The 124054-nt window shown below is 38.9% G+C and overlaps 2 protein-coding genes and 1 long non-coding RNA gene across 5 annotated transcripts; all 3 read right to left on the reverse strand.

The window, feature by feature from the left end:
* Positions 1 to 12381: 12381 nt before the first annotated feature.
* Positions 12382 to 83891, reverse strand: LOC124126530 (NXPE family member 3-like). 2 transcript variants are annotated; one of them, XM_048380654.1, is made up of 4 exons: positions 83422 to 83680; positions 17171 to 17824; positions 16019 to 16080; positions 12382 to 14019 (listed from the first exon to the last, which is right to left on the reverse strand). In XM_048380654.1, the coding sequence occupies exons 1-4, from the start codon at positions 83544 to 83546 to the stop codon at positions 13241 to 13243; spliced, it is 1620 nt and encodes a 539-aa protein (XP_048236611.1). In that variant the 5' UTR covers positions 83547 to 83680; the 3' UTR covers positions 12382 to 13240. The 2 variants fall into 2 exon arrangements, with proteins under 2 accessions (XP_048236611.1, XP_048236612.1); XM_048380655.1 differs by lacking the exon at positions 16019 to 16080 and having other exon boundaries at positions 83422 to 83891.
* On the reverse strand, positions 52312 to 55769 carry LOC125371951. Of its 2 annotated transcripts, none has more exons than XR_007217917.1 (4): positions 55377 to 55769; positions 54840 to 54898; positions 53602 to 53680; positions 52312 to 52943 (listed from the first exon to the last, which is right to left on the reverse strand). It is a non-coding gene; the product is annotated as an uncharacterized LOC125371951 (long non-coding RNA). The 2 variants fall into 2 exon arrangements; XR_007217916.1 differs by having other exon boundaries at positions 52313 to 52943; positions 53609 to 53680; positions 55377 to 55764.
* A 32094-nt stretch (positions 83892 to 115985) lies between the features above and the next one.
* LOC124152072 (oligodendrocyte transcription factor 2-like) lies at positions 115986 to 117061 on the reverse strand. Its single transcript, XM_046524816.2, has one exon. It carries the CDS (start codon positions 117034 to 117036, stop codon positions 116347 to 116349), a length of 690 nt encoding a protein of 229 aa, XP_046380772.1. The 5' UTR covers positions 117037 to 117061; the 3' UTR covers positions 115986 to 116346.
* Between the last annotated feature and the right edge of the window lie 6993 nt (positions 117062 to 124054).

Raw genomic sequence — 124054 nt, forward strand, 5'->3', positions numbered from 1 at the left:
TAACATGATATTACACGTCCATGGAAACGGTCGAACATACAAGTTTGGAAAATCTATAAACAGCAACACGCGCCATTGCTCAATGTCACCAATAAGTGTGTGGTGTTTCGTGAAGCTAGATCGTACAGTGTTCGAGATTTGCTCATGAAAATAAATGATTACAGGCGGACGGACAGACAGACAGACTGACACACTGACGACCATATATGTCCCCGTCGTTATATGTCGGGGGTATAAAAATCAAGTCCAACATGTTTTCTATAAATGTAATGATGATCATCATCAACAACATCGTCATCTCCAAGTTTATATTTTATGGCTCTGACGAATGACGACAATATATGCCCGGCGATATGTACATTATATGTCGAAACCTTCCCTCAATGAACAATCAGTCGAGTTATTGTGATAAATTAATATAACTACATGTAATTGTGTATTATTACTATTTAAATCCGGTATGTCACTCATGTGACTTTTCTCGTCAAATAACATTTTCACTCGTGAAGGCGCCAGATATCCTCCATGTACTTTAAATGCAAATTGTGTGAGTGGCGGTAGTACCGTTAGGGCAAATTGTGTGAGTGGCGGTAGTACAGTGAGGGCAAATTGTGTGAGCGGCGGTAGTACCGTCAGGGCAAATTGTGTGAGTGGCGGTAGTACCGTCAGGGCAAATTGTGTGAGTGACGGTAGTACCGTTAGGGCAAATTGTGTGAGTGGCGGTAGTACCGTTAGGGCAAATTGTGTGAGTTGCGGTAGTACCGTCAGGGCAGGACATACTTACCATTGTCGTGGAAACCTGGTGACATCACTGACTTTCAGTGATCCATTCATATATTTTCGCTACTATTTTCCATTTTAAGCCTATGGAATCTGTTCCGGCGGATAATCGAGACTGGTTATCCTGTGGTGTTGAAAGTTTTTTTGCAGTTTGTTCAAGAGAGCAGACCACATTTGTTTGGGAAACTATCTGTCATAAGATCAAGAGAACAGCATGCTTTAGTCGGTGAAAACATTTTGTCATTTTCTGTAGAATGACCCGATAAAGACATTATGTATTAACTGGAGATGCGTTAGTAAGACGTACAGGAATTGGGTTGACTCAAGCAATCGGTTCCAAAGTGTTAAATGAAGTACCTTGATGTAGTAATATATTACACCTTGTTGGATTATTTCTGTGGCTATGACAGCCCGTCAAAAACAACGACACTCTTTTCATTTATTGTTAGTCTTATATTCTCATGAAGTGTCTGACAAATGGAGTATGCTCGGGACTAGTCCATTTTAACACTTGTGTTACAAGCATTTGATGGTGGGAGAACTCAAACGTGGCATTTGTGATTTTAAGGTATCTGACAAATGAGGGAGATCATCCATCCATCCATCCATCCATCCATCCATTTAGTTGAAATAACCAATTTTCCCTGGTAATCAACACAAATGGATACAGCCTCTTATTAATTAACATGATAATAGTTTGTTTCCTTCTGTTTATTAAAATAGACGTAACATACAAATGTGACCAGGCAGTCCGAGGATGAGGTTCGGAGGTTTCTGCGGGTGTCCGCTGCCGAGTCAGTCACAATGCTTTGACATTCGTCACCACTCGCCCCTTTCCGTAACCTGCAAGAAGAATAACACGAGTTGGTCACGAATGAATGCTTTGAGTCAATGATCGATCTGCGCGACGCGACTTCGGCCGAGTTCTGCCGAGCGCTTACTTGTGGTGTTGCACAACAATATGTCTGCCACCTCTATAGATAGATATAGCTGTGTTTTCTATTTACTTCCACGGTGAGCCGCGGCATGGTGGTATGTTTCCTATGAGCCAGAAGCATTGGATCTCTCCTCGTTGGTGCGGCCTGGGTCGTACCGCGGGGCATCCGCCATGTCAAATCGACACTCATCATTTTTGCTTTTTGCATTTTTTAAACATTTATTGAAGTAATATATGCACTTGTAGATTATTTGGTTTTCTTACTTTATTCTCAAAACCAGTATCTGGAAAGTTTATGACCTTCGAATTCTGGTCCCCATGTCACAATCTCTCTACCTAGGTAAGATCTACTAAACGTCTAATGTTTACACAGCACTGATATTATGTTATCATATTGTTCATCAATTCTTCTCTTTGAAATGTGTAAACAACCATAAAGTGATAAAAGTAGATACATAAAAAGTAAAAAGTAAAAACATGAGATTTCTTTCTGAATATTTTCTGTAACCTATGTCTCAATTAAAATAGAATGAGAAGGCATGTAAAAGAGTATATCATGCTTATGTTATTAATGGCAATAAGGTTACAACCTCCTTATTACAACTTCAGCATATGAATTCACGACAGTTGAATGTAAATTGAAACTTTATGAAAAGGTGAGTGTCCAGTTGATATGGTATGTTTACCGTAATGAAAAATGAGATTGTTTTTCAATATTTATTAAACATATGTCTCAATTAAAATAGAATGAGAAGGTATGTAAAAGAGAATATCGTGCCTATGTAATTAACGACAATAAACTACACCCTCCATATTATCAGAACTTACGACTTCACGACAGTAAAATGAAACTTGAACATTCATAAAAAGGTGAGTGTCGAGTTGACATGGTAGCATCCCCGCGGTTCGAACGAAGCCGCCCCGACGAGGATAGATCATATGCTTCTGGCTCATAAGAAAGATACTTGTATCTACCCACCATGCTGCGGCTCACCCGATTGACTTACACAAAACTAAACTTAATAACTATGGGCTTGTCAGCCATCTTGTTGTGAAAAACCACTCGGAAACACTCGGAAATAATCGACTTTAACAGACGGATCTTCTCGCCTGGGCTCCGTTCCACAAAGCCAACTCAGTGGTCCGGTGATCCTAACTCTCACATATGTCACATGATATCGGGAGTCAACGAAGCGTTCATACAATCACCATGCTTTCAATGTTTTTTATACATCATCAGAAAGAGGGTCAATCTTTAGTTCAGTTAAACAGAAAGTATGCTTTAAATCTTCAGAGAAAAGGACACGCTTTTCAAAAACTTACAAGATAAAAATAAGCACATGATTCGACATACGTTTGCCTTTGATTGTATCGCGTACATTCGGTGCGCATGTGTGTAATCACATCTTCCCATTGCCGCTCCAAAACAGCAAGTATCAGCTACAGACAGAGACCCAAAGTTGCAAGCTGAACAGGTAGTTTACTAGTATTTGAGTCGAACCTCAGACACATGACACATCTGTCAGCATACGTGATACATCCATGTGTACAATCAGGGAGAGACTCTTGGAAACAACACCACATGGAGTCAATAGGTGGAATTTGAGTAAAAACTACAAGTTTCTGTGATAATCATGATCAAGTTGTCTAAAGCTACTTCTTTGAAATACTTTGAGATAAAAATGATGTAAAAAACTTCAAAAGTTGGGTATGTTATACAGGATCATGCAGATCGACTATATACGAATAGTTTTCCCTCATTGGGAGACGTATTGAAAATGTCTGTAAAAAAATTAAGCATCATTTAGATATGTGTTTTAATGTTGTTTTTACAAGGTTGTGGCCAGTTGGACATGTTATTGTGTAAACTATCTACATATATGAGCTCCTCATATCTTCTATTTTAGAAAGAATTTATCGAACAATTTATTGGATCTATAATTTTATGACTTCTTTTATATACAGAAAATAAAAAGATTCTCTGTTCTCGAGATCAAATAAGACAAGGAAAGATATGTGAGTGAGATAGTGAATTTAGATACTCTAAATATCTTATAAATGTAGCTATATTATGATAAAACTCGGCATCATTCAGGTTTTACCAGGATGTGGTCAGTCAGGCTTGTTACTGGCTAAACTATGTACAGATATGAGCAACACGCCTCTCCTTTCGATCGAATTTTGAAACAAAACTTAATGATATTTATAGAAGTAATTATTAGGTTTATATTTTTCTGACTTCTTTAATGTACAGAAAATAAAATAAAATGTCAAAAAATACAAAAAGGTGAGTATCGAGTTAGCATGATGGTATCCCCGCGGTTTGACCGAGGCCGCCCCGACGAGGATAGATCCAATGCTTTAGGCTCATAGGAAAGATTCGATATCAACCCACCATGCCACGGCTCACCCGGCAAATAACACCAAACCTTAACTACATATGTCAATATCAGCGGTAGCAATCTTGTTGTGCAAGACTATTCGGTATCACTCGGCCGCAATCGACAGCTTTCGTAGCAATCCGATCGATCATTGATAAGAATGTTGGCTAAAGCCACTCGCAATAATACTAGCACCACCCTTGGTACACGGGAGGGTTTTGTTAAAACTGAAGATATTAACTGTGGTTAGCGACGAATATTTCCAGCAATGTGTTTAGCCTTTACGGAATTTACATGAAAATGTTGAAAGACGAAGTCTTGTAGATGAAGTACAAGATCCCCACTAAACGATCACGAAAACATTTTCCTTTTTCCTTTTCCTTCTTTTCTAAGCACTGTTTCCTTATTGAGTTTCTAAGCCCTGTATTCACTGTATCAATGTTCCACTGTATTCACTGTGTCATTTATCACTACAGCAAGCATTCACTGTATCACTGTATCAGTGTACCCATCCTGTTGGGATAATGAGTCAGAGAGGGCGTGACTCGCTGATCATGGCACTGACTATCAATAGATTATATTTATCAATGAGAACTAACTTTAGAGGGAATAAATATCCATATACATGAATTTGAGGGAACGGATGCAGTCGTTATAGTCTCGATGTATGGTAGTGCAATGAACACCTCTACTACATGTAACTAGTTATTGTACTACAAAAGCATTGCCTCCGCAGTATCATAAATAATGATTTATTGCTTAATGATACGGTCGGTATGTAAGATTTCGTTTGTGGCATTGAGAGACAAGCTCCCTGTGAAACAAATGGATCGGGGTTATCCTTGATCTTTTGTGCAATCCCGTAATTTAAAATTCGATGCTTATTAACTGACTACCTATGAAGTTTATTTCAATGTTATTGTGAACATTTTATTGAGAAAACACCTAAATGTACCATTCTATTAATCAAACGTAACAAGAAGACTGACGTGTGAGCCGTGGCATAGATTTCTTGCACGACCAAGGGAGGCAACTTGCGACGCCTTCATAAGCTCTAGTAGGCCAGACATCAAAACACGTGCAAGGGAACCGAGATTCGTCTGTTATAGGCGATTACCTCCGAGTGTTTTCGAGTGGTCTTTCACAACAAGATGGCTGACAAGCCTATCGTTATATTTCATAGCTTTGTGTAGGTTTGTCGGGTGAGCCGTAGCATGGTGGGTTGATACAAGTATCTTTCTCATGAGCCAGAAGCATATGATCTATCCTAGTGGGGGTGACTCCGGTCGAACCGCGGGGATGCTACCATGTCAACTCGACACTCACCTTTTTATAAATTTTCACTTTACATTTTACTGTCGTGAAGTCGTATGTTCTGATAATTAGGAGGGTGTAGCTTATTGCCGGTAATTACAAAAGCACGATATACTCTTTTACATACCTTCCCATTCTATTTTAATTGAGACATGCGTTACAGTAAATATTGAAAAACAACCTCATTTTTCATTGCAGTAAACATTCAGAAAATATCCCATTTTTATATGATCTTTTTGGAATGACCTTGAAGGTGACTGACGATCATTTTTGACTTATATTTAACCTGTTTAAAAATAACACAATTTACTGGTTAAGGAAATGTCGTGACTACTCGAACTGACATATCGATGGGATTTCCAAAAGACGTGTTTCATACGCAAAATAATGAGGGTGGCATTTTGGGTGAAGACGTTAATATTCTTAATTTATGTACTGACCCCGAATTTTTTTATATTATTTGAAACACCCCGTCAAAAAGGAATGTTTGGGTTATAAGTTATCTAGAGGAATGACAAAATAACAATATTCGAATATTGATCAGGAATGTATAGAATGTATAGATAAATTTTCAAGTTACCTTTTACTGTCGTGAAGTCGTAAGAATTTTTTGCCGTTAATAACATATGCACGATATTCTCTTTTACATACCTTCTCATTCTATTTTAATTGAGATATTCGTTACAGTAAATACTGAAACAAAATCTCATTTTTATACTTATTGGGCTGACCTTGAAGATGGCTGACGACGCTTAGTGATTGATGTTTAACCTGTTGAAAGTTAACACAATTTAGTGATCAGGAAAATGTCGTGACTACTCGAACTGATATTATGAATGGGATTTCCAAAGACTTGGTTCATACGCAAACTAATTAGAGTGACTTTTTGGATAAAACGTTAATTTTCTTAATTTATGTACTGGGCTTTTTGTATGTTTTTTAAAACACCTCGTCAAACAGTAATGTTTGATATATAGGTTATCTGGATGAATGACAAAATAACAATATTCCAATATTGATCAGGTATGCATAGATACATGTTCGAAATAAATGAGCGTCAAAGGTTGTCCTTCGCCAAAACGTTGCCACAAATCTCTTAACAGCAAGGAACCGCTGCTCGTTTCAAGGTTGGCTGTGTTAGTGTTGCGTCGTACCCGATGTGGAATACATTGATCAGTTAAACAATAAATCATTATTTATGATACTGCGGAGACAATGCTTCTATAGTGCAATAACTAGTTACATGTAATAGAGGGTGTTCATTGCACTACTATACATAGAAACTATAACGACTGCATCCATACCCTCAAATTCATGTATATGGATATCTAATCCAAGTTAGTTGTCATTGATAAATAATATTTATTGATAGTCAGTGCCATGATCAGCGAGTCACGCCCTCTCTGATTCATTATTCCAACAGGATGGATACATTTATACAGTGATACATTGATACAGTGATTCCATTACTACAGTGAATCCATTACTGCAGTGACATATGATCCAGTGAATACAGTGATACAGCGAATACAGTGAATACAGTGAATACAAGGGTCAGAAACTATATAAGGAAACAGCGCTTAGAATAGGATGGAATTCAAAAAGGAAAATAATGAGTGAGTGAGTTGGGTTTAACGCCGCTTTGAACAGTATCCCAGTTATGTCACGGCGTGTCAGCTTAATTTTCGGAGGAAAGCCCGAAGTGATGCAGGTCTCAGACGTTTACCACTTCGGTGAAACCCACGACCACGGGTATGGTGCTGACAAACCTAAAAACATAATCGGGGCGAACTGGGATTCGAACCCACAATCATAAGTTTCTGGCGTGCCCAAGGTACGCAACTCTGCAAAGCGAATCGCGGCGCCTTAGACGTGTCCCCAAAAAAGGAAAATACTCACGGACTGATCGTTATTGAGGTTGGTTTTACCAGGATGTGGTAAGTCGGACATGTGACTGGCTAAACTATGTACAGATATGAACAACACAACTCTCCTATTTTAGAACGAATTCATAATATTTATAGAAGTAATTATTAGATTTATATTTTTCTGACTTCTTTTATGTACAGAAAATAAAATGGAACGGCCCCCCGAAAAATACAAAAAGGTGAGTATCGAGTTAGCATGATGGTATCCCCGCGGTTTGTCCGAGGCCGCCCCGACGAGGATAGATCCAATGCTGTTTTGTCATAGGAAAGATTCTATATCAACCCACCATGCCACAGCTCACCCCACAAATAACACCAAACCTTAACTACATATGTCAATATCAGCGGTTCCCATCTTGTTGTGCAAGGCCATTCGGTATCACTCGGCCGCACTCGACAGCCTTCGTAGCAATCCGATCGATCATTGATAAGAATGTTGGCTAAAGCCACTCGCATTAATACTAGCACCACCCTTGGTTCACGTGAGGTTTTTGTTAAAACTGAAAATATTAACTGTGGTTAGCGACGAATAATTCCAGCAATGTGTTTAGCCTGTTTACATGAAAATGTTGAAAGACGAAGTCTTGTGGATGAAGTACAAGATCCCCACGAAACGATCACGAAAACATTTTCCTTTTTCTTTTTTCTTTTTCTTCTTTTCTAAGCACTGTTCCCTTATTGAGTTTCTAAGCCCTGTATTCACTGTATCAATGTACCACTGTATTCACTGTGTCATTTGTCACTACAGCAAGTATTCACTGTATCACTGTATCACTGTATCAGTGTACCCATCCTGTTGGGATAATGATTCAGAGAGGTTGTGACTCTCTGATAATGGCACAGACAATCAGTAGATTATATTTATAAATGACAACTAATTTAAGAAGGATTAGATATCCATATACATGAATTTGAGGGTATCGATGCAGTCGTTATAGTCTCTATGTATGGTAGTGCAATGAACACCTCTACTACATGTAACTAGTTATTGCACTACAGAAGTATTGCCTCCGCAGTACCATAAATAATGATTTATTGCTTAATTGGTCAATGCATTCTACATTGGGTACTACACAACACTAACACAGCCAGCTGGTGACGGCCGAGTTTTGTTTTTACCAAATGGTGGTCAATCGGTCAGCCGTATGACTGAGACATAGTGGACATTGACCTGCTTGTCTCCTGTCACTGCAAACAGCAGCCGCATCGTGAATGCCTTGACCAAGGTGAATCATTTCGACTGAGTAAAGATTTAATGCCGATTTGATCACTTTTATGTGGGTTTTAAACACACATCGATGCAGGCTGAAAAAACATTTGGTGAAACCCGGAGCACGGGAATTGTGCGGCCAAACGAAGGTTTCTAATAGGGTCGAATCTGGGATTCCAACAAACGAGCAGCGGATCCTTGCTGTTAAGAGATTTGTGGCAACTTGTGGCAAAGGACAACCCGTGCCGCTCATTTATTGTGAACATGTGTCTATACATTCCTGATCAATATTGGAATATTGTTATTTGCCATTCATCCAGATAACTTATAACCCAAATATTCCTTTTTGACGAGGTGTTTCAAATAATATACATACATTCGGGGTCAGTACATAAATTAAGAATATTTAACGTCTTCACCCAAAATGTCACCCTCATTATTTTGTGAAGGAAACACGTCTTTTGGAAATCCCATCGATATGTCAGTTCGAGTAGTCACGACATTTCCTTAATCAGTAAATTGTGTTAACTTTGAACATGTTAAACTGTTAAACATAAGTCAAAAATCATCGTCAGCCACCTTCAAGGTCAGTCCAAAAAGATGGTATAAAAATGGGATATTTTCCGGAATGTTTACTGTAATGAAAAATGAGATTGTTTTTCAATATTTACTGTAACGTATGTCTCAATTAAAACAGAATGGGAAGGTATGTAAAAGAGAATATCGTGCTTTTCGTATTAACGGCAATAAGCTACGCCTACTAATTATCAGAACATACAACTTCACGACAGTAAAAGGTAAATTGAAAATTTATAAAAAGGTGAGTGTCGAGTTGACATGGTAGCATCCCCGCGGTTCGACCGAAGCCGCCCCGACGAGGATAGATCATATGCTTCTGGCTCATAAGAAAGATACTTGTATCAACCCACCATGCTACGGCTCACCCGACAAACCTACACAAAGCTAATTAGCAATATAACGATAGGCTTGTCAGACATCTTGTTGTGAAAGACAACTCGAAAACACTCGGAGGTAATCGCCTATTACAGGCGGATCTTCGTTCCATTGCTCGCCTCTCGCCTGTTCCCTTCCTCGTGTATAGATGTCTGGCCTACTGGAGCTTGTGAAGGCGTCGCGAGTTGCCTCCCTGTTAGTCCCTGTTAGTCGCGACATAGTTTAAAGATTTCTGATCACGACAATGCTGTGACCTATGTTCCTGATGATAAAGCGTTTAAATAATTACATTTGATGGCTTAAAGAAGCCTTTAATTATAAGGATTTACAATCTGTGTAGCTGTTGGTTTCATTGCTGTGCTGGAAAAAATAACTCACTTTTGGAGTTCATATCTAAAGCCAACTCGACAACAGAAAATGATATGAATGACATCGTATTGATCAAATCTTTAATTGTTCAGTTTCATTTCGATCAAGAAGCGTTTCCAAACGTTTTATCTTTTAGATCACGGATACGGTTAACCGATAGGTTTTTTTCAAAAGGTGAAAACCCTAAAATTTGTCTGTTTGTTTAACCCTTTTGTATGACCATACATTCCACTATATATTGCCGGTCAACACAGCAGCGGATGTCTTGCGATTTACCATTCGTCACCACTCGCCCCTTTCCTTAACCTGCAAGAGGACTCGTCACCCTATCGATGAATGTTATGTGCGAAAATACGACAAACCAATCAGAAAGCGCGTATGACTTCAATTTCGTCTGTCAAAGAATCCCTCAAGATTATTTTTTTTATTTACATATGTCTTGCATCTAAGAATAAACACATGATACAGTTAAATGTGTTCAGTCATACTGTATAATACCGCACGTCCCCATGTGCTTTAAATTGCACCTGAAATATATAAAATATATGGGGAAATATACGTGTATCATTACGCAACAAGTTGACAATTCTTTTTGCTGTGCCCCTTTGCGTTTAGACGGAACCTCGTCACAAAAATGGCCGCGAGAGGGGCACGAGTCGCTATTCGGCTTGACCCGGAATAATGGTTGAGTAACTGCATATTACTCTCGCAGAACAAGCACGTATCTGTCCCTGGTCAGTGAAAGATAGAAGGCGATTACTACCGAGCGTTTCCGAAAGGTCTTTCACAACAAAATGGCTGACAAGCCTATCGTTATATAGCTTAGCTTTGTGTAAGTCTATCGGGTGAGCCGTAGCATGGTGGTTAGATACAAGTCTAAGAGACGAAGTATCTATCGTGTGAGACAGAAGCATATGATCTATCCTCGTTGGGGCGGCTTCGGCCAAAACCGCGGGGATTCTACCATGTCAACTCGACACTCACCTTTTTTCAATTTGTAATTGAAATTGTATGTACTTATGGACTATATTACTTATTAAATAAACGCGATATAACGTTTTTAGAAAAGTGCAGGCTCTTAACTGATACCTAAATTATAGTAAGTAATCTCAGTGTTTATGTGTCCGAAAAATAGCCGAGATGGTTCCTGAAGAGGCGACTTTGACAGATGTTTGACCTGTGGAAACAAACACAATAATATGATAAACACATTCAAAAGGACAAACTTCACTACACATGAGCGAACGCACCGCGCACGTACCTCACACTCACTCACTCAGAGTAAAAGAGAGACAGTCAGAGACAGAGAGAGAGGGAGAGAGAGAAAGAGGGGGTGCGAAGAAGAAGGTTAAGAAGAAGAAACATTATATTTGGCAAATATTACAACAATATGCTTGTCGTGAATGTCAGTCACGTCTCTCCTCTCATACAATCATTATCATCCTTAAAATTTGATTAAACGATGCTCTGTGTACCTGATATAATTGTATGTTACTCCATATTACTCTCGCAGAAAAAGCACGTATCTGTCCCTGGTCAGTGAAAGATAGAAGGCGATTACTACCGAGCGTTTCCGAGTGGTCTTTCACAACAAAATGGCTGTCAAGCCTATCGTTATATAGCTTAGCTTTGTGTAAGTCTATCGGGTGAGCCGTAGCATGGTGGTTAGATACAGGTCTAAGAGACGAAGTATCTATCGTGTGAGACAGAAGATCTATCCTCGTGGGGGCGGCTTCGGCCAAACCGCGGGGATTCTACCATGTCAACTCGACACTCACCTTTCTTTCAATTTGTAATTGAAATTGTATGTAGTTATGGATTTTATTACTTATCAAATGACCTTTCTTTCATTTTGAGAGATATTGTTGGTATCCACCCAATTGGGATACGATGACATGCATCAACCAAGTCAGCGAGCCTGACCACCCGATCCCGTTAGTCGCCTCTTACGACAAGCATGGTCGCCTTTCACGGCAAGCATAGGTTGCTGAAGTACTATTCTACCCCGGGTCAACAATGACTGTAAAGGCAAATAGATAGAATATGTTTAACAACTTCAGTCTGTTTGGCTCCAAATGAGAACGATGAATTGCAAAATTACTCCATGTCGGGAATAGTCTATAGTCAATACAGTACATGGCAATGTGTACCCTGTATCCAACAGCACCTGCTGTTTGTTAGTTTTTCCCCATCACTGGAAAATATTGTTTAAAAAACTATCATGTTATGTGACATCTTGAACGGAGGAACCCACAACGGTAGGAGAAACATCGCCAACACGTACTGCACGTGCTAGATTGTATACGCCGTTGTTGACTGTTCTAAGGTGTATGATTTCTTCCAATGTGAGCAGAAAGAGGAAAACCCGTTTATGCCATTAATAAATACTTGAAACGGGCGTTTAAAGCTCTTGGTATGTCTCCTAACAAGATGAAAATGTATCCACCGACGGGGCTCTTGCAAGCAATCGAAGCGTAACATAATCGGAACATAAATAAAATAAGACAGTTTTCAGAATAATCAACTCAGACGTGCATTTATTAAACTACATTCAGAAAATATGTACAAGTCAATAAGATTCTTGAAGAAATACCTTGAAACTGAGCATGATTTAATTATTACAATTTGCAAGCTATGGCAACATTTGCATACATTTGGATACAGATACAAAAAGATAAGTGGTCAAACATGGGCTGTTTTTTGTGAACGATCTGAAATCATTTTGCAAACTCTTTCTACATTATAATTATAATAGCAGTGAAAATGTAATTTGGTCTTGTTTTTATGTACCATGTTAAATCAATAAAATGTCAGCCTTAAGATGTGCTATAAAGAAAATTAGTATATTCCAAATTCGTATGGCAATAACAGGAATTGTATACATACTGATACACACGCAGCCGTCGTTATGAAGCGAGGTATCAAGGCTATTTAGGAGTATTGAGATCACAATGGTGGCACATACATGTATGATATAAACCTACTGTGTTTCCAGACTAATGGGATTTCCAGACTAACGAGGAGATCGGACTAACGGGATTTCCAGACTAAAGGGGTTTCCAGACGAATGGGATTCCCAGAGTAACGTGGTTTCCAGACTAACGGGGTTTCCAGACTAACGGGGTTTCCGGACTAATGGGGTTTCCAGTCTAAAGGGGTTTCCGGAATAAAGGGGTTTTCGAACTAGGGAGGTTCCAGACTAACGAGGATTCACATTTTAGATCTAGCCTCGTTGCTTCACTACGTTTTAGGACCATAACGCCATTTCTAAATATACCCATCGATTATTTATGTCAATCATATTGCAGATATGTCCAGAATACTGTTTATTTGAAAACAATTACGACAGTCGGCATTGACAAGTCTATCACGTCCTAAAGCACAACAATGACATCATATTGTGTACCATTTGTTTCACTGTGTTCACGTGTGGGTGAAAATTTTTAGATGGTTTAGCCATTGTCAAATCCCAGAAATCTAAATAAATAATTTTGTCCCAAAGCGAAGCGAATTCCTGATGCCAAATATCAGCATAAAGAATACCCCAGTAAGACAGCATACCTCTCCTCGCCCTGAAGTATGCATGTGGGCCACGAACTGCAATTGTAACATTTGGAGCGCGTGCCAAGAGGTTCTTTGCAGATGGAACAAGTCTCCGAATATGTCGCCTAAACACATCCGGATGGACAAGCGTGAAATGAACGTACATATATAACACAACGATATCCTTGGTTGTGTTCGGGAGACGGTCCATCATGATGTGCTGTGCCTGATTTGTTGACCGCGGGTAGTGCTGAGATCCATGATAGAATGGTAATTCGTGAGCATGCCAGGAAAGCGAAAAATTATATGTTGAATCTGTATCCGTAACAGGCGTATGTCCACGTGCATGAGACGTTAAGTTCAAGATGGAGCGAAGACGAATATGGAACTGCATACTTGTTGAGTCCCCATGGAGCCAGAGCGTCCTTCCTTTCAAGCAATGTCTGTACGCATCAACGGTTCGAGGCAGCGTGTCATTACACAGAAGCGAGCTCCACTTGTTATTGTAAAAGAAGCCATTCGGAGCTTTTCTTTGCCATGTCAGATGTGGTGCGAGTCTGTTACAGGCAATAGGGGTTGATGTAAGTTTTGACGTAAGTTTAGCTGAAACAGAAACATTGTGACAATCAAATCATATCTTATATCATGTTGTCAGGACCAGGATGATGTTATGGAAACTAACATGGTGAAGGTTTATATTTCAAAGTTCAGATTGTGAATGTCGGACGCTTTGGCCCAATTAAAAGTTTAGCAAAGGAACATAGAACTCTAAGAAATCGAAATGAAATATGCATTCACATGAATGACAATTTTATCATGTTATCAGATTTTTTATTTTTCTTATTTTAGATGCTTAATTTTTTTTTTATTTATAACAATACAAGATGCAAAGGAAATGTAAACAATATGTTATTATATTAAAACGGATTTAGGATCTCTACTGGTATTGATTGTTTTGGGGGCGGTGGGGTAGCCTAGTGGTTAAAGCGTTCGCTCGTCACGCCGAAGGCCCGGGTTCGATTCCCTACTTGGGTACAATTTGAGAAGCCCATTTCTGGTGTCACCCGCCTTGACAGGTGGCCCAGTCGTCTAAGGCGCCGCGATTCGCTGTCCAGAGTTGCGTCCCTTGGGCACGCCAGAAACCTATGATTGTAGGTTCTAATCCCGGTTCACCCCCATTATTTTTGTAGGTTTGACAGCACCATACCCGTGCTCGTGGGTTTCACCGAAGTGGTAAACGTCTGAGACCTGCATAACTTCGGGCTTTCCTCCCACATTAAGCTGATACGCCGTGATATAACTGGAATACTGTTAAAAGCGGCGTTAAACCCAACTCACTCATGTTGAGAGTTGAAGGAATTACATAATTATGAAATCTGTGGACTATGGATGGAGCCTGGGTCCGCCCGGAGAGCGGATGGCCCGTAGTTGTAGGACTTGTAGTTGCCCTGCTTGGCGCCCGGCATTAGGGGGCTAAAACAAGGACTGGTCGGTCCGGAGTCAGTATACAGTTGAAACGTGACCTCTCTTAATGATGTCAAACATATCGTCGATATGTGTAAACTACATGTGTTCTTGGTATATTCGTTCTTAGTTAATGATTAGGATGGTCTGGTGGTAGAGCGTTTGCTCGAAAAGCGGAAGGTCGGGGTTCGATCCCCGACCGCATCATACCAAAAGACGTTAAAAGTTGGTACTTGTTGTCACCCTGCTTGGCGCTCGACATTAAGGGGCTAAAACAAGGGCTGGTCGTCTAGGAGTCAGTATACTGTGTCTGAGTGGGGTATTAATGTTAAGCTGCAGCATGGTATCTCCGTGCGCTAGCCCTATAAATCATCACTCCGGACGAGTACAAGCAGCCACACATAAATACGTGCACGCACGTCGCTATATATGTGCAAAAATCTATGACTCGACGTTAAACCCAATTTCATCTCACCTCACCCAAAACAACAATCTGCTTTAACTCAAATCTGTCCAGTTTCCAAAGGTCACAGACCCCTGCTAATTAAACTGACTTGTCACACGCGAAACAATTTGCTCTTGTTTAAGATGATATGTTTCTATGACATCATGAAATGTCCACAGCAAAAGATTTCACAATTACGCAATTCCGTCTTCGAAAGGTTTAGATCTTATCAAGCAACAGTCGAAAGCCCAAAACTTGCAAATCAATATGTCCGTCATGTAAACGTTCACTATAATATTTAAGGTTTTCCTTAACTTAAATTACTTTTGGGCCAGATTACATTCATCAGCAACCATCCCTGTGACGGAGGTCTAGAAATAATCGAGTCTGAACCAGACAATCCAATGACTGATATCATGAGCATCGATCAACGCAACTGGAGTACGATGATATGCATCAACCAAGTCAGCGAGTCTGACCACCCGATCCCATTATTCGCATCTTACAGAAAGCATGGGTTGCTGAAGACCTAATTCTCTCCCGGGAACTTCACTGGTCAGGTATCATATGATATGTCCAGTAATGAATGAACGTTACAACTGATATAATATTATGTTCCTTTTCGATACACACTTTGTTCTTACGCTTGTATACAAATGGTTTCATACTGAACGAGACGCTTTCAACACTTACAATCTTTTATGACCACCGGCACAGTCCTCCTAAAGATGCCTTGCGTTGCATTTGTTGCAGACCTTGACGAAATAAATATATACAAACATGACAGTTTATCTAATTCATCATAACCATTTCTATTACAACATGAAGAATATCAAACATGTGTAATAATTCTAAGTTATCGATTGTAATTCGAAGCGTTTGTTTGTCGATATATTGCCAAACGACAATTTGCATAATGTTTACGCTCTATGCCTTGCGTAAATCAACTGTCAATTATGTGACTCTGTGCCGCTGAAAGGAGCATGGTAGTGCAGAGATTTGTAAATTCAAATAGAGATAGGCAAAATGTCCGTTGCCATAAGGACGGTAAATATATTAAATTTTGTTTGTTGGTTGGTTTGTTTGTTGTGACCGATGACATGTATCAACCAAGTCAGCGAGCCTGACCACCCGATCCCGTTAGTCGTCTTTCACGACAAGCATAGTCGCCTTTCATGGCAAGCATGGGTTGCTGAAGACCTATAATATTCTACCCCGGATCTTCACGGGTCTGTTATCAATTGCATACTGCTGTAATGCTTATATTTTCCTGTTGATCGTTGCTTTTGCACAAACAATAGCAGGAACACCTTTCAATGCGTGTACACGGGAAGATTAAAAGCGCCGCTCTTAGGCAAATATCAATTTTCATGCAATATCGGATTTACAACCGGTTTCTACCTGTTAGTTGTTTTACGTATAAATTTGCATTTAACGTTGCTACAAAACACAACACCACCCTTTTACGAATGTCCAAACCCGAGGTGAAGCCGGTATGCTGACAAACCTAGAAACATAATCGGGGAGAACCTGGATGCGAACCCACGACCAGAGGTTTCTGGCGTGCCCAAGGGACGCAACTCGGCACAACGAATGGACGACTAGGGCACCAGTGCCTCGTACATACCGAGAACTCGTTCAATAGTCTAATTATATCATGTCATCCTAGCTTGGGAGGAGAGCCCCATTCAGGACATACACGTTAATCACCTTTAATGGTCCTGAGCACGGGTATAGTGATGAGAGATCAAGGACCATTTCTGAAATTTCTGTCCCGACGAAGGGCCCCCAATTAAAAATGGTGAATCTTTAAATGTAGAAAAAAGATGAAGAAGTTATACATACCAACTTAATATTGTGTTTTCAGTGCTATTATTAAGTTCGTAGTGGATGTTTGTTGCAGAGAACGTCTCGATCCACATGTCACAATTCGTCAAGGTGTTCTTTGATTTCATGCAGTACCAGGGAAATCCATCATTTTCTTGAGTCAAGTTGCACCAATGTGTCTGTGCACGAGTGTTCGGTCTCGTAAAACATCTTGGTCTCTCTGTTATATTCTCCCCCTTGAATACAGCATGTATCGACCAGAGACTTGAATATATTTGGTACAACTTATACAGGAGAACTATCTCCTCCCTTCTTGTGGCAAGGAATGCTTTGATGGTGGCTTTTCCTGACCACACAGCTCTAAAAGCGACAGAGTAGCTTCCGTTATTGTGATCGGACGCGACACCAGAAACGGAAGCTGAAGTCTTCTTGTCCTCCATCCACACCCTCAAAACATCGCCTCCGGATAACTTCCGATTACCAGAACCATCAAACAGATCAATTCGCACATGGATCAGATCACCCAAGATATAAGTTGTATTATGTATGGGGTAGATATAGGACATCTTTGCGTCTGCAGCAGTCGAACTGTTGTGAATTGACCCTGAACATAAAATCTCCTCTTTCAAATATAGAAGTCCCGTCTTTAAACTGCCCCTGTTCGTTTGTTCTCTGAAATCAATTCAAAACACATATGAAAGGTTTTATGTCAGTAGCCGTTAAAAGATGGTACTTGTTGTTACCCTGTCTGGCGCTCGGCATTAAGGGGCTCCCTCTACATTCTCAACAAAGTCTCTGTCAGAAGGGTTTGGCTTGTGTTCGGTCCGACTTGTCCCGGGCTGTTAAAATCAACTTAAACCTCACCAGAGACCATAAATTTTAAATGTTATGGTCTTTGACCTCACATATGTATCATCAAATATGTTTACATCTATAGACACGTATTATATCTACCACTCCTGGTTGGTCTATCCATGTTTTATATTCAAAAGCAAATTTGTATTTAATTCACTGAAACATGTAGACTGAATATATAAATGTATATACAAAATATTAAGTAAACAAGAACCTTATCAGTGAGAGGTCCTTTAGCCTCCTTAAACGACTGCTTGTAAAAATCTGATATCTCAACTCACAGCTGGTTAATATATATTTTCTGCTGAATGTTCGAAACAGATTGAGTGAGCTGGTTTGAACGACATATATCACACTTACAGTTTGGTGATCTAAGCGTTGACAACGGGATTGCCTAAAAGTCGGGCCAAGAAAAGTCGGGCCGGGCCGGGCCAGCGGGTAATACTAAAAATGGATTGCAGAATAATAAAACGAAACGTGCATATCTAGGCAGATCTCAAATGCCCAGAAGCGGATGGTTTTGCTCATTTAATTGAGTTTGAATCAAAATGTATCTTCAGCAATGTAATAAACTGATAATTATAGCTACATACCGAGAGTTCATACCGAAAAGTCAGTGTCTTGACTGTGTCTTTACTTTGATGAGAAGGTTTCTCACCGACCTTAGCGTGCAGGGGTGTGATGTCCTGGACAGGAATTCGAAATGACAGTGTTTTGACTACTCTTCTCTCATTAATTAACGTGTTTGGCATACCTAATTAACCTTTACTAATTCATGTTAAACCAACACAGGATGTTTTCTGCAAGTGGATATTCGCGAATGTCATATGACTGACACGACACGTGTTAATAACTGTCAAAGCGCTTCTAAAATTACAACACATACTTTACATCTATAGGCTAATTATAATATCATATCAACCTATATAACACTTTAATGTCTCATATTGCAGTAGCAAACACGGTGCTCAAAAGTGAAGCCCTTTTCCCTCTACATTCTCTCTATCAGAAGTGTTTGGCTTGTGTTGGGTCCGACTTGGCCCGGGCTGTCAAAATCAACTTTAAACACACACACACAATCTATAGATTAGTGTTATATCTACCTATATACCACTTTATAATGTCACGGTACATCGTATTTAAAGAAAACAAGGGGCTCAAAGTGAAGCATTTTTACTGTATTTTCTTAAGGAAATCTCTGTCAGAAGTGTTCGGTCCGACTTGGCCCGGGCGGTCAAAATCAACTTAAACCTCACAGATGTATCATCAAATGGATTCACATCTTTAGACTAGTATTATATCTACCTAAATACCACTTTATTATGTCACGGTACATCGTATTTAAAGAAAACAAGGGGCTCAAAGTGTAGCATTTTTACTGTATTTTCTTAAGAAAATCTCTGTCAGAAGTGTTCGGTCCGACTTGGCCCGGGCGGTCAAAATCAACTTAAACCTCACAGACGTATCATCAAATGGATTCACATTTATAGATTAGTAGTATATCCACCTAAATACCACTTTATAGTGTCTCAGATCGCTGTAATTAAAGATAACAAGGTGCTCAAAGTGAAGCCCTTTTCCCTCTACATTCTCAACATAGTCTCTATCAGAAGTGTTTTGCTTGTGTTGGGTCCGACTTGGCCCGGGCGATAAAAATCAACTTTAAACACACAGACGTATCTTCAAATGTGTTTACATCTATAGATTAGTGTTATATCTACCTATATACCACTTTATAATGTCACGGTACATCGTATTTAAAGAAAACAAGGGGCTCAAAGTGAAGCATTTTTACTGTATTTTCTTAAGAAAATCTATGTCAGAAGTGTTCGGTCCGACTTGGCCCGGGCGGTCAAAATCAACTTAAACCTCACAGATGTATCATCAAATGGAATCACATCTATAGATAAGTACTATATCCACCTAAATACCACTTTATAGTGTCTCAGGTCGCTGTAATGAAAGAAAACAAGGTGCTCAAAGTGAAGCCCTTTTCCCTCTACATTCTCAACATAGTCTCTATCAGAAGTGTTTTGCTTGTGTTGGGTCCGACTTGGCCCGGGCTGTCAAAATCAACTTTTAACACACAGACGTATCTTCAAATGTGTTTACATCTAAAGATTAGTGTTATATCTACCTATATACTACTTTATAATGTCACGGTACATCGTATTTAAAGAAAAGAAGGGGCTCAAAGAGAAGCCCTTTTCCCTTTACATTCTCAACATAGTCTCTATCAGAAGTGTTTGGCTTGTGTTGGGTCCGACTTGGCCCGGGCGGTCAAAATCAACTTTAAACACACCAGATGTATCTTCAAATGTGTTTACATCTTTGGATTAGTGTTATATCTACCTATATACCACTTTATAATGTCACGGTACATCGTATTTAAAGAAAACAAGGGGCTCAAAGTGAAGCATTTTTACTGTATTTTCTTAAGAATATCTGTGTCAGAAGTGTTCGGTCCGACTTGGCCCGGGCTGTCAAAATCAACTTTAAACACACAGATCTATCTTCAAATGTGTTTACATCCATAGATTAGTGTTATATCTACCTATGTACCACTTTATAATGTCACGGTTTATCGCATTTAAAGAAAACCATGAGTTCAAAGTGAAGCCCTTTATCCTCTACATTCTCAACATGACTAGTATTAGTTCTACCTATATAACACCTAATAATGTTGCACGATAACTCAAAGAAAACTGGTCTGTTAAAGTCGAGCACTTTCACTGTATCGTCTCAAGAAAATTTCACTAAAAGTGAAACCCTTTTTTCATGGTATGTGTCTGGTCGGAAAATCCCTTGCTTTTACATAATCCGTCGTGGTTTTTTTCAATGATCATACTCACAGGGTAACACTTGGAGAAGGTAAGGTGAGACACTTTGCATTTCAGGATAAACCTCTCCCTCAACTCTTCTTAATGCTTCTATTATCTATGAGTGTGTTTAGGAAAACAGGATTATCTGAGACAGTTGTAATCTGCCATACCGCGAGAATACGTGCTGCATCTCCGAGCAGCTCGTTCTGTGAAAACACACTTCTCCTGAACCTGACTTGGACCACTCAGTATTATTGTCGTGATGGTTAAAAGACGCCATAAATTAAAGTTCTCTATATATCTAGCAACTTTTTTTTATGTAAGCATTCAGTTTCTAACCATTATGGAGCAAACACCATAGCGGAAATTACAATTCAGAGATCACGCAGATTACTGCCCCAGAGCAACGTAATCTCCTAAATTGGGATATCGAACAAACACCCCAAGTGGGAACAGACAGCAAAACTATACCAAGCCGGCAGTCGGCGGCCATCTTGGCCAGGGACTGACCCCCCAGGGCGACCCCCAAGGACAAAACCAAACTTGATAAGTGCCTTTATCATCTCCCTCTCCCCTCTATTCTTTCTAGTTTTTCTGGTAACTGTTGTATTTATATATTTTCTCTCTATATTCTATTGATAGTATTTAAATCAACCCTGTGTTATATTGCCATTACCTTGTTTATATCAATCATGTCATCAAACACACACCCCCCCCCCCCCCCCCCCCCCCCCCACATCCCCCCTTACAGACTCTATTTTCACAACACCCATACACTCAGACACCCATTTCCCGGGACTTACACCCACTCACAACCAAAACCCTGTCCCCTTTGATTTCGGAATAGACCTACAAGAATTTTCTTTCAACCAACCCCACAGCAGCATCACATCCCCCAACAGTCAACTCCAATTTCCCCCCCCATCCTCCCCAAACACAACAAACCAAACCCAAAACAGCCCCCAAACCCCCATCCCCAAAACCTACAAAACGACCACACCAATCCCAAACAGAATCTTCACTCACAACAAAGAAAACATGTGCCAAACAAACACCTCCAACCACCTCAACATCTGAACAGCCTACAGCACCAGATCAAAACAAACACATATTATTGGCATTCTCAACAAACTCAACACCACTCAACGACACCTTTTCAAACAACAAATTCGCCCTCTGCCTGAAAAAAGTACACATAACATACAAATATATAAAGAGATGTGGCAGGGGGTTCAAAATCACCTTTCCCACTCAAGACACACTAAATCAAGCACGCAGACAAACTATGATAGACGGTCTAAACATTACATGGCAAACACCAAAATGGCTCACATCTATACAGGGGGTAATATACATAGACCATAGGGACACACAGGAAGATATACTAGAATACATCAAAACAGCAAATCAACTCCACTCACAACCCCAAATCACAGACTATAAGAGCATCAACAACAGAACACCCATACCTGGCAGAACCACAACACAAACTATCTTCCTTACATTCAAGAGCACCACACTACCCACACACATTATTTTCGGAGCACTAAGGTACAAAATTAATCCAATAAGGAAAAACCCACCACAATGCAACATATGTCACTCCTACAATCACACTACAGCCACTTGCCGACAACCGCCCATGTGCCAGAAATGTGGGTCCCTCAGACACGAAACCCCAGAATGCACATGGGCGGCCTACTGTATACAGTGCGAAACCGAGGGTCATACAGCCACACAAAATACTTGCCCACTCAAACAACAACACATCCTCCGGCTTAACAAACATATCAAACAGGAACACCTACCCAAACCGGCCAGAATACTACAAACATATAACAGCCTTCCAGACTACGAAGATCTATCAGACACATCATCCTCCACATCATTACCCCCTCCTATTCCCCCCACCCAGACCCGACCCACCCAGCCCAAACGTAAACAACTCTTTTCCACCCCAGTTCCAACCCACCAGACCCCCCTCCACCCACAAATCACCATCCCTCCCACCCAATCAGTAAACACTGTCCCACCCCACACAGATAACTCAACTCAAACACGCCCCCCACAAGCAGTACCCCCACCCACAACATACAACACCCTCCCCAAGGCCACCACCCCCCTGCTACCTACCCCTACCCCTACCCCCCACCCCCCCATCCTACCTCCCCCACAACCCGGCCATAACCCCTCCCCCCATCCATCCCACCTTCCCCCAAACCCACCTCCCAACCTATCCAAACCCCCATTCACACACTCTTCAGATCTGCTATACCAATTCTAGCCACCCAACTACAAATCCAGTCCAAAACCCACAAAGTCAAAGCACACTTAGCTAGAAAACCACTACTCGCTCAAAAAATACAATCACTCAGGTCCACCACACCCAAACCAATCACCCCACAAACACTCTAACACAAACAAGATCATAGAATTCCTGTCAGCAGTTCTCCTTATCAAAAACCCCACCCCCAAAAAAATCCACAACATAGCTTTGGTGTCTAACCTATACCAAAAACCATACCATCACTTCCAAACTGCCTTAAGAGCTCTCAAATAACAAGTTAAATCAGTCCCAACCCCTCTTCCAAATTAGCCCCATAGCACCATGCATTTGGCCTTAACACCCCCAAAAACCTTCAAATCAGAACATGGTGTTTTTACAGTGGAATTGTAATGGTCTCAAGGCCCTCATTGCCCTAAACAAAATTGCCCCATATGTAATAGCAGTACAAGAAACCAAAATATCTCCTAAAAAAGCCTTCAAATTGCCAGGCTACACTTTCATTCGACAAGATAGAGCCAGACCACCCAATAAACCAGCCCCCCCCCCCATGGAGGACTAGGCCTGTTCATCAAAAACACTATCCAGTTTACAGAACTACCCATCCCCACTCCTAACCTAGAAGTCCTGGCAGCTAACATCACTATTAATGACACTAAAATAACTGTAATTAATTGCTACCACACCAAAACCAAACCGTTTAAACCTGAAGATTTAGAAATTCTCTCCAAATTTATAGGCCCAAATACCCTCATTCTAGGAGACTTTAATGCACATCACCCACTGTGGGGCACTAAAAATTACCAAGATAGATTTGGAAAATATATAACTGAATGGTTAGACACCAAAAATCTTATTAGCCTAAACGACAATAGAGCCACTAGAATCCCTACTACCCACTTACAATCCCCCACTGCAGTAGACTTATCTATCACTACCCCCCAACTCTTTCAAAAACTCACATGGGACCCCCACAATGACACCTGGGGTAGTGATCATTTCCCCATAAAAATCTCTATAAACATTCTTCCTAATAAACCCCTATCTGACCCCAACCCCACTTCTGACCACCCCATACAAACTAAATTCAATTTTACCAAAGCTGACTGGCAGGAGTTCAATATATTATGCAACCGGATAGACCCCCACAATATACATAGTACTGACATCGACACCTTCAACACAAACCTAAGCAATACCCTATACAACATATCCATTAAATGCATTCCCATAACCAAAACAAAACCCACACATAATACAGTACCATGGTGGAGCCCTGAAATTATTCAATCTAGAAAACTCAGGAAAAAAGCTCTTAATAAGGCAAAACATGATAGAACTAAACTCCATTTGGCTCATAAACAAAGAAATCTTACCAAAGAACTAATAATGGCAACAAAAAGAAATCATTGGCAAACTTTTACATCAACCTTGAAGATGGGCAAACAAAATTCAAAAATTCTGTGGAATAAACTCAAAGCAATAAAAGGCATCGCCAAATCCTTCAACTCGCCCAACTTTCCCCTACTTAAAACAAATAAAGAAAAGGCCAATGCCATGGCCGCCCATCTTTCGACCGTAAGTAGCTCCGCCAACCACTCCAAACACATACAAGACACAATAAACACTCAACCTGCATTCCAAAACAGATCACCACTCTCACATCTCGCAATAAACAAACTTATTAACATCCACGAACTCCAAAACGCCTTAAAAAGCAAAAACACAGCCCCAGCCACCGGATTAGACAACATAAGTTACAAAATTCTAAATCATGTCCCCATCAAAATTCAAAAATTAATACTTCAACTTTATAATCAGATTTGGACTTCTGGCAAAACATGGAAAAATGCTCTAGTGGTGCCAATTCTAAAACCAGGGAAATCCCCAAATGACCCTGATTCCTACCGCCCTATCTCTCTCACATCTCACCTATGTAAAATCATGGAAACAGTAATAAACAACAGACTAAAGCATAAAATACAAAACAATAGCCTTATAAAAGAGGACCAGAGCGGCTTTACAGCAAACAGACAGACCCTAGACCATATTTTAAATTTGGAACATGATGTTAGGACAGCCCAAGCACAAAAACAATACACTGTGGCCATTTTTATAGACTTTTCTAAAGCATTTGATATGGTTTGGCAACAAGGCCTAATTCAAAAATTAATAAATAAAGCAATTGATGGGAGAATTCTAAATTTCATTCACTCCTTCCTAAATAACAGAAACATAACAGTAAAATCAAGCAACACCCTATCAGACCCCCACACTCTTGAAAATGGCACCCCCCAGGGAAGCATCCTGTCCCCCACCCTATTTAATCTAATGATTGATGACATATTCCCATCTACCCAAAAAAACACCACCACAGCTTAATTTCGCTGATGATATATCATTTTGGTCGTCATCAACATCCATAAAACAAATTGAAAATAGAATCAAACCAACTCTTGCGAAAATAGAAAACTGGGCTTCCCAATGGGGGTTCAAAATTAACACCAAAAAAACCATCGGCATTGTCTTCAAAAAACCTTTCATGACAAATTTAACACCCAAACTTACACTCCTTAAAGAAAATATTAAATTCCAAAAAGAAGCAAAATTCCTTGGAGTCACATTTGACCAACATCTCACATGGGCTCCCCACATCAATAACGTGGTCAACTCCTGCCAAAAAGATATTAATCTAATGAGAGCCATCAGCGGCTCTCACTGGGGAGCTGACAAACAAACATTATTAAACATATACAAAACCCTTATTCAATCAAAAATAGACTATGCCGCTCCGGTCCTTCACTCTTTAACAGATAAATTGGAAAAAAAGCTCAATTCAATACAATATAAGGCCCTCAAGATAGCCCTGGGGACTAGAAATGGCACTTCCCTTAATACACTGCAAATCATCACAGGCATTACATCAATTCAACTCAAACGACATCAATCTATACTCAGTTACTGGGCTGGGGCACAACAAAACCCCATTTACAACGAAATACTTCACAAATACAAAAATTCAAGACCAGCAACCCTCAAAAAGTTCAAAAACAAGACAAACATAGCACCCTTCATAACACACCTGCAAAATCTCATTAAAACACACAATCTAGGACACATAACTCACTCACCCCCAGACAACACTTATATTCTTGACCTTCCCCCCCCCCCCCCCGAAATAGACATATCCCTAGCCAAACTATTAAACAACCATAACAAACTCACAAATATAGAAAAGGGAACAATATCACTTAATTATATTCATGACAACTGGCCGGAACATACACACATCTATACAGATGCATCATACAACAGCAAAAACCAAAAAACAGGGCTGGGTGTCCATACAACACAGCCCATACAAAGCACAAAGAAATACCAATATACAAACTACTCACATACAAACACAGCAGAGCTATTAGCCATTCTCCAAGCCTATAAACAGGCAGAAACATCAAACTATAACAAAAATATCATAATTTCTGACTCACTGAATTCAATAAAACAAATATCAGACAAATCTTCCAAATGCAGACCCGACTTAATCAAACAAATAATAAACACCCATACAAAACTCAAAACATCCAACAAATCAATAACATTAGTATGGATACCCAGCCATACAGGCATACCAGGCAACCAAATTGCAGACCAAACAGCAAAAACAGCAACTACTGACCAAACACCCACTTTACAATTTCACACAAGCAAAGCCGAAACAAAAACTCTAATAAAACACAATATAATACAACAAAACTTTAGCAATAACATTCAAAAATGTAAATCCCAATGGATCAAAACACTATTCAGCAAACCAACAACAAAATGCAAAAATTACACAAACTCCATTTTAGCAGACAAAGTCATAAACAGAATACAAAGTAACCAAACAAACTTAAACGCAACCTTATACAAACAAAACAGACATACAAGCCCAAACTGCATTCATTGCAATACAACAGAAGACATAAAACATATATTCACCACCTGTAGTAAATATAAACAACAACAACAAACACTTTACAACTCTCTCCCACCCAAATACAACAATAATATAACACTGCTATTCAAACCCGACAACCCACCAGCGATTTACCTACAAATAGCCACTTTCCTTAAAGACACCAACCTAATAGAAAAAATTTAGACCCTCCCAAACAGAGAGAGAGATTTAGGTGATTTAACGACCGCTTCAGCCGTCGGCTATTTCGCAGTCGGGGAAGGTGGGGAAAAAACAATAAATAATGGAATAATAAACATAATCACCATTCCCAAAAAACTGTAAAGGAAGGGGAATAACCTATCACAGAGAGGGAAAAGGTAGAAATGTCCTAATACCTAAGATGTACCCTAACTAATGTAGAGCATAGTGGGACAATACAGGTAGTTAAGCTCCTCTTTAATAATATGGGTATTAGTAAACAAAGAAAAAAGGAGATAAAAGCCTAGCGTAAGTCTATAGCCGGTGGGGTGGGGGAGAGGGGTACAATGGGTCTAGGTCCGTGTGTTGTGCATCTCGCAGTGCTTGGTGGGCTTGGGTGTATGGTTAATTGAGAATGGGATTATGTAGGCTGGTTTATTAGGTTTGATCGCGCGGACGTCGGAGAAGACCGTCCGCGCTAGAAATTTCGATCCCGATCCGCATGGCGAGTATTGTTTACATTAGGAAGTTGACTAGTTTATTTGGGAGGTTCTAAACGTTTGGCTCATTATTTGGGCATATATTTAGTGGTTTAGGAGACGAGGGTGGCAGGTCAAATCAAATTTGTTTACTTCCGGTATGACCGGTCGCCATTTTCTGGATACATAAATCAAAGATTCAAAGATCTTCCAAGGGATTTCGAACTCCACATCAACAAATCTCGGGATTTCGAACTCAGAGGGTAAATCACCTTCGCCCAGACTGCGCTACGCGGCCTTGGCCGTTAGGCCACGAGACCACAGCCTACTTCTCACACGTCTCGCCAATCTCTGGCTAAGTACTCATTTTTCTCTCCCTTCATCCTCTTATTGCATGCTTCTCTTCCCCCAAGTTTACTTGTTTCTATTGTTTTGTATCAATTTGTATTTGTGCCCATACCGTATCACATCCTACCACCACCACCCCCCCCCCCCCCACAATTCAAAACATCATGTCCTCCCCTACCATCACATCACCTCAATCAACATCGCTTTTTACCACCCCTATCCATAGCAATAAACATTTCCCAGGTCTAACACCCACAAATATTTCCAACCCAATCCCCATTGACTTTGGCTTAGACCTGGACGAGCTCATTCTCCCCCCTGGCCCCACCCCCCCCAACCCCCCCCCCCCACAAGGAAAACGATACACCCATAGCCCAATCTCAAATCCACCTAGAACCAATCATTGTCATTCAGGAACCCCCCCAACAAACTTCCTTCCCCCTCACCACAACTGCCAAAAAACCACCATCCCCAAAACAAACAAAGCGCCCCTCCCACTCACCCCTGGAGACCCAAACCACCCAAAAGAAAACCTGTTCCCAACAAACCCCCCCGCAATCATCCACCCCCCCAAAACACATCCTACTAGCATTCTCAACAACATCCACACCCCTAAACGACACATTCTCCACTAACAAATTCGCCCTCTGCCTACACAAAGCCAACATAACTTACAAATATATAAACAGATGTGGCAGAGGATACAAACTCACATTACAAACACATGAAGCACTTATACATGCAAGCAAACACCCCATCATTGATGGTTTAAACATTACATGGCAGGTGCCCAAATGGTTCACAGAAATACAGGGAGTTATACACATAGACCACAGAGACACACAACAAGACATCCAAGAATACATCCACATGGCAAACAAAATCCAGACACAACCTAAAATTATAAATTTCAAGAATATAAACAACCGTACACCCGTCCCGGGCAGGACAACCACACAAACAGTCTTCATCACATTCAAAACCACAAACTTACCTACACATATCATATTTGGCACACTCACTTACAAAGTCCACCCTGTTAGGAAAAATCCACAACAATGTTACATATGTCACTCATTTAACCACCCCACATCCACCTGTCGTGAGCCACCCATGTGCCAAAAGTGTGGCTCGTACCGCCACGAAGCCACAGAGTGCACATGGGCCCCTTACTGCATTCAATGCAAGGTGGAAGGCCACACAGCTACACAAAACACCTGCCCCACCAAACAAACACACATACTCAAATTAAACAAACACATCACCAAAGACCACCTTCCCAAACCAGCAGCCATCATCCACAGCATCATTCCTGACTACTTTGACCTAAACACATCATCAGACTCCATGGACAGTTCCCTATCCCAATCCCAACCCCCTCCCCCCCCCCACCAGCCCAACCCAAAACTAAACGTAAACAACTCTTCTCTACCCCCTCCCCGGTCCACCCCCCCCTGTCGGCCCCTCCACCACCCTCCCCCTTCCAACTGGCCCCCCCCCCACCCCCACCCCCTTCCTCCCCCCCCCTAGGCCAAGCATGTACCTTCCACCACCCAGGGCCCTGCTACCCACGCCTACTCCTTACAATCCCCCACCCACCTTCCATCCCACCCCAACCCATTCCACCCCCCACCCCCCTCCTACCAAATCCCACCCCTCCACTCTCTCTCCCCCCCCCACCCCAAACCTCCCTCCCCCAAGCCCAAGCCCCACCCCCAGCAAAGTCAGCCATCCCTGTCCCCTCCAACAATCAAACCAAAAACAGACAAATCAACTACAAAATAAACACCACAAGAAAACAGCTACTTAACCACAAACTCCAACTTCTCAAAACAACACCCATACCAGCAGTCACACCCAAAAAACTTCATCACAACACAAACAAACTGATCGAATTTCTGTCTGCAGCTATCCTACTAAAAAACCCCAACCTTAAGAAACTCCACTCCCTGGCCCTCCTTACCACTGTTTACCAAAAATCCTTCCAAAACTTCCAATCAGCTGTCAGAGCGCTTAAATAATCCCATTTCTTTACATACATCTTCCAAATTAGCCCCAGAACACCATCCCATTCAAAATCAACTGCCCCCCCATTCTAAAACCCGATAATGGTGTTCTTACAGTGGAATAGTAATGGAATCACCACCAATGGGCATGAGCTCAAGGCACTCATTGCCCTTGGAAAAATTAAACCCTTGATAATTGCAATCCAGGAAACTAAAATCTCACCCAAAAAAGCCTTCAAAATACCAGGCTATGCTTTCATTCGGAAGGACAGACCACGTCCATTAAATCTCCCAGGCCCCCCTCATGGAGGGCTGGGTATCTTTATCAAACAAGAACTTAACTATGATATAATCGAGATCCCTACCCCAAATTTGGAATGCCTGGCTATAAAAACCACCATCAACAAAACAAATATAACTATTATAAACGTCTACCACTCTAGGAATAAACCCCTATCAGTTGAGGACCTGGACATATTAACAAAATTTATTGATCAAAACACTCTTTTTCTTGGTGATTTCAACGCCCATCACCCACTGTGGGGCACAAAAAACTTTACTGATAAATATGGTAACTTTGTAAACAACTGGATCGAAACTAACAACCTTATATGTCTAAACAACAACCAACCCACTAGATTTCCACTTAACCACCTCCAATCCCCCACTGCCATCGACCTCTCCATCTGTACACCCCATCTACAATCTAAATTAAATTGGGAGGTCTATACAGATACCTGGGGTAGCGACCACCTCCCCATCAAAATCTCTACAACCATAACCCCCCCCCAGTACCATCCCCCCTCCCACCCCTCCCCACCCCCCTTCAGATCACCCCCCCCCAGAAACTTATTTTCAATTTTAAAAAAGCAGACTGGACGCAATTCAACAACCTGTGTAACCAAACAGATATCCATAATATACACAATCAAGACAATGACACATTCAACACTAATTTCACAAACACAGTACACAAAATAGCAACCCAATGCATCCCCACTATCAAGTTATCCCCCAATCACATATCCGTCCCATGGTGGAGCCCCGACATTCAAAATTCTAGAAAGTTAAGGAAAAAAGCCCTGAACAAGGCTAAGCGGGATAAAACTAAAATCCCCTTAGCCATAGCGCTTAGAAACTCCACTAAACAACTAATAAGAGCGGCCAAAAGAAAACATTGGGAACAATTTACAAGTACCTTGAAAATGGGAAAACAAAATACCAAAATTCTATGGAAAAAACTTAAATCAATTAAAGGTAATTCAAAAGCTCACTCATTTCCCACCTTCCCTAACCTCAATACAGACAAAGAAAAGGCTAATGCCATGGCTGCTCACTTCTCGGCAACTAGTAGCTCCACCAACCACACCCCAAGCATGCAAAACAAAATCCAAAATCACCCCATCTACACACCTAGCCCCCCCCATACTCACAAAGCACTTAACAAAATAATAACCATACACGAACTTCAAACAGCTATACACAGTAAAAACACTACCCCAGCCACAGGCCCGGACAATATCAGCTACGTCATTCTTAACCATCTCCCAATTAAATTTCAAAAACTCTTATTACAACTCTATAACCAAATTTGGACTTCTGGCGCCATCCCCAAATCCTGGAAAACAGCTCAGGTAGTACCGGTTCTAAAACCAGGGAAACCCCTTAAAGATCCGGATTCCTATAGACCTATCTCTCTCACGTCCCATATTTGTAAAATTATGGAATCCATTATTAATAATAGATTAAAATTCCAAATCTCTTCCCATGACCTCCTACAGGAGGACCAGAGCGGCTTTAGACCAAATCGACAAACACTTGACCATATTCTACATTTGGAACACGACGTTAAAACTGCACTCGCCCAGAAACAATACACTCTGGCCATTTTCATAGATTTTAGTAAAGCTTTCGACATGGTTTGGCATAATGGCCTGATTCAAAAACTTAGAGAAAAAGACATAGATGGTAGAATCCTAAATTTCATTCACTCTTTTCTAACTGACAGAAATATTATAATCAAAACAAACAATTCTCTCTCAGATCTTCATCCTTTAGAAAATGGCACCCCACAGGGAAGCATTATCTCACCAACCCTGTTTAATCTTATGATAGACGACATATTCCCCCCAAACCTAATTAACACCACAACTGCTAAATTCGCTGATGATATATCTTTCTGGACGTCGTCTACATCAATAAATCAAATCCAAAAAAGGATTCAACCTATTTTAAATCATATCCAAAACTGGGCTTCCCAGTGGGGTTTCAAAATTAATACACAAAAAACCATCGGATTATTATTCAAAAATAAACATATGCAAAAATACACACCTAAACTAACACTTAATAATGAACCCATCCTATTCAAAAATGAAGCAAAATTCCTAGGAGTAACATTTGACCAACAACTAACATGGGCACCCCATATTCATAACTTGGTCGCATCATGTCAAAAAGATCTCAACTTAATGAGAGCCATCAGCGGCTCCGATTGGGGAGCTGACAAACAAACCCTTCTAAACATCTATAAATCACTCATTCTACCCAAAATTGACTACGCCGCCCCGGTTCTCCACTCAATCACTGATAAACTTAACCAAAAACTAAATTCCATACAATATAAGGCCCTAAAAACAGCCCTGGGGACCAGAACCGGTGCCTCTCTCATATCACTATTATTAATATCAGGTAATACATCGATCAAGCTTAGACGTGACCAAACTACACTAAATTACTGGGCTGGGGCCCAACACAACCCTATATTCAAACAAATTACAGACAAATACAAACATCTTAGACCTGCAACACTCAAAAAGTTTAAAAACAACAACAACCTAGCCCCCTTCATCACCCACCTATACAAACTTATTAAAACCCACAATCTTGAACATATCAAACACTCCCCCCCCAACCATACCTATATAAATGACAAACCGGCTCCAAGCACTGACTGTACACTACATAAACTCTTTATTTCACAAACCGACCTAACAAAACAAGACAAACTACAAATAACAAACCAATACATACATCAAAACTGGCCTAATCACTCACATATATACACTGACGCCTCCCAAAACAACAACAACATTACAGGACTAGGAATACAAGTCACCCAACCAGCTCCCATTACTACAAATTTTCATTATACTAATTATTCACATACTATTACAGCAGAACTTCTCGCCATCCAATGTGCCTACCACTACATTAAACAATCCAAGGACACAAATTTCTTAATTATTTCAGACTCATTAGGCTCCCTATCCCAAATACACAACAAAACATCTAAAACACGCCAAGATATTATAAACAACATAATACTCATTCACAACAATATCACAGCAACAAACAAAACAATCTCATTACTCTGGGCACCTGCACACATAGGAATACAAGGAAATCACTTAGCAGATACAGCAGCAAAATTAGCAACCACTCACCCATCACCCTCCATAAATTTCAATACAAGTAAGGCCGAAGTCAAATCATTAATCAGAAAAAACATAAATAGTCAAAATTTCCAAACTAATATTCAAAATTCAAAGTCCAACTGGACCAAATCACTTTTCATTAAACCAGTTACTAAATGTCGAAACTTTACAAAGTCAATTATCACGGAAAAAATCATTAATAGAATATTCAGCGGCCAAATCAACATAAATGAAACTCTACACAAACAAAACAGACATCCCCACCCAAACTGCATCCACTGTAATATACCAGAAAACCTAGATCACATTTTTAACCATTGCAAACACTACAAAATCCAACAAAATCATCTATATAACTCTCTCCCCCCCCACTATAGAAACAACATTCTTCTTTTAATAAACCCGACTGAAAACCCAACTAAATTCACCCATATAGCCAAATTTCTCAAATCAACAAACTTAATCCACAGACTTTAGAATTATCCCAAACAAATCTTAGTAAATAACAGCTATCACCAAATCACCATTTCTACAATTTAGGATCGGGATCCAAATTCTTAGCACGGATTGTCTTCTCCGACGTCCGCGCGACAAATTCTCCCATAACCAGCCACTCATTTATATGTTCATTTAACCAGCCATATACCCAAGCCCAGTCAGCTAGCTCCATCCACGCTCACGGCAACTTCTCTCATAACCAGACACACAATACCATGTTCATTAAACCAGCCATCTACCCAAGCCCAGCCAACTCGCTCCAGACACGCACCCCCCCACACAAGCCTGACCCCCCCCCCCCCCCCCCCCCCCCAACGTAAATAACCAAGAGTCCCTTTTTATTTCTATTTTTACTGATAGAATAGGTTACTTCCCCCCTACATTTTTACAACTTATTGTTAAATAGTGATACCACTACACTAGTATATCAGCCTAACTGATTCTTCCAGTATCCGTCTCTCCCATTAGTTTCCCAAGTAATATAGGTTTCCTACAGCTGCATATCCCCCCACTAAACTGTCTTATCTCTCTCACCAACTTTACTGCTTTCTTTTTCTCGCTTTTCTCCTTTTAATTACAGTTTTTTGGGCCAGCCGATTATACCTTTATTTCCCATTATTGATTGTTTACATTAAACCCGCCTGGCCCCGACTGCGAAATAGCCGACGGCTGAAGCGGTCGTAAAATCTCCTAAATCTCTCTCTCTCTTTACTACAGTGGAACGCAAATGGCCTTAAGAGCCACGGCAATGAACTGACTGCACTCGTCAAAAAAAGGTGATCAAGCCTCATGTCATTCTAATACAGGAGACTAAACTCAGTGAAAAAGCCAAATTCACACTACCTGGGTATACCCAATATAGAAAAGACAGAAAAAGACTTATGCCAGGCAATAAGGGAGGAGGACTAATCACCCTTGTCCACGACAGCTGTACCTCCAAAAATATTGAAGCAAACGTAGGGAACCTTGAAACCCAAGTAATCTCCCTAAAACTGGCAAATGCCAACGAATTACGCATAGCTAACATATATCACAGGGTTACCCATGAAACGAACATGGAAGAGCTAACAAGACTAGCTCAAATAGTAGGCAAAAATGGGATAATCCTTGGTGACTTTAATGCCCACAGCCCTCTTTGGGAAGACAGGAATGATTCATGCAAATACGGCAAAATGGTAGAGAAATGGGTTGAGGACGACAATCTCGTAACTCTGAACAACGGCAGTCACACACGTTATGACCAAGTCCACAACACGTGGAGTTCAATTGATCTCACAATTGCCACCAAAAACCTCGCCTCACATTGCCAATGGCAAGTCCATGACGACACTTGGGGAAGCGATCACCTTCCTATACTCACCTACATAGGTAGCCCACCACAATTAGAGGAACAGCCCAATCCTCAGCCCACATGGGACTATGCAAAGGCTGACTGGCCTAAATTCAGGAAGGAATGTGTATCATTCAAGTCCTCAGAAATTGCCTCGGATGATCCTGATCTTTTTTGCCAAAATCTCACCTCAGCAATTATTGCCGCAGCTGAAAAATCAATTAAAAAAAAAGACCACAAAACTGGCAAAACGCCGGTACCATGGTGGAACAGGGAAATAGCAAAAGCTAGGAGAGTGAGAAAGAAAGCCCTAAATAGGTCAAAAAGGGATAAATCAGCCTTTGCCCAAGTCCGAGCAGCCAGGACGAAAGTAAGACAACTCATAGACGATTCTAAAAAAGAGTCATGGCAGACCTTCTGCAAATCCCTTAATGAGAAAACAAATGCTAAAACAGTCTGGAGCAAAATACACGCAATCAGGGGTAAGCGTAAACCCACAAAAATTCCCAAGTTAGCCAACGCCCATACAGTCAAAGAAAAGGCCAACATTCTAGCTGAGCACTTCTCATCTGTCAGCAGCAACACAAATTGCAGCGAAGAATTCAAACAGGCAAAAATGCTTATGCCTAAGATCTCAAAACGGCCGCAAAGCAAGCATCTGGTATACAATATACCATTTACTGTGACAGAGTTTGATGATGCGATACAACATAGAAAAGGCACAGCACCTGGTCTTGACACAACCAGCTACGAGATATTGAAAAACCTACCTGATCAAACCAAAGGCTTACTCACTGAGTGGTATAACACGATATGGTCCAAAGGAGAAGTCCCAAAAGCATGGAAACATGCTGCGGTTATCCCGCTGCTAAAGCAAGGGAAAGATGAAGCCCTACCAAACTCTTATCGACCGATCTCACTCACCCCATCATGTGCAAAGCCATGGAAGCCATGGTTACAAAAAGGCTCATGCATCATCTTGAAACTGGCAACCACATAAAACCTGACCAAAGTGGCTTCAGGAAGGGACACTCGTGTCTAGATCATATTCTAAGACTGGAAAATGAAATAAAAAAAGCCCAATTAAACAGACAATACCTAGCCGCAGTATTTCTGGACTTCAGCAAAGCCTTCGACATGGTATGGCATGACGGACTCCTCTCAAAACTATCACAAAATGGAGTTGAAGGGAACATGGCAAACTTCATAGACAGCTTCCTGCAAGACAGGTCGCTTTCAGTTAAAATAGGGAACAATCGATCGGATCCTATGGCACTGGACAATGGCACGCCACAAGGCAGCATTATAAGCCCAACCCTGTTTAATATCATGATCAATGATCTTTTTGACCATGTCAACTCTCCTACCCAAACTTCTAAGATCGCTGATGACGGAGCAATATGGGTAAAGCACAGAGATATCTCACAAATCAGAAAAAAACTCCAGTCAGCCCTGGACGGAGTAGATCAATGGTGCAATAAATGGGGATTCACCCTTTCAAGTGAAAAAACTGTTGGAGTTCTATTCAAGCGCCGGGGGAAAGATGCTATGATACCCCGTGTCTCCATAAAAGGCAAACCTATCAAATTCGAAAAATCTGCAATATTTCTTGGAGTTATCCTTGATCAACACCTCACTTGGCGCAAGCATATAGAATATGTGGAAAACAGATGTCAAAAAGACCTGAACGTATTACGGGCAATTTCGGGCACATCTTGGGGCACATCGAGGGACACTCAGCTGGACCTCTACAAAGCTCTTATCAGATCAAAAATTGACTATGGTTGTGAGGCTTTTCACTCAGCATCAAATACTGTCTTGAGGCGACTAGACAGAATACAATACAAAGCCCTAATACTGGCCACAGGCGCAGCGACAGGCACCTCACTAGAAGCACTACAAGTAGAAACGGGAGAACTCCCATTGAAACTAAGACGAGAGCAGGCAATATTATCGTTCTGGGGACGAACATCAAACCCTTTGGTTAAAAAGATATGGCAAGACAAAAACGCTCGAGATGAGGCCCTAGCTCGAAAAAATCCCTCACTAAAGCCATCTGGGATATTAGTACGTGAACTCATTCGAAGTCACAATTGCGATGACATTCAGCCTCCAGAAAGTCACTACAAAGGGTTACACCCTCCCTGGACTTTACAAACTCCCAAAGTTGACACTGCTTTAACATCAGAAGTCACTAAAAGAGAAAACCCAACCCTACTACGTTCAGTAGCTATCACTAAAATTCAAACTACCTGGGACAGCTGGGCCCATATATACACTGATGGATCCAAGAATCCTATCAACAACAGTGCTGGTTATGGGATCCATATCCACAGCTCCAAACCCCAAGCACATTCAGTTCGCTTGCCCGATGGTCAGTCAGTATTCACGGCTGAATTGGAGGCAATTCATCATGCACTCAAACTCATACCGGAACTCCCGGAAGCAAAGGCAGTCGTCCTATCAGACTCGCTAAGTGCACTTCAGGCCATCAGTGGAAGAAACTCAAACTCCAGGCCAAACACAGTCAACAATATTCTATACGAATATACAAAACTATCGGACCAAGGGCAACAGGTGGAGCTGTGTTGGATCCCCTCTCACATAGATATTCATGGAAATGAAAAAGCAGACTCACTGGCGAAGCTAGCTCTAGACAAAGCGGATATACAGCCTATTCCCTTTAGTAAACTAGAGATAAAAAGCAAAATCAAAGCCTCCATAGCAAAAAGATGGCAAACCCAATGGGAAGCAAGTAAGATCGGCAGATGGCTATACAAAATTCAACCCAAGGTCCAACAAAAGCCAAACTCATACTCAAATGAAAGGAAAATTGAAACTGCTATCTCACGCCTCAGACTTGGTCACAAAAAGCACTATGACAAGGTTTGTTCATCTTGCAATCAGGCTAAAACCATTGACCACCTGTTACTAGAATGTCAAGACCATGCCCCAGCCCGGGCTAGGTTAAAACAAGAATTGCAGTTAGATCCGCTATCTGTCATAGATCTCCTAAAGCCAAGAGATGCAATAGCGAAGGCCAAACTAACTCTATTTCTGAGAGATGGACAGCTGCTCGAACGTATATAAACAGAGCAGCCAAGGATAAAAATGAAATCATATCAATATAAGAAAATAGAAATCATTTTAATGCAAAAACAGAAATTATGTGAACATCGAACTCACAATAGAGGGACAGGTCAGCCGAAATTGCCTAGGCAGAAGGCGACCTCTTAAACACCTAATGCAACAACAACTTATGTAAGCAACCCCTAAAGCCCCCTCTTGGGTTGCACACACCACTTTCGCACCTTTCGGAAACACATTAAATGGCCTGGCCGGGCCCGTGTGCGAAATACGCATCAGTCGGAAAGCGCACGTTAAATCTCCAAAGTAAGCAAGTAAAGTAAGTAAGTAAGCAACTTTGTTTTACAGTCGTGATGTTTAAGATTATTAACCACCCGGGACAAGTCGATCCGACAGGTTGAATGATACGCAGGATGCAAAAGGAGGTAAGCGCAAGTACGGTACAGAAACTGAATTAAGTTGGGCTCTCTTAGTTTTCTGTATGCTTACACATCATCACGTCATACTGGATTTAATTTAGTTTCTTATTCCAATACTGCTAATCTTTGTCAGTGGCCAGTGAAAGTATCACAAGGGAAAATTCCAATATATACAAAATATACAATTTGTATATATGGTATATCCAAAAATATACAATTTTGTATATATGGTATATCCAAAAATATACAATTTTGTATATATGGATAGATTTTACCACTGCTTTACTCAGTTCCTTTTTACTGGATTCTCACAATATGTGGTTGATATTGAAAATATTACTAATAATACCGACAGTATTATTGCATGTGACAAATATACTTTAAAACTATATGTTCATTATGACAACTATATTTGGAGTGTTTTGAAATAATTGGCATTTATTCATGTTGACAGCATTTTACATAATAAAGTAATAAAAGATTTCAGGAGACTTTTGTAACTGTTAGATATATAATATGTCCGCCTACTGTTTACAAATAAGATTAGAGTAGAGGGAATGATAAGCATAGACTCGTAAGTATTTTATGATATTCATGATAGCTCAAAAGAAACTTTGATTTATGTTTGTAGTACACCCCAAAAAGAGGGATAACACAAGTGATATATTAAGATGACATACAACTTATACATACTTACGTGTATAAACTACTATCAAACAGTGAGGATAACAGGTGTTTGCATACAGGTGAGCGTATCCTGCACCACAGGTTGAACAAACACACGCAAAGGCAAGTTAGTTGTTAAACCCGATTAGCACAAGTCAAAACAGAGAATTTCATCGGACATAACTCCATTTGCTATTTCTGTGGTAGTCACCAATCAACCCATTTATACTTCCAAAAATAGCTTTAACCCTTTTAAAGCTTTTGAGAAATTCAACAGTATGGGTTTGGTCTGACAAAGCAAGAAGCACAAATGGGGGCATGTTTTCGGCCAATGATTAGAGTATTCTTGCAAGTCTAAGGGTCCAACAGGAGTTATTTCTGCGAGATGCTATTTCAAAACCCAAAATTCAGAGGGATATATATGAAAAGAAAAATTGAAAGAATACAAATATAAATTCCTTCCAGGTGAAGGCTGTCACTTGAAATCAAATTAACAAAGCAGATTTTAGTCAATGACACATCTCTTGGGGTAGAATTTCATCTCTGTCACCATGCTATGGTATTTCTGGAAAGGAAAGTTAACTTACAAAGTTGTAATATACGTGAAAGGCTTAATGTTGCTGATTAAGCGCAAAGATATAAACTCTAACTGACTGCTAAGTAACATTCATGTAATATTAGTAATATTCAAATAAGTGTACTTGTTCTAGGTGTGTGTGACGTGGATACATATATCTAAGCGTAAAGAAGAAACGTCAACAAACTTGTAACTATGTATAAAATAATAAATAAGCCATGTCCTTCATATGTAACTGATCTTATACCACCAGCTGTGTCACAGAAGGTCAGTTATAATCTCAGAAACCGCCATGATTTTGTAGTTGCATTTGCACGGACATCTACGTTTAAAAGGTATTATATTATAGATACATTAGGCCAATGGAATAATCTATCATCAGGAATCAGGGATAGTCCGTCAATATCTTATTTTAAAGCTGTCACATCTGAGCAACCTACATCACCACCTATGCACTATAATTGCAGTGAGAGATCTACAAACATATTGCACACTAGACTGAAACACAATTGTAGCACACTAAATTCCAACCTGTTTCGTGTTAATTATCTGATACTATTTCCTGTAAATGCGGAGCTCCTTGTGAAAATTCATTCCATTTCTTCTTCCAATGTACCTTATATGATGATATTAGGGAGACAATACTGACAGCTATCGATAATCTTGGAGGACAAAAAACTCTAAATAGTATTCTTTTTTGTGATCCAAACTTAGACGTTTTCCTGAATACAAAAATATTCTTGTCTGTACACAAATTTATAGAAACGACTAACAGATTCAGTAGCTAGCATATTATTGTTTCCAAACTGTTAATCATTAATATTGTTAAATCTATATACAACACTAACATGTATAATATTAGCATATGTATGAGATGCACACTGTCTTCACTTTCCAGCACATTGTACATATCCTTCATATGAGCACTGTATATAAAATTATATTGCGCACTATGTTTCCACAATGTGATGCTTCAACTGTAAATTGTTAATTTTCATTATGCAATATTATGTATAACTGTATATAGGGAGAAGGTGGTGCTGCACTTGTGCCCAATCCCTTTGTCTTTTTGGACAATACAATATGAATAATAATAATAATAATAAGCAACCAATGTATTATGATCAGGGTCCATTGGTATCCCTTCAGCAAGTGCGAATCAGGTCCTAACACATCTGTTTTGTCATGTATCACGCGCTATACAGTCGAACCTCGCCTATCCGGAAAATTGCTTTTTCTAAAATGTTGTCCAGTAGTATAGGTAATGGGGGTTCTGGCTCACTTCCACTGGAGCCAGATTTATTACCTATACTGCTACTACAGGTGGCATTTTTTATGCCAAAATGATTATGCGATTTAACGATAGTCATAAGTTGTATTAAACGAAACATCAATATTAATTAATAATGGATAAAATTTACTATAGCCCACGAGGATATTGGAAAGGTGTAGGAGCAATAAAAAAATTAGCCACCGCGGCTAAGGTATCTAAAGATGTGGCCAAGGATTGGTTAAAGAAACAGGCGATGTGGCAAATATACTTACCGGCACCGCGTTATATACCGAGGAAGAAGTTTGATATTTTTACGACGAATGAAGTTCATCAGGCTGACCTCTTGTTTCTTCCCCACGATAAGGTAAAACGCAAAACGTATAAATACGCTTTAACCGTAGTGGATGTGGCTAGTCGATACAAAGAGGCTGAGCCATTAACATCGAAAGAATCAACAGAGGTAGCTAATGCACTGAGCCGCATATATAAACGCGGACCACTAAAATGGCCAAAGCTATTTCAAGTAGATCCCGGTCGCGAGTTTATGGGATCGGTAACTAAACTGTTAACAAAGCATGATGTCGAAATCGTCCGTGGTGAAAGAGAGGCCCACCGCAGTCAAGCTATCGTTGAAAGATTTAACAGGACATTAGAGGAACGTTTGTTTGGCTATCAGTATGGGATCGAAATGAAATCCGAGCGATTGAGATCAACCGAATGGGTGACATGATTATCAGCCGTTGTATCAGCGCTGAATAATGAAGTAACGAGATTAATAGGGAAGAAACCATCCGATGCTATTAAAATGAAATCCGTGACTTCCGAATCTTCAGCACCGAGGAGAGGCAAAGAACGAAAACTTCCGGATAGAGTAAGGGTAAGATATTTATACCAGGCCGGTGAACTCGAAGGAGGCCTATGTCGCGCAACCGATCCCATATGGTCCCTTAAGACGTATAACATTAGTAGATTGGTTTCGAAAGAAGGAGAGCCTATTCTTTATTATCTTCAAGATGGACCGGGTAGGGCATTTGTACGAGAAGAGTTGTTCATAGTTCCCGACGGTACGGTATTACCACCATAACCATAAGCATAGGTAGTTACACCATCATTATCAATCCATCTCTTTGTATCTAAGGGGGATAATGATGTCTTGTTCATTCTTAATCCATATATCCTATGATTGTAACTTCTTAAAGAGTTCATCTCGTGTTTGAACGTTCTACCGTTAAATAATGATTCTTTATACTGTTCGTGTTTGATATGCTTTTTTACAACATACTTCTTAACACCCTTAGCTTTTCTTATCTCCCCATTATCGGACTTCTTTATAGAATACATCTTAGGTCTTAATCCTACATACTCCGCTATAGGGGTCCCAGCACATTCATCCTTCATCTTACCCAACACCTTTTTATTTACAACGCTGTGCAGTGGATTATCTTTAGGATAATCGCTCGTGTCGTACATATCTATTTTTTCTGCCATATCTTTATACACATCCTCGGTTTGTATTTCCATCAACAAAGAATCTGTGTCGGTATATAACACCTCGCATCTATCACCGTATTGCTTCTTAAGTTCGTTGTAATAAAAGTCATACATTAAGTGTTTTGACAAGTCGAGAATACTCATACCGACGTACACAGGTCTGTTGAATTTTATATTACTCTTCTGCATATGCAACGCGGCTAAGTCGTTATCGAATATCTTGCTTCTGTTAAAAGCCGGACTGGCTATAAGTTTCCTGAGTCTTTCTTCCTCATTAGATCTGACTAATTTAACATCAACACGCTTCCTTAGATTCTCCATAGTTTTACCAAATACCGAGTTATTCATGAGCTTATATAGATTCTTTTCGAAACCGCTGGTAGCTATCTTTCGTAAATCTGTGTTCAACCTTATATAGGGCTCCATCCAAGGGCTTTGATCAAACTTTAGAACTCTGTGTATTTTCTTAAGTTTCATACCTAACGATAGATACAACTGGAGATTTATGTAGTGAACTATATATTTTGTTTTATCCCTCAAATTTGGTACGAGTTTTTCTACGTTAGCTAATCTACTATTACCCATCAAGGAGCGTTGATATTCCGACATCCAATCTTTATTAACCATTAATCTTTCGGGAGCTAGCGGATAACTGTTATGATCTTAATGTAACGAACTTGGATATTCCAAGTCAACTTCTAGTATGTACCCTTTATTCACATCATTCACATTGATATCATTCACTTCGATATCATTGACCCATTCAAAACCACCCGTGGGTAAAGGTTGACTCATAGCCCATCCGTACAAATTGTTAGCGTCGAGATATAATATATGCGTGTCAGGTTTACTAGGATCGTATCCTTCCACTAATTTATTATTAGCCTTAGGATACCTTTTAGCTGCCATCGATATACCACCCCTTATCCTTTCTCAATAAACAAGTGCATATCGTAATCTGTGAGTAATTTTAGTTCTACGCCGGTCTTCTTCAACAATGCATCCCACGATAGTCCGGGACTGGAATAGTACCATGCCGGGTCCAAGCCGTATTGTTTTAAACATGTCTTTCTAAATATCTCGAATATATCGGCGAGTAACAGTACATCGGTTTTTAAGTACAGATCGTGATAATCGCCTAAATTCTTACAACCTAATATATCCCAGACCGTCAGAGCGTGTTCATAATCGGCATCTGTTATTCTAGATTCTGTTAAGTTACTATAGAATGATTCGAGGGGTGGTAATTCAGTTTCTTCGAATCTAGACCAATCATCCATATATTCGTAAGGATATACACCTTTTCTCAGCAACAAATGACGAGTTATCTTATCGGTATATTTATTTGTTATTGCAAAGTCATCGGGATTGTTTGCATTAGCTAAATTGTCCAGGGAAGATTACAGAAACTGTACGGAGTTTATGAATCTAAGCCCATTACTTTGCTTTATTCTAGATTTCCCATCCTTGTCCCTATAATGTATAGGTTTAGTCAACGAGAACGATATGTATTTTTCCATATTGTTAGGAATGCACGTTAAACCGCCGTCGGTCTTTGAGATAGCTTGCATAATGAGATGTGAATCGTATCCCCTAAGGTTATGAAACACAACAGGGATGGGTATTGTTTGAGAATTCATTTTTAGTTTCAAGTTACACTCGTTATGAGCGGCTCCCCGATAATTACCCGTGACGTGACAATGATCTCTTACTGAATCCCCATCCAGGGGTTTATTACAAACGTGACAACTCGTTGACTTCTTATGGGCCCTCCAATCATCCCTCGTCATACGCATGGGTTTCTTACACGATAATTTTTGCCTGATTATTCTCTCTTCATTTTGTAGATATTCTAGGAACTTTCCCGCTGCATCGGGACCTCTGTAAATCACGGGAGTGTTTGTTTTCCCATCATACCTTACAACTATATATCCAAACCCACAAGGAATATGTTCTTGAGTTTTGTAGGTAAAACTACTATCAGTATTGCTATGGTTGGTATTTTCTATGGGTTTGATAAGCGCTTCGAAGTCGGCGTAAATTACGTACGGTACTGGCATTTGATTACAATAATGTTCAAATTTTAATATATTTTTTCCCTCTTTAGGCATATCAATCCTGATAGCATTCTGTCCAACACCTCTACAGTCTTCTTTATGCGCTTCTAATAGATCTTGTCTGCTGTACCCATGCAGGCATCTTTCGCAGAAATATTTCTTTTCTTTATGTTTCGTTTGATCGTATAATAGCCTGTTTAAACTCTTTATCCATGTATAATGATATTTTCCATCTTTTTCGATCAGAAATGAATTGATTCTGGGGATATTTTCCGGAGCGGAGCTTATCCTGTGTACAACAATTCCTTTAGAATGTCCAAAAACTTTTATAGCTAAATTATTTTGCTTTTCCACCTTATCAATTTGTGATATTGGTGTAGGTTCGTCTATACCATCGAAGTTGAGTCCATCGTTTTGGGGATAGCTAGAAGGTCTATCCGGATTTTTGTCTACGGGGAACAATGCAGATTTTATCATCATTCTTAAACAGTCATCGGATTTATTTTTTACGTTAATTATGGCTTTTTTCTTCTTATAATACGGGGGTAAATCTATATAAGATCCACCTTTGAAGGGCATATAATTCGCTATATCTAAATATAAACTATCGATTTTATCCCCACCCCAACCAGAACCTCTATTAGTCCAGCGTTCTAAAGTTTCCTGTATCCTCTGAATTGATGTATCTAATGATGAGTTTATAGTATCGGATTCGGTTATAACTTCTTGATTGCTTCGGAAATATGGTTCGGTATATTCGGTGCTATCGTCCGTGTTACTTTTACTCAATGTCATTTTAATCGTCAGCTGGTATTTTATACTATGTAAATCATCTAATTCCTCGTTAATTTTACTCGATATGATGGGCTTAATATCGTTAACATCCATGTTGGAATTAATATCCATCTTCCAACCTCTTAGATATTTACCAACGCCGGTGGATGTGGGTACAAATATTAATTCTTGTTGTTGTTGTTGAATATCATCAACATCATCATTATGTTGAATATCATCATCATTATCATTATTATCTAGTAAAGCGATCAATTCAGCTCTTCTTATTCGAGAATAACCTCTCAGCCCACTGTTTCTCGCTCGAACTTTGAGTTCTCTAACAGTCTGGGGTGGTCTGTTGTATTCCAAACCGAGTAAATCAATCAATTCAGCTTTTCTCATACGAGAATATCCACGTAGGCCACTTTGCTTTGCCATAGCCTTCAACTCTCTGACAAAAACCATTGTGGTTGAATGGTATATACAAAATGATTCATTTGTCTAAATGGTTGTTTTTCATATATAAATACGTATTCTCCCCAACCTATTCCTCTCATTGATGTAATCTCTCTTCCTAGCATAAATAATCTGCTTCCTGACCTTATCAGCACCGTGACTCTTACATAAACTGTAACTACATTTGACTCCAATCCCACATACAGAACAAACGTAATTTTTAAAACCCTTTCTGATGTTATAAGCGTGAGTGCCACAGTAAATACCCACCGATGGCTTCTGACATTGAATCGATTTCCCCATGAGTGTATATTTGCATAGATTCATGGTTATACACATATCATATCATTTGTCTAAAAGGTAAATCACATCTACACTAGTGTATAGCTGAAAATCAATAGAGCAGATAACCCCATAATCACAAATGTGACCTCTCGCTCTCTCTGAGCCTCTGACGGTGTATAAAACTGACTCATTGTTGGTCTCGGTATTGGGTCGAGTAAACGAGAAAGTATTCGTGCATGGCAGATTCAACATCCTTAAACGTTTGAATTGAATGTCCTTCCTTAATCAGTTTTTCATGAATAAAGTCTAATCTCTTCATTCTCTGCTGTGTATATTGTAACTGGGCTGCTTGGTATTGTTCTAAAGCTTCATTATGTCGTTTACGCTCCTCTTCAACTTCTTTAGCGTTTGATTCCCTCATACTGGAAAATAAATAATTACTCCCCGAAAAAGCTAGAGCATTAACAACAGCTCCACCGACCATCATCGCAATTGTTGCCATGTTTAATAATATAAAATATTCAAATGTTTAATTACTTCATTATGTCTTCCGGGATAAGTCCTTGTTTGATGAGCATATCCTTCGTTGCCATTGCTAATCCAATATCCAGAATCATCATACCTATATCAAATCCATTAAAATCTAGCTTGGGAGGTGTGGCTTTAGTAATCATTTTAGCCATACGAGCATAGCCAATGGCCAAGCCGGTGACCACCGCTGAATGATATGTCGCGTTTACCAACATTTTACCGTCTGTAACTGGAGTAGTCATGCTTCTTATAGCATTATAAGAGGACTAACCTCTAATTGAACTTGTTGTTGTGGCGGGGGTGATGTTTTCTCTTCTCCGGTCTTATAAAAGAACCATACAGCCACTATACCAGCAACTCCTACTAGTGCCCATGTTTTAATCGGATTAATATTTGAATTATTTATTAATTTTGCTTTGCACGCCAGCCCTCCCTTTCTTCCTGCGGCTATTTTTTGGGGGTTCTTAGTAACTCTAGCTTGTTTTTGTGTTTTCTCATTCACAGGTGGTTCCTCATTCACTTGTTGTTGTGTGTTCACTTGTTGTTCCTCGTTCACTTGTGGTTGTGTGTTCACAATCTGTGGTGTCACCTGTTGTGATTGTGTCTCCATTATTAATTTGAACTTCGTTATTATTAAGTGGGCACGTATGTTTAAATTGACAATACCTAGCCGTTATTAAAGCTGTGGTGAACGGAGCTAAAAACATTCCGAATCTATGATAAAACTCACAGCTCACTGAGCTTATAGCGTGTTCGATGAATGGGTCTTTCTCGAGAGATTCGCATAAATACATGCGATGTTCTGCCGGGATGGGGAGAAACGTACTAGCTACGACTGTGTATAGTTGTAATATAGAAGACCCTATCGTTTTAGTCATGGTAGCTCCCAGTCTAGACTCGTAGCGCGCGTACAGTTTTTTAATCTCTTCGTCGGTCATGTTATCAATTTTTTCGATGGTATAATTTTCTCCCAAATATTGAGAACATTTTCCACCGGCTACCAAAGCGGCGTGTCTTTCTCTATGTTTATCTAAAGATTTATCTAAAGATTTATCAACATCAGATTCTTTGAGCATTTGTTCGATGAGTTCGTCGCATTCCATAATGTAATACCTAAGGAGATATTTAAGTCTAACATAATATAATATGACATATCCAATACATTCCGTAATAAAGAACTGTTGCGAAAGAATGAGGATTTCGAACCACATTTTATGTCATATTAACTGCTAATGTTCAATTTGCTATAATTTTGCTATATTTGCTACATTTTGCTATAATTTTGCTACAATTTGCTACATTTTGCTAAGCAATTGCATAAGCAGCTGGTTGATCGGTTTTTAATACGAGTTTACAGTGCTTCGTTGCCGCTAACTGTTTTCTGACTTTATCTCGTTCGCCCTTGGTATAAATGACGTCATTTTCGCGTAGACATTCCTCGAATGAATCTCGATCTTTGCAATGAAACAGCGCTACCCATTTTGTCTGCTCTCTGAGATCTTTCAGGACAGAGTTGTATTTTTGAGTAAGAACCCAAACGCTATGCTGAGTATGCCGACCGGAGAATGCTAAATACGAAAGCATATCTTTCTTTTTTGTTAATTCTTTACTCGCGCTGCAGTCGTCTATTACGAAAAGGGTTGATTCTCCTTTGTATTTTTCGTGACATACTCGGAGTCAGTCTTGTAATCGATCGCCCGGATCGACTCTGTGTACCCCGTCATCATTCATTACCCAATCTCTCGATAGGTAGGTTTTATTAACGCTTATAGTCGGGCACAGAATAATAATATGATCGAAAACGTCCCGATAATGACTTTGTAAAATATCTAGAATAAAAGCTGTTTTTCCGCAGCCCATTTGCCCGCATATGATAGCGCAGTGCAGATCTTTAGGCAAAAGATTATCAATAGATTGCTTGCACGAATCTCCCATTCTGTATATTAAGTTGCGCATCCATAATCACGTACAAATATATGTTTAATTTACCAGCCGATTCCTGGAGCTTCGTTATCTGTATGGTGGCACCCTCGCTAGCATTTTCTATTCTCCTCCCACTGCCGTGTAGTTGGTCATCGTCCGTTGTTCGCATGTCGAGCCATAGCGCGTACTTCGTTGTGAGGTATTCACCCATCGATACACTCCCGAGAGACAGATCTTTCACGACCGCGTTAACTTCCGGAGAACGTTTTATAGAAGGAAGTTTTTTAATCTCATCCCACTGGTGATACGCTAGCATTCCTTGGCTATATAGATGATTAGGAACGCCCTCGATAGTCAATTCTACTTTTGTAATCTTGGGATTGTAAAACTTCTCGGTATTTCTTTTAAACGCATCGGAGGGGTCCTCGAACAACATTAAAATACCCTTCAGCGACCTCGTGGGAACGTTTAGATTGATATTCCACATCGTATCTTTTTTGTCCCTCGTGATCTTTCGGTGTCGCAGCACGCGATCGTACAAAATGGCTAAACTTCCGGAATACTGGTTACGAATTTGTCTGGCTAATTCGGGATCCGTTATCATATCGTACTCCAGCGAGATATTGTCAATGGAATATCTAGCATCTTCATTAGCAGATCTGATTACTCTGCCGTAGTCATTAAAAGTGAGTTCGTATTCTAACCTATCGCCTAGGGATGCTTGATAAAAGGGCATGTGGGAATCTAGTAATTCAAAGTCTAGGGGAATATAGAATCTGTTACCTAATGCGTCGGCAACGGCCTTATCTTTTTCGTTGGTATCAAGACCATTTTCAGCGCCCACGCGCAGTCTCAATGTGTTCTTATTACAAATACCTTGGTACTGTAAGTTTTCCCGCTCTTTATCCGTTCTCCAGAGATCCATGTAGCAATAGTATACATCGCTATCATCGATACTCAAAACCTCATTACCGCTAATTTTAATCGCGATTTTCTTAACAATAGCACGACCTATGTTCTGAACGGGCTCCCTGTTAACGTCAGCAGAAGTCAAACTAATCGTAAATGCTAGTCGGACAGTTCCCGGAACTAACACATCGTGTGCGCCGAGATTAGGAAAGCGAACCAGAAGCGTTTGATTCTGATCTATGGTACTAGGGTTATTTGTTATAGTTACAGACTGACGAATTGCTTTGACCCCTAATGGATCTCGAAGTCTACGTTGTGGGTTTAACTTGTGTCCGTATTGCGAAGACATTGTTTATATTGAAATTATGTACCCTATGTTTAATATAAAAATTGCTAATTTTGAACATAATGACTTTGATCTAAGTACCTTTGATGACTTTGATAACCAGAATCCAATCGAAGATACTGATGAAACCAACTTTGGTGGCACGAATCTTAACGATGAAATTTTACAATCAACCGTCAATGATTATAACGATGCCTTAAAAGAAGATACCCCAATAGGTCGTGACTATTCAAAGTTTGAGATAGATAGTAAAGGAATATTGCGACTGCGTGGCGCTCCGGATATTGATCTTATGCATTCTCGTACTCGTAAGCCCCTAGCCTTGTCTACGATAGCCACTAAACACGGCATCAGCACTGTTCGTGATAAATTAGGTTTTGTGGACTACCGACGACTTTCCGCGAAGACTACTAAGGTTCTTAGGACTGTGCGTTCTGAACTTGGTAATACAGATGATTTGGAGGCTTCCTCGAAGGTGGCCTCAGACGGACTCGGAGAAATACCTATTACGATAATTCCACTTTACAGGTATCGGAGTTTAGTATTAGGGAATTACGAGGTCTTGACAAGGCAATGCGAACAATGCGGGGAGAACTCATCAATAATATAGCCAAGATATCCGAAATCGACAAGCATATAGCTCAAGAGAAAACAAAACTTGAACAGGCGGGCGATGGGTTCAGTAGACGCCGCGTAGCTGAAAGATTGCGTAACTTAGAAGACGAAAGATTGGCCCGCCTCGAAGCAGCTTCCAGTAATAGAAAGGCACTTCGTTCGCAAATCAGTCGAATTCGAGATACTACACAGCAAAAAAAGTGTAGGTTTCCGTCTTCCGGAAACCTTCCGGATACCTACCCATTTTGGATCCGGCCCGGATACCTTCCGGAAACCTTCCCAAAAAAATGTCAAAATTTGGGGGGTGCATTTTGTTCACTTAAGTGTGAAACACATAAAAAAATTAACTTGAAAATACCAAGCAATTTGAAGGTTGTTGAAGGCATCTGGTAGGTTTCCGGAAGGTTTCCGGAAGGTATCCAGATGCAAATTTTCTTCATGACTTGCTTCTGGTAAAAAATGTTAGCCTGTGCATTACAGGTAGCTGTTGTAATATTCTGGGTTACTTTAATGGTAAATATCCTCCTAAAACATTTTTGGAGAAGACAATTGTTCAATTTCATATGTTGTCCTTTTCAGATGTTAATGGTATTTAATGAACAAACATCAGTTCTTGTATAATGATATCCTTAAATTTCATGTCCAGACTTCCAGTTTGTACTGAGAAAAAGAAAAAGTCATTGACAATGTGCTCACTTGGGCCTTTGGTCCTAGTGAGATGATAATAAGACTATTTGTAACGGCACATGTACTTGTTATATCCAAAATACTAACTTCATTGAAATTTGCCTCACCCTAGTTTTATGGTACTACAGTAAGCTCTTCCTCAGTTACTGTGAATTCTTTTATTAAAAGGGATTGAGAGTTAATTTGACACTGGAGTTGTAACCACTGCACATATATGTGTATTCAAATAATATAATAACTATGTGCTTAATACTTCACAAATATCTCCAGAAATAGGCATTTTAGTTATAATTGCAGAAATACTTTATAAATGACCCCTTCACTATTGCCTTGATCTTACACTTCAACCCTTCAAGAGTTATCACTTTTGAGTGTGAATTTGACCTTCAATATCAGTGATAAATATTTCCAAAACATTTCAAAGAGCTATCCAGCACATAAACCAAATATGCAGTCCTTTGGTAGAATTCAACATATCATTGACCAAAATATGGAAGTAATGTAACCAGTATATATATTAGAGTTAGTAAGACTTCTGCAGAAAAGGCAATTTAGGGGAAAATGTAGTATATATAGATCACACACGACCCTTTTCCAACTTCGACCCCTGTCCAAAGGAAGAGTTAGACCACCAACAAACTTTTTGTCTGGTTGTGACTTTGACCTTTGACATAACAGATCAATGTGTCATCAGACGTTTTCAGAGCAAAGGAAACATGTGTTATTTATCTTGAGATGCCCAAGCAATGCATGGTTTCATAAGATAAGTGTGGCTATTAAACTGAGGCAAAATCATGAAACATCCCCATTTACACAGCTGGCAAATGAAACATAAGCAACAATCAAATTATCAATTTCTTTTATTCATATGCCTATAGTATATCGCACATTGAACAGTGTTCACATGATGGTTCCTGATGCAGTATGCAATTTCATCCTATTCTTCAATACTCATAACAGAGTGTGATAACCGTTCGCTTGACAGTACCTACGGATTATGTTCACCAGTTCAGAGAACTTACTTTCCCTCAATCCTCCTTTTCTTTCTATATTGCCATGGATGAACAGGAACCAGGATGAGGGGATACCAGTTAGACTCTATCTCTGCTGCATTGTGTTAGTAGAATTGTGAACTTTCCATTTGGTGTTTGGGTCCACATTTAAAGACAATAAGTCCCATTTATCATTCCTTTCAAGTGTTTACCATATGGCTCAAGACAAGAATTTCCTGAAAGTCCTGGAAGAATTCCACTCCAGCTTGGCATTGGTTGGTCTTCTCACATTAGCCAGACCAGCCTTTGTGTGTCCCAGTACCATTTGGCATACAACTTCTCGGTCGGCCTCCATTGAAATAACAGGACCCTCGTCATCGCTGTCTGCAAATCACCTCTGATATCTGAAGGGGTGCACCCTCTGTTTAGGACTCCCTTGTCTGGTCCTTCCAGACTGTCAACCTGGAGTACTCATCCAGGGATCTCAAGCAGGACTTCAGTTTCTGCAGCATTATGTAAAAAGATTTGAGCAATCAAACATTTAAGATAATCACATCTCAAATCTCAACCAGACAAACCAGTGACTAATGTTATGAACTCGGTCCAGACAAACCGATGATAACTATTATGGACAATATCCCACATCACTGTGGTATGATTACATGCGATCAATGAGCCTACTCAATCACTTATCTATTAATTAGGCTTGGAATGCTGGGAATCTTTTTAAGAGCTGTCATTTAGTGATTGTTTCAACTCATCAACATGGAAAAATATATATTTACAATCCTTGTCATATAGCCAAACTATTGCTGGATGCAATGTTAAATAAATGAGTTGGCTTTAACACTGCTTTGAACAGTATTCCAGATATATCAGTGCATGTTAGCTTGATGTGGGAAGTGATGCAGGTCTTTGATGAATCCCACGAGCATGTGTATAATGCTGACAAACCTAGCAACATAATCGGGGAGAACCAGGATTTGAACCCATGACTATAGGTTTCTGCTAAGCCCAAGAGATGCAACTCTGCACAGAAAATTGTAGTGCCTTAGATAATAGGACATCCGTGCCCACAGCGATAAGGAACAAACTGAAGACATATTTGCAAAATAACCATATGAACATGTGAACCAAACAGAATAATTTCAAAATATTTACCACTCACTGTTGCTCTTCTATGGTCTTTCTTTGCATTGATGCTGCACAGATGACTGTCTCTTTTATTCATCCGGACATTCTACAAACATAAGTAGCATTCACATCACAGAAAAATGTCCAAACTGTACATGTTGTACATTTGATTCAAATGAAAAGACCCCGGTTGTGATTCCGACTTAGAACCACCCTAATCATAATAATTCATGTCAAACATTCAGAGATGACATTTATCCCCATATTTAACAAATGTCAAAACAATATTTTGACAACAAAGTCAGGGTCATTCAACACATACATTACATAGGAAATTACTTGCTCGACAATGCAGAGAGATCCTCACCGAGGTGAATATCATTCCATGAATTATTGCCAATTTTTCTTGAAATGCAGATTAATGCAATGCAGTATTTACTTTTATTTCTAGGCTATTTGTTTGGCTTTTCCATGGCACTGTTTTGACAGAGATCTAACCTTGAAATGACACTTTGTTCAGAAATGTTATAAATAAGAGAATACTTTATTATTCCCGAGAAAATTTGGGTTACATTGTAAAAGCACAGAGAAACAAGTATAAGATTCATGATTTAAGTTAAATACACTCGACCCGTGAAGATTCCGGGGTAGAATAGGTCTTCAGCAACCCATGCTTGCCGTAAAAGGCCATTATGCTTGCGTGAAAGGCAACTAACGGGATCGGGTGGTCAGGCTCGCTGACTTGGTTGAAGCATGTCATTGATCCCAATTGCGTGGCTCGATGCTCATGATATTAATCACTGGGTTGTCTGGTCCAGACTCAATTATTTACAGACCGCCGTCATATAGCTGGAATATTGCTGAGTGCGATGTTAAACAACAAACCAACCTAAATACACTCATACATACACACAGAAACACAACATCCAAACACCAGGGTTAGAAATTGGCACTAGTCATTTTGACATTTTAAAGGTTTTGCTATATGCTATCATTTTAGGACTAGTGGACTGAAAGTGTTAGTTCCTACCGCTGCAAACACTAATCAACTAATGAATTGGGTGGTCAGACTAGGTTGTCATCATACTCTGAGGGCATGGAACTTTGCTGATAATAACAATCACTAGATTGCCTGGTCCATGTTCAATTATTTACAGGCTGCCATCACAGAGCTGGACTATTGTGAGTGTGATGTTTCACATTGCATTGAAATATACCATGATGAATACATGTAGTTTGTATTTATCACAAACAAAAATACTCACTCAATACTTGGTATCCTCCCTGAGGATGTCTGTGAACCTCCCCACAAACCCTGAACATGCTGAAACAGAAAACAACTAACTTGTCTTTATCCTTTCAGTGTTTCAGTGTGAATTTGTTAAAGATTGATAAGCTGTCATTATTCATTGTGATCCATATCTCACTTTCAGGCGGTTCAGGTGGCAACACATGATTGGAATTGAATGCCACATTTTGTTTGACATGCACTTTGCCAGATTTATACCCTTGGTAACTAACCCTCATCATCAAATCCCAGCGTTATGTTGAGAATAAGGACACGACCCTTAAAAGTCCTGCACCTGTAGGCTAGCTCTTATGCAAGCCCAAATAGAAATACTATGTCACAACAAACACTTGATCATAATAATAACAAAGGGTTTCCGAAAACAACAAAACTAAAAGGCCCTTGACGTTTACAGTAGTAACATGGAGATCAGGAAAATATCTAAATCAATCCATTCTATAAGATCTCTGTATAGAAATCATGGAACATTATGTCTCGAAGCCCTGCTACGTACCTGGCATCTGCAAGCTGCTCTTCCTTCCTTCGGCTGCCAATCGAGTTTTCGAAATACTCGACGTCCTCGTTGTGGATGGCTCAGGTGGATTTCGACCGGGATTTCCGTGTTAGAGGTGATTGAGAACAATGTTTCGATACACGAGGTAAGCATATCGCAATCAAGCATCACGGTGTGCATCGATTACGCGGTTTGAGTGTTTGTTTAGATTTTGTGTTCCAAAATGGCGCCCTCGGTCATACAGGGAATTATGGGTAGACTTGCTTGTCCCGGAATAACACGAGTTGGTCACGAATGACGAGCGGTCATTTCTGCAGCAGTTACGGAAAGAGACGAGGTTGGCCGATTACAATTCATACACGCCATATTGGGAGCCGCGGGGATTTCGACAGTGGGCCGCGTCCCAATCAAACCCTCTCATCCAAAACTTAATAAACCAAAACATCAGCCCCAAAAACCAAGCTCTAGCTCGTAAACACCCCTTACTTACCCCAATATCCCAAAGAATAACAAACTACCTAAATGAACACCAAATTAAAAATCTTAAACAAAACTGCAAACAATCAAATATCTTCACCCCTAAACTTAAAATACCCAAAATAGACACAACACTAGCTAGCCAAATAAATAAACAAACCGACCCAAACATAGCTAAAACCACCACACTAGCATACATACACGAAAATTGGCCAAATTGGTGTCACATTTACACGGACGGATCCTCAGATCCGACCTCCAAACACACAGGTTTCGGAGTCCATACCACACAACCAACTAAAACCACACAATCCTTCCGACTCCCAAACAACCAATCAATATTCACGGCAGAACTAATGGGCATGGCCTCAGCCCTCCATAATCAAGAATCCAAAAACCACAAAAAAATCCTAATACTTACCGACTCCCTAAGTGGACTGCAAGCCCTCCAAAACAAAAATACCAAAAACCGACCTAAATTAATAAATCAAATACTTAAAAGCTCCAACGACCTAACTAAGGCAGGCAAACAAATAACCTTCTTGTGGATACCCGCCCACGTAGGAATATACGGTAATGAAAACGCAGATAAAGCAGCTAAACTATCCCTCAAAATCCCAGAAATAAGCTTAAACTTACCCATCTCAAAATCAGAAATTAAAAGTGTAAACAAGCAAAAAATCACCAAAAAATGGCATAACCTATATCTAAACTCAAATAGCCAAATCAAAAAAGTGCTCAGCAAACCACTAACCAAACCAAAAATTCTCCATCCATCCAAAAAAATCGACAGAGTAATCACTAAACTCCAAACAGGACACACCAACCTAAATAACCACCTAAAAAAATTTAAAAAACACACTACAGGTAACTGCAAACAACCAGAAACCCCAGAACACGCACTCATCCACTGCACACACTACCTAACACATCGAACCGCATTACAAACCACCCTCAATCTAAACAAGGCTCTAACTCTAGAAGCAATACTAAACCCACAAAATAAACTAGAAAACTTCAAGGCCTTAGGCGTATTCTTAATCAAAACGGAACTAATAAAACGCATCTAAAAACACAATAACTCACCAAATCAAAATCACATAAACAAACAAACATCCACCATACCCAGCTCCCTTAGTTCTCCTCCCCAATCCCATCGGCATCTATTCCAAATCTCAAAATTCCCAAATTCTATATAAGCAACCCCTAAAACCCCCCTCTTGGGTTGCACAGACCACCTTCGCCCCTTTCGGAAACACATTAAATGGCCTGGCCGGGCCCGTGTGCGAAATACGCATCAGTCGGAAAGCGCACGTTAAATCTCCAAAGTAAGTAAGTAAGTTCGACAGTGTGTATTAGGAAGTATATCTATGTGGTGTATGGAATATGCGTTTGCCTACCATGCCAGGCAGTGTGACAAGGGATATCCCAGCGGATGTAATATTCCTACAGCAGAAATGTTTCACAACCTCGATTGCAGGGAGCTGAAGACGTGACATATTCAGACAGAGACCATAATACATAGACTGTTATATGGTCTCTGATTCAGGTAAGGAATATGTTAATAATATTAATCACGTATTAAAGTTATTTATCTTCTGTAAGCCACTTATTCTGTTTTATATATGTTAGTAAATGTTAGTAATTTTTGTAGGATAAGCAATCTACCTAACTTATGTTAATCCTTGCTAATGTATATGATGTAGAAATACGTTTGCTTACTTATATTCCTTTATCTAGATACTCTAAAGTGACTCATTTTTTTAGTTCATACCGTACCGACTAAACTTACTTTTGCAGGTGCGAAGAATCAAGAACAAATTAAATGACAGGAGTTTTGCAACAGTGAACATTGTGAAATGGAAGATAAGACATTTGAAATGTATGGATATTTTCACTTGAACTTGTTGAAGAATACCGTGATGACAACTTTATCATGTTGGGAATTTTGGCAGTGGGGTAGCCTAGTGGTTGAAGTGCTGAAGACCAAGGTTCGATTCTTGTCATGGGTACAATGTGTGAAGTCTATGTCAGGTGTCCCTTGCTGTGGTATTGCTAAAAACAGCGTAAAACCCTCCCCATTCATGTGGGGATTCCGGGTTGGAATTGGTCCCCATCAACCTATGCTAGTTGTAAGAGAGGGTTATACTATAAAGGGAAATAACACCTAGCCTACTATTGCCTGGTGAAAACAGCACCTTGTTATTTTTTTTACCTCGGGTCTGAATATGCCCGAATACATGAAAATTAAACTTGCATGGTCACTTGTAAACACAAATAACTGAGAAATGTTCAAAAAGGTTTACATTAAAAACTAGCATCTACTCGCCGACTCTGATTTGGAGATGCAACTAAACTTATTGTGAAAATATAATATTCTTTGATTTCTTTGAAGTAAAATAAATGCAATTAAACTTGCAAACACAAATAATTGTTAGATGTTAATCACCTAAAAATAGTTTACATTAGATATTAGCCTCTGCTCAAATTTACTCATGATTCTGATTGGGAGGTGCAACTAAACTTATTATTGAAAGATCACATGCTTTGAAGTCTTAAGTAGCTTTACTCAGATTAGCTCAATGTCAAGCTGAAACTGAGTCTGGCGAAAATTACAAGAAACTGGACAACAGGTATACTATATATGTCATATTTATTTTAGTAAGTAGGAAATAAATAGTAATTTTATAGAAATTTCATATATATATCTTTCGGCCAGGAATCAACATGTCTCTCCAGATAACAGACAACAATTAGTAGCCCTTTTTGCCAAAACAAGGTGCTGTTTTCGTCCGAGAAATCAGTGACATTTTGCTGAGGTGCCGTTTTAGCCTCACCCATAAGAGATAACCTAATAGATCAGGTGATCAGGCTCGGTGACCTGGTTCATGGCATCTGACAGTAACCATCTAACAGTGTGGATTGATGTTCACAATATCAATCACTGGATTGCTCTACCTTTAGAATACAGTACCTTACTTTTCAAACAGGTCACAGTACCCTGTGGTGTAATTCGTAGTATTCTGTTGCCTGACACACTGGCAAAACAATGCCTTGTGATGTCAGGGGTCATTGGATGTGCATATATGCTCTTTTCAGTGGTCTATCGTCTCCACACGCTATGTTGTTGCATAAGTTTTAATTATTTGTTTACTAAATATTGTTTTAAACATATTTATTTCACAACTTGTGAACTGGATGGGTAAACAAGCAAAAACTTATTTGAATACCGCTCCAGAATTAGAATACAATATGATATGACAAAAGTACAGTCAATGAATACAATTATATACATGTTCTTATTATAGAAACTACGTTGTCGGCGCTGTCAGGTCGCATTTTTATTAGTAATAGTGTACTGCAATATACGGCAAGGAATAGTATTATAAATTTAAGATGCTATGTAAAATCACAAAACCTATTGGCAGCTGAATGTAGTCTTGTACTGATTTAAGAATTTCTAAGTTTATTTTTGACGTCCTTTCAGGATTACCTAATAGAATTGAATTTAGATCATATCCCTTAACATAATAGTACATATTCTGTCTTAAATCATTGTAATTTGGGCATATGAGAAAGAAGTGAAGTGCATCTTCAGTGTGATGGCCACAGCTACATGCAGGATTATCTTATAAATATTGCCTGTGGATGCACATTTTATAACCAGTGCTTGTTTATTTTCTATATGCTTTTATTTCATTTTTTATTTATTACAGTGGTTAAAATGATTATAAATATAAATTGAAACTTATAATGTGCAATAAGCGGGTTATAGCTGAAACGACACCTTAGCAAAACGGCACTGACTGGCGAAATATTATTACTTGACGAAAATGATACCTTGTTTTTTTTTTACCTTGGTAAAATAAATGAAATTAAACTTGGATTGATAAATTGCAAAGACCAATAATTGTGAAATGTTAAAACAAGTTTACATTAGAAATTAGCCTCTACTCCAACTTATCCTATACCCGACTCAATTTATTGTGATAACATGCTTTGAAGTAAAATATATGGAATTAAACACACATCGTCTCATACAAACACAAATACATGTAGTTGTTAAACGTTGGAACAAGTTTACCTTCGAAATTAGTCCCCTACTCCAATTTACTCACCGACTCTGATTGGCAGACACAGCTCACTTGTTGTGAATGTATTTTTCACTTTAAAGTTAAAAGTACTCAATGTCAAGCTGAAACTGTATTTAAGAATCCTAACATGGTGCTGTCAGATTACAATTTTTCACAATGGCCTTTCGATGTGTCATTTGAACATGTTGAAAGGTTTTACAAGGGATATTTGTCAGTAATAACTGATGCTATTTCTGCCCTTACATTACAACAAATAAATCAGCCAATATGGAACTATTTTATTGATATGTGGCAACAAACATACTTCAGGCTGTACAGTTTACAAATGGGTTAATATCTATGTCATCTTGTTCCTCCTTATGTCTGGGCAGTTGCTCGCTACAATTTCGGAACTTCTTTACAGTTACAGACAGAAAATACCAGAACCGTTAACTACTACAAATCAAATACTGTATGGGTTTCTCTGAAAGTGTCGCCACAACTGAATATCTTCAAATACCTGTATTTGGCTATAACTTTGACTAATTTTTTCTGTTCCTGCCTATTATCAATTCCTGCCTCAGGTAAGGATGCAGTGATTTATTTAAGTGCACACATATATCACAGATAAACTCCTGAAGTCTATGAAAGTTATTTACAAGTTATACACATAAGGACTTAAAGGTGGAGAATGTATTAATGTCAACTTCTTTATTATGATGATCACAACATTTCGGAGTATGTACTTACTCCTTCATTAGGTGAATATTCACAATTCTGCTCCAAATGCTTAGATCAATGCTCATATTGTCAACCATATTTGCCATTTTTATATCATATTCATGTGTATAATACATTTTATTTCTAATAATGGCGTAATTGGGACACACAAATATAAAGTTACCCAATACTTTCCGTAACGGGCGACAATGCTTGTCTAAAGAGTTGATGCATGTCAAGAGTTGACTTGGTTGATGCATGTCATTGATACCAATTGTGTGGGTCGATGCTCATGATGTCAATCACTGGACTGTCTGGTCCAGACTCGATTATTTACATATTATGATATAGCCGGAATATTGCTTGAGTGCGACATAAAACAACAAACCAAATCATAAGTGCAGGATGAGTGATTTGAAATTAGCAAGTTTTATGTGACCTTCAATCACTACAACCTGATCCGAGTCTTGAAAAGATATGTTTTTGATTCAGTGAAAATTTGCATCATGAGAGTTTCAACTGTAGATACAGTTAATCTGTTTTTGTACAGTTTCTGTTTATTCAATGTATATGTTGTTCAAATAAGCTTTGCCTCTTCACCAACCCTATTCCTCTTTTGGAATAAATAGTGTCTAATAATTCAAACACCATCACTACTAATCATCCTAGTAAACACAACAAGGAAATGCACATCAAAAACGTCATTATTATTATTTCTGATCTCTGATAAATTAGAAAAAACTGTTATCCAGCAAGATACATTTCCTTGGTCCCAAGAAGCATGTTACATAGTAAACTGACTCCATAAGTTGAATAGCAGTCAGTGTGGTTGTAAAGGCACAACTGACTAAGCCGTCACTACTCAATTAAGTAATTAACGGACAATTGCAAGTACTAATACCCACCCGACACTAATTGCCCTGTTAATCCCTAGTCCACAATGAGTTGACATTGAGTTCATTTTGCTAATTAGCTGTTTTTAGAGTAGCAAGGTAATAAACATCAAAGGTGGGGCAGGCTTTGATCATGTGTTCTGCAGAAGAGATGATGTCACTTGTTTTATGTTTATTTAGGATTAGCTACATCCCTTCATGCTACCAAGGCAGCCCTTGAGATTATCAGACAGTTTGGCTAGACACAAACTGATGTCTCTTGTAGCACACTATGTGTCAGACACAGACTTTCACCACTCTGTGCAGATGCATATCAATGCATAAAGAACATTGGGTAGATGATTCAACAATGCCACACAAGTCAAAGTTGGGTTTCACTGTATTTAGAAACAGATGATGGATCCAAAACTTTATAACAGTAATTATGATTAATTTAAACTTTGCCAGGCCAATATTTTGGCAGATTTGCATGTTATTGTTAATCTTCATTTAGTTCATTTTCAAAAAAGATAGGATAAATGATAAAATATGATAATGAGTCATGAATATTTGAATTCAGATCAGAACAAACAGGGAGGGTCACCCCAAAATGTGAGAGTCTCTAGGGGAGGCTTTTGACAAAATGGACTTTGCATTTTCTTTCAGGGAGGGTTGTGTCAAAAAATGAATGAGAACATACCGGTAATGCATGACCGGCCCCTTTAATGTAATATACATAGTTTTTAGTTGATGGTTCAGGTTGTACTTTTCAGTTGAATTTCTTATCACTGTCTATGATGGATTACCAATTAACGGTAGATATTAAATATCCATAATAACTTAGATAAATGCTTCTACAGTCTCATCCTAATTTGTCAAAATTTGAATTTCAATATAGCTTCCATTAATGAATTAATGAATTTGGTGAGAATATCTATTGTCTGAATTCCTAATATACTTTCTTTTGTATTTGGTGTGCAAGGGTAGCCTAGTGGGTGAAACAGTCTCTGAAACCCGGGTTCAATTCACCACATGGGTACAATGTGTGAAGCCCATAGCTGGAATATTGCTAACAAGCTGCATGAAACTATACCAACTCACTCGTTCATTATGTTGTATTTTGAGATCACTTACATAACATGTGTTTTGATAATTATGAATAGTTGCATTTATGTATAAGAACCTATGTAACTTAGTTTTGCATAGTCTTGTTTACCCTTCCTTTCATTTTGATGTAATGCAAACATTCAAGCAAAATTCAGGTGAACCTTGTGGTATTGTTTTAGAAGACCGGATACATTTTTGTATTTTCTGAACACTTTTCTGTTTGCAATGGCTTATTTACATGTTCAAAGATTGGTTAAATATCAGTTGCAAGATAAATTGTCAATACCTCACTGTTCAAGAAAACAACTTTAAACATTTGTAAATATGTGTGTGTTTCATAACTTTTGACTAACAAGTTTCTAAAGATGTTATGAAATGTTTCAGGTACCTGGATTTCACAATCTGACACCAGCTACATTTTAGAAGATCTTGCTCACACAATTCAGACAATGGACTCGCCGGATGATGAACAGTACTCCTGATAACAACCAACAGATTCACCTCAGAAAGTGATGATTCTGAATGAATAATGCCACATCAATGTTACTGTAGGTGGTTTTATTATGACACTAATGAAGTCTGAATGAATTTATGCCAAAGCACTGTGACTATGTCCAGTTTGTGTACACCAATGCTGACTATACAAATCTGAATGACTTTTGTGGTTTACTGCAGAAACAAAATTGACTTTAGATTTTCTTCTTCAATAAAATTCTTCTGAGATTTGACTAATTTGTTTATTTAGAAAATGGCATTGAAGCGTCTGTTCTGTAAGGCCTTGCAAACACCTCTGGTTACTTTATGCTAGTTCCTCTTCTTGCTTGATCAAATTTCAATTTGTGATATGTACCAATGAAATGCCATATAATCAATAAATAAGGTTTTTTTCCAAAAACATGATTTGTTTTGCTTCATTAGCATAAAGAAATATGATACTGATCAGCCATAACATAGGTGCTGAACAAATATAAAATGTACGAATGCCCTGAATGTTTTCCTACTGTAAATACAGCTCACTTAACAAAAGTTGTAGTTCCACCTTAGTAGACAAATGACATTGATATTTTTTCTGTACTTTATTTAGGTGTTTTCTATGGATGCCATTAGTCTTATGCACAAATTTGGGACAATTGTATTCTGTTTTATATTCCCATGAAACTACACTGTCCCGATACAAGTACTGATACCGTTCCAAACTAATCTGTTAATCTCACCAGGGCCAAATGCCAAAGCACATAGCCAATGACTTTCCATTTTTTTCTGAGTGAGAATGCTGTTTTGCCACTTTTAGCAATATTGCAACAATATCACGGTGGGGGACACCAGCAATAAGCTTCAAACATTGGACCCATGTCGCGAAACAACTTGTGAACAATATATGCCCACATATCTCAGATTGAGGAGGATATTTACAACTAAAATAACACAGAACATTACAACAGGTACCTGTAATGCACAGGCTAATATTATTTACCAGAAGCAGGTCATGAAGAAAATTTGCATCCGGATACCTTCCGGAAACCTTCCGGAAACCTTCCAGATGCCTTCAACAACCTTCAAATTGCTTGGTATTTTCAAGTTAATTTTTTTATGTGTTTCACACTTAAGTGAACAAAATGCACCCCCCAAATTTTGACATTTTCTATGGAAGGTTTCCGGAAGGTTTCCGGAAGGTATCCGGGCCGGATCCAAAATGGGTAGGTTTCCGGAAGGTTTCCGGAAGACGGAAACCTACACTTTTTTTGCTGTGCTATCGATCAAGTCCTCAACAATGATACTACACTGGCCGATAAAATTAAAACATTGTTCAGAGAACAGGGAATAACAATTGCCAATATTTTAACCGCGTTGGGATTTATTATATCGACTTTGACTCTCACGTTAACAGGTGGCACAGGTGGTACAGGTGGTGGCGGATCACCCCCTACGTCGGATGGTATAAAAGAGTGGATAAAAAAGCATTTAAAAGCATTAGGTTCAGCACTGGGAAAGCTCGCTGAGAAAGCCGCGGCTGCACTTCTCGGTATAATAGGGAGTGTTGTTTCCTGGCTCTTGAATTTATTAGCTAAAACCACCACTTGGCTTAGTCAAAACTTGTGGGGGTTGATCGTAGCAATTGCAGGGCTGTTGTACGTGTTCGCTAAGAACTATTTAACCAAATCATGAGTAAACCAACCGAGACTCCACCCACTACAAGCGCTGTTTTTTCATCGATATGTTGTTGATTTTTAGCCTCAATATGCGGTGGTACTTGTGCGTCAGTAGATGGTTGTGCATTAAAAGATGTTTTAGTAGATAACTGCGGCTTGACTATTCCCTTTTCGCCCGTGATCGTTTGCGTTCTTAATTCTACGTTAATATCTGAATTTATACCTGGTTTTTGTTGATCGGTGGCGATAACAATTTTATTATTATAGCCTATCACTTGACCGATCTTAAGTTCCATATTACTCGGAGACATGTATAGTCCGGCGCATTAACGTAGTCCACTTTGGATTGAGCGTACTGTAATGCATCTTGAAAACGCTTTATAGACGATGGTATGTCAACTGGTAAATTAATGGCGTCCTCCACGTTTGAGACAAACTGTTTTTGCGCATCGAACGCCATCCCAGTACCGATGATTCCCGTTCGTGTTTGCGATTGCGCTCCGAGAATTGCCCACACATAAGTTCTTATCGATTCATTAACTCTTTCAAATCCTGGGTTAGTAAAATTATTTTCCGTTTTATCATTAAGAAATTGATTCCAAGCATCTGTTGTATCGTTTGGATGCACAAACTTTGTTATAATATAAGGAATGCTACTCTCAAAGTTCATACGATCTGCTCTAAACTGTTTACTCGAGAGAGCAAAGCCTGAAGGGATCACACCCTCTTTAATTAAATAATCGCTTTTATCTTTAATAGTTCTTTGTCCATTGTACGGAATACCTAGACCATGGCTAGGTCCTTTAATGCGCCAATCTTTACTCGTAGAAACATTAAATTCATTACAAATACGTTCGAAGGCCCTCTTATTATAATGATTATTTGCGTGATTCCATGCTGGATCCATCGGTAATGGAGCACTAATTTCTTTAAGTATACGTCTAATCTGATAGTACACGTGAAATAATATAACAGACTTATATAGTTTAAATCCTGGGGCATTAACAGATACGCCACATCCCGTTGTGGCACACCATACGGCAAAGTTTAACTGATTCTGCCAAAATTGCATTGGTTAAACCAATCGTCAATCATTTTATCGTTAGTTGCCGTGAAACTGTATTTTTCAAAGATATCGTGGAATTTAACGGTAAACTCAGCACCGGAGGCAGTTACTATAATCGATTGATTAGTAATGTAAGTTGATTTCATATTTAAGTTATGATATAGTATCATTGTATATTTAATATGTTTGTTACACTCCCGGGAATAACAAATGGTCAGTCTATTGAACTGCTTCATACTATCAATAACTCGGATGGACAACTCGGAGTAGCTCTATGCGATGTAACGTATTACCCACGGTGGACCAATATAAATGCTTCGAGAGGTAATAATGAGTTTCATATAACAGATAAACAAAATATTATTGAAAAAAAAATTAATATACCTGATGGGTATTACAGTACATGTTCACTCAATGATAATTTTTTTAAGCCTAATGGAATTAGTATCACACAAAATGAGTCGAATGGGATAGTGAAAATCGGCACTGGAGAAAAAGGTATGTGGATTCATGAGAACTTAGCAATTACACTTGGATTTACACAGGTAGAAAGATCAAGAGACTTTATATTATCAATATTCAGGACAACATCTGATGGAGATGCATTACCCGATTTAGTTCCCTCAATAAAGAGTTTATGTATCCATCTTGATCAGATCAGTATGACGGATAATATTCAACAAGAAAGTCCTTCAACTCTACTCAGATGTGTTCTAGTGAAAAATGAAAAATACAATAGTGGTAGAACGGAATCTTTCTCAACATTACAATATAAAAAACTAAAACGGGGTATTATTTCAGACCTTAAAATTTCTGTATTAGATGTAAAACACCAACCTGTACATATAGGATACTTAAGTGTAACACTCCATATTATAAATAATGGTTGATTCCATATTTAAGTTATGATATAGTATCATTGTATATTTGATATGTATGTTACACTCCTGGGAATAACAAATGGTCAGTCTATTCAACTGCTTCGTACTATTGATAACTCGGATGGACAACTCAAAGTCGCACTATGCGATGTAACGTATTACCCGAGGTGGACCAATATAAATGCTGCAAAAAATAATAATAGGATAATTATATTAACTTCATATGGTACTAGCAAATCCATTACTATACCTGATGGGTATTACAGTGTAAGCTCACTCAATGATGAAATTTTAAAGCCTAATGGAGCTAGTCTCTCACAAAATGAGGCGACTGGGACAGTGAAATGGAACCATGCAAATATAATTGTATTGGACCAATCAGGTAGAGAGGAATTTAGTCGCTTAATTGGCACACATCAGGATGTTAAATTACCCGATTTAGTTCCCTATAAAGAGTTGTTCATCCATCTTGATCAAATAAGCACGACGGATAATATTCAACTAGAAAGTCCTTCAACTCTGCTCAGAAGTGTTCCAGTGAAAAATGAAAAATACAATAGCGGCAGAACGGAATCTTTCTCGTCATTACAATATAAAAAATTGAAGCGTGGTATTATTTCAGACCTCAAAATTTCTGTATTAGATGTAAAACACCAACCTGTACATATAGGATACTTAAGTGTAACACTCCATATTAAAAATAATGGTTGTTGCATCAGGCCCTGGAACACTAAGACAATGTAATACAATTGCGCTTTCCGATCTCGGAGACACAGAAGGATTTGATAAACTCGGTACCAATGGTAAGTTATACGCTTTACACTTACACGATAATGTATACAAGCGGAAAGAAGTCACATTCACGGTTAATCTAGAAGATTTAAGCGATGTCGATGTTAGTAGACTAATTAAAAACACTTCGTACAATATTACTCGCAACGACGATAATAAATGGACTATGATCGAAGCAAACATCGAGTGGCTACTGAATATCATCATTACCCCACCTTATGTGATGATGGGTAAGGGACATAATTTAACTAAGATAATAAATTGTGGCATCGTACTCGCGGCTTATATCCCATCAAAACGAAAAAGTGTGTTAGTCACCCCCCTGCCAGAAATCCCAGGTCATATGTTATATAGTCGTCCAGCCTTAAAAAATATTACTTTAAATTTGATTACAAAATTCGAAGATATTAAAGATAACTTGAGTGCAATACCTAATCTTTCTACGCTTATTATTGAAGTCTTGTTCGGAGATGCACCGGTAGATGCCTTCGAAATATTACCAGGTCTATCGATTAAATGGCTCAAGAAACACGAGCGTCAACGTTGCAGCATTATTCATATCGGAGCATCGCCCGTTGCAACCCTCGAGGGGGTCCAAATTATTAAAAGTGACAGCATTTCTCTTTCTAAGATATTCTTGCCGTATAATATACATTTGATAAGGTTGATGTATAGTCTCAAAACATTTAAGCAAGACCAATTAAAGACTATTATATGATCGTAATATACACTATGAGTTTATATCCAGCGCTCGATGAAGCATTTGAAAAGATGGAAACTGTAGATGGATTTCAATTACATCAAATAAGCGACATAAAACATCGAATAGAGAAGGATAGGGAGTTGAGACTTGGATTGTATAAAAAGTATCGCAGAGCCGTGAATGCTCTGGACGGAGTTGACACCGCTCTTGTAGTATCTGGCATGGGACTCGGTGTAGCGGGTATCGGTTTACTATCGACTATAATCGCCGCGCCTATCGTGCTCAGCATGGAAATAATAGCTGGAGTCTCGGGACTGGCAGGAATAGCGATAAAATTCATTTCTCGTAGGTTACAAAAGAAAGCATTAAAACACGATAGTATTCGGATACTCGCCGATGCAAAGTTGAACAGCATCGAGGATCATATTTCGACAGCTATGGCCAGTTGTAAGATATCCGAGGATGAGTTTCGTTTAGTGCTGTCGGAACTCACCAAATACAACGAAATGAAGCAGGAGATTCGATCAAAATCTCGTAAGACCAGTGGTATTAGCGAAGACGAGAAAAAAAAGTTCATAGAACAGGGGAGGCAACAAGCGCGTCAGTTATTCCGTGCCAAAACCAAAGAACTGGTTGGAGATTAAAAATAGATTGCTTACTATCGTTTGATCACATTTAGACAAATGCTTACATAAATATATATAATAATGGAGAAAGCTATTAAATTGAAAGAATTACCACAAGGTTATTATTATATCAGTGATGTCAAACCAACCAAATACGGTTATCAATTGTTTCTTATCAATTTACAAAAAGAGTGTCGTTATATAGTCTGTTCTCCTAGTAAAATGAACGAAGAACTTAATAAAAATGTTGAATATCGCTTTATCGATAAAAATAATAAAGAATATTTTTAATACCATTTAGACTCATCTAAAGCAATGATTGGCCCCAGGTATTGGTGAGCTGGAGTCAATGATGACTATCATTGAATCGCATAATCATTTTGGCATAAAAAATGCCACCTGTAGTAGCAGTATAGGTAATAAATCTGGCTCCAGTGGAAGTGAGCCAGAACCCCCATTACCTATACTACTTGTCCGGATAAACGTGTTTCTGGATATTGTTATGAGAATCCATTATACATGTATATTTACTATACATATATGTAGAATATATTAAATGTACTTTGTTATCATGAAATGTATATTCCTACCTTTTCATATATTATGTTGCTTGTGTACAGATTGCCAGTGATCAACACTGACCCTATACACACTTCACTTCACATTGTCTATATGTAAGCCCTGGTAAGCTCACAGCCAAGTTAAGGCTGATGTTATGCAATTGTGGCTTGGCTATTGCTCAACAGGTAGACAAAGTGGTCAGTTCCCAGGTCGGGTTGGAGGTGTTAACTGAAATGCCATGTTGGCAAGATTTTAAACTTTAATTGTGTATGCCATGTCGGCAATTTGTGAACTATGGTGTATTCTGGATTACACGAAACATTCACTGGATCTTGTTTGGAAATGATGTGATTTTTCATCATAAAGTAAGACTGTTTTTATTGTGATTGATACTTGCTTTTGCTGTTTGTAAATAATATGAATCTTGATTAGGCTGCCAGTATTAAATTATTTTTAAATTGTTGTGTGATCTCTCCTTGTTATGTATGGAAACGGTTTAGTGGATCCACACGTAACAATATCTGAATACCATGTTATCTGACCAGAAGTCCTTCCCCTACCTGAATTCTACCGAGGCATATGTGAAATGAATGGCAAAAATATGATTTATGAAGGATCGACCAATTACTAATAAAATACATTGTGCTGTACAGACCTATGCAGCATGCTGTGACAGCGCACTGCATTATTGAAACGGCTGAAGAAATGCATATGTAGCCTAGTTTAGACTATGCACTTGTTTTAGGTACAGGTACGACGGCGAGGTTGGGGCAACCTGACACACATGAGCATTAATAGCCATGTTTACCTGTACTAGTTGAGAGCCAAGGTTGAAGTCATTCATGTGTGAAACATGTTGTCGAGGCATCTGTAAACGGCTAAAGAAATGCAAGTGTAGCCTAGTTTAGATTATGCACTTGCTTTGTGTACAGATGTGACGGCGAGGTAAGGGCAACCTGACACACATGAGCATTAAAAGCCATGAGCATTAATAGCCATGTTTACCTGTACTTGTACTGCCAAAAATGCTGTCGAGGTATATCTGTACATCTTCTTTGTCGAATTGCATTATTAAAGTACATCAAGATGAGACATCATATACATTCATATATATTTGTTGAGCACGAAACCTTGAAGTGTAGCCAGGACATTTCCAAGAAACTATGGGCGGCCATGTAGCTTCAATATCTTATAAATTATATCACTGAACATAGGTCAAGGTGTATTCAGTAAACAAAGATCTGAAGGGCTGTATTTCCTTCATCGAACACAATATGCGTTCATCACAGTTTGTGACGGATTACGGATACGAACGAACTAGCACTTGTTTGGCAGGTAGGTTTTGTTAAGATTTGTTATCTTGTTCTCTCTCTAAACTCTACTTCCTTAATCACAATTTAAATCCTAAATAGACTTTCGGGCCTAACACTGTGGCAATTTTAGACCCTCTGTTTCTGTATTTACTTGAACTCATTTCCCCTAAGGTTTACACATCTCATAAGACTAAGTCATCAATGATGTCAAAGCTGTCTGACATGTTTCTTATGAAGAGTTCATGAAGCTAAACAATGTCCAAGTGACTTAAGCACAAAAATACGCGAACACTTCTGACATAGAATTTCTTAAGAAAATACAGTAAAAATGCTTCACTTTGAATACGATGTACCGTGACATAATAAAGTGGTATTTAGGTAGATATAATACTAATCTAAACATATGAATCCATTTGATGATACATCTGTGAGGTTTAAGTTGATTTTGACAGCCCGGGCCAAGTCGGACCGAACACTTCTGACAGAGATTTTCTTAAGAAAATACAGTGAAAATGCTTCACTTTGAGCCCCTTGTTTTCTTTAAATACGATGTACCGTGACATTATAAAGTGGTATATAGGTAGATATAACACTAATCTATAGATGTAAACACATTCGAAGATATATCTGTATGTTTAAAGTTGATTTTGACCGCCCGGGCCAAGTCGGACCCAACACAAGCAAAACACTCCTGATAGAGACTATGTTGAGAATGCAGAGGGAAAAGGGCTTCACTTTGAGCACCTTGTTTTCTTTAAGTACAGCGATCTGAGACACTATAAAGTGGTATATAGGCAGATATAACACTAATCTAAAGATGTGAATCCATTTGATGATACATCTGTGAGGTTTAAGTTGATTTTGACAGCCCGGGCCAAGTCGGACCGAACACTTCTGACATAGATTTTCTAATACAGTAAAAATGCTTCACTTTAAGCACCTTGTTTTCTTTAAGTACAGTGATCTGAGACACTATAAAGTGGTATTTAGGTAGATATTATACTAGTTTATAGATGTGAATCCATTTGATGATACATATGTGAGTTTAAAGTTGATTTTGACAGCCCGGGCCAAGTCGGACCGAACACCTGTGTGACCGTTGAGAGTATAGGGAGAAGAGGTCTACTTTAACCAATGTGTCTGCTTTATATACGACGATCAGTGACATTATAAAGTGGTATTTACTTATATATAGAACGTTCCTATAAATATAAACACTATGCTCACAGATGGAAATTTGTATCACGATAGCTAGAAGTATTTGATACGTTTCATATCTTACTTCGTTTAACGATTGCTCTTTTACATGGTACCAAGATCAGCGACGCTTACACACTGCTCCACTTTCTGGTTGTCAAGCGATTTACTCCGAATTACTTATTTATGGTGCACTTTTTTGTTTGGTGATTGTTCATTAATGTCATGTGTGTATGTTGCATCAATTATATGTAGGTATGATCGCCGATAATGAAGTAATTAGTCAGTAACACTTTGGCCCGTCTTGGCCCGGCCCAGCCCGACTTTTAGGCAATGCCCTTAAAATGGGAAATGTCGAGTTGGAATTGTTAACAGACTACGACATGCATCTCATGATAGAAAAGGGTCTCAGAGGAGGGATTTCAGTGATTTCCAAGAAATATGCTGAAGCCAATAATCCTGAGTTTAAAACATTAGAACATAAATCAGAAGAACCCACAAGTTATCTCTTGTATTGGGATGCCAATAACCTCTATGGGTGGGCAATGTCACAACCACTGCCCGAGCGCAATTTTCAGTGGGTGTCTGCCGATGACTTAGAGACATTAGACATTATGAATGTATGTGAAAATGCAGATGTGGAATACATATTAGAGGTAGATCTGGAGTATCCCCAAAACCTCCGTGACACATAGTGATTATGCCCTTGCCCCTGAACCCATGGTAGTCAGTCATGAAATGCTCTCCCCTCACTCTCAAAACTTGAAAAAGGAATTGAAAATCAAAGGGAAACCTTGCAAAAAGCTAGTCCCCAATTTATTTGATAAAGAAATGTATGTCATTCACTATAGAAATTTACAGTTTTATATATCTCAAGGATTAAAGCTCGTCAAAATTCACAGATCCATTCAATTCACTCAATCTCCCTGGTTGAAACCGTTCATTGAGTTTAATACACAGAAAAGAAAAGAAGCTAAGAATGAAACGGATAAAGCATTTTTTAAACTGCTCAACAATTCTTGTTTGGGCCGCAGCATGATGAATGTGCGCAAACATGTCAATGTTGAGCTGGTGAACTCGGCCAAGCGTCTCAAATTCTTTCAAAATTTTCAACTCTGATTTGGCTGCTGTGCATTTGAAAAAGGCTACATTAAAATTGAATCAACCACTGTATGCAGGCTTTTCTATTTTGGATCTCTCAAATATACACATGAATGATTTTCATTATAACTTTATCATACCAAAGTACGGGGACAAGGCCCAACTCTGTTTCACTGACACAGACTCATTGTGTTACCACATTGAGACAGAGAATGTTTATTCTGATATGGGAGAACATATGGAGTTGTTTGATACTTCAAACTATCATAAAACCCACCCTCTCTACTCAAGAGTCTAACAAGAAAAGTCCTAGGCAAGTGTAAAGATGAAGCTGAAGGTTACCCCATGGTTTCATTTTGCGGCCTTCGACCTAAATTATATTCTTATGATGTTGAAGCCCCAGAGAAAGATGAGAAAACTGATGAAATAATAGATAATGTCATCAATGAGGAACAAAGAGCCAAGGGAATTTCTAAAACTGTGATTAAGAGACAATTAAGACATGAACTGTACAAACATTGTCTCATGAAGCATACTCAATTTAGACACCAGATGACCCAAATTCAAAGTGGTAACCATCAGCTTTATACTGTTCAAATCAATAAAATTAGCCTTTCCCCCTTTGATGACAAAAGGTATGTCTTGGAAGATGGGGTAAACACATTAGCTCATGGACACTATAGAGTCAAGTCTTAGAAATCATTTCATTCCTTGTGTGTATGATGTATTAAGATAAATTGACACAGCCATGTTATGATGTAAAAGTTTCTGTTTGAATATGATGCTACATGACTCATGAACATACCCAAATGTATCATCTCAATGATTTATGTTTGTTCATTATGTATTATACTGCTTTTTGTGTCTTATTGCATTGAAAATGATATATAAAATGCATTGTGTTGGAATATACTGTGCTGTAATCAATGGATATAAAATGTACTGCTATTAAAATATGATTGTTCAATAAATGTTTGAACTGTATCTGGTGCGTTTGTGTGTTTTATCAATATTTAGAGTACACAGTTGATAATAGTGTGATGTGATGATTCGACTCATATGCTAATAAAATATGATATGATTCGGTGACTTAACATTTCAACTGACAGGTAAATTCAAATAAAATACTAAAAGATTGTATCATAACTCAACTGGTATTTTTTTTATACATGACTTTATTACATATGTACAATACATATAACAATATGATATGTAGAGTCACATAATTACAGAACAGTGTTTTAATGTACAAGAGTTTAATTATTATTAAATATCCTCATCATCATTATCATTATCTTGGTCATCATCAGATTGGTTGACCAGTTCTAAATCTTCGGCCATTGACATGTCCACATGAGAGAGGATATCTTTGACCACTGGTTTCATCCACTGAGTGATTTTACGATCCATTTCATTGCGATCCATGTCAGGGTCTAACTGTTTCATTTTCTCTAGAATAGGTTTGAAGACAGGTCCGTTTCCAAAGTAGCCTATATATCTAATGGCTTTCACGGGTCTTTCAAGGAAAGTAGTTTTCCAGCACTTCGTCAATTTCTTTTCAATCCATCTCTCACGCCTCCCTTCATCTTCATACTCTTCTTTCTTCTTCCAGATTTCTTCCCTGCACGTTTTTAGTGTTTGTTCCCACATGTATTCTAAGCCTTTCACTTCCCTCTCTTTATCAGCTTCATTAGGTTTATGTGCGTCAACTGGACTCATAATATCATCATGGTTATTTGCATTATACACTTTAGCTCGTTTCTTCAAGGGTTGCCCTTCAATCTCTGGGCACCAGGTTCTCACATGACGTTGAAGGTCATGATTGTTTTCAAACATAATACCACACTCGTCACAGGAAGGCATGGTCTCGTCTTCTCTGACTCCACAGTGTTCTCAGCTAGTTCGGAGATGTTCTCCGTTTGAGTTTCTGGTGTGAAATGGTGCGGAGGTTCAGACGGCTTCCCTTTTATAGCTGTGCTATGTGGTGTTCTCTGACTTATAGGTTCAGTCTCTGGTATGAACTGTTGGCTTGTGTTAGACGACCTCTCGACTACAGGCTTGTTCTCATTCCAGCTCAATGTTGGTATAGGCTTCTCTTGATCTAACCTGGCTAATATATTTGACTGTAACCTGTTTGCTTCCAGCGTGATAGGACGTAAGTCAATGGTTAGATTTCCATATGGCTTTTGGACAGCTGATTCATATGCTGACATGAACCTATCAGAGTTATTAGGATAGATGCGTCTGGCAAACAAGTGAACTTGATATCGATCCACAGGAGAGTTAAATAAAGTCCCGTAATGAGAATTTAGAGCAATGTCACGTGATTCCTTCCCTCTAGGAAACAAATTTTGTAATAACAAGAAGATAATAACATTCTTGTGATGAGAGGATCGTGTGAACAGCTGTGAGATACGTTTGTCATCTTTAGCCTCGGCCATTAGGTCATCCAAAACAATCATATTGTTGTTTCTAGCATCCAAGAAGTCATCGTCGGTAATATTGTATGGAATTCCCTTCACAAACTTGACATGAGGTAACTGTTCACTGATTAGTTGATAGAGGGGTTGCTATTGAGTATAACACCAGATGATATTGGTAGGCTTAGGTTGAATTAACCCTTGCAATAACGTATTATATACAAATACACTCTTGCCACTCCCACTTGGACCAACGATCATTGCATTAGACGGGATTGTAAACGTGAAGGCTTCATTTCAACTTTGCTGCTGATGCGGCGGCGGCCGCGGCGGCGGCGTTGTCACAGGTGACAAACCATGAATATGTCTTTTATGACGAAGTAAGACATCTCTTCTTGAAAATGTCTTGTCACATTCTGAACATGATGTTGACTCCATGACAGTCTATATCCAACTGACACTGTTATTATACAAAGTTTTGTTTTATATAACACGTTAATCTGCTGCAGAGAATATGTACACTATCATTGCAGTTCTTCTGTTTGTTTTGTACAATATGGTACGGTTATCCATATTGTGGGCAGCTTAATCTCCAGCTCATTGACGGAACGATGGTCTTGCTCCAAATGAGTGACGTATGGCATTGTCTGTTCCTTATATAGCTTGCAGGTCAGCCTCTGGGATCCAGCTGTTAATCTTTTTTGGGTAGCCCATCCATTTGACTAATACCTCCTTTCTGCCCGTTCTCTTCCTCTTTTTCAATACTTTCTCTACCCGCCACATAGCATCTTCAGGTTTATGCACGTTTTGTAACTCATTCCCATAGAAACTCCCTGTCACAGGGTCATCTGCCATATCTTTCACACGATATATAGGTACACCCCCTCTATAATAGTGTCTGTAAACAATAAAAATCTCCTCTGTTCATTTCTCTTGATAATCACTTTGAAATACATGTTTCAAATGAGACAGTCTCACTTGATCACCTAGTTTGAACTTGAATGGTTTCTTTCTTTGCCTTGGGTGATATTTAGGTTTTACAGATGTTTTCAATGGGTCAATATATTGTTCTGTCCATACCTTAGCTTCATTCTCTGGTGTTATGTCAGTAGGCGCACGCTCTTTCAATGATCTGTGAGGTCTATTGTTGTAGTCCTTTACCAAATCTTGTAAAATGTTTAAATAATGATAGGTCTGTTGGTAAGTAAAATACCTATACATGGTTGTCTTAAGAGTTAGAATAACCCGCTCAGCATAAGAAGCTTTGGTTTCATTCTGTGTCACATAATAAGCGATGCCTTTTTGTTTAAAAAAGGATTTCACTTTCCTGTTGTTAAACTCACCCACTTTATCTGATCGAATAATATTAGGTAAATCTGCCTGAACAAATATCTTTTTCAAAGCTTTGATGACACTATCAGGGGTTTTATTTTTCAATGGTTCAACCCACAAATACCGAGTAAAAATGTTAATTACTATGAGTAAATATTTAAACCCATCATTGTCTGCAGCGATATTAGATACATCTGCTAAGTCTATATCCCATCTGTCATTCAGTCCAGCAGCCACGACTCTATTCCTTTTGAATTTATATCTCAATGGTCGCTGTAACGTGTAAGCGTCTTGAGAAGCAAGATACTTCTTAATGTGATGTAAGCTGATATCAAATTTTCCCTCTTTCTTGACAATATGATAAAGCTTAGTTGAACCGGAAAAGGAGCCTGGGTGTTTCGGGTCATAATAGATGTTAGACAAATACACTTTCCAACCGTCTGCTGGCATGGTTACGCTTGTACTGAACCCAATTCAATGCACACACCACTTATGTATAGTCAACTTATGTCTCGCATTCAGAGGATAAGCGAAGTTGATACAACTGGTACATACTCCCGGCTATCTATCTGGAAGAGTTCATTCTAACCCCCTCCACTTACAACGCCTATAATAACACTGCTTTGCATTGATCCCCATAGAAAGGGGTGACAGGTTGTTGAATGACATACAGTGTCCTATAGCTAGTGCCGCGATTATAGTGAATTACCCCCTACGCGATAAACCAGTCCATTCAAGCGCGCTTTCATTGGCTGCAGGCGTGACATGTTGAGACACGCACGGCTCCCCACTCTCCTACCCAGAGTTCCATGCGGCCGGTGTTATAGTGTTATGCTGAGTCACCACTGCGACGGAGCGTGATATAATAAACATTCCTCAAGGCGAGGCTTATCTTTGAACATTGTATAGTATTTACCCTTGGAAGATTAAGTAGCAGATTCATTCCATTTTTGATAAAAGTTATCTAACAAGATGGCTTTAGTAATTGCCTTTAACCAAGTTAAACTGGGGAAGGACTGGGTGTCCCAAATCCAATTCAAACCAACCTCAAACAAAATATCTCTTACTCTTGTTAACCGTACAAAATGTAAACTATTTGTGGAATTAATATGAAAAAGAAGTCGATACTTTCTACTGGACAATTTTTCAGAATTTAATATGATCTTTCCCCAAAATGCAACCATTCTGACTTTTATTTGAATTTCTAGAGGATACCTTCCTAGCTCACCGTAAACCATGTAGTTGGGGTACTGGGCTGTAGGTGTTTTGGCATGTGGACGTATTGGGAGATATGTCAATAATCAGGCAATGTGTATATTGAATTGTTTTAAAGGCATAACTTAGAAGTTGGCGGATGTCAAAGTAGACACAATTTATGGATATCATCTTCTTTATTTCCTGTTCGTTTGTTTGTTGTGTTACGCCGTATTCAGCAACCTCCCAGCTATATGATGGCGGTCTGTAAATAATCGAGTCTGAACCAGACAATCCAGTGATTGACATCATGGACATGGATCCACACAATTGGAATCAGAATCAGAATCAGTTTATTCTCAGAAACCACAAAAGGTGGTACAAGAGCATATTACAATAAATAATTATGCATATGTACAAAAAGCAGACAAGATGGCAATTAATAACAACGTGATTACCTAGCATTTTTAATACTAACAGACATTTTTACAATAAATCTAGATAATTTGTTCAGATCCTGTGTGTTTGTTGTTGATAAGAGTTTTACAAATTTTATAATATTTGGCCATTCAGTATAATATGGTGAGAGAAATGTTCGCCTCTCTAATTTAAAATAATTACATCTGAATAAGTAGTGAAATTCATCAGCAATAGATGGGGAATTACATAATTTACAAGTTCTATTTTCCTTTGGAATATTTTTCCATCGACCAGTCTCATTAGGTAAATTATGATTACAGGTTGGAAAACGTAGTATTGGAATTGCTATTCGTTTTGGCAATAGAAGATATTTATCGAGAACCGGAGTGTCCTTTAAATGTTTATAGTATAAGCCTTTAGAAATAGAATTAACGTCACTTCTCCATTTCTGAAAAAAGTGATCTTTAAGTATTTGCTCTACTTCTGACACTAGCCACTTTGTTGTGCAGATTGACGGATTGTTAAATACATAAGATAATCCAATACTGTCTAATATATTCATAACACATCTAACCCAGGGATTTGTTGATGCAATAGTCTTGTTCCCGTTAAATTGACAGATATTGATATAACAGCTGTGAAAGTTTATACACACCAGTTTGATATGTTAATTTGTGCCAGAAAGATATCATTCGTTTACAAATTATTATTCTTAATGGTAGCCTACCTAATTCGCCATATATCATATAAGGAGGAGTTGGATTTCTTAATCCTGTGATAAGTCTGAGGAATTTGAGGTGTATTCTTTCTATAATTTCTAAATTTTCAAAGCCCCAGATTTCTGAACCATAAGTTGATATTGGTAATATCATCGTATCAAAAGCTGATAATACACAGTCCAAAGGTAAATTTAAATTTCTTGATTTTTTTATCAGGCAAAACATTGCTTTCAAAGCATTATCACTGAGGGACTTTAGACTTGATACTAGTTTTCTATTCCTGTGAAGTACAATTCCTAAATACGTATAAGTGTCGACAATATCTAGAGTTTTATCAGAATAGTGAAAGTTATGTTTCGAATTTTTCGATGGGCCACCACCGAAAATCACAATTTTTGTTTTATTTATATTTACATGTAATTTCCACTCTTCACAATATTCATTAAAAGTGTCCAAGGCTTTCTGTAAACCTTCTGGTGATTCATCAAATAATACAGCATCATCTGCATACAATAGAATTATGAATTGGATCCATACAATTAAGTCTTTATCTCGATCATAGTTGAGATTAACTCCTCCACACCCAGATGAAAGCAAAAAGATTTCGACGTCATTTATGAAAATTGAGAATAATAGAGGGGATAGGTTTTCTCCCTGTCTGACACCTATATTACAAGGAAAGTAACCTTTAGTAAAGTAAAAGCTTTAGTAAAGTCTATGAAAGCGCAGTATAATTTTTGTTTATTATTTTTTAAAATTTGCATAAGCATATAAATTACAAATATATTGTCAGCAGTTGAGAAAGATTTCCTGAATCTTGCTTGGGCAGGTGTTAGAATATTATTTTTATCTAAGAATTTAGTTAAACGGTTGTTTAAAATTCTGGTGAATAGTTTTCCAAAGCGACTAAGGATAGTGATTGGCCTATACGAGTTAGGATCAAGTGGGTCACCTTTTTTCTTGTAAATCGGTTTAATAATACCCACTAACCAAGATTCTGGAAGTATACCCTTTTCAAATATCAGGTTAAATAGTTCAACTAACAAAGGGGTTAATAAATCAATACTATCAATAAAATAATCATTTTCTATAAAATCAATACCGGATGCTTTATTTCTCTTTAGTTCTCTTACTGCTATCATAACTTCATCAGGTGTGATATCTCCATGTAAAGTTTCACAGTCATATTGTGTATCCATAGTACATTCCTTCATTTCCGGGTCTTCTGAAGTTGTCTCATTGAGTGACTTAAAAAACTGGTAAAATTCGTCTATTTCAGGACAAATATTGTCATCTTTTTTATCTCCTTTTAACATTTTCCAAAACTCTTTTGGAGAGTGTTTGTGTTTTTCTCTTAACATTTTACCTAAGTTATCTTTATATTGTTTTATATGCTTATCCATACATTTCTTATAAGCCTTAGATTCATATTTTAACAGGCGTTTGTTATAAATAGAATTAAATCTTTTCAAGCGGCGTTTTGCTTTGTAAAAACTTTTTCTAGCATTTATACATTCCTTTCCAAACCATGGTTTGTTCATCTTATATTTCTTACCGACACCCTGCCTCCGGGTCCCGAAGGCAGGGCGTGCAGCGTCTATCAGCACGTGCCCGGCCTCTTCAGTTATGTCATTGATCAGATGTGGGTCAGCTTGGGCTTGTCTAGCCACATGTGCTTTCCGAGTGAGAATGTTTACCTTTTCAGCATTTAAATGTTGTAGAAACCTGTTAGTTCTATCTATATTATAACGTTTTGGTCTGGGATGAGTATTGTATACTGTATTTACTTCGGACTGGATACCTACAGTTTGTTCTTGGAGTACAGTGGTGGCTGAAGAAAAGGACACTGGGCAGTGCACATCTGAATACAGGGGTGAGAAGTCTAAAATTGCTAAGTCAGTAAACAGAGGTAAGCACAAGGGGGAGGCTATAACATAGTCAACTACACTAACATCATTACATGTTATTTTACCTACATTTTTATCCTGTCCCAGTCTACCATTACAGATGAATAAGTTAAGATTTGTACATATCTCTATTATTTTATTACCTGAATTATTAACCCTTGCATTATCTTGATTAGCCCCGAACTGTGGTATATTAAGTTTATCTAATAATTTATCAGGCTCAAGTTCATTACCCATATCATTTATATCAATATCAAATTCTTCGAGTACTTGCTTATTGAATATGGTATAATCACATAGCTGTTTAGTTCTTGCATTGAAGTCACCCATCAAGATAACATACTCACTCAAAGAGAGAAAATAAAGTAAATTCTTTTCAAATTCATTGAATGTCTCACTTGTAAAGTAATTTGAATTTTCCGGAGGTATATATACTGTTCCTAAAAACAGATCTTGTTTGGTGTTACATAGTGTCTTTGATATTTTTATCCACAGTACATATTCACATTCGTCTTCTGTTATAACTGATATGTAATTTTCCAAATCCCATCTTATTGCTACCCCCAAGCCACCTGAACGTCTAATTGCTCCATTCCTATGCTGAAAGTACAGTTTATAACCTGGTAATTGAAGATCATCTAGATCATCAGTTTTGGTTTCCTGAAATCCTATGATATCCTTGTTTTTAATAAAATTGGTAAATTCTTGATATTCTAACCGCTTTCTGAGGCCACATACATTTAATGAAAGTAGTCTTAGATGATTGTGGTTACTTGCATCATAAACATTATCATTTTCATCGTCATCGTCATCATCACCTTCACCATCATCTTCATCAACAATTTCACTGTTATCATCTATACATTCATTAAAAACATCAACATTATCAGCGTCGACAGTCATGCCCTCATTTTCTTGTACATTATCAGCATCAACAGTCATGCCCTCATTTTCTTGTACATTATCAGCATCAACAGTCATGCCCTCATTTTCTTGTACATTATCAGCATCGACAGTCATGCCCTCATTTTCTTGTACATGATCTGCATCGACAATCGTGCCCTCATTTTCTTGTACATTATCAGCATCGACAGTCATGCCCTCATTTTCTTGTACATTATCAGCATCGACAGTCATGCCCTCATTTTCTTGTACATTATCAGCATCGACAGTCATGCCCTCATTGTCTTGTACATTATCAGCATCAACAGTCATGCCCTCATTTTCTTGTACATTATCAGCATCAACAGTCATGCCCTCATTTTCTTGTACATTATCAGCATCGACAGTCATGCCCTCATTTTCTTGTACATGATCTGCATCGACAATCATGCCCTCATTTTCTTGTACATTATCAGCATCGACAGTCATGCCCTCATTTTCTTGTACATTATCAGCATCGACAGTCATGCCCTCATTTTCTCGTACATTTTCAGCATCGACAATCATGCCCTCATTTTCTTGTACATTATCAGCATCAACAGTCATGCCCTCATTTTCTTGTACATTATCAGCATCAACAGTCATGCCCTCATCTTCTTGTACATTATCAGCATCAACAGTCATGCCCTCATTTTCTTGTACATTATCAGCATCGACAGTCATGCCCTCATTTTCTTGTACATTATCAGCATCGACAGTCATGCCCTCATTTTCTTGTACATTATCAGCATCAACAGTCATGCCCTCATTTTCTTGTACATTATCAGCATCAACAGTCATGCCCTCATTTTCTTGTACATTATCAGCATCGACTGCCATGCCCTCATTTTCTTGTACATAATCTGCATCGACAGTCATGCCCTCATTTTCTCGTACATTATCTGCAGTCATGCCCTCTTTTTCTCGTACATTATCAGCATTAACATTGGGATACGATGACATGCATAAACCAAGTCAGCGAGCCTGACCACCCGTTTAGTCGCCCCTAACGACAAGCATAGTCGCCTTTCGCGGCAAGCATGGGTTGCTGAAGACATTTTCTACCCCGGATCTTCACGGGTCTCTTTATTTACTGTGAAGGCGACGTTAAGGTTTAGATCCGTTGTCAAGCGAGGTTGGAAGCCTTTACAGTAAATAAAGCAGTTGTTAATAAGTCAAATAATAGCTAGCAGTCAACCCATGAGCGCCACTTACATGTTGCACGTCAGCGTTCTTTACAGTTCATTTTGGATTTATGGTATCCCCAAGGAGAAAGTACTTTGTAAATATAAGCGACAAACCCCTTCCCATGGTAATAAAAAATACCTGCCCGAAGCAGAGTCGATTGTACGATTCCGGCTGTATCATGAACATGTTTCCATACATCACTACCTGAGAGTGTTGTGCACATGCCATGTTCCTAATGTCATATCCTTTGAAACGTTCCAACAACCTAGCGATTCACGAATCATGGAAAATATAATTATACATACACTGGTTGGTTGTAGTACTGCCAGTTCCAGTAGTATAATACAAATAATCCACAGCAAAACACCAACACGCTGTAAATGCGGGCCTTGGTATTGCAGGTCTTCATGACAATATCGGAGAATACCATCCGTTTTCCCGACTGACAGTGATCTAATGCGGCAGGGCGGCAAACCAGCTGACATGGGCCTGGTAAAAACGTGTCACTATGACATTCAATGGTCTGATGCCCTTCTGTCAGCAGTGTCCTCAATATTGAATGTGGAGGTATATTTAATCAGGGCATGTCAGTTCTCCAGTATCTGGCTCTGATAGGCGTGTCATAGCGACTGATTTATGACTACCATTGTCTGCAGTACAATTGACTTCAAGGGCAATTTACCCTGTAGCCATGTCTCCATAACTTAATTGTCATTACGTTTTAGGCGCTAATCCCCGTTGTTAATCCTCACCAACATTTCATTGTAGTTTGACTGTCAGTCAGCCTGGACTACCATATCACTTCCCTTTAACTACTGCTTTTTATAGTATGGCATTTATTGCCCTAATTGATCATCCCATGAACTGTGTTTGTTAATCACGCCCATATGTCCAAAGCAACGTCGTTGTCTCTTTGTCTGTCCATTGTTGTTCATTACTATATATGTGCTACCATTACACAGTTACTACGGTGTTAGTCAGGCTTGGTATTCCGAGTGCTGGCATAGGGACGACCTCGAGCAGGATATGCTGCTCGTAGGAAACGCCCTGAGGTGAGCTCGAGCTCCGTTCACCTCTTGTACGCCTGAGCTGGAAAGTCCGCTCATTGCTGTGTTTGTGTTGTCAGAGCAGGTATTCCGCTCATTGTGCAATTGTTGTTTATTGTTTACATGTTGTGCATAAAGCGTTCCGGGACAGTGATGTCGATTTTGTCCTTTATTCCCCAAGAGGTAATTCCCCGTCAACATGCACGTTGACAACTGGTGTTAGAATCCGGCTGGTGTAACTCTTGAGTTTACTCCCGATCCAGTAGCCTCTCTGTATGCCTACCACCCTGAAGAACAATCATCAACTCGAGCCATGAAGAAACAAGATTGAAGAAAACAACAGGAATCTCTCCGAATCTCTCAAGATTTCGTTCATACACAGGACCAAAGAAGTATAAACGCCTATCCCACAGTGATCCTGACCACAGCCATCATGATGCAGATCATACAGAAACCGCCTCACGGGCACCTACAAGATAGACACTGTGTACAAGATATCTCATTGGGGCTTACTAATTTGTGTTTACTTACATGGACTCATTCCAGGATATATATTGTGTGACTGTTGATAAGTGCAACCAGGTATGTTTAATCAAAGCCAGTATATTAATGCCAAAATGTGTCTTTCCAAAATTAATTTTTATATGTGCAATATACACCAATTCCATGTTTAGTCACGCTAGATCTTTGAAGTTATTGTGTAGGGAATCTTTGAAATGTCTCTAGGCCACGCCAGACATATAGATACAGCTAGGGCCCAGACAAACCTAAGCTGTAGGGTTATCGAGTCACACCTGAAAGTTAGACTCGTAATTTCAAAAATCTAAACGACCAAATTTGTCATTCGTTACAAGTTTTTAATGTGCACAGTTTGGTACAAAATTGAAAGTATTGTGTTGGAATTTGAATTCAGATTAGGGATTTTCTTGGGTTATCCACCCACACACATGTATATTGTATGTCAGTATTAAGTAATTAACAGCACAGCGGTATTCAGCATTTCAGAATTTTGATGTCGGAATTAAGGATTATTATTTTCCTTGGGCATAGCACCCACAATATATGGGCAAGCTCCGTTAAAGACACGGGAAGAGCACCCATTGTACTTAAACGGGCAAACGTACCCACAAGTAACGTTTGAGTCGCGCGGTAAAGTTAGACTCCTGGTTTCAAATTTCTTTATGTGAAATATTTGCTGAGATGTTTAATTTGTACTTTTTATGACATTACTCATTATCATTATTCAGTACAGAGTCGCACCGCCAAACCAGACTCCTGAATTCAAAGAACCTCAATAATATATTTATTGAATCTGTCCAAAGCGGTAATTAACTCGTAGTGAATTTGCACATTACAAAGATCACTTTCAAACTGGCACTTAATCAAATTGGCTAGATGATCACTTTCATACCGTCATTGCATAGGTATATTTGTTGCACAAGAATTTCAACGATATCATGAATTCATCTAACTGATTTTGTTCACATTTTGCACTATTGTTTCCGTTGGTGAAAAAGTTCACACATATCAATTTGGACTTGTCAAAGCTTGGGGTCCAAGCTTCACGGAACGGAGGGAAGTTGTCATAGCGACTGATTTATGACTACCATTGTCTGCAGTACAATTGACTTCAAGGGCAATTTACCCTGTAGCCATGTCTCCATAACTTAATTGTCATTACGTTTTAGGCGCTAATCCCCGTTGTTTATCCTCACCAACATTTCATTGTAGTTTGACTGTCAGTCAGCCTGGACTACCATATCACTTCCCTTTAACTACTGCTTTTTATAGTATGGCATTTATTGCCCTAATTGATCATCCCATGAACTGTGTTTGTTAATCACGCCCATATGTCCAAAGCAACGTCGTTGTCTCTTTGTCTGTCCATTGTTGTTCATTACTATATATGTGCTACCATTACACAGTTACTACGGTGTTAGTCAGGCTTGGTATTCCGAGTGCTGGCATAGGGACGACCTCGAGCAGGATATGCTGCTCGTAGGAAACGCCCTGAGGTGAGCTGGAGCTCCGCTCACCTCTTGTACGCCTGAGCTGGAAAGTCCGCTCATTGCTGTGTTTGTGTTGTCAGAGCAGGTATTCCGCTCATTGTGCAGTTGTTGTTTATTGTTTACATGTTGTGCATAAAGCGTTCCGGGACAGTGATGTCGATTTTGTCCTTTATTCCCCCAAGAGCTAATTCCCCGTCAACATGCACGTTGACAGGCGTACTACGTCTCCCTGCAGAAGGTGACACTCCATTTTAAGAAACCTCATTGAACGACAATTCGACGAGGACGATGAATTCTGTAAATAGTACCCCAGGGTTTCTTGTGGTTGATATAGTGTTGCGTGCTCTTAGTATAGAGACTGTTTTAACTTTCAATAATTTACTGTTTATTCGCGATGGAAGAGGACGACTTGTGAATAAATATTTTGTAATGTGATATCTAATGTTTTAAAACTGTTGCCGTTGCTTTACACGGCCAGGACGACATGCGGGTTTTTTTTGGAGTGTCTAGATACATTTGTCTTGCGGTTTAGTATTGTAGAGAGCTTTACATAGACAGCACGACATTACAGACCTCCTTCAAAATTTGTAATGCTATAACGAATGCCAGATCAACACTCACCTTCATTGTTTTCACTTTTCACAATTTGTTAATATTAACTGAAACAACAGGCTTCCAAACTAACGGGGAAAAGAAAGCATTCACTTGAACATCCACACATTGCTTACCATTTATTGTTTAATTCAGTTGTAACCACCAATCAAGCACGTGCGTATAATTTCTTTTGCCCGCCAGATTATTATAATAATAAACCCATATAGTAGGACATATTTTCATATTTCGGATATTTTAGAAGCATATTACTTCAGTTTATTAAAAAAAATCGAAAATTCGACTGAAGCCTCCCCACATCATGAGACGCCCTCAACCATACGGCACGACCTCCTGAACGCAAGGGGGCACGGGTGGCCCAGTCGTCTAAGGCGCCGCGATTCGCTGTGCAGAGTTGCGTCCCTTGGGCACGCCAGAAACCTATGATTGTGGGTTCGAATCCCGGCTCGCCCCGATTATGTTTCTAGGTTTGTCAGCACCATACCCGTGCTCGTGGGTTTCACCGAAGAGGTAAACGTGTGAGACCTGCATCACTTCGGGCTTTCCTCCCACATTAAGCTGACACGCCGTGATATAACTGGAATAGTGTTAAAAGCGGCGTTAAACAAAACTTACTCACTCACTCCTGAACGCAAAATGCCGACTTCGGCGGTGAACACGCGGTCTTTCATCAGCTCTGACAGTCACGTCGCTGCCAACGACCTACAGTATGGGCCCACCTCAATCCCTGACGACGACCTTGCGCTGCCAATAACGATTCCCTGTAAGGTTCGGGGGCTCTAATTCATTGAGGCCTGTCGACTAACCATGTGCATTCGTCGCTGATGACGTTACTGTCAGTAATCGATACGGAGATGCAGAGTACACAAGTACAGGTCTTCATTGGGCGTAGTTACCCTGGGTCTGTCTGTTCTTGGCATGTCTGATGCATGTCCGATCGTGCCTTGAATCGCTGCTCGTTGTTCTATTACAAAACAAATGTGGTCTGCCCTCTTGAACAAACTGCAACATAAAACTTCAACACCACAGGATAACCAGTCTCGATTATCCACCGGAACAGATTCCATTGGGCGTAAAATGGAAAATAGTAGCGAAAATATATGAACGGATCACTGAAAGTCAGTGATGTCACCAGGTTTCCACGACAATGGTAAGTATGTCCTGCCCTAACGGTACAACCGCCACTCACACAATTTACATTCAAAGTACATGGAGGATATCTGGCGCAGGCACGAGTGCAAAATGTCAATTTTATCAGTTCTCAGGGTTTGATAAACATGTTATTTGACAACAAAAAGACTCATGAGTGAGAGAGCGTTATTGTTACACTAATAAATGGATCTATATTATGATAATCGCTCAATCGGACTCGCGTCGGACGTATCGTTAATTGAGGGATATATGTTTTAGTGTTGGTTTTACCAGGCTGTGGTAAGTCGGACATGTTATTGAGAAAACTATGTACAAATACGAGCTACACTTCTGTTCTATTTTAGAACGAAAGTTGAAGAACTTCATGATATTTACATCATTAATGGGTTTTTTATGTCTTCTTTCATGTACTGAACATATAATAAAATTGTAAAATACAAAAAGGTGAGTATCGAGTTAGCATGATGGTATCCCCGCGGTTTGACCGAGGCCGCCCCGACGAGGATAGATCCAATGCTTTAGGCTCATAGGAAAGATTCGATATCAACCCACCATGCCACGGCTCTCCCGGCAAATAACACCAAACCTTAACTACATATGTCAATATCAGCGGTAGCCATCTTGTTGTGCAAGACCATTCGGTATCACTCGGCCGCACTCGACAGCTTTCGTAGCAATCCGATCGATCATTGATGGTACCACCACCGTTGCACCGTCAGGATATTCCTCGTCCGTGCTGAAACTGAATTACTAACTGTATAGCAACGATTATTTCTACCAGTGTGTTTAGCCGTTATGCTATTTACACGAAAATGTTGAAAGATGAAGTTTTGGATGAATCTACATCCCCACTAATAAATCCTTGCTGTTAAGAGATTTGTGGCAACACGTGGCAAAGGACAACCGGTGCCGCTCATATGTGTCAAACATGTGCCTATTCATTCCTGATAAATATTGGAATATGTTTATTTTGTCATTCATCAAGATACCTTATATAGCAAACATTACTTTTTGGCATGGTGTTTCAAATAATATACAAAAATTGTAGATAAAGTAAGAACATTAACGTTTTCACCCAAAATGTCACTTATCATTCTGCATATGAAACACGTTGTGTTAATCGAAGAATTCCACAAGTGATGATGTTGTTGGAAACCCTGATGATATATCAGTTCGAGTAGTCTCAGCGTTTCCTTAACCATTAAATTGCGTTAACTTACAACAGGTCAAACATAAGCCACCTTCAAGGTCAGTCCAATAATTCAGTATAAAAATCATTTTTTGTTTCAATATTTACTGTAACGTATATCTCATTAATACAGAATGAGAAGGTATGTGAAAAAGTATATCGATCTTATGTCATTAACGGCATTACGTTCAATAGCTACACCCTCCTTATTAGAACTTCAGCATACGACTTTACGACAGTTAAAATTAACTTGAAAATTTATAAAAAGGTGAGTGTCGAGTTGACATGGTAGCATCCCCTCAGTTCGACCGAAGCCGCCCCGACGAGGATAGATCATATGCTTCTGGCTCATAGGAAAGATAACTATGACGACAATATATGCCCAGCGACAGGTACAATGTATGCCGAAACATTCTCTCAATTAACAATCAGTCGAGTTATTATGATCAATTAATATAGCTACATGTAATGGTGTATTATTACTATTTAAATCCGGTATCTCACTTGTGTGGTTTTTTTTGTCAATTAACATGTTTATCTGACCTCGAGAACTGATAAAATTGGCATTTTCACTCGTGTCTGCGCCAGATGTCCTCCAAGTACTTTAAATGCAAATTGTGTGAGTGGCGGTAGTACCGTTAGGGCAAACTGTGTGTAAGGCGGTAGTACCGTTAGTGCAAATTGTGTGAGCGGCGGTAGTACCGTTAGGGCAAATTGTGTGAGTGGCGGTAGTACCGTGAGGGCAAATTGTGTGAGTGGCGGTAGTACCGTTAGGGCAAATTGTGTGAGCGGCGGTAGTACCGTTAGGGCAAATTGTGTGAGTGGCGGTAGTACCGTGAGGGCAAATTGTGTGAGTGGCGGTAGTACCGTTAGGGCAAATTGTGTGAGCGGCGGTAGTACCGTGAGGGCAAATTGTGTGAGCGGCGGTAGTACCGTTAGGGAAGAACATACTTACCATGTCGTGGAAACCTGGTGACATCACTGACTTTCAGTGATCCATTCATATATTTTCGCTACTTTTTTCCATTTTAAGCCTATGGAATCTGTTCCGGCGGATAATCGAGACTGGTTATCCTGTGGTGTTGAAGGTTTTTATTGCAGTTTGTTCAAGAGGGCAGACCACATTTGTTTGGGAATCTATCTATCATAAGATCAAGAGAATAGTCAGTGGCAACAGTTTGCCATTTTCTGTAGAATGACCCGATAAAGACATTATGTATTAACTGGAGATGCGTTAGTAAGACGAACAGGAATTGGGTTGACTCAAGCAATCGGTTCAAAAGTGTTAAATGAAGTACCTTGATGTAGTAATATATTACACCTTGTTGGATTATTTCTGTGGCTATGACAGCCCGTCAAAAACAAGGACACTCTTTTCATTTATTGTTAGTCTTATATTCTCATGAAGTGTCTGACAAATGGAGTTTGCTCGGGACTCATCAATTTTAACACTTGTGTTACAAACATTTGATGGTGGGAGAACTCAAACGTGGCATTTGTGATTTTAAGGTATCTGACAAATGAGGGAGATCATCCATCCATCCATCCATCCATCCATTTAGTTGAAATAACCAATTTTCCCTGGTAATCAACACAAATGGATACAGCGTCTTATTAATTAACATGATACTAGTTTTTTTCCTTCTGTTTATTAAAATAGACGTAACATACACACATACACACACACATACACACACACACACACACACACACACACACACACACACACACACACACACACATCTTAGACACAGACACACACACACACACACACACACACACACACACACACACACACACACACACACAGACACACATGCTCGGGAGTTCACAAAATACAAATGTGGCAGTCCGAGGATGAGGTTCGGAGGTTTCTGCGGGTGTCCGCTGCCGAGTCAGTCACAATGCTTTGACATTCGTCACCACTCGCCCCTTTCCGTAACGTGCAAGAAGAATAACACGAGTTGGTCACGAATGAATGCTTTGAGTCAATGATCGATCTGCGCGACGCGACTTCGGCCGAGTTCTGCCGAGCGCTTACTTGTGGTGTTGCACAACAAGATGTCTGCCACCTCTATAGATAGATATAGCCGTGTTTTCTCTTTATTTCTTCGGTGAGCCGCGGCATGGTGGTATGTTTCCTATGAGCCAGAAGCATTGGATCTCTCCTCGTTGGTGCGGCCTAGGTCGTACCGCGGGGCATCCGCCATGTCAAATCGACACTCATCGTTTTTGCTTTTTGCATTTTTTTAAACATTTATTGAAGTAATATGTGCACTTGTAGATGATTTGGTTTTCTTACTTTATTCTCAAAACCAGTATTTGGAAAGTTTATGACCTTCTGGTCCCCATGTCACAATCTCTCTACCTAGGTAGGATCTACTAAACGTCCAATGTTTACACAGCACTGATAACATGTTATCATATTGTTCATCAGGTTTTCTCTTTGAAATGTGTTAACAACCATAGGGGGTGCCTGCACCACCAAAAAAAATTAAAGTGATGAAAGTAGATACATAAAAAGTAAAAAGTAAAAACATGAGGTTTTTTTCTGAATATTTTCAATTAAAATAGAATGAGAAGGCATGTAAAAGAGTATATCATGCTTATGTTATTAACGGCAATAAGGTTACACCCTCCTTATAACTTAGTCTACAACTTCATCATGTGAATTCACGACAGTTAAATGTAAACTAAAACTTTATAAAAAGGTGATTGTCGAGTTGACATGGTAGCATTTAATAACTACATCATGTTGTGAAAGACCACTCGGTAACACTCCATTGATCACCTCTCGCCTCAGCTCTTGTACTGATATCGGCCACGTCTCACACGTCAATCTTACACAAAGCTAAACTTAATAACTATAAGCTTGTCAGACATATTCTTGTTAATTTTGGTTAATACAATGGTACATTTAAAGGTTTTCTCAATAAACTCTTTACAATAACATTGAAATAAACTTAGTAAATAAAAAAAACAATAAACGATCGGAAAATATTTTTCCTTTTTCGATTTCCTTCTTTTCTAAGCACTGTTTCCTTATTTAGGTTCTGACCCTTGTATTCACTGTATCAATGTATTCACTGGATCATTTGTCACTGCAGTCGTTATGTATGGTGGTGCAATGGACACCCTCTACTACATGTAACTAGTTATTGCACTACAAAAGCATTGCCTCCGCAGTACCATAAATAATGATTTATTGCTTAATTGATCAATGTATTCTACATTTGGTACGGCGCAACACTAACAAAGACAGCTGGTCCCGGCCGAGGTTTGGTTTTACTTGGTGGTGGACTGACACATACTGGACATTGGTCTGCTTGCCTCCTGTCACTGCCAACAACAGTCGCATCGTGAATGCCTCGACCAAGGTGAATCCTTTCGAGTGAGCCAAGATTTAACGCCGCTTTGATCAGTGAAACCCGCAGCACGGAAATGGTGCTGACAAACGAAAGTTTCTAATAGGGTCGAATTCCAACAAACGAGCAACGGTTCCTTGCTGTTAAGAGATTTGTGACAACTTGTGGCAAAGGACAACCCGTGCCGCTCATTTATTTCGAACATGTGTCTATGCATACCTGATAAATATTGTAATATTGTTATTTTGTCATTCATCTAGATAACCTATATATCAAACATTACTTTTTGACGAGGTTTTCCGGATAATATTTAGAAAAGACCAGTACATAAATTAAGAATATTAACGTTTTTACACAAAATGTCACTCTACTTATTTTGCTTATGAAACAAGTTTTTGGAAATCACATCGATATGTCAGTTCTAGTAGTCATGACATTTCTTTAAGCACTAAATTGTGTTAACTTTCAACAAGTTAACATAAGCCACAAATTGTCGTCAGCCACCTTCAAGGTCAGTCCAAAAGGTAAGTATACAAAATGAGTTTTGTTTCAATATGTACTGTAGCTCATGTCCCAATTAAAATAGAATGAGGAGGTATGAAAAAGAGAATACCGTGCTTATGTAAATAACGGTAATAAGCTACACTCTCCAAATTGACCCGTGAAGATTCCGGGGTAGAATAGTTCTTCAGCAACCCATGCTAGCCGTAAAAGGTGACTATGCTTGTCGTAAAAGGCGACTAACGGGATCGATTATTTTATAGATCGCTTTCATATGCTGGAATATTGCCGAGTGCGGCGTTAAACAACAAAAAAAACTCTCCTAATTATCAGAACTTACGACTTTATATACAGAAAAAAAAAGATTCTCTGTTCTCGACATCAAATAAGACAAGGAAAGATATGTGAGTGAGATAATGAATTTAGATACTCTAAATATCTTATAATGTAGCTATATTATGATAATACTCGGCATCATTCAGAGGTACTTGCGTCGGGAATTTACATGAAAATGTTGAAAGACGTAGTTTTGTTGATGAAGTACAAGGTTCCGTCTAAACGATCGCGAAAACATTTTCCCATTTCCCTTTCCTTCTTTTCTAAGCACTGTTTCCTTATTGAGTTTCTGAGCCCTGTATTCACTGTATCAATGTTCCACTGTATTCACTGAGTCATTTATCACTACAGAAAGTATTCACTGTATCACTGTTTCAGTGTACCCATCATGTTGGGATAATGATTCAGAGAGGGCGTGACTCGCTGATCACGGCACTGACTATCAATAGATTACTGGACATTGGCTTACTTGCCTTCTGTCAATGCAAACAGCAGTCGCATCGTGAATGCCTTGACCAAGGTGAATCATTTCAAATGAGTGAAGATTTAACGCCGATTTGATCACCTTTGTTGGGTTTTAAACACACAGCGATGCAGGCTGAAGGAACTTTGGTGAAACCTGGAGCACGGGAATGGTGCTGCCAAACGAAGGTTTCAAATAGGGTCGAATCTGGGATTCCAACAAACGAGCAGCGGATCCTTGCTGTTAAGAGATTTGTGGCAACTTGTGGCAAAGGACAACCCGTGCCGCTCATTTATTGTGAACATGTGTCTATACATTCCTGATAAATATTAGAATATTGTTATTTTGTCATTCATCTAGATAACTTAAAACCTCATTCCTTTTGGACGATGTGTTTCAAATAATATACATAAATTCGGGGTCAGTACATAAATTAAGAATATTAACGTCTTCACCCAAAATGTCACCCTCATTATTTTGCGTAGGAAACACGTCTTTTGGAAATCCAATCGATATGTCAGTTCGAGTAGTCACGACATTTCCTTAATCAGTAAACTGTGTTAACTTTGAACATGTTAAACATAAGTCAAAAATGATCGTCAGGCACCTTCAAGGTCATTCCAAAAAGATCGTATAAAAATGGGATATTTTCTGAATGTTTACTGTGATGAAAAATGAGATTGTTTTTCAATATTTACTGTAACGTATGTCTCAATTAAAATAGAATGAGAAGGTATGTAAAAGAGAATACCGTGCTTTTCGTATTAACGGCAATAAGCTACACCCTCTTATTATCAGAACTTACGACTTCACGACAGTAAAAGGTAAATTGAACATTTATAAAAAGGTGAGTGTCGAGTTGACATGCTAGCATCCCCGCGTTTCGACCGAAGCCGTCCCGACGAGGATAGATCATATGCTTCTGGCTCATAAGAAAGATACTTGTATCAAACCACCATGCCACGGCTCACCCGACAAACCTACACAAAGCTAAGCAATATAACGATAGGCTTGTCAGCCATCTTGTTGTGAAAAACCACTCGGAAACATTAGGAGATCATCACCTATAACAGACGAATCTCAGTTCCCTTGCTCGTGTGTTGATGTCTGCCCACTAGAACTTATGAAGGCGTCCCAAGTTGCCTCCCTTGGTCGTGCCAGAAATCTATGCCACGGCTCACACGTCAGTCTTACACAAAGCTAAGTTTAATAACTATTGGCTTGTCAGACATCTTTTTGTTACGTTTGGTTAGTACAATGGTATATTTAGATGTTTTCTCAATAAAATGTTCACAATAACGTTGAAATGAACTTCATAAGTAGGCAGTAAATGGGCATCGAATTTTAAATTACGGGATTCACAAAAGATCAAGGATAACCCCGATCCATTTGTTTCACAGTGTGCTGGTCTCTCCATGCAACAAACGAAATCTCACATGCCGACCATATCATTATGTCCCAGAGGGTCGGATTGGTTGTTTGTTGTGCAGCATGCACGTCACATGACATCGGGAGTCAACGAAGCGTTCATAGAATCCCCGTGCATTCAATGTTTTTATACGTCAGAAAGAGGGTCAATCTTGAGTCCAATTAAACAGAACGTATGCCTTAAATCTTCAGCGAATTAAAGGGAGACGTGATTCTTAAAATCACAAGATAAAACATAAGCACATGATACGATGTACTGGTACCTTGGATTGTGTTTAAGATAACATGAAACACTTCAAATGTTGGGTACATTATACAGGATCATGATGCAGATCGACTGTATACAGATAATTTCCTTTTTTTAAAGATAGGAGGACGTTTTGAAAGCACTGGACATTGACCTGCTTGTCTCCTGTCACTGCAAACAGCAGTCACATCGTGAATGTCTTGACCAAGGTGAATCATTTCGAGTGAGTCATGATTTAACGCCGCTTTGATCACTTTTATGTGGGTTTAAACACACAGCGATGCAGGCTGAAGAAACTTCGGTGAAACCCGGAGCACGGGAATGGTGCGGCCAAACGAAGGTTTCTAATAGGATCGAATCTGGGATTCCAACAAACGAGCAGCGGATCCTTGCTGTTAAGAGATTTGTGGCAACTTGTGGCAAAGGACAACCCGTGCCGCTCATTTATTGTGAACATGTGTCTATACATTCCTGATCAATATTGGAATATTGTTATTGTCATTCATCTAGATAACCTATATATCAAACATTACTTTTGACGAGGTGTTTCAAATAATATACATAAATTCGGGGTCAGTACATAAATTAAGAAAATTAACTTTTTCACACAAAATGTCACTAATGATTCTGCAAATGAAACCCATTGAAATATCAGATCGTGTAGTCACGACATTTCCTTAATCACTAAATTGTGTTAACTTTCAACAGGTTAACATAAGCCACAAATCGTCGTCAGCCACTTTCAAGGGCAGTCCAAAAAGTATGTATAAAAATTATATTTTTTTCTAAATGTTTACTGTAAGTTGAACAGGTAGTTTACTAGTTTACTAGTATTTGAGTCGAACCTCAGACACATGACACATCTGTCAGCATACGTGATACAACCATATGCAATCAGGGAGAGACACTTGAAAACAACACCACATAGAGTTAATAGGTGGAAATTGAGTAAAAACTACAAGTGTCTGTGATAATCATGATCAAGCTGTGTACTTAACAAAAGAAAAAAATAAGCATTCAGACATGTGTTTTAATGTTGGTTTTACCAGGTTGTGGCCTCGGACATGTTAGTGTGTAAACAATCCACAAAAATGAGCTCCACACATCTTCCATTTTAGGAAGATTAAAATAAAACATTCATGAATTTTATCGAAGAAATTATTGGATTCCTTATTTTTGTGAATTCTTTTATATAGAGAAGATAAATAAAATTCTCTGTTTTCGTGATCAACTAAGACAAGGAAAGACACGACCAAGGGAGGCAACTTGCGACGCCTTCATAAGCTCCAGTAGGCCAGACATCTATACACGAGCAAGGGAACAGGCGAGAGGCGAGCAATGGAACGAAGATCCGTCTGTAATAGGCGATTACCTCCGTGTGTTTCCGAGTGGTCTTTCACAACAAGATGGCTGACAAGCCTATTGTTATATGGCTTAGCTTTGTGTAGGTTTGTCGGGTGAGCCGCAGCATGGTGGTTTGATACAAGTATCTTCCTTATGAGCCAGAAGCATATGATCTATCCTCGTTGGGGCGGCTTCGGTCGAACTGCGGGGATGCTACCATGTCAACTCAACACTCACCTTTTTATAAATTTTTAAGTTACCTTTAACTGTCGTGAAGTCGTATGTTCTGATAATTAGGAGGGTGTAGCTACTGAATGTATTGCCGTTAATTACATAAGCACGATATTCTCTTTTACATAACTTCTCTTTCTATTTTAATTGAGACATACGTTAAAGTAAATAATGAAACAAAATCTCATTTTAATACTTATTGGGCTGACCTTGAAGGTGGCTGACGACGCTTAGTGATTGATGTTTAACCTGTTGAAAGTTAACACAATTTAGTGATCAGCAAAATGTCGTGACTACTCGAACTGATATATCGATGGGATTTCCAAAGACTTAGTTCATAAGCAAAATAATTAGAGTGACATTTTGGGTGAAGACGTTAATTTTCTTAATTTATGCACTGGTCTTTTTTGTATATTATTTGAAACACCTCGTCAAACAGTAATGTTTGATATATAGGTTATCTGGATGAATAACAAAATAACAATATTCCAATATTTATCAGGTATGCATAGACACATGTTCGAAATAAATGAGCGGCACGGGTTGTCCTTCACCAAAACGTTGCCACAAATCTCTTAACAGCAAGGAACCGCGGCTCGTTTCAAGGTTGGCTGTATTAGTGTTGCGTCGTACCCAATGTGGAATACATTGATCAATTAAGCAATAAATAATTATTTATGGTACTGCGGTGGCAATGTTTCTGTAGTGCAATAACTAGTTACATGTAGTAGAGGGTGTTCACTGCACTACTATACATAGAAACTATAACGACTGCATCCATATCCTCAAATTCATGTATATGGATATCTAATCAAAGTTAGTTGTCATTGATAAATAATATTTATTGATAGTCAGTGCCATGATCAGCGAGTCACACCCTCTCTGATTCATTATCCCAACAGGATGGATACATGATACAGTGCTACATTGATACAGTGAATACAAGGGTCAGAAACTAAATAAGGAAACAGTGCTTAGAATAGGAGGAAATTCAAAAAGGAAAATACTCGCGTCGGATTGATCGTTATCGAGGTGGCTTTTACCAGGATGTGGTCAGTCGGGCATGTGACTGGCTAAACTATATACCGATAGGAGCTACACAACTCTCCTATTTTAGAACGAATTTTGAAAACTTCGTATTATTTATAGAAGTAATTATTAGATTTATATTTTTCTGACTTCTTTCATGTACAGAAAATAAAATAGAGCGGCCCCCCCCCCCCCCCCCCCCAAAACAAAATACAAAAAGGTGAGTATCGAGTTAGCATGATGGTATCCCCGCGGTTTGACCGAGGCCGCCCCGACGAGGATAGATCCAATGCTTTAGGCTCATAGGAAAGATTCGATATCAACCCACCATGCCACGGCTCACCCGGCAAATAACACCAAACCTTAACTACATATGTCAATATCAGCGGTAGCCATCTTGTTGTGCAAGACCATTCGGTATCACTCGGCCGCACTCGACAGCTTTCGTAGCAATCCGATCGATCATTGATAGTACCACCACCACCGTTGCATCGTCAGGATATTCCTCGTCCGTGCTGAAACTGAATTACTAACTGTTTAGCAACGATTATTTCTACCATTGGTTTAGCCGTTATGCTATTTACACGAAAATGTTGAAAGATGAAGTTGTGGATGAATCTACATCCCCACTAATAAATCCTTGCTGTTAAGAGATTTGTGGCAACACGTGGCAAAGGACAACCCGTGCCGCTCATATGTGTCAAACATGTGCCTATGCATTCCTGATAAATATTGGAATATGTTTATTTTGTCATTCATCAAGATACCTTATCTAGCAAACATTACTTTTTGGCATGGTGTTTCAAATAATATACAAAAATTGTAGATAAAGTAAGAACATTAACGTTTTCACCCAAAATGTCACAGTGACTTATGATTCTGCATATGAAACACGTTGTGTTAATCGAAGAATTCCACAAGTGATGATGTTGTTGGAAACCCTGATGATATATCAGTTCGAGTAGTCTCAGCGTTTCCTTAACCATTAAATTGCGTTAACTTACAACAGGTCAAACATAAGCCACCTTCAAGGTCAGTCCAATAATTCAGTATAAAAATCATTTTTTGTTTCAATATTTACTGTAACGTATATCTCATTAAAACAGAATGAGAAGGTATGTGAAAAAGTATATCGATCTTATGTTATTAACGGCAATACGTTCAATAGCTACACCCTCCTTATTAGAACTTCAGCATACGACTTTACGACAGTTAAAATTAACTTGAAAATTTATAAAAAGGTGAGTGTCGAGTTGACATGGTAGCATCCCCGCGGTTCGACCGAAGCCGCCCCGACGAGGATAGATCATATGCTTCTGGCTCATAAGAAAGATACTTGTATCAAACCACCATGCTGCGGCTCACCCGATAGACTTACACAATGCTAAGCTTAATAACTATAGGCTTGTCAGCCATCTTGTTGTGAAAGACCACTCGGAAATGCTCGGAAGTAATCGACTTTAACAGATGGACACTCACCTTTTTATAAATTTTCAAGTTACCTTTAACTGTCGTGAAGTCGTAAGTTCTGATAATTAGGAGGGTGTAGCTACTGAATGTATTGCCGTTAATTACATAAGCACGATATCCTCTTTTACATACCTTCTCATTCTATTTTAATTGAGACATACCTTAAAGTAAATAATGAAACAGAATCTCATTTTTACACTTATTGGACTGACCTTGAAGGTGGCTGACGACGATTTGTGGCTTATGTTAACCTGTTGAAAGTTAACAAAATTTAGTGATCAGGAAAATGTTGTGACTACTCGAACAGATATATCGACTGGATTTCCAAAGACTTGGTTCATAAGCAAAATAATTAGAGTGACATTTTGGGTGAAGACGTTAATTTTCTTAATTTATGCACAGGCCTTTTTTGTATATTATTTGAAACACCTTGTCAAACAGTAATGTTTGATATATAGGTTATCTGGATGAATAACAAAATAACAATATTCCAATATTTATCAGGTATGCATAGACACATGTTCGAAATAAATGAGCGGCACGGGTTGTCCTTCACCCAAACGTTGCCACAAATCTTTTAACAGCAAGGAACCGCTGCTCGTTTCAAGGTTGGCTGTATTAGTGTTGCGTCGTACCCAATGTGGAATACATTGATCAATTAAGCAATAAATAATTATTTATGGTACTGCGGTGGCAATGTTTCTGTAGTGCAATAACTAGTTACATGTAGTAGAGGGTGTTCATTGCACTACTATACATAGAAACTATAACGACTGCATCCATATCCTCAAATTCATGTATATGGATATCTAATCAAAGTTAGTTGTCATTGATAAATAATATTTATTGATAGTCAGTGCCATGATCAGCGAGTCACACCCTCTCTGATTCATTATCCCAACAGGATGGATACATGATACAGTGCTACATTGATACAGTGAATACAAGGGTCAGAAACTAAATAAGGAAACAGTGCTTAGAATAGGAGGAAATTCAAAAAGGAAAATACTCGCGTCGGATTGATCGTTATCGAGGTGGCTTTTACCAGGATGTGGTCAGTCGGGCATGTGACTGGCTAAACTATATACCGATAGGAGCTACACAACTCTACTATTTTAGAACGAATTTTGAAAACCGTATTATTTATAGAAGTAATTATTAGATTTATATTTTTCTGACTTCTTTCATGTACAGAAAATAAAATAGAGCGGCTCCCCCCCCCCCCCCCCCCAAAAAAAATACAAAAAGGTGAGTATCGAGTTAGCATGATGGTATCCCCGCGGTTTGACCGAGGCCGCCCCGACGAGGATAGATCCAATGCTTTAGGCTCATAGGAAAGATTCGATATCAACCCACCATGCCACGGCTCACCCGGCAAATAACACCAAACCTTAACTACATATGTCAATATCAGCGGTAGCCATCTTGTTGTGCAAGACCATTCGGTATCACTCAGCCGCACTCGACAGCTTTCGTAGCAATCCGATCGATCATTGATAGTACCACCACCACCGTTGCATCGTCAGGATATTCCTCGTCCGTGCTGAAACTGAATTACTAACTGTTTAGCAACGATTATTTCTACCATTGGTTTAGCCGTTATGCTATTTACACGAAAATGTTGAAAGATGAAGTTGTGGATGAATCTACATCCCCACTAATAAATCCTTGCTGTTAAGAGATTTGTGGCAACACGTGGCAAAGGACAACCCGTGTCGCTCATATGTGTCAAACATGTGCCTATGCATTCCTGATAAATATTGGAATATGTTTATTTTGTCATTCATCAAGATACCTTATATAGCAAACATTACTTTTTGGCATGGTGTTTCAAATAATATACAAAAATTGTAGATAAAGTAAGAACATTAACGTTTTCACCCAAAATGTCACAGTGACTTATGATTCTGCATATGAAACACGTTGTGTTAATCGAAGAATTCCACAAGTGATGATGTTGTTGGAAACCCCGATGATATATCAGTTCGAGTAGTCTCAGCGTTTCCTTAACCATTAAATTGCGTTAACTTACAACAGGTCAAACATAAGCCACCTTCAAGGTCAGTCCAATAATTCAGTATAAAAATCATTTTTTGTTTCAATATTTACTGTAACGTATATCTCATTAAAACAGATTGAGAAGGTATGTGAAAAAGTATATCGATCTTATGTTATTAACGGCAATACGTTCAATAGCTACACCCTCCTTATTAGAACTTCAGCATACGACTTTACGACAGTTAAAATTAACTTGAAAATTTATAAAAAGGTGAGTGTCGAGTTGACATGGTAGCATCCCCGCGGTTCGACCAAAGCCGCCCCGACGAGGATAGATCATATGCTTCTGGCTCATAAGAAAGATACTTGTATCAAACCACCATGCTGCGGCTCACCCGATAGACTTACACAATGCTAAGCTTAATAACTATAGGCTTGTCAGCCATCTTGTTGTGAAAGACCACTCGGTAATGCTCGGAAGTAATCGACTTTAACAGATGGACACTCACCTTTTTATAAATTTTCAAGTTACCTTTAACTGTCGTGAAGTCGTAAGTTCTGATAATTAGGAGGGTGTAGCTACTGAATGTATTGCCGTTAATTACATAAGCACGATATCCTCTTTTACATACCTTCTCATTCTATTTTAATTGAGACATACCTTAAAGTAAATAATGAAACAAAATCTCATTTTTACACTTATTGGACTGACCTTGAAGGTGGCTGACGACGATTTGTGGCTTATGTTAACCTGTTGAAAGTTAACAAAATTTAGTGATCAGGAAAATGTTGTGACTACTCGAACAGATATATCGACTGGATTTCCAAAGACTTGGTTCATAAGCAAAATAATTAGAGTGACATTTTGGGTGAAGACGTTAATTTTCTTAATTTATGCACAGGCCTTTTTTGTATATTATTTGAAACACCTTGTCAAACAGTAATGTTTGATATATAGGTTATCTGGATGAATAACAAAATAACAATATTCCAATATTTATCAGGTATGCATAGACACATGTTCGAAATAAATGAGCGGCACGGGTTGTCCTTCACCCAAACGTTGCCACAAATCTTTTAACAGCAAGGAACCGCTGCTCGTTTCAAGGTTGGCTGTATTAGTGTTGCGTCGTACCCAATGTGGAATACATTGATCAATTAAGCAATAAATAATTATTTATGGTACTGCGGTGGCAATGTTTCTGTAGTGCAATAACTAGTTACATGTAGTAGAGGGTGTTCATTGCACTACTATACATAGAAACTATAACGACTTCATCCATATCCTCAAATTCATGTATATGGATATCTAATCAAAGTTAGTTGTCATTGATAAATAATATTTATTGATAGTCAGTGCCATGATCAGCGAGTCACACCCTCTCTGATTCATTATCCCAACAGGATGGATACATGATACAGTGCTACATTGATACAGTGAATACAAGGGTCAGAAACGAAATAAGGAAACAGTGCTTAGAATAGGAGGAAATTCAAAAAGGAAAATACTCGCGTCGGATTGATCGTTATCGAGGTGGCTTTTACCAGGATGTGGTCAGTCGGGCATGTGACTGGCTAAACTATATACCGATAGGAGCTACACAACTCTCCTATTTTAGAACGAATTTTGAAAACTTCGTATTATTTATAGAAGTAATTATTAGATTTATATTTTTCTGACTTCTTTCATGTACAGAAAATAAAATAGAGCGGCCCCCCCCCCCCCCCCAAAAAAAAAATACAAAAAGGTGAGTATCGAGTTAGCATGATGGTATCCCCGCGGTTTGACCGAGGCCGCCCCGACGAGGATAGATCCAATGCTTTAGGCTCATAGGAAAGATTCGATATCAACCCACCATGCCACGGCTCACCCGGCAAATAACACCAAACCTTAACTACATATGTCAATATCAGCGGTAGCCATCGTGTTGTGCAAGACCATTCGGTATCACTCAGCCGCACTCGACAGCTTTCGTAGCAATCCGATCGATCATTGATAAGAATGTTGGCTAAAGCCACTCGCAATAATACTAGCACCACCCTTGGTACATGGGAGGGTTTTGTTAAAACTGAAGATATTAACTGTGGTTAGTGACGAATATTTCCAGCAACGTGTTTAGCCTTTACGGAATTTACATGAAAATGTTGAAAGACGAAGTCTTGTAGATGAAGTACAAGATCCCCACTAAACGATCGCGAAAACATTTTCCTTTTTCCCTTTCCTTCTTTTCTGAGCACTGTTTCCTTATTGAGTTTCTGAGCCCTGAATTCACTGTATCAATGTACCACTTTATTCACTGAGTGATTTATCACTACAGCAAGTATTCACTGTATCACTGTAACAGTGTACCCATCCTGTTGGGATAATGAGTCAGAGAGGTCGCGACTCGCTGATCATGGCATTGACTATCAATAGATTATATTCAGCAATGAGAACTAACTTTAGAGGGAATAAATATCCATATACATGAATTTGAGGGAACGGATGCATTCGTTATAGTCTCGATGTATGGTAGTGCAATGAACACCTTCTACTACATGTAACTAGTTATTGTACTACAAAAGCATTGCCTCCGCAGTCTCATAAATAATTATTTATTGCTTAATTGATAAATGCATTCTACATTGGGTACAGCGCAAAACTAACACAGACAGCTGGTGACGGCCGAGTTTTGTTTTTACCAGATGGTTGTCAGTCGGTCAGCGGAAAAATGACTGACACATATAGGTGAATATAAAAAGGTGAGTGTCGAGTTGACATGGTAGCATCCCCGCAGTTCGACCGAAGCCGTCCCGACGAGGACAGATCATATGCTTCTGGCTCATAGGAAACATACCACTCGGAAACACTCGGAAGAAATCCACTTTAACACACTGATCTTCCTTCCAATGATCGCGTCTCGCCTGGGCCCCGTTCCACAAAGCCAACTCAGCGCTCAGGTGATCTAAACTCTCACATATGTCACGTGATATCGGAAGTCAACGAAGCGTTCATACAATCACCATGCTTTCAATGTTTTTATACATCATCAGAAAGAGGGTCAATCTTCAGTTCAGTTAAACAGAAAGTATGCTTTAAATCTTCAGAGAAAAGGACACGTATCTCACAAACTTACAAAATAAAACATAAGCACATGATTTGCCATACGTGTGCCTTTGAGTGTATCGCGTACATTACGTGCGCATGTGTTCAATCACATCTTCCCAGTGCCGCTCCAAAACAGCAAGTATCAGCCACAGAGTTGCAAGCTGAACAGGTAGTTTACTAGTATTTGAGTCGAACCTCAGACACATGACACATCTGTCAGCATACGTGATACATCCATATGCAATCAGGGAGAGACACTTGAAAACAACACCACATGGAGTTAATAGGTGGAATTTGAGTAAAAACTACAAGTGTCTGTGATAATCATGATCAAGCTGTGTACTTAACAAAAGAAAAAAATAAGTATCATTTAGACATGTGTTTTAATGTTGGTTTTACCAGGTTGTGGCCTCGGACATGTTAGTGTGTAAACAATCCACAAAAATGAGCTCCACACATCTTCCATTTTAGGAAGATTTAAATAAAACATTCATGAATTTTATCGAAGAAATTATTGGATTCCTTATTTTTGTGAATTCTTTTATATAGAGAAGATAAATAAAATTCTCTGTTTTCGTGATCAACTAAGACAAGGAAAGACACGACCAAGGGAGGCAACATGCGACGCCTTCATAAGCTCCTGTCGGCCAGACATCTAAACACGAGCAAGGGAACAGGCGAGAGGCGAGCAATGGAACGAAGATCCGTCTGTAATAGGCGATTACCTCCGAGTGTTTCCGAGTGGTCTTTCACAACAAGATGGCTGACAAGCCCATTGTTATATGGCTTAGCTTTGTGTAGGTTTGTCGGGTGAGCCGCAGCATGGTGGTTTGATACAAGTATCTTTCTTATGAGCCAGAAGCATATGATCTATCCTCGTTGGGGCGGCTTCGGTCGAACTGCGGGGATGCTACCATGTCAACTCGACACTCACCTTTTTATAAATTTTCAAGTTACCTTTAACTGTCGTGAAGTCGTATGTTCTGATAATTAGGAGGGTGTAGCTACTGAATGTATTGCCGTTAATTACATAAGCACGATATTCTCTTTTACATAACTTCTCATTCTATTTTAATTGAGACATACCTTAAAGTAAATAATGAAACAAAATCTCATTTTTATTCTTATTGGACTGACCTTGAAGGTGGCTGACGACGATTTGTGGCTTATGTTATTACCTGTTGAAAGTTAACACAATTTAGTGGTCAGGAAAATGTCGTGACTACTCGAACTGATATATCGATGGGATTTCCAAAGACTTGGTTCATAAGCAAAATAATTAGAGTGACATTTTGGGTGAAGACGTTAATTTTCTTAATTTATGCACAGGCCTTTTTTGTATATTATTTGAAACACCTTGTCAAACAGTAATGTTTGATATATAGGTTATCTGGATGAATGACAAAATAACAATATTCCAATATTGATCAGGAATGTATAGACACATGTTCGAAATAAATGAGCGACACGGGTTTCCCTTCGCCAAAACGTTGCCACAAATCTCTTAACAGCAAGGAACCGCGGCTCGTTTCAAGGTTGGCTGTCTTAGTGTTGCGTCGTACCCAATGTTGAATACATTGATCAATTCAACAATAAATCGTTATTTATGGTACTGCGGAGACAATCCTTCTTTTGTGCAATAACTAGTTACACGTAGTAGAGGGTGTTCATTGCACTACCATACATAGAAACTATAACGACTGCATCCATACCCTCAAATTCATGTATATGGATATCTAGTCCAAGTTAGTTCTCAATGATAAATAGAGTTTATGGATAGTCAGTGCCATGATCAGCGAGTCATGCCCTCTCATTATCCCAACAGGATGGATACATTGATACAGTGATACAGTGATACATTGATACAGTGAATACAAGGGTCAGAAACGAAATAAGGAAACAGCGCTTAGAATAGGAGAAAATTCAAAAAGGAAAATACTCGCGTCAGACTGATCGTTATCGAGGTTGGTTTTACCAGGATGTGGTAAGTCGGACATGTGACTGGCTAAACTATATACAGATATGAACAACACAACTCTCCTATTTAAGAACGAATTTTGAAAACTTCATAATATTTATAGAAGTAATTATTAGATTTATATTTTTCTGACTTCTTTTATGTACAGAAAATAAAATGAAACGGCCCCCAAAAAAATTCAAAAAGGTGAGTATCGAGTTAGCATGATGGTATCCCCGCGGATTGACCGAGGCCGCCCCGACGAGGATAGATCCAATGCTTTAGGCTCATAGGAAAGATTCTATATCAACCCACCATGCCACGGCTCACCCGGCAAATAACACTAAACCTTAACTACATGTGTCAATATCAGCGGTAGCCATCGTGTTGTGCAAGGCCACTCGGTATCACTCGGCCGCACTCGACAGCTTTCGTAGCAATCCGATCGATCATTGATAAGAATGTTGGCTAAAGCCACTCGCATTAATACCACGACCGTGAAGATCGTGAAGAACTTCTAATTTCTTATTTCCGAGGTCTTTTTCCTTAGTCTTCGACCCTTGTATGCACCGTATCATTGTATTCACTGTATCACTGTATTCACTGTATCAATGTATTCCCTGTGTCAATGTGTTTACTGTAGCATTGAATTCCCTGTATCATTCTATTGACTGTATCACTATAATCACTGTATCACTATATTCACTGTATCACTATATTCACTGTTTCAATGCACTTGCCGTATCATTGTATTCACTGTATCAATGTTTTCACTGTCATTGTATCTACTGTATCAGTGTCTTCACTGTATCAATGTATTCACTGTATCACTGTATTCGCTGTATCATTGTATTTACTGTATCACTGTGTCAATGTTTTCACTGTGTCAATGTATTCACTGTATCAGTGTTTTCACTGTATCAATGTATTCACTGTATCAATGTATTCAATGTATCATTGTGTCAATGTATTGACTGTGTCAATGTATTCACTGTATCATTGTATTCACTGTATCAATGTATTCACTGTATCATTTTGTCAATGTATACACTGTGTCAATGTATTCACCATGTCAATTTATTCACTGTGTCATTGTATTTATTGTATCAGTGTCTTCACTGTGTAAATTGCATTAACTGTATCACTGTATCCACTGTATCATTGTATTCACTGTATCAATGTATTCACTGTCATTGTATTCACTGTATCAATGTATTCACTGTCATTGTATTTACTGTATCAGTGTCTTCACTGTATCAATGTATTCACTGTATCACTGTATTCACTGTATCATTGTATTTACTGTATCACTGTGTCAATGTTTTCACTGTGTCAATGTATTCACTGTATCAGTGTATTCACTGTATCAATGTATTCACTGTATCAATGTATTCACTGTATCATTTTGTCAATGTATACACTGTGTCAATGTATTCACCATGTCAATTTATTCACTGTGTCATTGTATTTATTGTATCAGTGTCTTCACTGTGTAAATTGCATTAACTGTATCACTGTATTCACTGTATCATTGTATTCACTGTATCAATGTATTCACTGTCATTGTATTCACTGTATCAATGTATTCACTGTCATTGTATTTACTGTATCAGTGTCTTCACTGTATCAATGTATTCATTGTATCACTGTATTCACTGTATCATTGTATTTACTGTATCACTGTGTCAATGTTTTCACTGTGTCAATGTATTCACTGTATCAGTGTATTCACTGTATCAATGTATTCACTGTATCAATGTATTCACTGTATCATTGTGTCAGTGTATTCACTGTGTCAATGTATTCACTGTTTCAATGTAATCACTGTATCAATGTATTCACTGTATCAATGTATTCACTGTATCATTGTGTCAATGTATACACTGTGTCAATGTATTCACCGTGTCAATGTATTCACTGTGCCATCACTACATCAAAGTATTCACTGGCATTGTATTCACTGTATCACTGTGTCAATGTATTCACTGTATCACTGTTTTCACCGTATTCACTGTATCATTGTATTCACTGTATTCACTGTATCATTGTATCTATCTTTAATAAATGATTATTTTCTGTTCCTGCTCAACCTATCTCTCGTCGATGGAAGTAAGCAGATCCCCCTCGAAATACCCGTCTGTAAAGTGTCGTATGTCCGACGTTGCAGCTCCAGCCCAATAGCTGTTACGGCGACTGACGTGTGTTACATTACACGTTACGACCCCGCCTAGTGTGTCTGTGTGTCAGGGAATCTAATACACAGGCAGACTGTCTGTATCGCTGCAGGAGACCTCCAACACCAGACGACCATCATGATGGCTGACACTCCAGCATCTCGGTTTCATCTTCGAGTAACACACAAATTACCCAATTCCTCGCACCACTCATTACCTCACTGGCCCGTAATTACCACAGACTTTAATCTAGGTGTAACAAGTGTCACCCCTTCAATGCACGCGTGTAATACTACCATCAATGCACGCGTGTGACACTGGGCAGGACAGCGGATGAAAGTAGCACGAGTTATCTCCCCTTGTGTGTGAACTGATGCAGAAAATGGCCTAACGGAAGCATTGTCTACGTGTCGCCTGAAGACACACTCTGAAGACAATCGTTGTGGTCAGGCAGCGTTGAATACGGCGACAAGAGGGCGATGATGTGCTGATCGCATTAAGGGAACAACACAAACAGATACAATCTTGATCCCGAGTCGGTCGCCGGGGGCGGTCGTGTTGATACTGTCGTCGGCGTAACTGACTGTCCCTCCCAAGTATAAGTGGTGGTTGTCCCCCTCCTTTTCCCACCCCCGGGCAGTTCTCAGCTTCTTGTTAACATCCCAGGGAGGTGACAATCCAACTAATGTATTTACATTTGTTTCTCTTCCACAATTAGTACTTGAGGCTATGTGTGATTAGATCCAACACAAGGGCGATGATGTATTCTACATTCAACCGTGATCCGCTCCCGCCCACTTCCCATATACTGAGGTAAATCTATAGGTATGTCGGATAAATATTGGCCGATCAGAGCTTCAGATGACACTTCCAAAGCCCAAGGAGATTTATTTATTGTGGATATGATTTCCGAAAGAAAGATTAGCGAAACAACTCACAGAAAGCCGATTTGCGTATTTCTGCTTTATACAAAGACATAGTTAATGAGTTCTAATATTTGTATTTAATTTCTAATATGAAACTCCGATATAAATCGACACATAAATTGCAGGGCAAAAGAAAGGATACACCCATGTTTAATGGTGGCTAAAATAAAACAAACAAGAAATGGTTATTCGATGGTGATGTATTTGAGACAGGTATCAAAGTTGAGATTTGAACCCTAAGCTTTCAGTGTTTTGGAGACTTTTTCAGTGAAGTAACGTTTGTAAATGTTTGTCGAATCTAATGTTCAAGTGTATACTTTCTTTTCTCTTAAATAGACGATAGTCGTATATAAATAATATGAATTCATCTACAGTAAACTACGTTTATAACGAACACGCTTATAACGAATTGACGGATATTACGAACTGTTTTTGGCCCCGTCCATTTGCTGTATATGGGCTGTATATATGCGTATAACGAACTAGGATTATATGGAACTAAATCTGTGGTCCCTTTTAGTTCGTTATAACCGTAGTTTACTGTGCGTATTAAATTATGCTTGTTACGTACTTGAAATGTTTGTACTTCTTAGTCGCGACATAGTTTAAAGATTTCCTAACACGACTTGACGTAATCTTCAACCCTTACCGGCTCACTGTATTTCAATTGATACAGGTTATAATGCTGTGTTCTATGTTCCTGATGATAAAGCGTTTTAATAATTACATTTGATGGTTTAAAGAAGCCTTTAATCATATGGATTTACAATCTGAGTAGCTGTTGGTTTCATTGCTGTGCTGGAAAAGGTAACTAACTTTTGGAGTTCATATCTAAAACAAACTCGACAACAGAAAATTATATGAATGGCATCGTATTGATCAAATCGTTAATTGTTAAGTTTCATTTCGACCAAGAAGCGTTTCCAAACGTTTTGTCTCTTAGTTCACCGATACGGTTAACCGACAGGGTTTTTTTCAAAAGGTGAAAACCCTAAAATTTGTTGGTTTGTTTGACCCCTTTGTATGACCATACATTCCACTATATATTGCCGGTCAACACAGCAGTGGATGTCTTGAAATGTATCATTCGTCACCACTCGCCCCTTTCCGTAACCTGCAAGAAGACATTCGTCACCACTCGCCCCTTTCCGTAACCTGCAAGAGGACTCGTCACCCTATCGATGAATGTTATGTGCGAAAATACGACAAACCAATCAGAAAGCGCGTATGACTTCAATTACTTCGGTCAAAGAATCCCTCAACATTATTTTTTTGTTTACAAACATAACACGGGTGCTTGTGAATGCATTTTGAACTATTCACAAAGAGCTGTAACCAATTGATTTTGTTTACAAACATAACACGGGCGCTTGTGAATGCATTTTGAACTGTTCACAAAGAGCTGTAACCAATTGATTTTGTTTACAAAATGACATACCCTTATTGGAATAGCAAACCGATATCAATGATCTGATTACTTGTTTTGTAGCAGTTTCCTGGCAACAGTTATTTAACTACCCTTTCAGTTGCTTCATCCCCGTGGCATCATCACACAGCTGTGAAGACATAAGAGTTGCTGTACCAACTTTCAGCGGGTATCCGGGGTTTGTTAGACATTTATCAAATGAGATCAATATCATGTGTAGACTTGATTTAAAAATGAGCCGATGTACGAGAAATATGACAAGAAGAGGATGCATTCTATTTTCCATGTGCAAAGATACCCAAATACACAGCCATGCTTTACTAGTTCAACTGCAAATGAGTGTTGCGAATTGCTAATCTAGTGGGCGATGATATCATTTGTACGATGCGTACCGTGAAATTGCATTTTCAGAGAAAGAATCCCTTTATTATACATATAAACCTGATTTTCTTAACAATGTCCATTCGAGCAATGCTTGCCTGACGTAACGAGAGAATTGTCAGACGTAATCATGTCTGTTGTGTTGCATCTCGCCTTCAGCAGGGACGGGGTTAATATATCCAGCAGCAGATCTACATCTGTATCTATTATGCTGACAAGTCATCCCTACACGTCTACATCTCGGTCCATTGTTACTCCCTTTGTCCGGGTTAATGAACATGCGCTTCTGCCTTTTGTCAATGTTGTTAAATTAACATCCACCAGCGTTAGACATGTGTATCTAGAACTTCAGCCCCCCTCCCGGCGCAGCGAGGACAAGAGAGGATGTCCTCGGATTAATGTCCTCTGTGTGTTCTGACAGAGATAGTATCTGCCGGCCATGTTTCATGTCTTCATCTCAACCGACAGATGGCGTTTCAAGCCTTAAGCTATGACCATTAATGTTGCAAGAAATCTGAATACTTGTCTTTTATTTAATGTAATTTGGTTTGATAAAATCGTTTTGCAATTAGATGTAATCCATGCGAGGAATTCGTTTGAAGGCAATAACATAAACACGTGCAATATTCACAGGAAAAAATAACAATACTGAAATTGATAACTTTTTTATTGAAACTCTTTGTAAAAACAGTTCAAAATGCATTACCTCTCTCTGTGTTCTGTTCGAAGACCTTAATTCATCTCATCTGTATCATATTTGATTCTCTAAACATACCGTACCTCTCTACCGTAGTAAACAGAGAGATGTTTTATTTCTTAAACGAAAACGTCTGATAATGAAGGGTGGAATAAGTTCAAGTGCATAAACTATGTAGTTTTTTTACTTCAACACAGCCCTTCTTGACGTTCATGCATCAAGAACGCACAAACCATCTCATTTGATAATCATTTTCTCTTTCCGAAAGTCACAATAAGTTTTCCCTATTTAAACTTAATACAAGATGCGTTTTTTAGGCTGGCTCTTTTATGGACATATATAATTAGTATGAGCTGCCTAACTTTTCCAGGTGTATATGAAGTTTTGCTTACTTGGAAAGTTACATGTTCTCAAAGAGCAAAGTTGATTCAACTGCTATCTGTGTAAGGAACAATACAGTCGTCATGACAGGCGAGACTATCTATATATTATAATATGCATTTAGGTAAGAAAAACGTGACCCGCCTCTCATTTTTAGCCCTTTTAGACAGCTGCACGTTATCAAAGGGGTGTAAATAACCAGAATCTTCCGCAGAACTTCCTACACTTTCCAGGCTGAATATTAATTTTAAACCTTGAATTCTTGTAAATTTCATTTCGAGAAAAAATATTTGTTTAGAAAACATGTAATGTCCAGATTTTGTTCAATAAAACCAATAAATCTTAAACCTTAAATACAAGCATACTATGGTGAATTAAAACTGGACCCTGTTATATACCGCTGTTATTTACCTCTGTTATGTATCTGGGTAATATATCTCTGTTATATACCTCTGACATAGACTCCGGTACCAGTAACATTTGTACTGTTATCTAATCTGAATCTAATTCTTCTTCTAAAAAGCCGTCATGTCGCTTGGCATGTTTACACGTCTGTTTATTTACAATCATGCACATGTATAGATAAATATATAGTATAGATGCAAGTGATGGAACGCCGGATCGGGTGGTCAGGCTCGCTGACTTGGTTGATGTATGTCGTATCCCAGTTGCATAGGATGTCAACCACTGGATTGGTCAAGATTCGATTATTTGCAGACCGTTGTCATTTTGCTGGAATATTGCTGAGTGCGGCGTCAGACCACAAACAAGCTTCATCAGGATGGTGTTCATTAAATGATTTGGACACGTTGTGAGTGGATGTGGGTGGTGATGGAGCTGTTAGGGAGGGTGGGGAAGTGGTAATAATTTATGAGAGTACCTCTGCGCGTTACAATTATATGGATTTATACATCGTGTATGATGAAAGTCTGCAATTTATAAACACACATTGATTATTCTATATCCCGTAAGCATAGCTCTTGTATAAACGTTATATTTCCACTCTTATCATCTGTTTCCAGATATAGGCATTTAGTTATGATCCCTGGTGAATTAGAAGAAAAAACGTAGATTTTTTTATGATAAATCTTAAATATTGAATGGGTTTCTGGTATGATGCGGTGGACGATATTGACATACTTGATGACGTCACCTATTGGCGTCGACTATTTATTTCCAAAGATTAATAATGTTTGATAAAAGATGAATAATTATGATATCAATAATATCAATGAAAGGTGATCAGCCCACTTAACATATTTGTGTCATGCTGAGTGATCAGAGTTGAAATTGACCCTTAAAATACACGTTAATGCAGCTAAATAAATCAAATTTTCAAGTGTAAACATTCTTTTGCCCGGCATGCTATTTTTGTAAAACGTGTCACGGAAGCATATACATGTATGTGTTATGTGTTATAATGTTTAGATATTACTGTGTCATGTACTTGCATACACCGCCAGTCTTTTTTGTCTTTTTTTTACGAAGAGGCATTTCCAGATTAAACTAAACCAAATGTAGTTTCATTGATTCCATATGAAAACAGCAGGAGAAAAAATATAATTATTTTAAAGAACTGTTTTCATTGACTAAGCGTTACTCTGGGAGATTCCAAGTTGAAAGAAGTACGCCATATCGTACAGGCCACAACAGTGGGTCGATGTATAATTTGTTTGATAGTTTACCCTCAACGGCGTCAGTTATTGCACGTGTTATCAGCCATTGGTTTGTCAGATCTGATTATTACCAGGGCACCACGACATGGCTGCGAATACAATAAAACACTCTCCCCAAACATCCATAACTGTCTCTGCGATTTCTCCCAATGACGCTACCTTTACTCTGAACTCAATTATTTTTCGGAATTTATTATCTTCCGAGTTAAATATAAAATATGTTATTAATACCATTTATACTCCTTATTTAAAGATAAACTAATACATTTTAACTTAATTCACAACATAAACTATTATTGCATATAAGTGTTTACTTCTAAATCAAGATGACGCATTTGTATGTGTGACAAGTACGTTATCGCTGTCCTGCTGTAGATGCGCGAGATGGTAACAAAGTGACAATGAATCCCACACCAACAATTGTAGTGTTTTTTTCCACTTAAAAAGACGTAGAGCCAGGGCCTAAATAAAAACAAAACTGCAATAATATATTTTCGGAATATCTTAGTCGAATGTTTAGTTCGAATGAATTAATTCAAATGAAACGCGCTGCATGAAATGTTTTCTCTTATTAAAACGTTCACAAGTTTCAGTTTATATTGCCTATGATTATTTCATGAATCAGATTAATTCGACTTTCGTTAAATAGTGGGTCGGTAGGGTTGTGAAATAGTGGGTCGGTATGGTTGTGAAATAGTGGGTCGGCAGGGTTGTGAAATAGTGGGTCGGCAGGGTTGTGAAATAGTGGGTCGGCAGGGTTGTGAAATAGTGGGTCGGCAGGGTTGTGAAATAGTGGGTCGGTAGGGTTGTGAAATAGTGGGTCGGTAGGGTTGTGAAATAGTGGGTCGGCAGGGTTGTGAAATAGTGGGTCGGTAGGGTTGTGGAATCCGTATATCAATTGGTAACAATGTATAAAACAACCCAAGTGAAAACACTCGTCCGGCCTGTTTCAGTAAATCTTCCTCAAAGATAAAACAAATTTCTCTTTTTCACCGATTTACACCTTTTATGAACAAAACCTATCTTTAAAAAACGGAACAGAAAGTCCCGTTACACACACAATTGTCTTTCCTTTCGGTCAGAATAATATGGTTTCAAAAAAATGCGACAAAAATGTTACATACTCATAAGAATTCTCTGCCAAAAGCAGAGTCGATTGTTCGATTCTGATTATATCATGAGCATGTGTTTATGAATCAATATGATACCAGGTGTTCGCCCAAGGTGCCGTTCACCTGGTAAATACACGGAAACATAAGGTTGAAGTCAAAATAGGTAATTGCATCGGGCATCACTTCTGTCACTGACGCATCAAACTTGGAATGTCCTCCACATGTCTGCCATAAAGCTTTTTGAAGCTTTACTGAGGCGTTGAATATAACCCTGATCAAACAACTTTTGAACAAGAGTCTTATGGCGCTCTTTGGAATTTTCGTTGAAAGAGCATGCTTGAAAGGGCATGTAGGTGCTGGAATATTTCTCAATATAAAGGGGAGGTTTATTGTTTGAAAGTTGAAGTCATAGTTAGAAACATTTGTTGTCTCTCATGGAAGTCCTGTATTGACTGTGGAGATTCAGAATGATGACGACTATATGCCCAGCACAGACTTGAGAGTCATCCCATTAACACGGATTCGACATTCATTGACATTTGAATAACGTGTGCATAATTATTATCGATTAAAATGAAATATAAAAAAAACGCATATTTAACAAAATATAATGTAAGTTTATTCTGCACAGTATCAAAATAACAATAAAATTTTATAACAATCAGGCACAAAATACATACCATTATATACATTCACAACTGATAAAACATCATGAAACTCATTTCCTCTAGAACGTCACGAAGAGAAGGTCAATCTAGGCACTAGTTGGCAACTTTTACAGTTTATCGCTTTAAAGTGTTCATTGTGTAACGAAACCGCCGACGTCTACGACGCATCAGCCCATGAAACAACACAACGTACTCACTGAACGCCTCGTTGTTGCTGGTTCGCCTTACACAGCTTGTGAATCAACGTCCTTGACGTTATTCAACGTCATCACTTTAGGACATTTTACTCATAATAAAATAGCGTCTAATAAACGTACTCCAGTCTCAAGACTTCCATCCCTCCTTGGTATGACGGTGGGGTTGTGGGTGGGGGTGAGGCTTCACTTGACACTCGGGGCACGCACAGGGGAATCCCGGGACCCCAGGGGCCTGGAAAGCTGCTGTCGGCAGGGTGAGGTGTGGGTGGTGGTAGGGCGATGCTAACACGTGGCGGGCGGGGTCCACCGTGGGGGTGAAGTGAGGGGGGATCCCGAGGGGTGGTGCACTTCTCTGCAGAGACAGGTCTTGAACGAGTTTCCTCATCTCCTCCAGTGAACGCGTCAACATCACGATGTAGTTCCTCGCAAGCAACAACGTCGACATCTTCGACAGCTTCTTCACCGTGGGGCCATGTGAGTATGGCATCACTTGCCGCAGACTGTCTAACGCCGAGTTGAGGTCGTGCATTCGCTCACGTTCCCGGCTGTTGATGCGGAGACGAACATCCTCGGGAACACGTGACCTGGATGCGTTCATGAAGGATTCATTCGACAGCGGCAGCGTCAAACCCTCCGCCTTCGCTTCCAACATCTCCAACGTGATATTGTGATCATACGCCGATCTGGTAGTCTTATCCGTGTTCATATCTTGATTGTGAAACTCCACGTCTATAGACGAGTCGGACAGATCGCCGGATCTATCCTCACTGGGTTCGAACCTGTCGACCGACTGAGCAACAACCTTCGCAGAAGACATGATCAAGATGTGTACAGTGGAGTCTCTAGCAGTGTTCTGACGGGGAAAACAGTCGGGACTGCTCTTATCTCCTCATTCGAAGCCTCCTAATGACCGGAACAATGGTCTCCCGTGATGCACCTCTCAATTCTGACTTCTTCACGGTCTCTTGATCTGATGCGCCAACGCGCCTTTTAAAACTCGCATCATAATACCTGTCAATCGCAGATAATTGCTTCTCCCTCAGGCTGCAAACAAACCTGCACAATGGGCGCTCCCCAGTGCCTTCTGGGAGGCAACATGATCCAAGTACACCTCCCCCGTGAGAACAGCGATCCTTCCTTCACGGAATAACTAGACAATATTGATAAAGTCTGCACATATCACTTCGAAAATTGGCATTAATTATAACCAATATTCATAGACAGGCAAACTTGAGCCTGGGTGGCCGAGCGTCAAAAACGTCCAACGTCAGATCTAAATATCAATCTGTAGCCAGTTGATATCGAATTATTTGTATCGGAACAAGAGAGAAAAATAACAACCGGCTTCAGAGCAAGCGATAAATGAGCTTTAGAAATTCATACTGTAAAACTGACTGACAAGTTGAGAAGAGAGCGAGTAACAGCACGTAGTGATCAACAAAACATGGTGGGATTTGCCGAACGGTTCCCACCCCAATCAATTTCATTGCTTTTTTGTGGATTTTGCCTTTGCACGTTTTATTGACTCAAATAAAAAATGTCTTAAAAAAAACAAATCTTGAGTGACAGATATATATTTGTGAACTTATGAACTTATGAGTTATATAAAGACATTATTTATATATTTTCTGTACAGATTTGATTTCAGAACCATATCGGATGTGGTCAAAATATCCAAAAAAATGTTTCATGTAGTTTTAAATAATCTCTTAAAATTGGGGATGGTCGTTAAATAAAAATGAATACGTGACAAGTCATTACATTTCTTCTCTTCACTCCGCCGTGATCTTGCTCGAATATTGCTAAAAGCGGCGTAAAACCATACTCATTCATTTCCCTTTACTTTGATGGGTTTTTTTTATTGATATGAGGTGTGAGGAGCAGAAAACGTTTTTTAAAACAATCTAAGAAATGTCTCTCGTTAACGTGCCTCTTAATATAATATGTATTCCAAGCTTACTTTTATGTCGAGTGGTGTGTTCGTCGATGTACTCTTTAAGTATATGCATTATATGGTATGTCGAACCACGATGGTCACACATCTTTTATTGCACTGTAATAACAAGATTATTTTTAAAAGAGCCGCATATATACTTAATATACTAAATTACTATAATATGACATTTGTAATTTTCCTTAAACATAATAACTAATTTTCACATCTTCAATGAGGGTTTTATATGGGTTTTTTCTGTTTTTCTTTTTTTATTAATGACTTTTATAAAAAAACGGAAATAGTGTTCCAAAATAATTATTCTATAAAAAATGTATTTTTACGATATTTTTCGTGTCGCATAAGCCAGTGATGGCTGGATAGTGTTTTATATTGTATTTTATATATTGGTTTATTTTTAGTGTACACTTGTGACACGTTCATAAACTATATCTTATCTTATCGTATCTTACCAGTATAGGTGATGACGGGCATCTTCATCAGCTTCCTCATCACCCACCAGCTTCTCCTATTTCGGTTTTGGGGAATTACAGGTAAGATCAAATTTTAACGCTATTGAAGTTTCATGTTAGCTTATTAAATAAATACTTTGGTCATATACGTAGACATAACATACGATTTTATGTTAAATAATAATTGGGAGATACGAATGATTCTCGTGTATGAGGGTTTACTATCAGAGTGTTTGTGTTCTTAACGTTAGACGGGGTGAGGTATGATAGTGTTAAAGCGGTTGGGTTTGGGTGGGGGGTGGGGGGTGGAAGGGTGCTGTAATCAGCTAGGGGTAGAACTGAGAAAACGAAAGTTTAAAGAAGGCGATTGGCAAAAGCAGAAGCCGAAACTGTCATCAATTTGTTTAAATCACAAAATCAGAATAAGATACGAACTGCGTGCTAAACTGTCAGTGTCAGCAAAGAAAAGACATCCGTCTAGTAAACAACACATGATGTTAAATCAATACCAAGGCGTAAGGTGACAATACATTCTAATATCCGTTGTCTACAAATATTGATAACATACCTCTATTCAGTATTATATCTTCGCTAATTAGTTTGCCTTCTCTACGACATTCAACAGCCTACAAAGTTGCCGGGGGTGCTATCTGAACCTAAGAATCAGTTTTAGGGACAATGCCAACAGCATCGAGAAGTATGAGGGGACGGACAGATGGCCACCTACCCCCCAGGCTCTGTGACAGACATCACTGATCTATATCGCGTGCGGATGTTTAATTTCTGCGTGTGATGAGTTATTTAGTAACAGTTTATTTTTTTATAAGTAGGATGAAACAAATTAAAATGTTCTACTTACAGTAAGTAGCTATGTATTGAAGCGATAGTTATGGTTACTTTTCTTTCTATTTGCTGTGATTTTATTGAAAGATTTTTTTATCTGAACAGTTATGCTGCGGAAGTTTGTTTGTTTGTTTGTTTGTTTGTTGTTTAACGCCGCATTCACCAATATCCCAGCTATATGACGGCGGTCTGTAAATAATCGAGTCTGGGCCAGAAAATCAAGTTATTGATATCATGAGCATCGATCCACGATGCGATGACATGCATCAACCAAGTCCGCGAGCCTGGCCATCCGATCCCTTTAGTCGCCTCTTACGACAAGCATAGTCTCCTTTTACGGCAAGCATGGGTTGCTGAAGACCTATTCTATCCCGGATCTTCACGGTCTCTTTTTTATGGAATCAAATAAGACATATTACAAAGTCAGGGATATATATTAAAATTCATGATTTCCTTGTAATTTACTTTACTTTATATCATATCATGTAAAAAAGGCAGTCACGTGTCAACTGCCGTGCAAAAGAAAGTATACACTTGAAAATTGGATCTTACCAAACTATTCAAGTTCAAGTTCATTTATTCTCAAAAACCACGTTTGGTGGTACAAGAGCATATAAAGTATACAAAGACAAATGAAAAATTAAATAATACACAATGATGAAATGCAGAATTAATAAATACAAGATATTATACAAGATGGCTGGAGTTAAGATTCTTCTGTTCTTGTAAGAGATAATACCTTCGAGAGGTATTTTGATAGATTAAAAATTTCTTTGGCGCCTTTGGTTGTAAATAATTTAACAAAGTTTGGTATACTTGGATATTTTGTTATGAGAGATGGTAAGTACATTTTTCTTGCTCCACAGAGAGTTTTACAGTAAAATATGTAATGAAATTCATCAGCAATAAAAAAAGATTTACAAAGATTGCAAGTTCTCTCACATCGTGGTAGGTTCTCCCAGCGGCCAGTTTCTATCGGTAGATTATGGTTAGATGTAATAAATCTTAGTAAAGGAATATAGAATCGCTTTGGAAAAGATAGATATGCGTCATATAATGGATACGTCTTGAGATATTTACAATACAGTCCTTTTGAGCTCGAGGCAACATCATTTCTCCACTTTTGGATAAATTGATCTTTAAGTATTTGTTCCACCTGTGAAGCTAGCCATTGGGTAGTACATGAGCTCGGGCTATTGAATACATACGTCAAACCAGTTCCATCTAAAATGTCTTTAACCTTTAACAACCTGGGTTTTTCTAGTTTTTCATTATTCAAGGTCAAGTAAATAAAGACAAGGTTTGAAAGTTTATTTACACCGTTATGGTAGGTTAATTTATGCCAAAAGGAAATGAGACGTTTGTACATCTTTATCGTGATAGGGAATCTGCCGAGTTCACCATAGAGCATAAAACGAGGGGTCGAGTTCCTTAATCCTGTAACAAGTCGAAGAAATTTTAGGTGGATTTTTTCCAGATATTCAACATTTTCAAAACACCAAATTTCGGACCCATAAATTAGAATAGGTAATATCATTGTATCAAAGGAATACAGTAAACAATCCAATGGCAAATCGATATTTCGTGATTTTTTCAACAGGCTGAACATAGCTTTTGTAGCACTATCAGCGAGATCTTTAATACTTGTAACTAGTCTTCTATTCCTATGAAATGTTATGCCTAGGTAGTTATATGTGTCAACTATATCAAGTCTTTTGTTGTTATAATAAAAATTTAATTTTGATGTGTTTGCTGGTCCACTCTCAAAGATAAGAATTTTAGTTTTGTTTTCAATACGTTCCTTATCTGAAACACTGCATACTTCAGGCCCAAAACACAGCTATGATACCCGTATCAAATGCATCACCGTCGAACAACCAGTTCTTGATTATTTTCTCTATTTAGTCACCATCAAACATGGGTGTATAACCCCCTGTCCGGCAGTTTATTAGAAAAGTACTAAAGAAAGCATTTTGCGGGATAAAACCTGAAATGAATGATATATGTTTTCGATGTCACATTAACAGAGTCTTGTTTCTCGTCATAAAAAAACAGATTGATTACGTAGAGATAATGTTTATTTTATTGTAATGAATAATCTGACAACATGCCATTGCACAAGATGACACGCGAGTTATGTTATACATGCATGTGATCCACAGATTTTATGTTTAAATCAAATTGAAAACGAAGTTTATTTCTATAAAATACAGGGTCGGATGTTGATGAGAAACGAGATTATTTTATGTGTTCTTATGTCGTATGATAAAGTGGAACACGAACAAAATAACATTTTGAAAAAAATGTATTGTCATAGAAGAAAATAACAATACTTGGTTTCTTTCAGACCGAATCAGAAAACACAACGTTAACAAAACCGATTAATTCTAAGACAGAAATTAGATTTTCTTAACTGAACTGAACCACATTTGTACTTAGGCCGAAAAGCGACAATAGAGATAATAAAAAGTGTTGATTATACAAAGCTATGAACACGAAAACAATGTTACAATCTCATAAACATGTAATTCATAAACAGATATCGGATCAGGTTAACAACACAAATTCATAAAATTTGTGCAAACATTTATATATTCTTTCCAGGTTTAAACTATATCAATGACATGATTATTACACAACATAGATGCCAGTAGTTTTCTTCATGTTCCTAAATCGTGGATCTTTAAAAAGCAATTTTATTTTAAACGAGTTAGGTTTAATAAAATAATGTTAATATTTATGAATCAGTTGTTTCATATTGTTTAACCCAGGTAGCATGTATCCAACTGGTGAACAATTGTTTCATCGCACCGCTATATTCAACAGTTATAATCACTGAAGCAATTGTTCTAATATCAGCCGCGGTAAGCGCTTTCAAAAATTCGTCGTTGATTTTCTACATTATTATACGTTTTGTACTGTTATCAACCTCTCTGTGTTAACGTTTATTAACAAACATGCAACATACAACGTTTCTATGTCTGTCGTCGTTTTCATAAAATCTTTCAGAATGTCATTTCGTTACTTTAAAATCGCCGGGCAAAAGAAAGTACACGCTTGAAAATTGAATTTGACCAAAATATTACAAACGCTATCAAAACGTTACTTGGCTGACAACATTCGCCGAAACACTGCAGATTTAAGGTCCAAAACACAACCATCACATATATCCCCTTCGAATGACAATTTCTTATTTGTCTCATTTTTAGACACCATCAAACATGGAGGAGTGAGTGAGTGAGTGAGTATGGTTTTACGCCGCTTTTAGCAATATTCCAGCAATATCACGGCGGGGGACACCAGAAATGGGCTTCACACATTGTACCCATGTCGGGAATCGAACCCGGGTCTTAGCCGTGACGTGCGAACGCTTTAACCACTAGGCTACCCGACCGCCCCCAAACATGGAGAAATACTTTCTTTTACCCGAAAGTTTAGTTCAAAACTGCCATAATCATATCTCACTTCGATTTTCCTTTGCCGACAGGCATGCATGACATAATGTCTGAATCCTGCCTGGATGAAAAGTGGTAGTGACTTGCTTGTCATCAGTGTGTTCTTAATAGTTTTCCCTTTCCTGATTCAAACACATTTTCACTTTGACATTTAACTGACATTAATGAAACGCCACTTGGAGACAGAGTTCATTTGGAAGAAAGGTACTTTACAAATGAATCAGAAAAGAAAATTCCATCGGTCAGGCAATTACATTGACCTTCTGGAACGTAGGCTAAGTGCGACACGCATTCGTTCCTTAATACCAGCAGATTTACCTTAATTACCCGCTGACAAATGATAGGTTGTATTGCAGTGGTTTCCTGTTTAATTCCGAGGGAATTAAGTCGATTGTTAGGTTACGGCATGTGGAGTATCTGTATTAACCCTGTCCCCAGGTGGCGCTACGAGACAAACATATCCAGGACATACGGCGCGCGCACGTCAACAGATCTACACCAGGTACAGTAATTACCTGCTCGCGAGATTGGCCCGTTTACATCTGTTTGTCTGCCTCAGTGGGAGCGCCGCAACATGTCATCAAAATGATTCTCGTAATTATAGTGCATGTATAATCGATACCTCCAGTAACGAGTTTCACTTTCACGGGTATTAGTTATTTGACGCCTCGGTGGCCCGGGACCCACTTAGCCTTGACTTTTGCCCCGGGTCATGAGTCAGGGTCACGGTCACGGTCGTTCTCACACCTTTGGATCAGAACTCAATTTACTCTGTAATGAGGTGGTGATAGTATCGCGCCTCAACCAACTGGTCACCGAATGTTTGCTTAGATTAATATCTTACATCCACATGTCCACGGTCTTTCTTACTACAGATCTACCGATGGACAGACTGAGAGGACGTTTGTGACTTAAGACAGGTAATTTGTGTCGGCCATTACAGAAGACGGGGAGAATGGGTCGTTGTTGACGTTGACGTAAGCATCCTTGACACGGCTTGTGTCACACATCTTCCCTTGTGGGAACAGAGACGACCAACACGGTCCTAGCATCAGACATACACACAAAAGATTGCCGCGCCTCTGCTGTAAGTCGGCTGAACGTATGTCACACATGGCGTAAAGATTAGCA

This window comes from Haliotis rufescens, unplaced genomic scaffold (genome assembly GCF_023055435.1).
Source record: "Haliotis rufescens isolate VD_foot unplaced genomic scaffold, xgHalRufe1.0.p SCAF_32, whole genome shotgun sequence".
Lineage (NCBI taxonomy): Eukaryota > Metazoa > Mollusca > Gastropoda > Lepetellida > Haliotidae > Haliotis > Haliotis rufescens.

Coding starts and splice junctions, on each gene's coding strand:
- LOC124152072 (XM_046524816.2), bottom strand. CDS start 117,036: ATGTCTTCTGCGAAGGTTGTTGCTCAGTCGGTCGACAGGTTCGAACCC.
- LOC124126530 (XM_048380654.1), bottom strand. CDS start 83,546: ATGGTATTCTCCGATATTGTCATGAAGACCTGCAATACCAAGGCCCGC. Junction 17,825..83,421: donor CAGTACTACAACCAACCAGT/GTATGTATAATT, acceptor AATTGATTTCAG/AGAACAAACGAACAGGGGCA. Junction 16,081..17,170: donor GAAAACACAATATTAAGTTG/GTATGTATAACT, acceptor TATTTCGTCAAG/GTCTGCAACAAATGCAACGC.